Here is a 144,179-nt window from a genome sequence, read left to right on the forward strand (position 1 = left end):
CTAGTTGTGAGCTTATAGTTTTTTAGATCCGAGTTTTAGTCTAGAGTTTTTGTTAGAGTTCTAGTTTAGTTTAGTTTTAGTTATTATTTTGGTATTTTAAACTATATAAATAGTTTATAGTTCCTTTTCGAGTTCTAGTTTCAACTAAGACTCTAAGCTAAAAACTCTAAACTCTTAACCTAAACTAAAATAAACTAGAACTCTAACAAAAACTCTAAGCTAAGACTCTAAGCTAAAATTCTAAACTCTTAAATAAAAATAAAATAAACTAGAACTATAAATAAAAATCTAATATAATACTATAATTTAAAACACAAAACTATTAAATAAAAAAAAACAAAACTAGATCTCTAGATGAAAAAAAAATGTAAAAAAAAAAAGTATTAACTAAAATTAAAATAAAATCTAACTCTAACAAAAAAAACTCTAAGCTAAGACTCTAAGCTAAAACTCGAAACTCTCAACTAAAACTTAGCCAAACTTAAACTTTAAGTAAAACTCTAAGCTATGACTCTAAGCTAAAACTCTAAATTCTTAATTGTAACTAAACTAAACTTCAACTCTAACTAAAAGTCTAAACTATGACTCTATGCTAAAACTCTAAATTCTTAACTACAAATAAACTAAACTAGAACTCTAAAAAAAACTCTGAGATAAGACTATAATATAAAAAACTCTGAACTTTTAAATAAAACTAAACCAAACTAAAACTCTGAGCTAAGTCTCTAATGTAAAACTTGAAACTCTTACCTATAGCTAAGTTTAGGTTGAAAACGATGGGCGCTTCAATTGTAAGATGGGTTTAGGACGTTCACTAGGAAAAGAACTTGTTCTTAAATGTCTTTTGAAAAGCATTGCATGGCGTTTAGCATTCAAAAAGCTGTAAAGTAAAGTTGTGGGTGAAAAGGATTGGAACTTCAACTTGTAAAATGGGTTTAGGAAGGACCGTATGAAAAGAGCAGGTTCTGAAATGCCTTTTGAAAAATATTGCTTGGTTTTTGAGCATTCAAAAAGCTGTAAAGTAAAGTTTTGTGTAAAAAGGATGGGTACTTCAATTTGTAAAATGGGTTTAGGAGGGACATTAAGAAAAGAACTTGTTCTGAAATGCCTTTGAAAAGTATTGCTTGGTGTTGGAGCATTCAAAAGCTGTAAAGTAAAGTTGTGGGTGAAAAGGATGGGTACTTCAGCTTGTAAAATTGGTTTAGGATGAACATTAAGAAAATAACTTGTTCTGAAAAGATATAATAAAGCCTTAAAAAAGTATTAAAAAATGGGGAGAGGGACTCTTTGGGGGCCCGGGGAGGGCCTTTGGGAGCCCGGGGGACCTTTGGGGACCGGGGGCTTCCTTTGGGGTTGGGGTATTGGGAGCGGAACCCTTTGGGGTTGGGGTAGGGGGATCAGAGGCTTTGGAGGCGGGGGTAGAGGACCTGACAACACTGTTCAAATACAACTTTTGTATTATAACGACCACAGAGTTTCACCCTCAAATCCTCTTCTAAAACATATTCTAAAATCATCTTTTAAAATGTCTCTAACTGTTTCGCCGAAATAATTCCCTAAAATGTCTAAAACGGTTTCACCCAAATAACCCTAAACGTAATTTCTGCGTGTTCCTTTTGTTTTTGGCATCCCTGCGCTGTCACATTTGAAATTACTAAGAAACCTTTTCCGCGTTAATCTATTCATCTCTAAGATGTTTATTGGAGAATTGTTTCCAGGGCGAAGTTTATTAATACCTTTGGATTTCGACCAGTAGAATTGTTTCCGGGGCGAAGTTTATTAATGTCTTGGGTCTATTCCTGGAGAATTGTTTCTGGGCGAAGTTTTTTAATGTCTGACAGATGATGTCATGGTTCATTGATTTGTCAAGAAAGGGGAATTAATTTGTTGTTTCTAAGGGGAATTATTGATTCACGAAAGGGGAATTAATTTGTTGTTTCCAAGGAGAATTGTCTTCGGGATGAAGTTTATTAACCTGGATCTTAACATTCGCCCCTAGCGTGCACTTGGCCAAACAACAACAAATAAATCGACCTTTGGAAATTTAGGTCATTTACCCACTTCGATTATGCAATCATTCTCCCTGGGGATTCCATTCCCATATTTGGTGTACTGATAGGAGATACATTCTTTTGATAACCGAATTTTGTACTGCCACGAGTCAATAAGGCCTTTCTGCTTGCCTCCTCGTAGCAATGTCATTTTTGTAGGCATGGATATATAATGAGTCGGAGGAATAGGGTAGAGACTGTCTGTACAGGATTTCTACTCTTTTTGATAGAAGAGTATCACCAAGTGCTGAAAACCATGTTGTGACACAAAATAGGCCCAGGATTGTACAAAGCCGTTCTCATTTATCCCATGTTTTGATTTCTGGGAAATAATTTCTACGGAAGGGAGTATTTCTAGAGTGAACGAGAAACCGATTAGAGACTAAAGTCTTATTCAGTTGAAAGTATGCCAAGGAAAATTTTTCCGACAGAATCGTCCCATCCTCAAAACCTCTTTCTTTACGCTAAAGTTCTTATTATTTTAAAAAGTAGAGTTTTAATAAAGAGTCAATCAAAGAGTCAATGTAAAATTTCCAGATGTTCTGACTATAACTGATTGGCGCACCTGTTGTTAAAAAGAGAGGTTTATGAATGGTCCTTTTTCTTCGTTAATTTTAATATAATTCTTGTGTTAAACAGGTGATGGCGAGCACAAAATTTTAAATATCCATATCTTTCAGCTCGGTGTTTAATTATTTCTTTGTATATTCCAACAGTTACTGTTTCTTTAAAGCCTTTGGAAATTCAGCGACACACAGGGAAACTACTTTTTTGTTTCATGTTCATTCATTTATTTAGGACGCTTCTCGACTATACAGATCCTTGCGCTGGTTCTTGAAATTTAGCCCTGGGTTACATATGTCCAGGGAAAGATGAAACTTTTGATCAACTCCAAATGCTATTTTGTGACCACCAGATGACAAAGTGAAGGACGTACGCAGCAGGGGTTGGCTTAGGGCCAGCACCCCTTTAAATCTTAAATTTCCTTGAATTTAGGCACTTCATTCATTCGAAAAAAATTTGATTTTTATTATCCCCCCCCCCTTTTGAAAAAAACTGCGTATATGCCTATCTACGGAATCGCATGCAATTTCAATTTTATTGAGAGACTTGGCTATAGAGTCAGTAGTAACCTAGGTGAAGACGGTGATGGTAAATATTTCTTTCAAATTAGAAGAGCCCGGTTTTGAAGAATTTGTATCGGTTTCAGATGACATCTGAATGTTGCCAAATATGCCATAGGACAATACGTAAGATGGGAATGAACCAACGCAAAATAAATTAGACGTAGGATTTCATATGGGAAAAAAATGCTGAAACCTTCGCATTATACCAACCCCTTGAGCAACTTTATCCCGTAATCTATTACAATGTTCTTTATATGACAGATTGTCATCAACAATAAAACCCAGATACCGGAGTGAAGTTACCCTTTGAATTTGAATATTTGTAGCATGATCAAATATTGTTTGAATTCCTTGTACATTCTGCCCAATTCCACTATAAATGATAAATTTGGGATTTTGATGCATTTAATGACAAACGATTAGCTTTCAGCCATACAAGAAGTTGTGAAAATACGATTTGCAACTTCTCTTTGAGGTTCTCTTCCGACTGTCCAGTAAGTGATGATCCGGTATCGTCAGCGAAATGAACATTCAGACCACGGTTTTCTGTCGCTGATGGAAGGTCATTTATGCATATTATAAAAAGCAGTGGTCCCAGGATTGAACCTTGCGGGACACCAATATTTGACAACAGAGATGGATCCGAAACTGTGTCGTTGACCATAGTCACTTGGGAGCGACCACTTAGGTAAGATGCGATAAAATCGTGCGCTGGTCATCGTATCCCACCATGGTTTAATTTGTACAACAATATTTCACGGCATAACGAATCGAATGCCTTCTCAAGGTCCAAAAATATACTCGCCGGGATACATTTTTCGTCCAGACACTCGTGAATAAATTGTACCATAGTTAATATAGCATCCTGCATACTATGCTCTTTTCTAAATCCATGTTGTGTTTTTGAAAAATATCTTTTGAACAGACAAAATTATACATTCGATTATAAAAACATCGCTCCATTAGTTAGAAAGAATAGAAATGGGTCTATAATTCGAGCAATTAGTCCGGTCACCACTCTTATATAGCGGTAACACTTTCCCTTCTTGGAAAGAATCCGGAAAAGTTCCCGATCTAAATGACAGATTTATTAAATGACACATAACTTTATTAATACTAGGTAAAATGGCTTTAACAATATTGGTCGATGATTCATCAATCCCCGGGGAATTTCCATTCTTTAAAAGCTTACCAACCTTAGCAAGCTCTTCCTCTGTTACCGGAGTTAAAAACATAGAATTTTCAGAAGGACTTCCTAGGTACGTACGATAATTACATTGCCCATGGGACATATTACGTTGGAGCTTATTAGCTACTGACTGCCCGATTGACACGAAATGAAACTTTATATAATTTGCCATTTCTAGTTCGCTTTCAATTGTATTACCATGGGCGTCCCGTATGTTTGATGGTAAGAAGACGTCCGCGATCGATTTAAACATGAGTTGATTAGTGCCCAAGTTTTCTTTGGGGACTTACTTACTTCATTAAAAGAATCGAAATAAAATTTCATTTTAGCATTACGTATTATTTTTGAAAGTAGGTTTTTATAATTTTTGAAGGTTCTTCTATTTTCTTCCACTTGGGAAAGACATTAAGGTTTTATAGAAATTGTTTTTATGTTTTATTGAAGTCAAAAGGGCGGGCGATATTCATGGTTGGATGGGTTGATTATATTTCCGTTTTCTCTTTTTTTTTACTCTTGGGCACGACTCATCAAGTACAGCATTAAATCCTTCTAAAAAATAATACGTCGCAGACTTTATTTAATCAGCATCAAATACAGGAGACCAATCAGTCAAATTTAGTTTATCCTTTAAACATGCTAGATTTTTTTTATTAATAATCCGGGTTGCTGTTTCTGGTGATTTTATTTAATGAGTCTGGTATCTCACATCAGAAATTAACAAAAAATGATCAGAGAAATCCGTCAGAACAACCTGTGAAGACGTGGCTGGTGTTGTTAAAAGTATATTGTCAATGAGAGTTGCACTAGTCGATGCAACACGCGTTGGAATTGTTCACGAAGGAATTAGAGAAATCGATGTCATTAATGTAATAAATTCTGTTGTATGGTTATTTTCATTAAATTCCAGTAGGTTTATATTAAAATCCCCCATAACTACAACATCCTTATCGTCCAAAGATGCTAGTAAAGACTCAAGAGATTGCAAAAAAAAGCCGTATTGGGGCCGACGGGGGCTTATACACAACACAAAATTGATTTTTTTTAGTCCCAAGCCGACATTCAACCGCCAGTATTTCACACACTTTTTCAACATTATATTTTTCCAGTTCTGGCAGTCGCTCAAACTGCGCTCCATCTTTCAAAAATAACCCAAGGCCACCTTTTTCATGGACTAGTCGATTCTTATCAACGAATTTATATCCCCGGATTTTCACATTATAATGTGTCTTATCATTAATAAATGTTTCACAAATCCCCAAAATGTCAATTTGATTTGCTGGCAATAAATTTGTTAGTTTATCAATAAAACTCATGAGTCCTTGTACATTCACAAATCCCATTCACAATGAATTATCTTCAAGTCTGTTTATTTCATCAGGAGAAACGTACGATGGCGGTCTTATTTTAGAAAAAGTGTTGTTTTCTCTTTGACCGAATGCATGAAAAGTTTCATAAAGTAAAGATAGGTTAGGGGGTTTCCCCTCCAAAGCCACCAGTCTATCGGTCCCCCCCCCCCCGCACCCGCAAACTTTAAAGTAAATTAAATAATATTCGAAAGGTCCTGCTCCAGAAAACCCGTGTGATAAGGAGCCCGTACCACTGCCGAGTCATGAAAACCTATTATGCTTATCATCCTTCGAGAAGACCTAAGTTGAGAAGGTATAAGTAGAATAGAATTAACTGGGGTAGAAATAATCAGAAGAAACTTGAACCGAGTTATCCTAAATAACCCATAAAAATAAAAAATCAACATTTCTCAAACACAAAAACGAAACAATTATCAATCTAGAGCGGGATTGATCTAATATCTATACACTAGTCACCTTTAATATTTCTAATACTTTTGCTCACTACGACTCAGAATCCGATTTATACTCTAGCCAGAGTTTAGCCCCTTTTTTGTTTCACTCGTGTGAGTTGTTCGGATCCTTTCTCTCGCATCTCCTAACTCTTAGACCGTAACTCGTTTCTAACAGAGTTTAATTTGGGCGGCAAATCCATGCAAATCCAGAACCCAGTTCCTTTTAGCTTCGATATTAAACTGTAGATTGATTGAATATCTTTTTCTGACGACACTGTTACGAAAATTGGAGGGGCGATTGGCTTGCGGCTAGACACATTTGACCTCTGAGACACCCGGTAGCACTGTGATATTTGGATTTTATCCATGATATCCATTTTTAATGTCAGTAACGTAGACACATTCGCGAGAACTGTCTGTTGGTTTTTCTCTTTCGGTAATCCGAAGATGATTAAGTAGAGTTTTCGGTCTTTTACTTCGATTTCCAGCAGTTTCGTTTCGATTGTATCACACTTTGACTTTTGCTCCTCAAGCTGGCTTTCTAGACTAGCAATCTTCGCATCACGAGACTTCGATTCATTTTTCAAAGTCCGAATCTCATCCGAAATCGACGACAGTGTAACAGCAAACTCTTTTTGTTGGTTAATTATGAAATCCAGTTTCTTTCCCAGTGCCTTCATTCCATCATCAAACGTTTTCTGGCTGACTGACGACATATTTCTTTAGCTATAAAATCCGCTCTCAGGTGAGATTTATGCTTTCATTTAGAATTTCATCAAATACAGAATACAGACTTACTGGCAAGTATCCAAGCAGTATCCAAATGACAGAGACTGGTCTAACGCCGGTATAACTAGTCAAACAAGTTCACTCGTTGAATGATAGATCGCTACGTCTCTAGTTAAAAGATTCTGACGTCACAGCTATAACAATTCACTAATACACAGTAGTGGTCAAACTAGTTGATTACGCAAGCTAAGGTGTTGAGATTTTAAGCATGTGTTTTATCCGACTGAATTGAAACTTTTTTAGTTGTTAACTCTTTGAACTCTAATTCAATACTGAAGAATTCCCCTTCTCCATATAAAATTTTCCCTGAAAGATCCTCACCGAAGACTTTTGTCCCCACGAAAATTTCCTCCCGTGGAATATCCCCTCTCCCCCTGGAGATCCACCTCGTCCCCCCAAAAAAAGAAATTTGTACATATTCCAAAAAGAAATACTATGTATAAACAATGGGCGAATTACATTACTTGCAGCCCTTTCCCCAGGGACTGTTGGAAGTCAGGTCACCCCCAAAGGCATACCGGTAGTTATTAGGCCTTTCAACTATACTGCACCAAATGGCTCTCTATTAAAATTCTGATTGAATGTCTTTTAGGAAAAGGAGGCTTGGGAGGGGTGAATCCTTCCCTGTCCTCTCCAATCTATTTGGTAATTTAAAAGGGCCATAGAACTTTTATTTTTGTTCAATGGGTTCTCTCCCGATCTTCTAGGACCATTGGTTGGAAACGATCGCTTCTGGGAAGAGAAAATTAAACAAATAAATAAACACATATGTGACCTTTCTTCTGGTGGAAAATATAAGATTCTACATTCTTTTAGATAGGAGTTTGAAACCTCCGCAGTTGGGGTCTCTGGTACGCTGAATCTGATGGTGTGGTTTTCATAAAAATCGCTTGACTTTTTCAGGGGTGTTTCCCCTTTTTAAATATCAGGCAAATTTTATTATGCTCGTAGTTTTTGATGGGGAACATCATACTTCAGAGTTTTATATAGCATATTTGGAATCAGCATCAAAAGCACCCCCCCCCCCAAAAAAAAACCTTTTATTTCTGAAAAACAGTATTTACTTGAGTTTGAAATTTTCTTTTTTCATATGCAGTCTCCAAATTTTCTGTAATCCATGGTTTTAAAGGGGATGATAGATTCTATCCCCTCCCCCCAAGTTCTCAATTTGGACCCGTTTATTATAGATTGAATTAGGGGCCTCTTCCAGGCCACTCAGCATGTCTCCAGATGGCGATAGGGGAAAGCCCTACAGATATGTGGGGTACCTCCATAGGAGGCACAGACCAAGGCAGGACCTTGTCCCTGGGGGTCCAAATAGAAACTGGGGCACCCTCGACCGGGGCCATAAATACAGGTGGAGGAGGAAGAAGGCCCCTCAGATGTAAAATCAACAGGGCTCACGGGCGTGTCCACACGTCCCGTGAGTTACAAACCTTCTCCCAGTAAAGGGGTAAATTGCATGGTGACGCAGAACACCATCTTGACAGGATCTGCTATAGGAGGCCAACTGCTCCAGGGCGTAAGATTCAGATCAATGGACAGCGGCCTCTGCAAAGGGTGGCCTTCACCCTTTCGGGTTACCTGCAAGACTGGATACCTTGCGGGCGACTCTATTCCCACTTAAGGAGAGGCGTCCCTCAAGGAATAGCCTAGTAAACGACACAGCATTCGAACGGGATCCTGATTAATGGATAATTCTTCTGGACTTGGTCTGTTTTGACAGGTGTTTTTGGGATGAAAAACCTCTTCCTAGCTAATTTATCTACTATGGTTCGCCTCCCCGTAGTAGCATAATATTTGTAGGGATGAATATATAATGAGTCGCGGGTAATATGCTTGAGACTGTCTGTGCAGGATTTCGACTCTTGTTGAAAGAAGAGCATCGCCAAGTGCTGAAAACCATGTTGTGAGCAAGATTGGCCGAGGATTGCAAAAAGCCTCCATTCATACTGGAGGTCCCAGAGACTTCTTGCTTTCCGGTTCTAAGCCTGCTTAAGCGCCTCGGCATTGATTTGAGAACATATGTTAATCCCCATCCTGCACTGGTATCCGGGATCATTGCTTTTCCTAATGCCAAAATATTTTCAACTATTTGAAGAACATGAAAACTGGAGCTTGGAATGTTCCGACGTTAAAAAAATGACTATCGTATCGACATTGTGGCTGATAAATTTATACGATTAGAACTGGACTTATTAGGATGTTCAGAAACTCATATCCCAGAGATAGGAAGCATGAAATTAAGTAATATAGAATTTGTTTACTCAGGCAGGAAGGATAGGGTACATAGACAAGGAGTAGGGCGCAAGTCTTGTTTAGGCTGGGGAAGTATTAATAATAGAATACTAATTGCTCATTTTATGAATAAAAAGTTCAGGGTATCAGTTATAGTAGTATATAACCCTGTAGAACGGACTGCCGGAGATACTACTGACTCAGATGAATTTTACTTACAGTCACAGGAGCAAATATACTAGGTCCCAGGTAGAAACATGGTGTTTTTACTGAAATGATTTGATTTTTTTGTTACTTAAGAAGTTGTTGTTTATTTGTATTTTTGTTTTCAGCTGCTTGTGTCTAATATACTATCTACTCATTGAATTTACGTGAGCCAGGTGACGAGATCATCGCATGATGTCAGAAGCAGAAGTTTTAAGAGTTCAACATGGATAGCACACCAGCTCCAACAATCAATTGGCCAAGCCACAATCTCAAATCCGAATGGAGAATATTCAGAAGACATTGTGAGCTCATGTTCTCAGGTCAACTAAGGGGAAAACAGATACAGTCAAATGCTCCTGCTTACTAATCGGGGCTGGAGAAAAAGGGCAAGTTGTATTCTCCACTTGGACTTTAACCGACACAGAGCAAAATAAGCCGAAAGTTTATCCGGATAGGTTTGGGAACTATATTCAACCAAGTACAAACCCCATCTTTTCCAGATACATTTTTCACCAGAGAAACCAAAATGATAGAGAGACCATCGAATCGTATGTTACTCAGTGGAAAGTGCTACCAAAGGAAAGTGTGGAAAGTTCTGTGAATTTAGCCCTCTAGAAGACCAGCTCGTTCGAGATCGATTGTTCTTTGGAGTCAAGAATGTAAGAATTCGAGAGCGGCAGCTCAGTTAGGGAGCCACACTATTTTTGGCTCTAGCAATTGAGTGCAGTCGATCTATAGAAACTATACAAGAGACCCAAGTACTAATGCTCTGCAAACAGTTTCAGATTCCAATAAAACAGGAAGTGGGAGTGGTTCAAAGACAGAAAAATTCTCCTGTATGTTATTTCTATGGTGGCTCATACTCAAGAAGCCACAAGTGCCTAGAAAAAGGGAAGCAGTGCAGCAAGTGCAGGAAGATGAACCACGTCACCAAAATGTACAAGAGCCAGGCGGTACACAAACTTGAGACGAAAAGCGAAGCTGAAGAAGGGATGGAATTCATCAGTGACTCCATCTTCAGTGAAGAAAAGGCGGAAAAGCCTTGTGCGCTAATAAGGCTGGTACAGCATGATGTTGAATTGTCGTTCAAGATTGAAACCGATGCAGAGGCCAACCTTTTGCCACTGAAAGATTTTGATAAATTGGCAAAAAAGCCAGCAATGCTGCCGACTGCGGATGTGCTGACCAGCTATACCGGAGGACAACTGAAAGTACGGTCAACCTCAACGTTCAGTACAAGAGCCAAAGCTCCCAAACCCATACTTTCCATGTGGTCTTCACGGATAGAGCACCCATCCTCAGCCGCCATTCAAGTCAATGGCTTCAGCAGATCGAGTTCGCCCTCAGCATTAACAGTCCTGTCCCTATTAGACCAGGAGTACAAAACCTTTTAGATGAATTAAGTTAGGTTTTTGAGGGCATAGGAAAACTGCCTGGAACCTGCAAGATATATTTGAAAGAAGGTCCAATCCCTACTGTACAGCTACCAAAGTGAATCCTATTTGCTCTGCAAGCTAAGTTCAAAGAAGAACTGGAAAAGCTGGAGTCACTTGGGGCTATAGAAAAAGTGATCAAGCCAACGCAGTGGCCGAAGTCTTTAGTCCTGGTAAGAAAGACGGGTCACTCAGGATCTGTTTAGACCCTGTTGACCTAAGCAGATCAATTGAGAGACCGCATCACCCTATACCCTTGTTTGATGAAGTAGCAGCAAAGTGTAAAAGTGCCAAAAAATTCTTTATGATGGATGCCCGAAATGGCTACTGGTCGATGGTTTTGGACAAACCAGTCCGCGCTGACAACGTTCAACACTATGTAAGGTTGGTATAAATGGAATCGATACACATTTGGACTGATTTCGGCACAGGACGAATACCAGCGAAAGATGGAGGAGGTCTTTGGGGAACTTGACATCGGGCTGATCATAGATGATACCGAAGGCAATGGCCGTAACGATGCTGAACATGACGTCAAGCTGAGAGCAGTACTCCAAGCCGCAAGAGATAAAGAAATGCGGTTCAATAGAGAGAAATTTTTCTTCAATACTACTTCCATCACCTACTTTCGACACAGATTAATAACGAACGGCATCGCCCCAGATCCAGAGAAAACCAAGGCGTTAGAAAACATGCCAGCGCCCTAAAACCAAGAAGAACTACAAACATTGTTAGGAATGTATACTTACCTACCCAGGTACATCCCCAACCTGTCAACGCTGAATAAACCCCTTCGAGACCTGTCGAAACAGCAAAAGTTCGAACGGACTCCAAGCCACGAGGATGCCAAGAGAGAGATTACGGTTGAAATTTGTCAAAACCTTTCAAACTTTGACCCAGAAGCCAAGGAGATCGAGGTGATTACAGATGCCTCCCAGCAGGTTCTGGGCGCACAACTGACGATAGACGGAGCAACCGTCGCTTTTGCATCTCGCTCTCTAAGTGAGACGGAGCATCGTTACTGGAAATGAAAAAGAGATTCTTGGAATAAAATTTTCTTGTAAAAGATTCCACCAATATCTGTTCGGAAGAACAATGTGCGTGACCACGGACCCCAAGCCTCTGGAGTCGATCTTTGGGAAATCGATACAAAAGGAACCTCCAAGGCTACAGCAAATGATGTTGGCTTTTCAGCCACACGATATTAAGCTGAGGTACAAATCTTGAAAGACTATTCCTGTAGCGGACGCCCTATCTTGCCTGCATCTTTTGGATAGAGACAGAGTCACAAGTGGGCTTGGAAGTTGTTGTTCACTCAGTCCTTCAAACTATACCCATAGCAAGCCAAAGGCTAGTCCAAATTTCCCAAGAAACAGCAAAATACGAAATACTTAACCTCCTGATGCAGACAATACAAGTAGGCTGGCCAAGCAATAAAAAGGACCTAGACACGAAACTTGGGCCCTTCTGGAATTACCGCTAAGAGCTGGCAGAACTTGATTGCCTTGTTGTAAAAGGAGAGCGTATAGTCATCCCAAGATGCATGAGACCAGGCATATTAGACCAACTACACTCCTCTCATTTGGGAGTGAGGAAGACTAAAGAGAGGGCCAGAACTTCTGTATTCTGGTCAGTAATCACACGAGATATGGAGAGAATGGTTGGCCAGTGTGAAGTATGCTCCAAATTTGCCTTGAGCCGACAGAAGGAGGCGATGATTCTGCACAAAATACAAAACTACCCCTTCCAGCGTGTAGCTCTTGACCTGTTCCAGCTCAACAGACAAGATTACATGGTCACTGTTCATTAAATGATTTGGTTCTTTGAGGTTGATCGCCAGACCAACACCAAGTCGTTGCAAATTATAGCCAAACTCAAAGCTCATTTCACCCGATATGGAATTTCCAAGCGACTCAAAACCGACAAAGGCTCCCAGTTCAGTGGAAAGGAATTGGAGCACTTCATGACAGACTGGCAAATCATCCATTCAACCTCGAGCCCCAACTATCCCCAGTCCAACGGCATGAGTGAAAAGGGTGTTCAAACAGCTAAAAGACTTTTGATAAAAGCCACCGAGAGCAAGATTGATCCATATTTGGCACTCTTGGAGTTCCGAAACAGATCCATCGATCTTTTTGCCCCCGCTCAAATAATGATTGGATGCCAGTTGAGATCTCTCCTGCCAACTATCACACAGATCTTGCAGCCAGGGGTTATCCACTTTGACAGATTCAGACAACAGAGGAAGAAGGCCCAAGAGGCCCAAAGCAAGTACTACAATCGAAACTCTAGAAGAGTGAAACCGCTAAAATGGGTCAGAAAGTGTGGGTCCAGTTGACTGACCAAGGGCCCTGGAAGAAGGCAACGGTTTGTAAAACCGAAGTTAACTCTCGTTCATACTATGTTCATCTCGAAGGGGGAGGGACATTTCGCCGCAACAGAATTTACACTAAACCAAGACAAGACCCAACTGTGACGTACCCGTATGACGGCTAAAATTACCACGCATAAACCCAACCTGCCAAAGAGCAGCAGGTATCAATGAGTACCTCACCTTCCGAAAACATGCCCGATTCAATAGACAATCCCCACGAGACTGCGGATTCCGTTACAGCAGAGCCTCTGACACCGAAGGTAGGCGTCAAAAAAAAGAAGCGGTGCCCACAGACCCGGTTCAGACAAAACAGAATAGCTACGGAAGAAGCGTGACGGTCATTCGTTCTGGTCGTCAGGGCAAAACCCCGGCCAGGTTGAATTTGAGCATCGACAAAAGTCATTGTTGAATTACACGAAGAAAAGGAGGAAGATGAAATTATTTGATTGTTGTGTTACTTAAGAAGTTGTTGTTTATTAGTATTTTTGTTTTCAGGTGCTTGGGTCTAATATACGTATATACTAATTGAATTGCTGTAAGCCAATTGACGAGATCATCGCATTGACTAGGAGATTTTAACGCCCAGGTCGATAGAAATAGGGATAGATGGTATCCTAGCCTAATTAAATTTGATGTAGGAAAAGAAAACAGTAATGGCTTCTGACTTTTGCAATTTTATAGGTATAACAATATAGTTATAACTAATACGGTGTTTGGTCATAAAATGGCCCATAAGCTAACTTGATATTCCCGTGATGGTAAGACAGCAAACCTTATTGATTCTGTTATAGTAAACTGAAGACTGGCAGGATCAATACAAGATACTAGGGTATATAGGAGTGCTTTTATTTATGTTAAAGTAAATATCACCATCTAGAAGTGTCTAGGGTTAATTTAAAGCTGAAATTTCGGAAGGGTAACTACCTTCCGGGAAGTTATGATTTTGGTAGACTCCAGGATGAGAAACTAAGGGAAACTTTCCAGGAACAGTGGAAAAATAAATGTGAGAGTTTAAAATATGACAATGTGGAAGATGGTTGGAATAATTTTAGAAAAACAATTTGTGAGGCTACTTATGGTGTCTTAGGGAAGAAAGTTGGGACTGCAGCTAGGAATGCAGCTCGATTCTTTTGACGGAAGAGCTTTAGTGAAGGTATTGTCTTTGTATGTTCTACCAGACAAATATATTATAGTGATTAGTGATATATTCGAGGATAACACTGCTGTGGTTAAGGTAGGAAATGAGGTTAGCAGCTGGTTCTGAATTAAATCAGGAGTTAAGCAGGATTGTGTTCTATCCCCCTTTATAAGGATTATTTTGATGGACTTTGCCTTAAGGAGCACAGGAAAGGCAATAGGAGACCACGGAATCAAATGAGGAGGAAAAAATCTCCTCCACTTAGATTATGCTGAGGATTTAAGCATCCTAGATGAAAGTGTGAGCAAGATGAATGAACTTTTAGATGGGTACTAGAATAGGTCTGACAATTAATGTTAAAAAGACCAAGTCAGTAAGGTTAGGAATGTAAGGAGGCCTTATTTTGTGTAAATTTGTAACTCAATTTTATTAAAGCTTGGAATTCCCTTTCGCTTCATAGATCAGAAATATAGCGACAATTTCAAATTAGCTTGAATTTGAAAATAACTTCTCTTTGCGTAACTAGCCATAAATCTTGTAGTGACACTCTTTGTCCAAGAATCAAACGAGCTTTGAACCCGTGATATGTTAAGACCTAATTTAGACCAGTTTTGCAAGGCCTTGAAAGACTGGAAAAGAAACTACTTTTAACAGAAAGTGGTTGATTGGCTAGGAGGGAGGGAAGGTCGGTAAACGGATCAAGTAGCAAAAAGAATATAACTTATGGATGAGAGACAAATCGGGGTAGTTTTGCCTCGGAACTAAGGAATATGAGTAAGTGTTTTCTTTATGAATTAGGATGAAAAGCTACTACTAGCCTGCATGAATTTCCTTTGAGAATAACACTAAAATAAAGTAACAAACTTCAGAGAGATTTCTGTCGCTTGGTCTAAATTAAGATTCTACTTTGAATTAACTCAATACTTTCATTTAAGCATTCATAAACTGTCATTATGGCGAAAATTCCCCTTTGAGGGTTACCAATAGATTTATAGAGGGTTTTGAATCTAACTAATAGTGATGTAATCCTGAGGTCCTTTGTGATCAATAAAAGGATGCGTAATCTAATTAAAATTGATTAGAGGCGGAAATATCTAAAGACTCTTATTAGGTTTTATTCATTTGGTGATTGGTATTTCAGTTAATATATTTCACTTAACAAGGTTTGAGCCATTTGGACAAAACAGCATTTTAAGGTTAGAATAAGCCAAATTAAATTTCTTCCCATAAATTTAAGCTTTGAATAACTGAGGGTTTAAAGGGGAAAGGAACCTGAACCAAGAGGAGAAAGTTAGGAGAGCCATCTGTGCTTCCCCTTTTCAGCCTAGAGTATCCTGAGACTTAGCTTGATTTTATAAAGACCTTATATCTGAAAATTGGAATTATCGGACAATAGCATTACCCCCCCCCCTTTTGTGCAATCTTCAGACGTTTATACGAAGAGGAACACCGTTCCCTTTTTAATCATTCTTTCTTTTCATTAATCCCGTACTGCATGTTTATACAAAGGTGACCTTAATGTTTAGACAGGTAGGTTAGGGAAGAAGGGAACAATATTATCAGCTTAAGAATTTCTAAGCCTTTATGTCCAGATATTTTCAATTAAGTTTCCCTGCTAAAGTTAACGCTTAATAAAAGTCAAAGGAATACACAACCCTTTTCAAGAAATAATAAAAGAATCTCTTGGTTTGGGTTAATGAAATTTGAATAAAAATCAGGTACGGTTATTCTTAGCTTAGCTCAAAAATAGCTTGAACTAAAGGATTTTAATAACCCAGTACTCAAGCCTTGACTAGCTGTTCAAGTGTAACCTTTTTAAGTAGAAACATTCGTTAGCTTAGGATTAATTTAATCTTTTCTTTTCGGTAAACATAGGTGGATTTGAACAAGTAGATCATTAGACCTTAGACCTAGAAGAGGTGTGGAAATATTCAACATAAAAAGAATTAGAATATTTTTCTTTTTATCTTCTTTTGTAATAAAAATCAGTCGTCACTGAATTCTGAGTACCGATTTCTTACCCAACGCCTCAGTTTGTGTCACGCTACCAAATTTATTAGCTCTGTTAGTAGGGGCAACCTTACAGGAATAATTGAAGATGAAAAGGCTACGATGGGTAACAAAAAGATTAATCAGGTGGGCAGCTTCACTTACCTTGGTAGTGCTATTAGTAAAGACGGGAGCAGTGAGTGTATTAAAAGTAGAATAGCCAAGGCTCAGGATGTTTTTTCACAGTTAAAAAAAGTTCGAAACACCAGGAAGATAAATCTGCAAACCAGATTAGAATATTAGAATCTACAATAATGACGGTGGTCAAGGATGGCTCTAAAACATGGGCGCTCTGAAAAGCGGATGAAGATTTGCTGGATTGACTATGGATTGTTCTTGGTACCTGGCTGACTGACCGTATTCAAATAGTAGGCTGTACGAAAAATTTGGTTCAATTCCGCTTTCTAAGGCTATAATGAAAGAAAGGTTCAGATGGCTAGGGCACGTTCTGCGGACGAAGGATGACAGATTGCCAAAGATTGTCTTTTTTAGCCAACCATCTAGGGCTAAACGGAAAGCCGTTCGTCTTCGTCTGGGGTGGGAGGATGTCATAAAGAAATATTTAAAGGAAATGGGAACTTCCTGTGAGGGTGTAAAGAGGGAGGCTTTGAATAGATTGGGATGGAGGAGGAGCTTACGTAGCTGTGCTGGTCTCTGGTGGCTTGGTGTTTCAGTTAGTTGCTAGTAGTAGTATTGGAAAAGGCCATTTCTTTTATTCTATGAATTGTTATCAAATTTCTGTTTTTGAGTTTTGGTTACTTTTGGACCAGGTCGCTCCATACTTACAATTAATTTAAAAAAAATTTTCAAAAAAAAAAAAATTTCAAAGAAAAGTAATGCGCTTTATTAAATAAAAAATGAGCCGAAATAAAGTCAAATAATCTTCCAAGCGTAAAACTACCACAAATCATCATCAATAAATAAATGAAATCCAAAACGAGCAGAAATTACAATAAATAACCGAGTCAAATTCAAAACGAGCAGAAATTAACATGAGTAGGGCTGGCACCCCCCATGCCTTCTCAAGACAGGAACATAATTTGCACTTTATTTTAAAAAGAAACATATGGATAAGGATTGATATTTATTCCTTGTAGTTTTAGATTTTTGATTTAATAAAGTAAAAACAGTGAAAAACTTAAAATTTATTTTGATTGTCAAAAGAGCGTATCTCAAGAATGGATTTGGGTATTAAGTTGGAACTTTCAGAGAATACCTAAAGAGGAAGATCAATTGACCTAAAGGCAATATGTTCACGCTACTACTAATACTAATACCACTGGTGCATTTACTGCTACTACTACTATTACTGCTACCAAACTACTCCAACTTTTACTTATTGCAACGCAAATAGTATTGTTTTATTTAGTTCTATACCTCCTCAAGTTTGTCTGAAAAATAAAACTTAATACCGCTCCCAAAAAATTCTATCTATACTCTTTGAGAACCTAGATACATTTACACTCTTTTGATTTAGTTAAATTGTAAGAGCATAAGTAGTAATAGTAGTAGCCCTGAAAGTTTCAACTTAAGACCCAAGTCGTTCTTAGAATATTGCTGTGATGTCTTATAGGCAACCAACATAGACACAGTGCCTTATAATTTATTTTTAAAGCAACATTTAGTTTTAAGTATAATGGGCAACAGTAATCGTATTAGTAGTATTAATAGCATAGGCATATGGCCTTCTGGCTAGTTCAAAATCCATAAACAACTTACCCTGAAAAGCCTAACTCAATAGTATAAGCCGTTCTTGAGATATTGCTCTGTCACCCTTTTGACAATCTAAATGTTCATAGTTCGTTTTAATTTAGTTCAACATCCACCTAAATATTCCTTGAAAGGTTCACCTTAATACCCTTAGCTTGCATAGCAGCAATAGTTGTAGTGGCAGTATGCACATAGCACTTTTTGTTCTCTTCAAAATCTCCTTCAACACATGCTGAAAGTTTCAACTTAATACCGTAAACCGTTCCTGAAGCATTGCTGATACGTCCTCTTCACACCCTGTAAAGTAGATTGTGTTTTGATTTAGTTCAATACAGTTTCAATACTCCAATACAATATTTTGCCTTAATACCCTTAGCCTTAGTAGCAATAATAGTAGTAGGAGTTGTAACAGTAGTAGCAGCCGTAGTAGAATTAATACTAGTAGCCTTAGCTTTAGGAGCAGTAGTAGTAGTAGCAGTAGAAATAATAATAACAGTTGTAACAGCTTTGGTAGTAGTAATAGTAGTATGAGTAGAAGCAGTAGCATTAGGATACAAATATTGTCTTTTGTTCAGTTCCACACCTTCAGAAAAGCGCTCTAAGTTTCAACTTTACACATCAAACTGTTCCTAAGATATTGCTGATACGCCCTTTTACAATCTACATACAGACGGCGTGTTGTGATTTAGTTCAACTTCTCCCCTCAATATTTGATGAAACTCTCACCTCTATACCCTTAGGCATAATTGTAAAAGTAGTCTCAGTAAGTAGTATTTAGTGTTAGAGGCACTAGTAGTAGTATTAATAATAGTAGTACTAGTACTAATAGCAGCAGTAGTATTAACATGTTTCCAATTGGTCAGTTGAACATCCCTCTCATCAAGTCCTGGAATTTTCAATTTAATACAATTATCCGTTACTATGACACTGCCGATATGTCCTTTAAATAATCTGTATACTCATATACTTCCTGAAACTTTCATCTTACTGCTCTTAGCCTTATAAGTAGTTGCAACTGAACTACCAGTTGGAGTAGTAGTAGTAGTAGTAGTAGTCGTTGTAGTAGCAGTAGTAACAGTAGTAGTGGTAGTAGTAGTAGTAGTAGTAGTAGTAGTAGTAGTAGTAGAAGTAGTAGTAGTAGTAGTAGTAGTAGTAGTAGCAGTAGTAGTAGTAGTAGTAGTAGTAGTAGTAGTAGTAGTAGTAGTAGTAGTAGTAGTAGCAGTAAATGTAGCAGCGGTAGCTGTATTAGCAGTAGCGTGCACATATTGCCTTTCGGTCAATTGGTCTTCTCCTTTAAGGCTGGAAGGTATGAAAACCGAAAATTAGCTATGTAGAAGAGATTTTACTGTGCAAAAATGGGGTTATCTTTTGATGAATACAAATGGGTTTAGAAAGCGGTCCTCAACTTGACTGCAAAATTTAAATAGCAGGGTTTCAAGCTCTCGCCTGATTTTAAAAGGCAAAATCGCAAAACAAGGTAAAAAGCGGACAGATATGTAGAAATTTGTTTCCCTCTCAGCATTAGCCCATAGTCAAATTGAGAAAAGACTAGAAATTTAAAAAAGAAGAAGGATCAATTAAAGAAAAACGTAAGAACGTTTGATAAAACATTGACAGGAAAGAATAGCGGAGAGTCGGGAACCCTGGGAAAAGTTCAACTTAAAGCTCAATATCTTCTACATTTACAGTCCGATTTTCTTGTATCAAAAATCAATCTGTTGCAAAATCATTTGGTTTTTACTGGGATTTTTCTCAGAATTTTATTGCTCACAGTAAAATTAGCAAGACTTATTTTTCAGAGGGTCCTGTTTTGTCCCAGAGTACCACTTGTGCGGGTACTATGGGTCAGGGCGGTGGGTACTTTGGGACACCATCGTAAATCAATTAAAACTTCGTATATGTTGTGGTATAAAACTGTAAAAATACAATAAACTTATTTAAAAAATAATTCAACAGAGTAGTTGGTCAGGTCTGTATCAAAGCTGATCATCTTGGCAATGCGTTTCGTTCCGCCCGAGACCATTAGAACTGGCAATTTCATCCCTACTTCTGAGCTATCGACAAACGCTTCATCGCGCTCTTTCGGAAACGTAAACCTCCAGGCTGGAACGTTTCGTTTCAAAAAATTGACAGTGTAGCTGTCTGGCTCGGCCTCAAGCACTTCACCAGTGTAGAATTTCGTTCCCTTTTTTCCCTTGTACTCGACTAGAACAAAGTCACCGGAACAGATACTGGGTGTCACAGACTCCTCTTCCGCTAATCGGAAATCTTCAGAGCAGAGCGAGTCGTCAGAATTGTCATCACACTCAATATCCCTTGGTCCTTCTTTATCTGCCGCTTTCGTCACTGAACGTCAGCAATCTCTTGGTAGTTTTCTTCTGAATTTTCGGCTTTTTGGCAGGAGCCACTTTCTTGCTTTTCTTGAGATCCTTCTCTTTTTTGCCTTCCTTTAGTTTACTGCAGCTTGGATTGAGTCTTTCACCAGTGTAGAAGTCAATATCTTGGATATTCCAGGCTTCTTGTCTGTCTTTCTGTTTGTAGCTTCCCTTCTTGGCAGGGGTATAATATCTTCTGGCACAACAACCGATGTTGAATGGGTTGTAGTACTGGGACTCTGGCTCAACCGAAGCTTCTGCGGATCTGGTAAAGTTTCGTCAACAGTGGCAGACTGATTTCCCGCTCGGTAGTATCTTTTCGTTGCGAAGCAGGAGCAAAGTCAGACTCTTGCCACACTTCAGTATTCAGCGGGAAAATTCCAGGCTTTGAGAATCCGCTAGTGATGTTAGTCTGAGAGAAGGCCTTAGCAAAAGCAATCCCCAGTAATTCACCGATCTCATATTCCGTCACTGCTCGACCAGGGTGAAGTCTCAACCAGTTCTCCATTGCCTCTGACCAGTAAGTCTTTAAAGGTCCATAAACCGAAACATCGAGAGACTGCAACCTGGATGATGTGTGTGGCGGGAACGTAAGTAAATGTATTCCCTTTTCTTTGGCCGACGAAACTGCATCGTAACTGGTGTGACTTTCATGATTTTCCATCAGAATCAACACAGAATTCTCAGGAGATGGGTGGACATGCGATACAATGTGCTCCAGATACAGCAAAAACAGATCCTTTGTCATCCAAGTATTTCCAGACTTGCGACTTGCTATGCCAGCAGTCTGTGGGGGGGGGGGCTCCATCAAGAAGCCGTTCTACACAACGTGCGCGGGGGAAAATTAGAGAGACTGGAATAAATCCTCACAGGGCATTTATATTACCCACCATGATCACCAGCTTTCCTCTCTCTTGGTAAGTCATTGCAGCAAGCTGCTTTACTCCCTTCAGGCTCAGCGCTCTTTGGCACTTGGTCTGGACATTCGTGAGCCCAGTCTCATCGAGGTTGAAGATCATGGCTAGCAGGGAACTTGTATTTTGAATACGACTTTCCGAAAATCCTGTAAAAAGTGTCAACATCAACATGATTGAAATCAAGATTTCTCTGGATACTCGTAGGTTCCGGCCTTCGAAGCGAAATCGCAGGATGCTTTCTAGGAAAGCCATATAACCAGTCTTTTCCTGCAGACTTTTATGTGTCCCAGCTTGACGAATATGCAAGTCCGTTTTGTTTCGCCATAAGCCAAGCAAGCTCTCTGGCTCTCTTCCTGGAGAGACCATAGTGCCTTCGGGCTGCTTGAAGGATGTACTCTTCAAGTTGAAGCTTCTGCTCAATCGTAAATACTCGCCTGTTGTCATAGGCGGGAGTGTAACTAGACTCTTCTTTTTCTTCATGTGTTCTGTTACGAAAAGCAGTGGCATATCTGCTAAGAGTTGACCGCTTAACATTGTAAACTTCAGCAGCTGCTCGAAGTGGCATCCCATAAAGGTGAGCTTCTACTGCTTTCTTCATGTCCTCCTCATTCCAGACGTAAAGTGACGGATCAGCTTTCCTCGTTTTTGGCATTCTAAAACGAAAGGAAGATATTTTAGTTTTAATATGAAGTTTCAGTTTCAGTTCTTATAAGTTTATATATTAGGCAAGATTTAAACTTAATTGAATAATTAGAATGTATGGAGTTTATGGTTTAATATAGTTTTATGGAATATAGAAATAATACACGATTTTGTATGATATAAAGACAAAAAATTATAGAGTTTAGATTTGAAGTATTTGAGACTTAGATTGTAGGTTTTAGATTTAAGGTCTTAGATTTGAAGAATTAGATTTGAACTAGTGGAGTTTATTTTTGAAAAAAAATTGAGTAAATTCTTAGGGAATGTAGAAATAGTATAGGATTTTTATGAATTTTTAGATTATGAATTAGAGATTTGAAGTCATTTTTTTATGATTGTTGGAATTTATTTTAAACTAGTGGAATTTATTTTATGATAAGATAAGATAAGATTTATTGCAAAAAGCCTGTGGGCCATAGCAACAAATAATACAATCCACAAACCAACACTCAGGAACAAAATACAACTTTAGATAGTAAAAATCAAAAAAGGAAAAAAGAAAAAAGAACAGCAAAACAACGAAAACAGAAACACACCAAGGTTCGACTTTTAACCAACAAACACCATATAAAAAAATACCAATCATAAAAATAGTATCAGGCTATCTCCTCAAACATGATTCCTTATATTTAATCCCTAAACGAAGAAACTTATACAACTGTTTAATAGCACATGCGTTCCTCTCAGCAATCCACTCTATTAACCAGCATTCGCTCCCAAACACTCGTCCAAAACATTCATTCCTCAGCTCAGACAGCTCTTCACACTCGGATACAAAATGAAATAAGTTTTCATTCGCCAATCCACACATTGGGCAGAAATAAGGGCCAGCCGCCAGCCTAAACTTTCCCAAAAATTTCCTTCTCTCACCTAAATCCATGCTATCCCCTCTTACCAACAACAAATTCTTCAAATCCTCTTTATTCAACCCAAATTTAAGATAAACCTCCTCCCCCCCCCCAACCGTCTTTGGCTTGGGAGTAAAACCTCAAAGACATAGATTGGTCCTTATGAGCTTGCCACTCATGGATTTCTTGGTCCTTTAGGGTTCGCTGGACTTCCTTCCATACTGACACGGTTTCATCCATAGGGCCTCTTCCTTCATTCCACATCTCCGAAAGTCCACAAAGGTCCAGTATTTTCTTGACCTTATTTGACAATGAATCACGTCCACCATCCTTCAAGCTCTCCAAATAAGCTGCCTTAAGAAGCCGAACTCTAGGTAGCCTAATTATCTTCTCCCAGAATTTTACCATTCTAACCAATCTAACACTCCTTAAAGAAAAAAATCCCAAAATCTCCTTTCAGTACCACTGAACTAAATGAATCCTTCAAGCCTAGAATTTTCTTAAAATATATTACCTGAACTACTTCTAGCTTAGTTCCTTTAGCAAAACCCAAAACCTCAGAGCCACAATGTAGACTAGAAGCTACCTTCGTCTGGAAAACTCTTTTCTGGATTCTCATATCAGCTAGCTGATTTAAATTACTTCTCAAAAGCATATTTATTAGCCTATTACCCCTTAAATTACAATCTTCTACATGCCTAGACATCCCCCTTACAGCACTAAACTTAATACCCAAATAAACAAATTCTTCTTTAACCTCTAAAACCTTTCCTCCAAAATTAAAATGAGCCTCTGAATCAAAATCTCCTTTACTCCTAAATACTAATACTACTGATTTCTTAGCGTACAACTCTAACTCCTTCTTTTCTAAATAAAAGAAGATGTGATGAGGGGGACACGATTGGCCTGAATTGAAAAATATTTGATTTTTTGGAGTTTTTTTTTAGGAATGTTGTAGCTACCTAATAACACAAGGCCCATCGAGAGTAGAAAAACGAAAGAAAGAAGTCAACATAAGACAAGAAGCATACTCTTGAAAGTTCTCTAGGCTAAAGCAATTAAGGGTACCGTGGGACACAATGAACTGAACCTGTCCCAGTATACCCTGGAATACGCGTCCCAGAGTACCCTAACAGTACGAACTTAAGAAAAAAAATAGATCAGCCACTAGATGGCAGAAAAACACAACAAAATTTATATCATCGAAAAGCTCATAAATTGATCTATCTAATGGACAATTTTCTAATAAGCAACTTTCTAGAAGCTGCTTACCTAAGAGTACCGTAGAATTTCGCAAAGCATAAATAGTTTTCAAACACCACATAAAAAATTCTTACCTAAATTTTGTGATAGAAAGTTGCATATGCGACCACTATATTACATCCACAGATAGTCCAAGAGATGGCGACTGAGGTGTGAGAAGCGGCAGATTTTTAGCTTGAAGTTTTCTGTTAAAAGTACACGTGTCTCAACGGACCCGCGTCTCAACATACCCGACTCTCCCCTACACTTATTTAGCAAAGGCACCGGCAGAAAATTTTTCAGAGGGGCCAGACGCCAAAATAGCAGTGGAGGTTGGAGGACGGGGAACATATTTCAGGATATCTATCTTTGTAGGAATAAGTTTATTTTTAAATACTTTTAGTGAAAAAATCTCAAATAAAAAGAGCAATTACATTGCATGCAAAATGAAACAAAATACAGTAAATCAGAGGCAACGCTGTAGCGTTGCCTATAGTAAAGGCCATACGGCTCCAATGTTTTATTATTTATTATTATTATTTTTCCCCAGAGGCACTTCATATGGAAGGGGTCGTCGTAGAAGCTTCAAAGGGTGCTCATTCGATTGGAAATCGAGAGTTCTAGTACCCTTTTTAATAGTCAAAAATGATTGGAGGGCAACTAGCACCTTCCCCCTCCACGCCCATCATTCCCCGAAACACATCCAATCAAAATTTTGAGATAGCTGTATTGTTCAGCGTAGTTGATTTCCAGATGGAAACTATGTTTTTGAGGAGGATACTCCCCCACAACCCTCAGGGCACTGGTTTTAAGTTATGTCCTGGGGGGCATATAAGATTTATATAGAAGGTTTTGTCGTAGAAACTTCAAAACAGGCTCATTTGATTGGAATTTAAAGAGCTAGTGCCATTTTTAAGAGTCCAAAGTGATTGGAGTGTAACTAGCCCCCCCCCCACGCCCATCATTCTCCCAAACACCGCCAATCAAAATTTTGAGATAGCCATTTTGTTCAGCGTAGTTGATTTCCAGATACGTAGATAATATGTTTTGAGGAGGACATTCCCCCACAACCCTCAGGGCAAAGGTTTTAAGTTATGCCCTGGGGCATATAAGGTTTTTATAGAAGGCGTTGTCGTAGAAACTTCAAAAAAGGCTCATTCGATTGGAAATTCTGAGGGCTACTGCCCTTTGTAATAGTCGAAAGTGATTTGAGGGCAACTAACCCCCCTCTCACGTCCACCTTTAACTCAAACACATCCAATCAAAATTTTAAGACAGCCATTTTATTGAACGTAGTTTTAACTTCTGGAAATTAGGTCTTTGAGGATTACAACTCCCTCAAAGCCCTCAGGGAAGGGTTGTAATTTAAGGATTCTCCAAATCCTTCATATTATTTCTTATGGAAAGGATGCTCGTATAAACTTTAGAGAGGGCTCATTTGATTGAAAATTGAAAGTTCTTGTTCACTTTTTAAGAGTCAAAAGAGATTGAAGGGCAACTAGCCCCTCTCCCTCCTCCACGCCCTAAATGCATCAGATAAAAATTTTTAGATAGACATTTTGTTAAAATAGTTCAAAGTTCTGATAACAAAAAACTCCGGTGTCGACACAGCCCACCCGGGCCCAGGGGTAAGCGTTGTAAGTTATGTCCAGGGGCATAACTTATTAAGGGGGGTTTATAACTTATGGGAAGGGGTTTTGTATGGGAAGAACACATAGGAATTCTATTATAATTATCCAATTATAAGGTTAAAATACATACTCTGTGATAGATGCAAAATTGCTTTGGCAAACAAATTCCTATTAAGGTTTATTCCAAACAGTCGTGATCCCTTTGTGTCAGCAAGTGAAATGGTCTGAACCCCCTTATTGGAGCTATTTTTTCAACCCATTCATTGTTGTCAATCGCTGTCCACAAGTTAGCTGTCTATTGTTCATATGTAAGGTTTTTATCAAAGAGGTAATCGTATAAACTTTGAAAAAAGCCTCATTCGATTTAAATTGAAAGCTCTAGATCCGTTTTTAAAGTCAAGAATAATCAAACAGTAAGCACCCCCCCCCCCCATGCCATAAAAACTTGAAACTTTTTGCAATCAAAAATAAACATAAATTAATTTAAAAAAAAAACTTACCAAAAGATTATTTTTTCAAAGAAAATTAAAGGCCATTTTAAAATTAAGCTCAGTAGATACAAATATCTGTTAAAATTCAAACTTAAAACGACCAGAAATTACTATTAAAGAATAAATGAAACCCAAAACGAACACAAATTAAATAACAATCATAGCAAAATGAATGCAATGTATTTATCGGTAAGAAAATCCTATTGGAGAGCTTGTGATGGCATCAGTTATGTAAAATATCAAAAGTCCGTCTCATCTTTAACTCCTTACTCTTTACTGTGAAGTTTAGGTTTTGTTCAATTTTTTAAAGAAAATTTGCACTTGGAAAAAAAAATATTTTTCAAAGCACTAAACAGCTTTCGTTTAATGAGCAGGGTGTTGAAAAGGGGGCAGTCCCTCTTATATACAAAGTAATTTCAATTTGTTTTAACTTGCTTCTTACTTTAGTTGAAAAATCTTTCCTATTTGTTTAATTATATTTCATGAGACTGCAAAGAATTATGAATGCAATACTTTTGGTAACGCAGAAAAAAGATCAATATGTCAATGATGTCTGTTTGGATTTTGATGCTAATTAATTAAAAAAAAAATTTTCACAAAATAGGTTTTTCAAAGAAAAGTAAAGAACTCCATCAAACAAAAAATGAGCAAAAATAAAATCAAATAATCTACAAAGCGTGAAACTACCACAAATCAGCTTGACAAACTTTGGTATGAGTGCGTCCAGGCCATAAACAGTAACAGCCATCACCAACCGTGTTCATGACAACGTCTGAATGTAGAAAATTTTCATTTTGTCACCATGGCAATATGTAATAAAACTGAACTCACAAAAAACCTTTTCTGTTTACGGTGTTGATCAACAATCTGTTCTGGTGAAACACCTTTATCGACAATCGTGTTATAGCAATCAACAAAGGTAGGCTGGTATACAACCATTTTCAGGAAGGATTTTTTCTGGAGGGGGCTAGAGGAGGGGATTACTCTGGAGAATATTTCCGTGGAGGATGTTTCTTTGGGGTAAGGGACATTTCTATGAAGGGGGTGCCGGATTTCCAAGAATTATTTAAGAAACGATCAGAAGTTAAATAAAAAAAAACAAGTTTTCTCAACTGAAATGTAAGAAGGAATATTAGAACTTAAAACGAACAGAAATTATAATGTATGTGAGGGGGTTCTCCCCCAAGTTAATACCTCGCTCTTTACGCTACAGTTTTTTTAGTGCTTTCAAAAGAGCTGTCTATTCTAATTAAACGGCCTTTGTGATTCAGGGGTTTGTGAATCAAAATTTTTTTAACTTTTAACGTAAAGAGCGTGGTATTGACTAAAGGGGAGAACCCCTTCATATAAGTAATAACATATACGTAATAAAAAAAACAATAAAAAAACAAGCGATACGGCTCAATAGTAATCGAAACTTTTAAAAACGAAATTTTGATGTCAATAAATGTATCAAAAGAAAGTGTTTATAATGCTGATCCTAAATATATAAAATTTATTAAGTTTAGTGTTACTCATCAAAGTCTAAGAGCCTGAGATAATTTACACTATTTTCTAAAGAGGGGGGAAACATCCCCTACAAGTGAAAGAATTTCAATTAAAATCACACTGTCAGATTCAACGCCTCACAAAACTCTCTTACATAGGTTTCAAGCTCATATCTGCAAAAATCTGCAACTTTGTATTTTTTGCCAGAAGAAAAATATACGAATATAGAAGTTAGTTACGTAAGTTAATTTGTAAAGACATCCATTTAGCAAAAGAAAAGTAAAATTTTTATGCAAATAAAAGCTGCATTAACTAAAAAACGATCAGAAATTAAATAAAAAAAACAAGTTTTTTAAACTGAAAGTAAGGAGCGAAATTAAAACTTAAAACGAACAGAAATGATTCCGTATATGAATGGGGCTGTCCCCTCCTCAATGCCTCGCTATTTACGATAAATTGTTTTTTTTTTGTAAAAAATAGAGTTGTGATAAAGTCAAACTTTTTATTGTTTTAAAAAATAAAGTTGTGAGACAGAGTCAAACTTTAGCGTAAAGAGCGAGGCGTTGAGGAAGGGACAGCCCCTTTCATATACGGAATAATTTCTGTTCGTTTTAAGTTTAAATGTCGCTCCTTACTTTCAGTTTAAAAAACTTGTTTTTTTTATTTAATCAATATTTAGGATCATGTGCCTAATAAATTTTGTCTTTTCTTCAAGATTCTAATGGATAACTTGAATATCATTCAATCATGATGAGGAGGGAGGTTACAATTCAGGATTGCATCGAATGGTTTTATATCCTACAATAGTGTAATTCTGTGTTCTTACAAAAATTATTGTCGAGCAAAAATTGCTGATAAATACTTCTGTTCCTATGATTGTTGATAAGCAATATGTTTGCCAGAAAACACTGTAAATCCAAGTTCCGAACATACTTAACCTTTTGGCTGCTCTTGGTGGTAACAAATTTCTGAACTTGAGAGCCATCTAAAATGAAAAATGTAATATCCAATAATAGGCTGTGCTATGGATACACAGTCGTTTTTAGAAGCAATTGAACCAATCTTTCTTATCTGTCCCCCGGAATTTCTTTATAACAAAGGAGCATAGCCTATACAAAAAAAAGGCTAAATTTGCAGAATTATAGGTATTTCAGTGTGATTTGGTTTTAATGAACGTAATAAGGTCAGCCTTTGCATTGGCTTAAATTTGACCTGTAGAAGTTGCCACCAAGCCAAAAATTGCCCACAGGTTGGAGATAGCCTTCTCTCTGAAGGAAGTTAAAAATATGAATCTTTCTACTCAAGTATATTTGATAACAGCTAGAAATATAACAACCTTTCTTATCTATTCTATGGGATTTCCTTGAACAAAAGAGCTGAAATGAATTAGAAGCTGAATTTTTAAAATTAAGCTAGGCCTAGGCTAAAAGTACCCTACAGTAATACCCAACCATTTGGAAAGTGCCTAATCTTGGATAGGCTGAATTCTTTATTTGGTAAATTTGGAGACATTTCTGTTACTGAGCTATGGATTAGCTGAAATTATCACTCAATGACTTTTTTTATGTTCTTCCCAGACATAGGCTAATGGTTATTTTAGACTAGCTACTTAGGAATTCAATTTTAAGCCTTTATGTACCTTTAAAGGCAATATGTTTCTATTGTCTTTGGGCTATAGGAAAGGGTTAAAAACAACAATTCTTACTGCATAGCCTAATAGGACAAAGAACATGCAGGCTTTGAAGCTGTGTTAGGCAACTTAGTGTTGCAACAACTTAAAAGTAGCATTAATTTACAAAATAATTGTAGGTAACACATTTCAATTACAGATTCACACTACTTCACCCCCAATCCCACCTAATATACAAATAGGCCTACATAGCCCAAATTATATGTTTCCCATGTATTTTCAGGTTCTTGAATTTGTCATATTCTATCTAATTTATTAGTACACAGGTTTAAACAAGAGTAATGCTAGTGGCTTAATGTAAAAAGCAATTTTGAAATGAAAAGATATGAAAGATTTATCAGTTCTTTTTTCAGTAGGATCATGGTAAATAAATAAATAGCCTAGGCCTAACAATTTTATTTTCAAATACCATAAAACAGGCATGCCAATCAGCTGCCGTTCTTGTCATAATAAGACCCTAACATTTAAAACATGAAAATCACAGCCATAGCCATTGTCATGCACAATTATGGTGACCAGTGTTGACCCCCTGGAAAATGCCCCCATGTGGAAAATAAGGCTTTCCAAGTCTGAGAATTTTATTCAGGTTTTATTATTATTTTTTATTTCCTTAGGGGGGGGGGTAAATTTAGTACTTGTGTATTATGTGCCACTCACTCAAGTTTACACTGTGTAAAATTCAAGAACACACTTTTTTTTCAGTTTCTTTGTTACTTTAGGAATAAATTTGGGCTATAGATTTGCACATTAGGAGGGGGGGGGGTAAAGCATAGCAGGTCTGCATGCAAAATGTGTTTGGTACATTTATTCTGCATATTAGATAGGCATATAAATGAGTGTATTTTAAAGTCAAATATACAGCTATGAACACAGTAAAATAACATAAATGAAAGATGCAAATAACATAAAGTTTGATCAGCCATCATCATAAAACACTCTAATGAAACACTACATTAACCTAATAATAGTACTTAATACTTAGAAAAATGGTCATTGAAAAAAAACATTTAACACTTGGAAAAAACACTTAAATGAAACATTACATTTACTTTATACTGGGATCTTTTTTTTCTTTTTTTTTTCTTTTTTAGTTAACAAAATTTTCAGATACCTGGCTGTTCTTCTGTTTTAAGTGGTCATATACCTAGACAGAATTGTTTTCTGACTTCAAACCATCCAAATACTTTACCCCCCAGTAAATACCCCCCCCCTTGGCACCTGATACTGCCAAAAATTGTGAAAGTTCATATGGAAGACTTTTCAACATAAATGGATTTGTGTTTTTTTTTTCTAAGTTATTAAGGTACTTCTGGTGTGTAAATTCCTCTTTTTCCTGTTCCTTAGCACTTTTAAACAAAACTAAAAAAAAAGTTTCAAATTTAGAAACATTATTTTCCATAGGGGGGGGGTTTCTTTGAGGGTATTTTCTAAGGAGGGGCTATTTTCTGTGGGGGTTACTTTCCATGGGGGTATTTTTTTGTGAGGGGGACATTTTCTGGTGGGGGGGGGTTAAACACCCCCCCCTCCATTCACCATATTCATTTATGTTATTTTACTGTGTTCATGGTCATATATTTGGCTTTAAAATACACTTATTTATCTATCTATCTAATATGCAGAATAATTGTACCAAACACATTTTACATGCAGACCTGCTATACTTTACCCCTCTCCCCATTTATGTGCAAATCTGTAGCCCAAATGTATCTCTAAAGCAACAAAGAAACTAACAAAAAATGATGTGTTCTCAAATTTTACAGAGCATAAACTTGAGTGAATGGTGCATAATACACAATTACCAAAATTCCTTCCCCCTATGGAAATTAAAAAATAATACATCAAATAAAATTCTCAAATTTAGAAATCCTTATTTTCCATGGGGGGGGGTATTTTCTGCAGGGGGTAATTGTTGGGGGGAGGTAAAAGCCTAGAACCAAAATTATACATTGATTCTAAATATCACAGATTCAAACTTAACAGAGTCAAATGAATAAAAAGAATAGAAGAATAATGAACTAAAGAAAATAAATACATACAATTATTGACAAGTGGGTGCAGAATTAAAAAACTTGACAAACATGGGAACAAAACTACTTGCATGCCACATATGCAGTGCTGGTACTGGCTGAAATGTTGGTACCAGTTGAGCTACATGTTGCAGTAGCCTTTGGTGCAAAGGAAGATGCTCAGAGCATGGGCGTAGGGAGGGGGTGGCTGCCACCCCTAGACTTTCAAATTTACATTAGATATGGCTGAAAAAGCAGATGGTTGGAAAAGCAGTTGATTAAAGGCCCTCCATCACACTACTCAACTGCCTCCCCCCAGACAATATGCTGCCTATGCCCATGGCTCAGAGGGGAGGATTTCATAAAGCAATAGATTTTTCAAAATACCATCACCAAATTTAAAACACAATTCATCATGGAGTGTCAAAAGAGTTTTAAGTGAAAATTGTCTTAAAAGGGAGCAATAAGGGACTTTGGGAGATTTTGACACTACCAGAAGAGCTTGGTACTAGATCCATTCCAGGCAGTCCCTCTGGTCTGAAGTCAGGCTGTAATGCCAAATGGGAAAAGCATATTTTACCAGCAGTCTAACAAATGTAAGAAAAATATGCAATAGGTGGGGGTTGGGATACCATGATGAGCAAGGAGTTTTAAGGAAAGGATTCCCAGGTTGGCCCATGTAGTCATCTCTTGTGTCTGTTTTTCCCACTTCAGGTCATGTGTGAGATAAACTCCCAAGAGTTTGATATCCATAATGCCTGAAAAATTATGTAAAGCAAGGGATGAACTGTTCTTCAGAAAAGAAAAAATTAATATGAGTGATTTTTCACAATGGACAAAAATGATTCATAATGATGAATCAATGTCTGTATACTGCATAACCAGAGCTGCTCCTAGAGTTGGTGGTGCCCAGGAAAAAACAATGATTACAGCCCCTTCCCCTCTCAACTCATATATAAGCAAAACAACTGAATCAAAGTGAAAAATTTGATCAAAATGGTCAATCCCTCAGCCACAGCAACCCCTCCCCCCAGTTGCAGTGCCTAGAGCAACTCACCTTGTTGCCCCCCCCCCTGTATATAACAATAATCATTATTAGCCTATATTATCCTATAACCTAGTATTACTACATCAATAGTGTTTGTACATGCTGAAGAACAAGGCTTAGACCATCTCCCTATCTCACTTAATCTTACACTGAATTTAAACCCTGCAAGTATTTGTAAAGTACCCTGGTCTTCAAAATGATTTGAAAAAAGTAATTGGAAGAGACCTGATGTTCCTCTCTATGTTTTTACACTAACAAGCCTGTTGTCTGCTATACAGAGTTCCATATCATCTGCTTCAGAACTCTATACAAGTGAATTGCAAAAAGGACCTGAATTGCTATTATAATCAATTAATTAAATGTCTAAAAGATGCTGAGGCAGTTGCAGTGCTGCTGCAATGTGTTAGATGTGGTATGCAAAAACCTATTTGGTCTTTAGATCCTAATTTAAAAACTTTGAAAAATAAAACTAAGTTTTGGTTAAAAGTCTGGAATGAATGTGTTAGACCACCTTGTGGAATTATATCTGACCTTAAGCATAAGATGCACAATGAATATAAAAAATATCTTATGTCAATGTGTTATCTTGGTATGGATTTTCCAGTGTCAAAGAGAGAATGGCAAAAAGTTATTAATTCTGAGTTGATTAGAAGTGATGTGCCAAGTAGTGATTGTCTTTCTGCATCTGCTTGGCATGGCCATTACTCATCTATTTTTTCTAATGTTAATTACCATGTGCATTCTTTGTATACTCATTCTCTTTCTGCTATTTTTAGTACCCCTCTATCTCAGCGTCTTTGTGTTCCCATTTCTCTTTCATCCTTAGTTGAAGCAATTAAGAAACTTAAATCAGATAATGTTGATAATGATGGTGTATCTAGATTTCTCCCTCCTTATTGACCATATACACCTACTTCTCCAGATGTGTATTTGTACTTCTAGTGTACCAGAGAGTTTTTTGTGTGGTACTGTTTCTTCAATTTTAAAAAGGAGAAAATCTTCAAATTGCTCTTATTTCCAACCTATTACTGTCTCTTGCACTTTTAGTAAAGTTCTTGAGCATATACTACTACCTTTTGTGACTAATAATATGCTTGGGGGAGATAACCAGTTTGGATTTCAGCCCAGAGTAGGTTGTCAGCATGCACATCATGTGTTATCTTCTTTGCTCCTTGAAAATTCTTCTAAGGGAAGGAGTATATATCTTTGTACTTTAAGATCTATCAAAAGCTTTTGATAGTGTATGTCATAGTCAGCTTTTTTCTGCTCTTTGTGGTTGTGGTGTCAATCTATTGGTTATTTTGCTTCTTTGGTACTGGTGCTCTAATTCTTTTCTTTGGCTGAAATCTGTGCCAGCTTTTATTATTCAATTGAAAAGAGGTTTAAGGCAAGGTGGAGTTTCATCTCCAACCCTATTTAATTTATATATTTCAGGAGTTCTGGCAAAGATATTGGCTACCTATCTCTCCAGTTTTTCTGATGTTTTATACCTGGCTTACGCTAATGATCTGCTTCTTATAAGCTGTACTAAAACTGGTTTATCTAACATGGTTTCTTGTGTTGCCACTTCTTTTTCAGACATAGGCCTGTCTCTTAGTGTAAATAAATGTAAATTTCTTTCTCTTAGTAACATCTCTAGTACTTCCCTTCGCTGTAGTGGCTTTACTATCCCTCTCGTAGATTCTCTTTGATGGCTTTGTATTTCTATTACTAATAGTCTTCTGAGCTTGCGCCAGTGCACAGTCTCAGATATTAATATGAAAATTAAATTAGGATATGCTAAGATTGTTGCCAATAGAGGTAAATAAATAATGAACTTGCATTGGCCAAGCTCTACTCAACTTTTTGTGACCATTCAATTCTTTTTGCTTCTGGAATTTTTCTCCTTCTTAAGAAAAATGAGTTAAAAAGAATCTGGATTAATTATTTTAGATTTTGTAAATTTTTGTTGTTTCTTCCACCTTGGATCAAAAACCGGGTAGTTGTAAATAAATTTCTTGTTCCTAATATTACTGAAAAACTGGAAGCACTACACAGAAAATTTTCAAATACTGCTTGTATCTGTTTTTCTCCACACCATCACCTTATCAGGTTTTTTCAGTCGTAAGTTATTTTTCTTTTATTTGTTTAGTTGTTTTTCTCTGTTTGGTCATTCTACATTTTTTAGTATTGTAAAGAGTGAGTAAAAATCAAATAATGATAATAATAATGACAGCTTGTGCCCATATTTCTGCATATTACTGCTTATTAGATTCTTCAAGTTGTGAGGTTGTTTTTTTCTCTTCTTTCCCCCCCCCCCCTCCTTTCATGTTATTTCTCTTTTGTTTTAGTTTCTTTTAAATTTTTATGTGTTACTCTGTAACTGGTAATCTTTGATTTCTATATTGATTGGTGGTGCATTTTATGTGTTTTTCTTTGTGATACTCCACATATTGTACCTCTGTACAGTCTGGGTTAAAAATAAATAATAATAATAATAATCTAATAGTAAGTTTTCAACCAATATTTTATTGCTAAGAATCAGAAAAAAATGTATCATCTTTAAGAATCCATAAAGGGCTTAAAATTGCAATCCCTAGTAAATGTTCCAAAAGAGCATAAAAAAAGGCATTGAGTTGTTTGTTCACCTAATTAATAGCTTGGTAATGGAAACATCTTCTATTTTACCCTTTATTTAAATTATTTCAATCATAAACTTGGACAGTAGGCTTCTAATCTTAGGATATAAGATAGGTTAGATAGTTTGAAACAGCTGGGATTGACTGAGGCTAAGGAATAGGCTACTGTACTTAAAAGTGGCTGTCTAAATTTAGGAATAATTTTCTTAACATTTAGACTTCAGATTGTTTGATTCTTTAGAATCACCCTATCTTGTCCATTATAAGCTTTTTTAGTTTGTGTGGCCAAACTATTCAGAATTACTGGACAATTTTGCCATAACTTGTATAGTTTAGATAAGAGATCTGAATAAACGACAGAAAAATAAAAGCCGACACCTACTTTCCTGGAAATCTTAGAAAAACCATTTATCTTGTCCAGTTTTGTGCCAGAGATAAAGCTATTCAGATTTAATGAATCTTGTGTCATTAAACAGCATAAATTTTGTTTTTGATTAAATAGAATTTCCTTTTTAAAGTTTAGGAAAGGGCAGTCCCTAAGAATATTCTAGTGTAACTGTTTAGAAAACATTAAAAATCAGCTCAAAAGAAGTCTCTTTGAATAATTTGACATCTTTTAAAGTTTCCTGTTATACTAAGTGCAACTTTTCAAACTGTTGACACATCTAAGATCCCCTATCAATATATACCAAAATTACTTTGGAAGCTCACTGTGGTGCTGAGCAAATTTGCTAATGGGCCCTTTATCTTTGAGGCTGTCAGCCAATGCTGAGACTCAAAATGAAATTTTTGGTATTGTACATCCTTATATACAGGTTACTCATATATCCCAGTCTATTAAAAAGCAATTATTCTGCATTTCAACACTTGTCTAGATTGAATATGTATGTGACAAACTCTATCTGTGATTTAGCCTAGATACTTGGTTCTAACTTTCTAGATCATATATCCAAGATTAGTCAGCATTTTCCTACTTTAGCCTCAAGAATAAAGCATATAAATTTAGACTCCACTGTTGTCTATTAGTGCACTAAAAATTGTTAATGTTGTATATGACTAAAATATTCAGATAATCACATGCTTAATAAGAAAATCTAGTTATATTCAATGGTGATATAATGCAATTTCTAGGTGGTATAATAGAGAATAACAGTTAGTCTGCTTAACTGTAGAAGTAGTGGTTAGCTTAGCTGTCTGACTACTGGGTATCTTACCACTATCTGGATATTTAAATCTGACCCTGTGCTTTACCATCAGTGTCTAGTAGGCTTGCATTTTAACCTCTTGGTAGAGTTACCACTCAGCGAAAAATTAACCACAGGTTAGAGATAGCCTCTTCTTTGAAGGAGGTTAAAGTTATGGGTGTTTCTACTTGAGTACATTAGATAAAAGCTACCAATATTACTGAGCATACACTCAGGACAATGCCTATCATGTAGGCCACACTAGATAAATATCCTACCCTGAATATTAGGTCTACTGAGTCCTACTCAGGTAGGCCTAGTAGTAAGGTAAAAAAAATCATCCTGTGCACTCAATAGGGAGTCTAGCCTAGTTGAAAACACACAGAGAAGTAGGAATAAGGTAGTATGACTGCTATTAGCCTTGCATACTAGGGTAACACCCCTGGTATTTAGACAGTGCCTAATCTCAGTCAAATTTTTTGATTGAAATTTATTTTCCATAAGAATAGGCAGTAGGTTTCTAATCTCAGTTAAAGTCAGAACTCATTTTTACAACAGGCTATAAACCAAAATTGAAACCTGATTTCATGTATTACATTGAGCTTGTTGTCTGCTAGAACCGCCCATACCTGCAGTGACAGATTAGGCTAAAATTGCTGTACCAGTATCTGAATGTAATATTTTTTTAGTGCATGGAGCAACATTGAATGGCCACAAGGCAGTAAACGCATTTAATATGCATTTAGCGTTTAAGATACTATAAGAAGGTTGAAGGTTTGATTCTATTTAAATAAATAAAATTGAAAAAGTAAAATTGTTTTTTATAATAAGTAACATTGAATAAGCTAAATTTGAATACTGTAATATGTATTTTCATTTCAATGCTTTAATAACTGGAAAAAGGAATATTTGTAATATAATTCGCTTTCAGTGAAGCGCCAATGACGCAGAAGGCTTAAAATTTTTAAAATTAGGAAAGGAGGCAGTAGCTAAATTCTTTTTTGTAGTGGAACTAAATTTGGCATGAACAGTCTTGGGAAGAAATAAGGTTAAACTAAAGATTTGATTAATAATAATGACAACTACTCAAAAGTCATTCAGTTCAAAATCTGATTTTACTGTAATTTCATTTTTTTATTTTCAATGTTGTAATAAGTTTGTAAGAAAATGTTAGTAATAAAGCGCCATTTTCATTAAAGCACCAATGACAGTTGGTTTTAGACATTTACAGTTAGGGGTGGAGGCTTAATAACTGGATGGAGGCCAGTTATTAAAGCATTTCAATGCTTTAATAACTGGAAAAGAGAATATTTATAACATAATTCGCTTTCAGTGAAGCACCAATGACACAGAAGGCTTTAGATTTTTAAAATTAGGAAAGGAGGTAGTAGCTAAATTTTTTTTTGTAGTGGAACTAAATTTGGCATGAACAGTCTTGGGAAGAAATAAGGTTAAACTAAATATTCAATATATAATGATGTCAACTGCTGAAAAGCCAATCGGTTCAAAATTTGATTTTATTGTAATTTCATTTTTTTATTTTCAATGTTGTAATAAGTTCGTAAGAAAATGTTAGTAATAAAACGCCATTTTCAGTAAAGCACCAATGACAGTAGGTTTTAGACCTTTACAGTTAGGGGTGGAGGCATTCCCATACTCTTCTTTGAATTGATTTTTTTTTTTTAAATATTGATTTGCATATTTAATTAAAGCTTTATTTGTTTTAAGATTTATTTATTCATTTATATTAGTATATGTTGTATGTTTGTTTGCTATGATCGTTTATTTAGTTTCTGTTTGTTTTGGGTTTCATTTATGCTGCAATAGTAAAATTTTTGTGTTCGTTTTAAGCTTGATTTGCATATTCAATTTTAGCTGAATTCGTTTTAAGATTTATTTATTCATTTATATTAGTACAACAAAAGAATAAAAACGAAAGCAATACAAACCCGAAGGAAGGGAACAACATGAACAGAGTAAGAAGAGATAAGACAACTAGAAACAATATTTATTTGTAAAAGAAAACCAAAAACAATTGACCCCCGCCCCCTCCCACACAAAAAAGCAAACCTAATGTATTTAAGCTACTCCCACCCCATCCAGGTAGTAAGAGTCCAGCCTAATTCAGGTTAGATTTTAATTACTTTTAGTTTTGTTGACGAGCAATTCTGATTTTCCCCTTCTCTTCTTCACTTGATTGGTTGCAATTCCTTTTTTTCTTTTTGTTAGTTGTTTCTGTTCTTTTCTGGTTTGTTATTGGCATTTAGCATGCCTCTTTTGACACATCTAAAGATATTAGCGATCTTTTTTTATCCTTCCTTGTCCTTTTTCAGTGGTCGTCGTTTACCCCCCTCCAGAAAATACCCCCCCCCCCATGGAAAATGTCCTCAGAAAAAACATTGAAAATACCCCCCTGAAAATAGCATTTCTGGTCTCCAATCCCTTTGGACTTCAAAAAAAGGACAAGAACTCTCAATTTCTGATCCAATGAGCACTGTCAGAAGTTTTCCGGATTTCTCAGCATGATCTGATTAAAAATCAGAAATTAAAATTTAAAGAAATAAGTTTTTCAACTGGAAGTACAGAAAAACATTGAAAAAGACAAAAAATTAGTCCATATATGAGAGGAGCTGCCACCTTTTAAATCACTTGACCTTTAAACTAAAGTCCCTATAGCTTTGACAAAACTTTTTTTCTAATTAAGCGACCCTAATGTTTGTGAAGTCTTTCTTAAAGAATTGAGACAAAAGTCAAAATTTATCATAAAGAGAGAAGGCCTTAGGAGGCATAAGCCCTCTCATATATTTGTATTTTTTGCCAGAAGAAAGATCACGGACGCGTGTTTCTTTTCCAGTGGTGATTGTATTGACCCAGTGTTCCTAAAATTTCGCAAGAGGGCTCATTCAAATGAAAGTTAAAAGTTCTAGTTCCCTTTTTAAGTGACCAAAAAATTGGAGGGCAACTAGGCCCCATCCCACGCTCATTTTTTCCCAAATCCGCCAGATCAAAATTTTGAGATAGCCATTTTGTTCAGCATAGTCGAAATATATAATAATTGTGTCTTTGAGGACAACTTAATCCCCCGCAGTCCCTGGGGGAATGGCTGCAACTTATGAGCTTTACCCATTATTTACATATAGTATTGGTTATTGGGAAGTATACAAACATTTTCAGGGGGATTTTTGTCTGGTGGGGGAGGGGTCGGGGATTGAGTTACGCGGGAGGATCTTTCCAGGGAGTAATTTTTCATTGGGGAAGATAATTTCCATGAAGGGGGTGCTGGATTTCCCAGCATTATTTAAAAAGCAATCAGAAATTAAATTAAAAAAAACAAGTTTTTCTAAGTGAAAGTAATGAGTAACATTAAAACTTGAAACAAACAGAAATTACTATGTATATGAGGGAGTTTGTCCCCTCATCAGTTCCTTGCTCTCTACACTAAAATATCTTTAGTAATTTCAAAAGAGCTAATTATTCTAATTAAACAGCCTTTGCAATTTAGGGGTCATTCAAAGAATTGGAAGAAGATAAAGATCTTTTCTTTAAATCATTGCAGTCATTTGAGAATTGCTCAACTTGTGACTTTCATTTTCATAAAAATAGTTTTGACCTCTTTGACCGTTTCGTTACTATGCCTTATAAAGTTAGTTCCACAAATATCGCTAATTTAAGCTACGTGGGAGAATCTTTCCATGAAGAAATTTCTCAGGGGGAAGAAAATCCATGTAAGGGTCGGCTGGATATCCTGACTTATTTAAAAAACGACCAGCAATTGAATGAAAAACAAGTTTTTTTTTTCAACTGAAAGTAGGAAGCAACATTAAAACTTCAAAAACAGAAATTATTACGTGTATGAGATGGGTTGCCTCTCCTCAATAGCTTGCTCTTGCGCTAAAGTTTCTTTCTTGACTTTTAAAAGAGGTTATTATTCTAATTAAATAGCCTTTGTGATTCAGGAGTCATCAGATAATAAAGTAAAGGCCATACGGCTCCATTTTAAAGAATAAATTAAAGATTAAGAATAAATAAAACCCAAGACGAAAAGAAATTAAATAAACAATCATATCAAAAAAAATACACAACTAATAATATAAACGGATAAATAGATCTTAAAGCGAGTAATGCTTAAAATGAGTATGCAAATCAAGCTTAAAACCTAATGCGTCATTGGCGCTTTACTGAAAACGAATTTTATTAGAAATGTTTTCTTTTGTACTTAATATTGAAAATAAACATTAAAATTACAGGTATTTGTATCTGCTGATCTTAACTTTAAAATGACATTTAGTTTTCCTTGAAAAATTTCTTTTTTAGAGACTTTTTTTTAATCAATTCTTAAACAACAGGAACAAAAATCAAACTTATGTTATTATAAGGTTATTATTAGTTAAAAGAAGTAAAATTCATATGCAAATTTCGTTTTAATCGTTCATGTAAGGTGAGCCCAATTCGAACCTGCATTAGTTGAAAAACGTTCAGAAATTAAATACAAAAAAACAAGTTTTTTTTTAACTGAAAGCACGGAGCAACATTAAAAATTAAAACGAACAGAAATATTTATGTATATGTAAAGGGGTTGTCCCCTTCTCAATGCCTCACTCTTTATGCTAAAGTTTTTTTTTATTTTTTTTTAAAGTAGAGTTGTGACAAAGAGTCAAACTTTAGTGTAAAGAGCAAGGCTTGGAGGAGGGAACAGCACATTTCATATACGGAATAATTTCTGTTGGTTTTAAATTTTGATGCTGCTTACTTTCAGTTTAAAAACTTTCATTTAATTCAAAAAAGAAAAGCCTATTGCTTACACATTTTACACGTTTTTTTATTTAATTCAAAAAAGAAAAGTCTATTGCTTACACATAGCATTTGTTATTGGGAAGTAAACAGACATTTTTCGGGAGGCAAATTTCTCTGGGGGAATTTTCAGTGGCGGGATGTGGGGGATGCCCCATCTTAAATACTTCGCTCTTTACGCTAAAGTATGACTTTGTATCCTAATCCTTTACAATCTAAAAGTGAAACACAAGGTTCATTCAATTAGAATAAGATAGCTTTTCTGACATTCTAAATAACGTTAGCATGAAGAGTGAGGTATTATGGAAGGTTTATCCTCCCCATATTGTAATAATTTCTGTTCATTTAAGTTTTAATGTTTATCCTTACTTTCAGTTGAAAAAAACCTGCTTTGTTTTTTTAATCACTCAAATGCACAAACAATTCTCAGTGGAAAACATTGAGATGCCGTTGATTTCACGCTTTGGCTGCGCGAGGTAATAGCATATAGGCAGTTATATTGCCTTTGCATCCACTTTGTCAACAATATGAGGGTAGAATCTGACGTAAATTATGCTAATAATGTACAAATTTTTCTTCAGGTTCTGGCTATAACTTATCTGGATATGACATAAATAGTTTTATATCCTTGGGATTGGTTGATGTTCAGACTAGGTTAATTGGGGTTGACCAGCTACAATCTAGGAAAACTTTTTGTTTTAATATTTAAACTTAAACAAAAGTTACCCTTACATTCTAGCCTATCTAAATACAATTATTTTGCTGCACAATACTTGCTTTAGTTTGAGTTAATTAAAGAAAAGTAAAGAGTTCCATTAAACCAAAAATGAGCAGAGATAAAGTCAAATAATCTTCCAAGTATAAAACTACCACAGGAGTGTCAGTCATACTTATGTTAATTTCTGCTCATTTTGAGATTGACTTGGGTAATTTCTGTCTACTTGTTGCAGACCAATAGTATTTTTAGTGGTAGTTGCAGCAGTGGTAGTAGCAGACCAGACCAATATTGCCTTTTGGTCAATTGCTCATCTCCCTTATCAGGTTCCTGAAATCACTTCCGAATTAATACACTTTGTCATTCCCTTTTCACAACCTGTATGCACATAATGTGTTTTGATTTAGCTCAACACTCCCTCAAGATTCTCTGAAAGGCCTCACCTAAATGTCCTTTGTCAGGTTGGATATTAAAGGTCAAACATGCCCAATTTCCTAATAACCTGTACTATATATAAACAATGGATGAACTGCCTAACTTGCAGCCTTTGCTCGAGGCTGTGGGTTGGTGGGGGAGACATCCCCAAAAATATAATTATTGGGTCTTTCAACTATGCTGAACAAAAGCTGTCTCAAAATTTGATTGGATGTGTTTTGGGAAATGATGGGTGTGAAGGGGCTGGTTGCCCTCCAATCACTTTTGACTCTTAAAAAAAACACTACAACTTTCACTTTCACTAAAAGCCTTATATGCAAATGAGTTTTGACATCATAATTCTGTTTGTTAGTATAACATTACAACTTTTTTGTTATTTAAAAAAACAGGCTTGCCATTTTTTAGTTACTTGTTGATCAATACTAAAATTCTAAACTCATTTTAACCCTCCCCTTATTAACTCAAGTTATCCACTCCCTCTCCCACCGACCAGAGGACACTACAGTATATTCCAAATCTCAAGTCAGTTTATCTTTTATTGTATATTTTCATAATCCCCTTATAAAATTATAAAGCACAATAAAAACCTCAACTAGGAATTATTTCTGTAGATTTTTTTACAAGTGGGGAAGTATAATTGTGATAATGGATAGACTTCCTAGAAAAAATCAAATACAAAACCTAATAATCAATGAAATAAAGGCTCTAAGGCACTAGAAAGCAATAATAGCTACACTGTAATAGATGGCAACAGTAGAAGTTTACCATAAGTCTTTAAATGCAGTTATTCTGCTTGACATCACATGCCTTAAATTGAATGTAACCATGGTAGACTAGAGTCTTTCATGATTTAAATACTTGGTTCTAACTTTAAGATCCCATGCCCAAGATTAGGGCAGCATTTTCAAATCGTGGACACACACATAAAGTGTGTGTCCATGATTAGACACCATATTGACTCTTAAGTAAATTTAACATTGTTGCTGTTGTATGTTCTATGTGAATATTCATCTTAATTATTGTTTGTTCTGGGTTTCATTTATTCATTCATAGTATATTTTTTTTTTCTTAAGTTTTAAATTTATTCATTCATAGTATTTTTTTTTTTTCTTAAGTTTGAATTACTGTGTTGCTTATGTCAGTTTTCTTAGGTTTTGATATGGATCTTTATTGTTCTTTGAAAAAGATCTTTTGGAAAGACTTTTTTTAATTAATGACAAAAATTTGTTTTGATTTCATCAAATACTATTTTTCTTACACAGGGTGGCCCAAAAGTAGGTTTATAATTATCATGTAGACTTAATATTAAAAATTTAAGATTTACTAATTAATCGCTGTAGTATAAACTAACAAAAGACCAAGATTAAAATGTAGCCTAAAGCCTTGTAAATTGATCATTTTACTACAAAAAGTTGCTCATTAAGTTCCTAAACCTTGTTAAGGATAACGTAAGGATCCTTCAGAGCCATTGAAAGCATATAGGAAACTGAGTTGATGTTTAAGCTGCTGGGCATTTTTCAGGGTCAGGTAGCAAGCCTGTCAGTCAACCTTGCAAGCAGCTGGGATCAGAGCCCAGATGCATCATTACCAAGCAGACCATCAATCTACTTGTTCTACCACTGGGTTTCTTACACCTTGTTGGAAACTAAATAGAGATTCAGAATGGCTTTCAATTTGAAGAAATAAAATAGAAAATAGAAACCTGTAATTTAGCTGTTTCTGATTTAATGTCCTTAAGCTCATCATCTTTAAGGGAGCTTCATCTTAAATTTATACTCTGGGGAATGTTTTGTATTGCTGTTACTAAGCAAGTAACTTCAATCATATAAAACATAGTTAAATAAGTTTTAACCTTCTTTTGGGCCACCCAATACAAGACTGAATAAACCCATCTGTCAAGACATGTCCAGAACTAAAATTAGCCAATATTAGTTAGTTTCAAAAGGCCTTTTCATTTATGTCAACCTTCATGTCATTTAGGTCATTTCAAAGTCCTGATTTTGGGCAAGACCAAGCTAAGTCATGATTTGATAAAAATTTCCTAAGTTAACGCTTGGTGAAAAAAAAAAAGTATTTAAGTCCCAGTTCAAGAATTTCAGTGATACAATGCAAAAACAAATCCTGATTCAGTGGAAAAATAGGTCAAGTCCAAGCTGTAAGAATATGGGCATGTTGCATCTTGTTTGAATTACAATTGTGCAATGGTTTTCAAATTTAAGATTGGAGAACCAAACTGGGCTATTCTCAGCCCCCCTCCCCTGAAGAAATTCAGGGATCACTAAAAGGAGTATTTCTCATGGATTCTATATTGCTGCCATCTGCTGTTACTGTCTATATCTGTTTACGATTTCAATTGAGTTTGTCACTTCACTTTCTGCTTTTAGGACGTAAGACAGAAGAATGGTATTACGTGTGCCTTCTAAGCTTCAATAATTCTCTCATTGCTAAGGCAACTACAGTCTACCCTTTGCCGCTTTTGTAGTAGTTATATTAGAAAGTTGGGATGCAGCCAGAAAATTAACTTTTTGCTACGATTGATTTATTTTATTCTAATTTTAACCAATAACCTTGGTGGACTGACATTTATTATATTTTGAGGGGTTGGTAACATCAATATTTTGGGTGCATATTGAGAAAAAGAATGATGATTATGTGCATAATTAAGCCAAGCATGTGAAACTTGATTCTCAGTATCCCGAACAAAGTAATTAACCCTCTATAATCAACCCTTCAATCCAGCATTGAAAATCAAACATTCAGCCTTTTATGTAAAGGCTTTTCTTTTGGGAAAGTTATGGCCAATGAGTATTTTTTGCAGGGGCGAATCTCCAGCATTTGTATTGGAAGGACAAGAGGGGTCCATATCTAGATAGTCAAAGGGCTTGGGATTTATAATATTTTTTTCTCCGCATTATTGGGGGGGGGGGGCAACGGCCCCCCCCTTGCCACCCCCAAACGATGCCTCTGCTGAGGCTAGTAAACCTAGGACTCTGATATACCTGATAAGAGCTTATATTCAGGCCTAATCTTTATCAAACAGTTCGTGGTGGTAAACTAAGTAAGGAGCAACACGACTCAATAGTAACCAAAACTCTAAAAAGCGAAATAAGTTTCCATGGGGATAATTTTCTGTGTAGAGGGAAATTTCACACTGGGGGGATTTGACACAATTTCTATGCGAAATTCTTTTTATTTGTCTTAATTTCTCTTTGTCTACTCAATTTTGCATGTGAAGATGTACTGGGGGAATTGTCCAGGGAAATTTTCAGCGTGTTTGGATTTCGGGGAAATAATTTTCACAGAAGAGGGAATTTCCGGAGTGATTGGACAAACGATTAGAAATTGGTCTTTTTCAAATGAATTTATGCTGAGGAGAATTTTTCAGGCTGGATCTTCTGCAAGAAATTTTAAGTAGAATGAGGGGTATTTTTGCCAAGAGTGGAATTGTCCAGAAGAAATTTTATGGGGGGGGGGGTGCTTTTTGCGTGGTAGGAACTTTCCATGGGGGAGTCTCCTGTGAGGGGGGAAATCATCAGGTAGAGTGAGCCTGATTTACCGGCATCATTTGATAAAGGATCAGAAATAAAATAAGAAAAACAGGTTTTCAACTGAAAGTAACGAGCAACATTAAAACTCAAGACGAAGAAAAATTATTCCGTAAAAGGAGAGGTTGCCTCCTCCTTGATACCTTGCTCTTTGCGCTAAAGAAATCGTTCAAGGAGTTCAAAGAAATCAATGTTCAATGGGTTTATTGTTCAATGGGTTTATTAACAAATGAAAAGAATAAATCACACATAATCAAAATACTCAGTCCATTCCTGGACGCCGAGAACCAAAAAAATCGTTAATATTAATGAAGACCCAGGAATTACTTAGTAATTTCAACATAAGTAGTTCCAGTTTAAGAGGAGTTCTACAGATGAAACAACAGGTCAATAACACTACACACGCAATCAACAAAACTATGTCAGTAACCTTAGTATAGACCTAGAAATGGATGATAAAAAGAAAGTGGAGTAATTATCCTGTATGAATAACTAAAAAAATAAGCTCGTCAGAAAGTTGGAGCAGATACACTTTTGAAAGTATGTCAGTTTCCTAATTGAAAGAATAGTGCAAGAAATTGTAAGTTTCTTCACCTATGCAAATTTCTCTTGAATGGTTGCTGTATTAGAAGGAAATATAAGCTCTCCTATTTTAAGGTATATAAAAATCAAACAGTTGTAACCAGACCCCGGTGCCACGCCGGCGCATCGACCAAACGCCACCAACGAGAGGCCCGGTTGACCGCCGCTGAAGTGTCGCAACACCGCCGGCAGAGGCGGCGGTGTTCGGCTGACTTTGAATTAATTTTGTGGCAATTCTTTATTGCGTCAACCGCAAAGTCGGAGCTTTTCTTTTTTTCGTTTGGTTAAGTATTTCGATTTTCCTGATTAGAACTCAAGCAGGGCTTGTACTATCCCTGAATTTTCGGGAATTTCCCCGGAGATCAACAAATCACGGTACCACCCCTAATTATTTATCACTAGTAACTATCCCTGCCAAATGTTACTTTGTTTACCATAATTCTTCACTAATCTCATGTTCGGTAGTTTTCGTCTCTTGTGCTACTTTGCATATAAACCAAACAGATACAATTGCATTATACGCAGTTATTCATATGTTGACAAAAGTGTACGGTAGTCTTTATGAAACTAAATAAAAAAAACAAGTTTTTTTTTTAACTGAAAGTAAGGAGCAACATTAAGACTTAAAACGTACAGACATTATTCCGTATATGAAAGAGGCTGTCCCCTCCACAACGCCTCGCTCCTCACGCTAAAGTTTTTTATTGTTTTAAAAAGTAGAGTGGTGAAAAAAAGTCAAACTTTAGCGTAAAGAGCGAGGACTTGAGGAGGTGACAGCTCCTTTCAAACAGTTCGTAGTAACGAACTGTAAGTAAGGAGCGAGCCGGCTCAATAGTAACCGAAACGCTAAAAACGGAATTTGATACCAATAGATACATCACAAGAATCACATTCTTATGCTGATTTAAAATATATAAGTTTCATCAAGTTTAGTCTTAGCCATCAAAAGTTACGCCTGAAAAAATTTACCTTATTTTCGAAAAAAGAGGGAAACACCCCTAAAAGTCAAAACCTTAATAAAAATCACACCATCAGATTCAGCGTATCAGAGAACCCTACAGTAGAGGTTTCAAGCTCCTATCTGCAAAAATGTGGAATTTTGTATTTGTGTGATCGCGGATGTGTGTTTATTTGGTTTTTTTTTCCAGGGATGATCGTATCGACCCATTGATCCTAGAATATCGTGGAAGGGCTCATTCGAATGGAAATTGAAAGTTCTAGTGTCCTTTTTAAGTGACAAAAAATGTAGGGCAACTATGCCCCCTCCCACGCTCATTTTTTCTCAAAGTCACCCGATCAAAATTTTAGATGCCATTTTGTTCAGCATGGTTGAAAAATATAACAACCATGTCTTTGAGGATGACTTAATCCCCCACAGTCGCCGGGGGAAGGGCAGCAAGTTGTGAACTTTGCCCAATATTTACATATAGTATTGGTGATTCGGAAATATACTGACGTTTTCAGGGGGGATTTGTTCTAGTAGGGGGGGGGTTGGGGATTACATGGGAGGATCTTTCCATGGAGGTCGTTTTAATGGGGGAAGGGACATAGGTATGAAGAGGGCACTGGATTTCCCAGCATTATTTAAAAAAGTGATCAGAAATTAAATTAAAAAAAAACAAGTTTTTCAACGGAGAGTAAGGAGCAACATCAAAAATTAAAACGAACAGAAATTATTACGTATATGATTGGGTTTGCCCCCTAGTCAATATCTCGCTCTTTACGCTAAAGTTTTTTTTAGTACTTTCATATGAGCTATTTATTCTAATTAACGGCCTTTGTGATTAAGGGGTCATTCTTAAAGAACTGAAACAAAAATCAAGCTTTAGCGTAAAGAGCGAGGTATTGACTAGGAGGGCGAACCCCGATAATATACGTAATAAAAATATACGAATATAGAAGTTTGTTACATAAGTTAATTCGTAAGCTACGTATATTTATTGCTAATAAAAACGTTCGTAAGTAAAATTAAACAACTTTCGAGAATGCCATTTAACCAAAAAAAAAATTAATGTGCAAAATTTCGTTTTAATTATTCATGTACGGTGAGCCAAAATCCAAACTAACTTTATTTTTTACAACAATAAAAAACTTTAGCATAAAGAGTGAGGCATTGAGGAGGGGACAGCCCCTTTCATGTACGGAACAATTTCTGTTCGTAGTAAGTTTTAATGTCGCTCCTTACTTTCAATTATAAAAACTTTTTTTACTTAATCATATACGGAGTAATTGCTGTTCGTTAGTCTTAATGCCGTTTCTTACTTTCAGTAAAAAAACTTATTTTTTATTTAGTTTCTGAACGTTTTTCAACTAATACACGTTCGATTTTGGCTCATCGTACATGAAAAGTTAAAACACAATTTGCATATTAATTTTGGCAGATTTATTCCGGATATGAAGGGTTGCCCTTTCCTCATACCTTGCTCTTTACGCTAAAGCTGTTAGAACTTTTTAAAAATTTTCCTATTCTAATTAAACAACCCCTGTGTTTCAAGTAAACAGTCAAACTTTAGCGTAAAGAATAAGGTATTGAGGAGGGGGCAACCCTTCATATATGGCACAATTTCTGTTCGTTTTTCAAATAATGCTTGTAAATATGGCTCACCCTCTATGAAATATGCCCCTCCCCTTCACGGAAAACTTTCATCCAACGTAAAGTGCACCCTCCCCTCCCCCCGTCAAATTCCCTCCACATAGTTCCTTCCCCGCTAAGAATTCCCCCTCTTTGTAAAATTGCTTGTGGACAATTCACCCTGAAAAATTATCCTTAGTATTTTTTTATTGGAATAAGACTTTAATCTCTAATCGGTTTCTCGATCAATCCAGAAATGCCCCCTTCCGTGGAAATTATTTCCCAGAAAACAAAACGCGCGGAGAAAAGCTCCTGGATAATTCCCGCAAAACATCTCCATATAAAAAATTTGTCAAAGAGAATGTAGGACAATTAAAAAGAATTTCGTATAATAATTCTGTCAAAATCCCCCAGATTAACATTTCCCCAATAATATTCACTCAGAAATGTACCACCCAAAGGAAGATTCTCCCCTTATAAATACATCCAAAGCACAACCCCCCCCCTCCCAAAAAAATAGCTGTATACTTCCCAATAACCATTACTATATCTAAACAATGGGCGAAGTTCACAACTTTGAGCGCTTCCCCCGGGGACTGTGGCGGGTCATTATACACCTAAACACATAGTTATTAGATTTTTCGACTATGCTGAACAAACTCGCTATCCAATATTTCGATCCGGTGACTTTGGTAAACAAATGAGCGTGGGAGGGGGCCTAGTTGCCCTCCAATTTTTTGGTCACCTAAGAAAAGCACTAAAACTTTTGATCTCCGTTCGAATAAGCCCCCTCAAGATATCTTAGGATTAATAGTTCGATACGATCACTCCTGGGAAGAAAAAAAAAAACAAATAAACAGGCATCCGTGATCTTCCTTTTGGCAGAAAAAAAATTCCACATTTTGGCATATAGGGGCTTTATATCTCTAAAATAGGGTTATCTGATAGTGTGATTTTCATTAAAGTTGTATGATTTTTAGGGGATGCTTTTTTGAATATGAGGCAAATATTCTCAGGCTTGTAACTTTTGATAGGTAACACTAAACTTGATGAAACTTAGATATTTGAAATCATCATAAAAATCCGATTCTTTTTATGTATATGTTGGTATCCGTTTTTTAGAGTTTCGGTTACTATTGAGCCGGGTCGCTCCTTACTTACTGTTCGTTACCTCGAACTGTTTGATGAGATTAAACCATTTCGAATGTAGTTTCCCAATAGCTCTAAGATTACTACATCATTCGTAGTCAATAATTTTATTTCTAAGTTGAACAGAACATATACACTATACAGGTTCAGTTGGATTTTCAAATTGATAGCCAACAGATTATTGCGACAGCTGAATCGTAAATTTGTAGAATTTTGTTTTGTTTTTACTTTTTTAGATAAATTTTTTTGTATAAAAAAAAACAACCTTCTATTGAGATAAAATTTAGCTATAGACTATGTACAATGTTGGGGAATTGAAGATTGAAACGTAAGTGACCCCAAAAATATGAATTATAAAAAAAATGTATGTTATTGCATAGGAGGGGGGATAGGGGGCTATCATTTTTAAATGATCCTGTTTTGGCTTTTGTGTGTGCTCCCTTTTAATTCGACTCTTTGAATCTTATTGAATGCCACGGCGAATCTATTATCTATTATTTCAAATATTATGTAAGGGTTCTGAAACGCCACAGCCATTTCGATTCTACCAGATTTCTACTTCTCTTGATGAATAACGAAGAAAACCAGCGTCCAGCCAGCGACTTGCGAAGTTTTTAACTCACGAATAGGCCCGAATCTTGTGTAAATTCAAGCTGGGATTTAAGAAAGACTGATATTGAAAACAATAAGGTTTGCGATCAACATTGATCGCGCCAGGGGCGCGCCGCCTACATCTCATCGGCGGTGGCGCGAAAAAATATTCAGTGGCGGGTCGGCGGCGAGCCGCTGCTGCTATTTTTGCCGCCGTCGGTCTTCCCTTATCGGCGCGGTGTCAGGTTCTAGTTGTAACGAGTTTTAAGTAAGGAGCAACTCGTGCCGTAAGTAACCGAAATTGTAAAAAAAAGAGTTTAGATAACATTATACATATTAAAAGATTTGGCTTTTAATGGTAATTCTAAATACATAAAATGCATTAAACTTAAACTTACATACCAAAAGTTATGAGTCCGTGAAAATTTGCCTCATTTTTGAAATACGGGCTACCCAGAGGTGTCATTTGGGGGAGACTATACTTGTACTTCTCCCTTGATTTTGAAAAAAAAAACACCTTTATTTGGTATTTTCATTATAAATCCCTCTTTTGGTATTTTTATTGAAAAAAGCCCTTCCTAGACTTTGAACAACACAATCCCCCCCTCTCCTCCGTATTTTCGTGAATTGACAGCAATGGGCAAAATACCCCCAGAAGACAAGTGATCTTGATGAAAATTACACCATCAAATTCAGCATATCATAGAACTCTTTTTTAGAGGTCTTAAGTACCTTTCTACAAAAATGCGAAACCTTGGATCTTTCTAAAGAAGAATTATCATGGATATGTTTGTGTTTTTCTTTTTTTTTTGGGGGGGGGGTATTCGTTTCAAAACAATAGTTCTAGAAAATCGGAATAGGACTTATTTGATTAGACATTAAAGTTTTAGTGCACTTTTTACGTAGCAAAAAAAGGATTGTGTCACCACGATTAGTGTTTTCTAGTATTGAAAATTCTATGATAGCCACTCGATTTAAAGTTATCGACAAAATATAGGCTGTATTGAGCTTTCCATTTTTCAGTGGAAGCGTGGCCTCGCGGTGTCACAGTCGTTCCTAAAGCTGTATGTAGTCCATACAAGATAAATAATTAATATCAGGCATTTATTTTCAAGCTACATTTAACTTAGTAGATTCATTTGAGGCCTGATAAAGTTAGTTAAGGTTGTGTATACTTGAACATCAGCTACTATGGTGGAGGATAGTGGATCTTTATGGAGGGGGGGGAGCCTGAAGCCTCAAAAATATGCACAAGTTTTCTAATTCTCTGCGAGTCTTCAGACGGAAGAGTATGTGTTCTTGTTTCCCGGGGTGTCGGGGCGGGGGGGGCCTTCGACCTCCAGTCTCCCAGCCTGCGTCCAGTGGAGACATCCCTATAAACAAAGATTTGTTCAAAGAAATCTTAACTTGAAAGTTAAACTGATGACCATATAGTTCAATATTGATATCTCAAACTCCCCTTCCCCTCTTAATAAATATTTGGAGGGGGTCAGTTTTAAGGGATGATTATCATTCTGGAAACATTATTATACGAACATTCTTGAATGCAAGAAACAGGGCTGAAGAGGGGAGCATTAATCTCTCACATTTAAGAAAGCCTAGAATCAAACACTTCGGGTGTGTCCCAAAAGGAAATTATCATAAACAGTAATTGATTATTTATTATTATTTGCGTTCCAAAACTATTGCCAATAAAAGAACCTGGTCAATTATTTGTGTTATAAGTGCAGAAAGAGTGGAAATGTTAACACCTTTTACCTATTATGAAAACAAAAGTGGTGTAGTTCTGACCTATATTAGGACGAAGACGAAGGTCAGAACAAATAATTAATTATCATTAATGGGGTTAGTATTCGGGTTTTGGAAAACACCCTTCGAGTTAATGAACTGTAAGTGAAGAGTGACCCTTGTCAATAGGAATCCAGACTTTGAGAGACGTTTTGTTTCTGAAGTTTTGATTAAAATGTATGCAACAACAAAATCTGTTCATCTGTTGATTCTAACTATGTAAAATGTATTGATTTTAAATTTGCTCATCAAATTCCATTATCAAATAGATGTTAGCACAATTTTGGAAATGGGAACTAAACTCCCCCACAGAGGGGTGTGGTGTTGATGGTATTACGCTACAAAATTCAACATGTATGTGAACCCTAAAATATAATCAACACGTTAAAGATTTTTACGTTTTTAGAGAAGAGTGGTCTTGTGTGCTACCATCCATAGTCTGTAGCCCTAGATTATTAACCCTTAACTGGCGGGGTGAAAAAAAGTTACACTGACTGCAGGGTGGGGTCTTCTGGAACCCAGTTTTTAAAAATTCGAAAAAATGCCGTTTTAAATGTATTGCCATTTCGCTTACTAAACACTCAGATATATCAATTAGATACACTAAAATACAAAAATCATCCCACTAGTCGCATTTGAGGCATAGGAACTTGGCATGTTCCATACGCCCCCTTTTTCGACATGCACTGCACGTATACTTTGATTTTTTGTCCTTTCTTCGGGGGCAAATGATGCAACGACGTTTTCGGTCAGTGGATCGTGAAGAAGACACCTGGGGGACATTCTCAGCTGAAAATCTTGTAATGTTGTCGATCCAAAAACGCAGTTCTCGTGGGATAGTTTGAAGGGTTTCTCTGATCCTAAGTTGTGGGTTGATGAGGTATCGTCCTAGCTCTATCAGCATTTTTCTTTGGGTCAAGCCATTTTCTTGGGGTCTTGAGTAGCTCAGAATGACGTTGGTATTGACTCCAGCTATGTTCATGATCGCACACACCACCATGCCACACCACCATGGACCATCTTCTCGTCCGGCAGCTGGTCGTGTAATTAGAACACCTTTGGTCTAGAGAGTCTACTCCACTTTTTGTTGGGTTGTACGTCACGGTTATCTAGTTTACTATTTTCGTGATCAATATCTGGTGAAAAGTGTATCGATGAAGCAAGAATTACTGCTTGTTTTTCTTTGGAACAAACGACACCAGGGTCAGATGGTCTCTAATCCTGAAGATTGATGAGTTGGGTTCCCATGTATGACTAGCAAGGAAATGGGTGGGAATTCTATTTTGTTGTTTCTCACTGTGCCTACATAGGTAATTCCCAAGGGTTTGAGCATTTCTATAAGCTCTACAAATGTGAACCAGCAGACAGATAGAATGTCTTCAAGACCGCTAGGCATTGATTTTTCATTCCATACTTTGTTCGGTTTTGAGGGAATGTACATCTTAAATTTGCACTGTCCTCTAATTGCAACTAGCATTTCATCAAGTACTCAACTGGTGAGTAATTTGCTTTGCAGTTAGTGACAAAGAGGTCAAAAACCTCTCTGATGGGGGCTAGAGGTCCACTTCTTTCGTGGCTTGTGTGCCTTTTATTGAACCGAAGACAACTTTCCAAATACTGGAATTACTTCAGGTTCATCATAGTGCGGAAAATGTTCTGCACAGCTCCGTCATCTCCAGAGATACTTTCGCAATCCTCACTGCCTCACTTGAATACTCCAAAGAGATACAGAAGGCCTAAAAAGGTTTGCATTTCTTCGAAGTCAACTGGGTATAAATATTTACATCTCTGACGCATTACGACTCCCAAAGTATTAGGAAGAGATCCCAGTTAAAAAAAAAAAAAATAGCATTACAGCAGAGACTGTTAAATCAAATAACTCTTTGTTGTGTCAAATAATTCTTTTTTGTTTTTGTTGTGTTTACCTATGTTTTTTTGTAAATTACCAAGACCAATTTTATTATTTTAAGATAAACACAATTTGGGTAAACTTTTACAGTGCTTTTATTTCCCTTTTTGTTATGATATTTTGTTACAGGCTTACAAACGGATTAATTTTATATCCATTGGTTTTACGTTTTATCTTTTATCAATCCAACTGTCATCATTTCTTTATTATTCTACTATAAAACTGTCTTGGCTTCTCTAGTTTACTCAAATTCTGAAATTACAGATTTTGGGCACAAAACCAGTGAAAAAGATGTTAAGGTGAAATTAAAATAGTCACACAGATCAATGAAGGGCGTTGCATCATCTGAAGTCAAACCCAGTTTAGGTTATAAGGAAAAAACGAAGGTTTATTGTCCAGTACTTGCTCACTGAAGAGTATGCTTTAATTTGTTGGTTTTCAAGAGTCAATTACAATATTCTTCATTTCTGAAAGACAAACAACCTGGTCTTTTAACAAATGCTTGTTTCATTAAATTCCTAAAGGGTCTAGCCTCATATTATTTTAAATAGCTTAGAACAAAGGTAACTTTTCTCTAAAATGCTAATAAAAATTAAAATTAGTTTATCTGCTAAGCCACAAAAAAGTTACACAAACTGCAGGGTGGGGTCTGACAGACCCCAGAGCCCTATATCTACGCTACTGTAAGTGATGTCAAGATGTACTTTCACCTCGATTCAGAGCTCAACTGGTCTGAAGAATATACGTGATATCAGCCTCCTAGGACAACCCTTAGAGACAGCTTGTAACCTGGTGGTACGAGATCGACAAAACACTGTGAGCTGGGGTCTATTAGACCCCACCCTGCCAGTTAAGGGTTAAAACAGGGTTAAGTCAAATCAGTATTTAAAGGTATATTGCTTCTTTAAGATTCTTAGCATTTTTGCCCGTCAAACAGTCATGTTGGTTCAAATAGGGCCAGAATACCATGGAACAAAAATTCCAAGAACCACTACATGGGTATTCATATAGCTTACCTGTCCCAGAGCCTATACTATGTCTGTGTGCAGTATACTATTTGTCCCTAGACAAAAACGTGGTAGCCTATATAAAAACGAACCGTTAGTATATGCAGTTTATCACATAAAACTAACGCGAGTAGAGAATCGTATAGTTGCACCTCTCTATTAGGGTGTCCAAAAAACCGCTTTAGGCCCATTGTTCCAAATCTTCCATCAGGCGAAATCATTGAATATGCAGAGATTACGAATTTAGCTTTTAATCTCTCTTCATTAGGAAGATATATATTCTATCCAGTATGCTCTACCGCTAAGCCAGTTCTGACCCTTTGAAAGGACTGGAAACTCGTGTTTGTTCTGAATAGTGAACTTGTCTAGTACCATCTTGACTTAGTGAGATAGATTTGCTATCTATTTAGTGTGAGCACACATGATTTTCTAGTTTTTTTTTTGGGGGGGGGGTTAAACATAGGGAAAAATAGATCTTGGTATTTTGTAGTTTTTCATTAAATACATACTTCAAAGCAATATTTGTCTTTTCAGTATTTTGCCATTGTCGAAATAGTTGATGGAGAAATAAATAGTAGTATCAGCAATAGCTCAAATGCAGCAAGCAATGTCAATGACGTCTGGAATGGGGATCGCCTACCAAGGGACCCCCCATGCTCAGAATATGCAGTCATTCCTTGCTGCCATGCAAGGTCAACCACATATGCTGAACCCATCTGCAAATTATTATCAAAGGTAACCTTTTTTCTCTCTTTCTTTTTCTCAGTCTCTCCCTCTCTGTCTTTCTCTCTCTCTCTCTCTCTCTCTCTCTCTCTCTCTCTCTCTCTCTCTCTCTCTCTCTCTTTTTTTTTTATACATAAATTTGCTTAGTCAAAGGTGTGTATGCTTCTAATCCAAAACAATGATAAAATAAAATTAAAATTATTTTTTAGAATTATTTTTTTAGGTTTTTCTCCAGTGCAAAAGTGTTTTCCTTATTTATTTGTTTATTTATTTGTGGTTGTTAAAAACAATGATTTGAACTTGAACCAAATCTCCGTCTTGAAGGAGAACCCTTAGAGACAGCTTGTAACCTGAATAAATCCTTTTCCCTCCCTTCTCTATAGATTCTCAAGATTATTGTGATGTCTCTCAGCTTCCCCATTATTTCGTTCTTTAATGTGGAGCATAAAGTTAACACCAGAAGAAAGTGGAGCACTTGTCCACTAGATATTCCAATAAGACTAATTAAAGCTCTTGCCAATGTATAATGTTTCAAATTTTTTATTTTAATTTATATAAAATTGCCTCTATTGGTAAGTTCCTAAATTGAAAGACTTAGCTTTTATTACTTCTATAAAAAAAAACCCTAAGAAGCAAGATTTTGATGGTGACCAACCCATTACTCCCGTTTTTCCCAAATTGTATGAAGCTCTTTACCTGAGTAGTTGAAAGAAAAGATAACTCCGAATGTTGAACGTTCAAAAACTTACATTTTACCCACTATCTTGTTCATCTTAGAGGCACAGTATGTAACAAATTGAAAAACCTAATACCTGCCTCAGTCTTATAGCAGCGGTCTTACAAAAAGCTGCTAATTTAGTTAACCTCAATACACTGGTAGAAATATACTTAACTAGCTATCAAATTGTCCCCTCTTCAATTAGAATATTCGTGTCTTTCCTCTCTGATAGAACGCAAATAGTTTTAAACCTATGCGTACATCCTAGTCCTTTCCTAATTTGCAATTATGTGTCCTGGGGAAAACCGTTAAAGCCATTCTCCATTTGGCCAACAACCGTTAAAGCCAATTTTTTCCCAACTTGTATACCCGGAAAAAGGTGAAGCTACACAGCCCCTTTAGAGCTGCGTTAGTCAAATCCTGAAGGCAAGTTTTTTGTGACTCGGGACTACTCCGAGCCGACTTCTCAGTGCTGTCCCCTCTTCAATTAGAATATTCGTGTCTTTCCTCTCTGATAGAACACAAGTAGTTTTAAACCTATGCCTACATCCTAGTCCTTTCCTAATTTGCAATTATGTGTCCTGGGGAAAACCGTTTGATCTAATTTTATTCCTTGTTATGATTAACAACCTTGTTGTTGATTTTTAGTATAGATTCGATTTTTGATGATCTTGCAGTTACAGAGACGCGTTATAAAAATTTAAAAAGTAGCCAACAGATTCAACTGATCCTTCAGTCAACAATTTTAACAATTGACTTTCTTAAAGTCGCCCTTCGTTCGTTCGCCCTATCCCTCTAAAAGGGCCGGTAAGTTCTTTGAAATTACTGGGACAAAGTAGACTGCATTGGAATTGCCATATTAATGATATCACAAGTGAATGCCAAATTCTCCTTCTGCAAACTCCTTAAAAAGTTTGTGTCCTAAATTATACTGTTTGAGAATGTTCCTTTAATTTATTTACCCACTCTTGGAGTAATTCGCTCCCCCCCCCTAGACCTTGCTTCTCTCGGTCTACCTCTCAAAATCCGAGAAAAAGATATAGAAGGATGTTTCTGCCAGATGGCATACTTTTAAACCCTTTAGCATTGCCCTTAGATCTGTTTATTAAGATCTTATCAACAACAATGTTTCTTTGAACTATATTTCGTGCACAAATTGATGGTGCCAAGTTTGGCATTCAAATTTATAGGATGGAATCCAGTTGGGTTTCACTATTTAGTAAGTGATTCATTAAGTTTCAACAATGTGGGTTTTTTCACTTCAAATAGTGGGCTGAACTGAAGTGTCACTTCAAGAATACGTGAATTTACAATGTACCTTGTGAACCCTAATGTCTTCTTTTTATCGTTGGTGCGATTGGCCTTTTGTTTTTAATTGAGGCAAATATTGAATTTCAGATTAAATGGACACATTCCAGCTCAGAACGCAGTTGTTCAGCAGCAAACGAGTAACTATGCAACTGCAAATTTACCACAAACTAGCTCTTCAGTTACAGGGACCCAGGAAGCGATACCTGACCGACCTATTGGATATGGAGCCTTTGGAGTCGTTTGGTAATTTTTTTTATATATGTACTAAATTTTGGGTAGCAGTTTCAGCTTTAGGATCCAAATATTCGTCTATTTCAAAATATTGATGTTTTTTTCCACTTATCTGCCTCTCTCTCTCTCTCTCTCTCTCTCTTCTCTCTCTCTCTCTCTCTCTCTCTCTCTCTCTCTCTTATCTCCCCTTCTTCTCTCTGTTCCGTCTCTTTGATTGCTTTAATTACTGGGAAAGTGAAAAATTGCACAAAGACAGTTAAATTGGATTAGTATTATTAGATATTTTATGAAACTGGTACGGTGACTGAATCCACAAGGACTATAAGTGAAGAACAGCTATACTACACTTTATCAATGTGCAAAGTAATCATGTATTTGGGCGGTCTTCATCATTAATGTTTGTATCACTAATGGATTTTTTTGTAACAACTTATTTTTTTTATTTTCTTTTTGTGGGTATTTTTTTTTTTTTTTTTTTTTTTTTTTTTTACACAGTGCTATTATTGAAACTGATGGCATTATCTGTTAAAATTCCATTTTGAATTTCAGTGTTGACTATTCTAAAAACTCATTTGCCACTCGCAATAATTAGTTCTGTATCCTTATTTCAGGTCAGTAACGGATCCTCGAAACGGAAAAAGAGTTGCCTTAAAGAAAATGCCAAACGTCTTTCAGTCTTTGGTCTCATCGAAGCGGGTTTTTCGAGAGCTTAAAATGCTCTGCTTCTTTAAGCATGAAAATGTAAGCTTCGTTTTTTGCTTTGTTTTGAAAATGTTATTTGTCTTTCCTGCTCTCTATAGATATGTGCTAAAGAAGCAGTATATCTGTTTGTCTTGGTGCTAATCTCGGCTTTGATAATTCAGAAGGTGCAATGCCTTTTCCTTCTTTTTATGCAGGGGGGGGGTATGGGACTCGTATTCAATAAACTAAACCGATGAGTGGTTTATTTTTCTATTTTCGTCCTTTCTGTTTTCATTCCTGGCAAAATTGAGCCCATGATGAGAAGTTTTTTCTTCTGTTGGTTCTTTGTTTTTAGCAAAATGCATTGTAAGAAAATAAAATAAATGAATAAAAAAAACGTCAGTTTGCTAATAGCCAAACAAAGCTAAAAATATTGTGTTTTTTTTATTATTCTTTGCTAATATTTGTATACTATATCTCAAGACGTATTGAATTTCTGCTGCCAACCTGGCGAATAACAGCTGTGCTGAGATTTTCGCTTTTGTCTGCACGTTTGTAGATGTCCTCAGTTGTAAAAAGAAATGACTGTATATCTTCTTGGGTTCTATTCTATATTGTTTTTATTAGTAGATTTGTAATCTTATTTTTTAATTTGTGGACTTTTTATTTTATTCTGTCGCTTTTATCTTCATGCTAACATTGGTTCAAAAAGTTTGACATTTTTGGCAGTATAGGCCTTATTACTTTTTATGATTTTGAACTTGTAAGATTTTTCTTATTAATGTGACTTCCAAACATGGCTAATTTTGTTTTTCCATAATTTGGTGCAGACCGATATTTCCATTGCAATTGCACCATATTCACTGCTAATCTGGCTGCTAAAAATGGTGAATTTTTGTTGTTCTTATTTTGACTGAGAGTTTTGCCAAGAATAATGAGTGAGTGCCTCTTCCATCTATACCTACAATAGGTAATTTTCACTGGAAATAACTTCACGTATACCTAATTTAGTCACGGCTTTCTAGGAAGTCTAAATGACCTCTTGTGTAAATAAAGAAAAGTTGCCATTTCTATACTAAAATGCGTACATGCAGTACAATCTTTACCGCTTCTTGAAGAATTCAGTTTTTCCATCATGCGATTTACGCACGTTTGATCCGGGGTTTTCAAAGCTGCGATTTTCATTTTGTGATTATCATTGAATTTGACAGCAAGTAAAATGTCGTGATATTTCATCTGAAAATATAACGAGTTGACACCAAAGAATTTTTGCGGTAGCCTCAGACCGACAACGAGAAATTTGTTACCAAGCTTATTTTAAATAAGTTTTATTTTTCAATGTAAGCTTAATCTCTTTCTGATTTTTTCAGTTTTCATTTTGTTTGCAATTGGTGTATTCCAGTAAGTTTTTCCGTAACTTAAATCGGCGATTAACCGATGTCCGCGTGTTTTTGAAATACTGTAAAATCTACCACGGTAATTTTCAAGTCGCCAAAAACAACGGAGATCAAAGTTTATCACATAAAATCGTGGCTTTGTTTACCCCGGCTAAGCGTGATACCGTCTAAAATAAATGAAGATTGCAGTGGCATATAGCGTAATAAATGTTATCTCTTAAAGAATGCCGGATTTAAAGAGCCTGTTTTTTTTCTATAATCACGGCACCAAGTACTTAGAGGTATCTGATATATTGGTATTATTTTACCTCGTTCCGAATTCTTGAGGTTTTAAATGTTTGTTGAACCCTCTTTTGAAGGAGTCAACAGAGGGATTTGCAGGAATAACATCCCCTAGAAGATCGTTCTAGATAGAAGTGCAACGCCGGATGAAGCTGTTCCTGAAGTACTCGGTTCTTGGCGTGTCCTCCTTTAGATAATTGAACCGAGATGTGTGCTTTCGTATCTGCCTTGTCGGCTGGACAAAGGGAGGCTTAATGCGAGAGAGCTTGTCTGAGGGAGGTGAATTCATGTATTTGTAGAAAATAGCCATGGACCCTACATCAAACTTTTTATTTACAAGATGGAGTGACTCATGTGTAGAGGTGCAGCCCATCTTCTTTGCCCTATTCTGGAGTGATGCCAACAGTGTTTTCGGAGCACCAGCATATAGCGGGCATCCATATTCAGATGTGGGTCTGATGCAGGACTTGTAGAATAGGATAATTGAGCTGGATGGAAGAAGGTTTTTGCAGCGAAGAGTAACTCCCAGCTTTCTTGCTTATGAGGTTCAAGGTGGTTATTCCAAGAGAGATTAATGGAGAAATGAATCCCCAGTAGACGTGCGTCTTTGTTTTCCAGGCTAACTTTTGTGCTGTATAGTCATAAAATGGGTTTCTAGCATATTCACGTCTGGCGTTCTTTTGAGACACCCTAGATAAAAACCGTAGCATTCTCTATATAGCAAATAAAATTTTAGTTTAGCCTTTCACTTTTTGATGCACTTCAAAACTGATCCACATTTTTTTCAATGATTATTAAGGTTCGATTGGAAAGAAATATTTATGAACTGGAACTTTATTTGGGTGAAAAAAGGGAATATATCTTGTACATTTAGGTGGGCTATATATCTTTTTCATAAAAAGTTATTGGGATTCAAACTCTATAACATGCGAAATTTGAGTTCGACTAGTAAAACTTAACAAAAATGCATATAAATAAATTTTTGATGCGTTTTCGAATAAAAAGATTCGTAACTACCACCCCCACCCCCCCTGAACATAATCCTGGATACGCCCTTGATGGTCAAACCTGGAACAAATAAAACAAATTACTTACACTAAAATACTCATGAAAATCTGAAAAATTCAAAATCGAACTTAGAGCCCGAATTTAAGCACAAAAATAAAAATAAATTTTTACGCTTTGAGTTTTTTAAGGGTCTTTTGTTACTATGTATTCAGATCTCCTGAGAACAAATATTAGCTTTAAAATTGCTTTAAACTTCAATTTCGCCCAAAGTCAAATTTTACGGGAAAAATTCCGAAAATTACTTTTCTTCAAAAATGCTTAGATTTCGACTAAGAAAACTTACGCATTATGTCTACACACTAGAAAACAATATGTATTAGGAAGCATATTTTCTATTGGCGTTTAAGTTATGTGAGGTCCCGACAAGGCACGTCTTACAAACCCCATCTATAAAGGATGCCTCAGTTTTGTCCCAGTCTTCCCCGTCACTTTTCACCACTACGTTATTGATGAACGGTTGCTGCTGCACAGAACATCATGGTAAGTAGAGTTATTTTATGCGGATATCTCTGACATCTATGTGGCTTACTTGAATCATCAATGAGAAATGCACACGTTATCTTCAGCGCATAATGCTGTGGACATTCCACCAGAGACTGAATTCATCGAAAAAGAATAAAAGGGATGTCTTGCCGTAAGATCCCCTTTACACCCTCTATGCCACTTTCGGTTAAGAAGGAAGAATTTCTTAGTAACAAGGCACCAGGCAGAGGTTCATCTTGCTGCTTATGCTACGTCTTAAAAAAAATAGAATTCAACTTCATCATGTCTCCAGTGATGCCGACTTTCTTATTGTGAAGGGTTCTTTTCTTAATACACCAGAAGTTTCAGCTGTCGGCAGTACTGCTCATTTATTGGTTTTAATCGTCACTACGTCAAGAGCGCAATGTTTCGGTAAGTGGGTCAGAATCACGCTTGCGGAACGCAACAAGTGTTTTTATGAAGCTGCTACAGTGTTCATTCAAGACACAGTGTTTACAAACGCACTGGTTGAATCTGGTGAGCTGGTACTGCTCAGCCTTTATAATACTAAAAAGGGTGAAAGGGTTTCTGGGGGGGGGGGGCTCGTGCTGAAACATTCGAGATTTTCTTAGTCATGGAGTGGGATAAGGGTACTTTTTGTGTTTGGGAAACACATGTACAAGTAATGAGTTAAACCTTTTTTTTTCAGGTATTGTCTGCTTTAGATGTTCTTCAACCACCGCATGTTGATTACTTTCAGGAAATGTGAGTATTTCTTTCATTTTGAAGTTCTTTTCTAATGGAGCTACATTAAGAAACCGTCTTTTTTTGGGGGGGGGGGTCAATACTCCATTTTACAACCCATAAAAATGTCATCTTTTCAAAATACTGTTTTGCACAAGGACTAAAACTTTAAAGGTGGTTAATCTCTTTTTGGCTGGTGTAATTGAAAAATATTCATCGATACAAACTCTAGAAGATTATTAAGATTTAATTAAATCTTAAGATTGGGATTTTGTATTATTTATGAATTGAATTCTGAATATGCACAAAAAAGATTTAGAGAACCAAAACAAAATGTGGGCTTTAGAAGCTGTTTGTCCAGGGAACCTATGTCTATAACGATGAAAACCTGCATTAGTTGATTTGTTCAAATTTGCGTTGTTTTTGGCGGAAAGATGAAGGTAGTATCTTTTCCTCCAAATAGGTTGTTTTATTCTGTTATCTTTTCTTGTCATTCTATTGTGAAAAACTAATAATGTAGAAAAAACAGGAATAAATCTCAGTATTTTTCTGTTATTTTAGTTGTAACTATTAGCACTACCTATGGAGTAAAAGTGCCACGAGCACTACTCATAAATCAGCACATATCAAGGGTATCGTTGCTACCTTGCAAGTGGGTTTAAGTATTCATATTTATAAGTCCTTTTGGCATTGAAATATCTTTGTTTCGGTTCTAATACTTAGTACATACTTATAATATTGTAAACGTTCATATACATACTTGTGTATGTATGTAATTAAATAATTATCTTATGTATGTACTGTATCAGCTACATAACTGCAAGTAAGGTGTGACTTGGTCCAATAACAACTGAAAATCTAAAAAACAGAATTTTGATAACAATTAATGCATCAAAAGAATTGGCCTTTTTATGCTGATTTCAAATATATAAAATTCCGAAGTTCACATCAAAAGCTATGAGTCTGAGAAAATATGCCTGAAGAAAAATCACAGATGCATGCTTATTTGTTTTTGTGTTTGTTTCCAGGAGTGATTTTATCGAACTAATTATCCTAGAAAATCTGGAGAGGGCTCATTTGAATGGTAATTAAAAGCTCTAGTGCCCTTTTTAAGTGACACATACATATTACATGCTTATGCTTGTTACTTGCACACATGTGACACATTACACACATGTGATGCAGCTAAGCCTGTCGGGCGATAGGGATAAAGCAGAAAAACGCAATCACAATATACCCTTAAAGAAATCCATCTCCTAGCGTAAAAAGTCTTGACATCAATTTTTTACGCCACAAACGAAGCTTTTACCCAAAAAACAGTATATTCTTTTAATTGATCCTGCGGATCTCAACAAATGCATTAGGAGACCTTATACCAATGTTTCACCAATGTAATTACCTTATACCAATGATCTTTCTGGAAATACTGAAATTGCTCATTTAAAAGGGTGAAACTTGTCGATGTTAAAACTATTACTACTACTACTAATAACTCACCGCAGCACCAAGCCGCCTGAGGCCAACACAGCTACGCACGATCCTCCTCCACCCCAATCTATTCAAAGCCTCCCTTTTTACACCCGCCCACGAAGTTCCCATTTCCTTTAAATCTTTCTTTATGACGTCCTCCCACCCCGGACGACGACGAACTGCTTTCCGTTTAGCTCTAGATGGTTGGCTGAAATGAACAATCTTCGGCAATCTGTCATCGTTCATCCGTACAACGTGCCCTAACCATTTCAACCTTTCTTTCATTATAGCCCTAGAGAGCGGTATTGAACCACACCTTTTGTACAGCCTATTGTTTGAAATATGGTCAGTCAGCCGGGTACCCAGAGCAACCCTTAAGCAATTACTCTGGAAAACATCTATAAAATCTTCATCCACTTTTCAAAGTGCCCATGATTCCGAGCTATATTTGTCTACTGTCATTACTGCAGCTTTTAATATTCTAAACCTTGTATGCAGACTTATCTTCCTATTCTTCCAGACTTTTTTTAGCAGTGAAAAAACACCCTGAGCTTTGGCTGTTCTATTTTTAACATCTTCACTGCTCCCACCATCGTTACTAATAATGCTACCAAGGTAAGTGAAGCTGCCCACCTGATCAATCTTATCATTACGCAACGTCACCTTTTCATCTTCACTTATTCCTAGCCTCAGTGACTTAGTCTTCTTAACATTAATTTTCAAACCTATACTAGCACCCTGAACTCACAAAACCTCTTAAAGTTCCTTTAGTTTGCTAAAACTTTCATCTAGGATGCTTAAATCATCAGTATAATCCAAATCCAATAGACTTTTTCCTCCCATTTCATTCTGAGGTCCCCCATTGCCTTTCGTGTGCTTCTTAAGACAACGTCTATCAAAATAATCCATATAAAGGGGGATAGAACACAACCCTGCTTAACTCTTGATTTAATACAAAACCAGCTCCTAACCTCATTTCCTACCTTAACCGCAGCAGTGTTATTCTCGTACATAGCACTAATCACCTTAATGTATTTGTCTGGTATACCGTACAAGGATAAAACCTTTATTAAAGGTCTTCTATCAACAGAATCGAACGCTTGCTCATAATCTATAAAACTGAGGACCAAAGGTGTTTGAAAACTCAAGCACTTCTCAATTATTATCCTAAGAGTGAAAATTTGATTGACACATCCTCTACCTTTTCTAAAACCGCACTGCTCTTCTCTTAAAACTTTGTCTACGGCATCTCTCAGTCTAAAAAGTATCATATTACTAAGTAGTTTACTATCTACAGAGACCAGACTAATGCCTCGATAATTACCACACTCACTTTAACAACTTTCTTATAAAGTGGCTTAATTAAGGTTTTCCTAAAATCGTTAGGTACTTCCCCATTTTAAAAGATCATATTCATAATCTTCAATAACTTATTTTCAACCTCAGCGCCACCATATTTAGGTAACTCATTTACCACCCTATCAGCACCAGGAGCCTTATAATTCTTTAATCCTTTTAGTACTGTTGCTAATTCCTCCTCACAAAACATATCTTCCTTCACATCCAAAGAATGACAAACTTTTTCATTTTCCTCTATATTATTTCCTGTATCTTTATCTCAATTAAGCAAGTTCTCAAAATGTTCGGCTCATCCCTATTTACTTTTTTCTTTATCGCTAATTGCGACCCAATTCCTATCTTCAACTGGGCCAAGTCCAGATTGACTACTCCCTCTTAATTTATTAACAGGCCATTACAACATTTTACTATTATGCCGTCTATCTGCATCATCCAGATCCTCGGCAATTTTATCCATGGTCTCCACTTCACAACTCCTTAGTTTATATTTTAATGCTTTCTCCACTCAATTTACATTTCTTTTGTTTTCATACGATCTATCACTCAGATAATTCTTGTACAAGTCCTTTCTCCTTTCTATTAAACATAAAGCTTTTTCACTAATATTCTTAGCTGCAGTTCTAGCTTTCTTCCCTAAAACACCTTCAGCAACTTCACAAATTATTTTTTTTAAATTATTCCAACTATCTTCCACATTATCAAATTTTAAACTCTCAAGTTTAGTATTCAACTGTTCCTGGAAAGTTTCCCTCAAATTCTCATCCTGGAGTCTACCAACATTACAACTTCCCGGGAGGTAGTTACCCTTACGATATTTCAGCTTTAAATTAACTCTTGACACTACTAGATGCTGATCTCTACTTTTAACATCAATAGCAACACCTCTATATACCCTAGTATCTTGTAATGATCCTGCCAGTCTTCGGCTTACTATAATATAATCAATAAGGTCAGCTGTATTTCCATCAAGTGAAGATAATGTTAATATATGAGACATTTTATGACCAAACACCGTACTGGTTATAACTAGATTACTTTACCCACGAAATTGCAAAAATCTGTAGCCATTACTGTTTTCTTTTCCAACAACAAACTTACCTAAGGTAGGATACCATCTATCCCTATTTTTACCAACCTGGGCATTAAAATCTCCCAGTAATAACATCATATTTCTACCTGGGACCTTGTCTATTTGCTCCTGTAACTGTAACTAAAATTCATCTGAGTCCCTAGTATCTCTGTCTGCTGGTTCTACAGGGACGTATACTACTATAACTGAAACCCTGAACTTTCTAGTCATAAAATGAGCAATTAGTATTCTATTATTAATACTTTCCCAGCCTAAACAAGACTTAGCAGCTTCCTTATTCATCATGAGCCCTCCTCTTTGTCAATGTGCCCCATCCTTCCTGCCTGCGTAAACAAATTCTATACCACCTAATTTTATGCTTCCTAACCCTGGGATATGAGTTTCTGAAATTCCTAATAAGTCCAGTTCGAATCGTCTGAATTCGTCAGTTAAATTGTCGATACAACAGTCATTTTTTAACGTCGTCACATTCCAAGTTCCAATTTTCGTGTTCTTTAAATGCTGGAAATTATTTCGACACCAGGAAACTCAATGATCCAGCATACCAGTGTACAATAGAGGTCAAACATCTTCTTAAGTATACACCGAAGTGCTTGAGCTGGCTTAGAACCGGGCAGCAAGAAGTCCCTGGGACCTCCATGAATTCTCCTAATTCTTTGAGAATTAATTAAACACTTTGAATTATGAAAAGAATAAATCTTCTTCACTAGACATAAGAATAAGCCTAAGCTTTTGTGTATTTTTTCCAAATCATGTCACGTAGAGTTTTGATCTCACATCTGGTTGATGTATTAACCTGATTTTTTCTATAAGCACTACCAAAGAATAGGGGTAATCTTGCAAGAGTACAAATTGGTGCTAGTATCGAAGAAAAAAAAGTCGCAAATGCCATCTAGCGTTTGGCGTTTCATAGTGTAGTAATAAGTGTCAGATAGTCAGTTTTGGTATTATATTGTATCAGATTAACGACGCTTTTTGAATACTTAGGTCCTTGCGTCGGAAATCAGTTTTGAAACAAAACGTAATTGTGAAGTTTGAAAAAAATGCCAAGAAACGCAAACGGTATATAGTTAGTGGTGGTTTTATTTTATTATTTTTTGTTTTACTAGAGCCAGTTTCCACTCTTATAAGTTGCACGTTCTCTTTGCGCTGTACACCAAAGAGTGTAACGTTGCCTTTTTAGGAGATTTTTCATTTTCTTTACTTTTTTATTTGGACATTTTTTTTTTTTTCATTTTATAATTTCTATTTGGGTACCTGTTAGTTAAACGAAACATAGTCAAGAATCATGCTTAGGTTAGATTTCAGAAAACCGGTTTCATAGCCAAAAAGACAAGTGACGGGGGATAGAATGCATTGGACTTATAAAATTTGGTCTATATGTTCGCACTTTAGGGGGGTGGGGGTTAGGTTAGGTACGCTGTCAAAATACGTTACCCCCATCCTTCTTAATGTGCAAATATATAGCCCAAATTATGTTATTATATAAACTAAAGGTTATATTTCATTAGGATTAACCTAACGTCACTTCTTGGGTGTGTTTCGTTTAATTAACAAGTACCTCCATTTGCACAAATGTTATGATTGTTTAGGTTTTGTTGCAACAATGTATGATTTGTTACGTTATGATTTTTTGTTTTTATTTCTTAATATTACCCTCTATTTTTAGCTACGTTATTACTGAGCTAATGCAAAGCGATCTCCACAAGATAATTGTATCACCACAACATCTATCCTCAGATCACATAAAAGTCTTTCTTTACCAAATTCTTCGTGGATTGAAATATTTACATTCGGCGAGAGTGTTGCATCGGGATATTAAACCTGGAAATTTGTTGGTCAACAGCAATTGTGTGCTAAAGGTAGGTATTTTTTGATATGGTATTTGCAAAAGAAGAAGAAGTAATTCATTAGAGAAACCAAACCGAGGAAGAAAATGAATAAAAATCGTTAGCCATTAAACTCTAGGGATCCTGTGCGGATAAAATATGCAGTAATTTCCTTCATAAACCAACCAGGAGATAAAAAAATTAGATTAAAAAAAAACTGCTAGCATGAACAAACGCGCACAGAGTAACATAATTATTATAATTCTTTTATGCTTAGCAAATACATAAACTATATTCACAAGAGGATATGAAAAACCAATCAAAACATATAGATTTACCTTAAACCATCCAAAAGGGGGGACGAGATCTCATCTGGAGAGCAACTGAGGACTATACATAACGTAAAACCAAAGAACAGCCAAGGAACATATTGCCAATATGTTGCCAAGGAACAGGGAAAGTTTTGTATTCACATTTGTCAAATTGTTCTGAAGAGTTGAAAAACTTTAGGAAATAGAATCTGAATTTACAAAATTTGAGCCTTTCTCGGTCTAGAATGTATGTCATAGTACTCTTTGGGAGAGCACGACTACTTTAAAGCTGACTGCATAGAAATGCCCATACTGCGTTTTCACTATTCTCTTCTCCTTCGGAGCTGGAGAAAATAGAGGGAAATACTTTGAAGGAAATGGGATATCCCATTTAACGTTCTAATGTAGGGCGTTTTAAAAAATAAAAAACAATTATATTAAGTTTAAAATGTGATCTTAATTTGCAAATTTCCAATTTCTTTTAAGGGGGGGGGGTCAACTTAAAAAATAAAGAACAAGGAGAGTTAAAATAAGGAAATAAAGAAAAGGAAAAAGAAGGATTGAATGATAAACCCTATGAAATTTTTTGAATTTTACGTAATAATTGATAATTTCATATTGAATAAAACAAATTTTTGTCCGTTTTTGTATTCATCTTTATTTCTTGTGAATCGCTAAGGAAAGCTCTTCTGAATTTACAAAGTTATGAGAGTAAATCAATTGATTTGTGGATTAAAACAACTGCAAATGTAAAAATGGACTTGACCTGACGTTTCATGAAACATCATGCATAAGGTGCTTTTTTTGTTTTCTATTCTCAAAGTGTGCTGATTTTCTGCTAATTATCTTTTTTGGAGCGAGTATTAAGACTTTTTAAAAAGGTGAAAACATCTAAAATTCGTTAGGACATAAACACGACCCATACCTGCCCGAAGGTATACCTCCTGCCCTCAATATTTTCGTGGACACGTCCCCCTGAAAAGAAATGGGGAAAATATGTATCTTTGGGCGAACTAAATTCTGTTCCAAGCATCAGATCTCCTCCTCTTTGGAAAAGGACTCTGGCTGCCTCCCTAACACTCTGGGTGATAACAGGGATGAATACAGGATTAATTTTTTGGGGGTGGAGCACCGATAAAGTTTGTTTCTCCCGTCAGTATTTTTTACCCATCCGACCCTGTAATTAGCGCAATTTTTACCTTCTGTGGGGCAGGGGCGTTTCCCGAAAACCACCTCCTGGATCTGCATCTGGGTGATATTAAATTATCCATGCACGCCTATACTTTTCAATATTTCCCATACACGCGTATATTTATAGGACATTTTTCAAATCCACTTTTCTGTCTCATTTTCACGAATATTTAAGCTTATTAATGTTTTTTTTTTAACCTCCAAGATTTTTATAATCTTGTCTAATAAAATTTATCTTATTAAAATATGGACATGTCCGAAATTTTTAGAAACTTGTCAGCCTTTATCCGCGTCTTGATAGTTATTTGAGGGCAACTAACCCCCCTCTCACGCCCACCTTTTCCCCAAAAACATCCAATCAAAATTTTTAGATAGCCATTTTATTAAACGTAGTTGAAAGTTTTTGAAATTAGGTCTTTCAGGATGTTTTATTTTTAGACACACGATATCTCAATATTTTTTTCTTTCCTTTTTTACTCTGCTCTTGCGTATTTTTTATGTTTGCATGTACTAATGTATTGCAGTGTATTCTCTTCTTCTTTTTGGTTATGCTTCATACCTGTTCTTTTCGCATATGATGTGGGTTAAAAACAAATTATTATTGTTATTTTTATATTACTTGCATTTGAAATAACAACCTTGCAAAAAGACATATTATTTGGGTGAGTTTTATTATATATCAAAGATACATTATTTATATGCTAAAATAGTCAAATAAGTTTCTAGAAGGAAAGTTATTACAGGATAGTAGTTAGTTATATTATTTGAATGTATTTTATTGTAAATTAATTTAGAAATATGTCTTGGTCCATACAAACAAATTTGATACTAGAATGAAAACATGTTTAAATAAAGATTTCATGGAACTGAGTTCTTTGCTTTTAGAATAGCACCTATATATACGTTCAAACAGGAGGGCTTTAATTAAAAAAAAACCAATTTTGGCCCTTGGAAAACTGAAAAGTTCATTTTACCGAATAAATGAGTCAATGAATATGCGAGTTAGAACTGGATAGGATGCTCCTTTAATGTTTACAGTTTTAGATTTAAATATATATTGTCCCTTGAAATGTTCAGAGGCCTAAGAGATTTGACCTAAGCGACAGAGAAAATAAAAGCAGAAGAGACATCACTGTATCGATTTTGATGAACCAAATGATGGGGTAAAAATAACTTCAGGATTTTTGTTTCTTTAACTGTTTGCTCCAATAAATAATGCTGAGAAATCCGGCACCCTCTTCATGAAAAATTCCCTTCCCCCATTAAAAATTCATCCATGGAAAAATCCTCCAGCGTTATTATCGGAAATTTTTCTCGAGATCCACTTTTTTTTTCTTTTGAAAATGATTTTTTTTACTAAAATGTTTTTTTTTATATATATTTTTCTATAATTTGTTATTTTAGATATGTGACTTTGGCCTTGCACGTGTTGAGGAACCTGATCCAAATGTTGCGATGACCCAAGAAGTTGTGACTCAGTATTATAGAGCTCCTGAAATTTTGATGGGGGCAAAACATTATACAGCCGCCGTGGATGTCTGGAGTGTTGGGTGCATCTTTGGTGAACTTCTAGGAAGAAGGATTTTGTTCCAGGCGCAAACTCCTATACAACAGGTATGGTTTTGAAAGCTTCTGGCGAAATAGAACGAGTGAACAAGAATTATCTTCACAATGTATTTGCAAAGGGTGATGCATTGGTGATGCACGCTTGGTGATGCACGCTTGGTGATGCACCAAGCGTTGGGACAGAAAATTATTTTTGGTATTTATCCTAATGAAAAAGGGCAAATATTCTTGCTACAGGATGTGCAAGGGATAGGGTAAATTGAAAATGTCAAATGATAATTACTATAGCTGGTGGTTTGGAATCTTGAAGAAAAAAAAATGCTAATTTTTGTCCCTTTTTATTTCTCTATTTTTTATTCTTTTATAAAATTCTTTTTAATATTTTTTATTATATATATATATATATATATATATATATATATATATATATATATATATATATATATATATATATATATATAATAAATGTAGTAACGATTCCTTTTGTAAATATAAAAAAAAAAAACTAGAATATACAAGAATATAAATGTTCTTTACATAAAGTAGCGATTTCTTTTAAGAAACTGTTCCCATCGACCCAAGCATTCAAACCTTGCCTTAAATGAATATTTAAAAAAAAGTTTGAAAAGAAACGAGTGGGATGAGACAACAAACTAAACAATTCTTTAGCACCAAGTTTTAGGTTGTCGGAAAGTCCACCTAATTATTCAACCTTTGTTGACAGCACATAATCAGAGACTCACTCAGCTTAGTACATAATAATAATAAGACTCAGTAGTAACACAGAGTAACAGAAAATATAAACACACAACACAAAGTATTAGTCCCTTCAGGTGGAGGAAGAAAGGTCAAAAACATCAAATCGCACGCGCTAATAAACTGTTATATATTTGGAATCTAGATGGAGTTGTTTTTCAGATGTGCAGAAGCTTAAATTTGTTAGATATACAATCAGGTGTAACGTGCATAATGTTGTAACGTGCAAATTTGTAACGTGCATAATGTGTGCACATGTACATTGATGGAACAGGCAGGGTTGTCAGATTTGCTCTCAGACTTTATGACTATTACTTGTCTGGGAATCTACCATAATTTCGTGCAGGAAATCTAACGGGTATTGACTAAGGAAACCTCCCAGAACCCAGGAGATTTACCAAAATGTTTACCACAGCTTACCGGAATGATTCGTGCAGACAGACTGCACAGCATACCTGAGCATACGGTGCTTTATTTGGGTAATCTTCTAAGTTTGTCAGACTTTAAGGCTATCTTCAGGCTCAATGTAAGTTTTTATCCCGCCTCTACATCTTGGCTAAATGAAAGCTCTCGTCATTGCTTTCATAGCTTAAAAGTTAGAAATGGTTTTGGTGGCCATTAAAAAGTCAAATTGAAACACATAAAAAATACATAGGAAACACATACACGCATAAAACATTAATGGTCGATTGATCACAGCACACATAAAAAATGATAAGTTTTATTGAAAGCGACAATTATATCCCAGTGTAGTAAGGTGGTTGTGAGAGTGGTAGATAATTTTTGAGAAATGGTGCAAATTATGAACATCTAGGGACAGGGCCAGTCCATTCCAGATACTGCCCAACTGCCCCAGCTCTCAGAGCTGTTAGTTTCCAACTCTTTTCGGGCGGTTAGATTTAAAGAAAATAATCTACAAAATGGATTAAAACCTGTTCGGAAGTGATTTCGGAGGTTGGAAGGAGAATCCTCGGAACAAACAAAAAAATCGAGGATACATAACGAGTTGAAAGGTATCTTAACACTTGTGGGGTAAGTGTTCATGGTGGATAAATTCAAAGCCAAATTAAATCGATTTATTACGCCAAACGAAAAGTGGGTCGTCGCTGAATGGGGTGGGAAGATGTTTTAAAGAAGAATTTAAAGGAATTCGGAACTCCTTGGGAGGGGGTAAAGAGTTAATAGATTTGGGGGAGGATGAGCATAGCCATCTGTGTTGGCTTCGGGCCGCTTGGTGCTGCAGGGAGTAGTAAGTGGAAGTAGCAATAGGCTCCCTTTCGTTTAAATACCGTCGATTATGATCTTGAAATTCGTTTACTAATAGTTTGTGGTATCGACCTAGTTGGCAAATTTGAAAAAGGACGTAAAACGTGGTAAATACAATTTTTGAGTGTTTAAAGGTTGAAGACTTTTGTTTAAAGTGATAAATTTTCTAAACAACATTCGTGTTTACTCTTGTTTATAATTACAGCTTGGCTTGCAAAAATTGCATGTTATCAATTATCTATGCTGTGCAATCTAACCTATGGATAATTTAAGGATAATAAAAAAGACCCCCCCCCCCCAAAAAAAAAAAAAAACTTCTATCGTATCGTAAACCAACATTCTATCGTAACTTCTATCGTAAACCAACAATCGCGTTAGAAATAAAAATTTTCCCGCTGATTCTCTTTCAGCCAACCAAACTAGTAAGTAAAAGAGAGACGAGATGAGGGAAGAAGAAAAGCTAAAAAAGAGACGCAATTAAACCAAAAGTAAGACCAAAGTAACTAAAAGAGAGACAAGATGAGGGAACAAGAGAAATTATAGACAATTATCTCTGGGTACTGGTACAATTAACTCTCGGAACATTATATGTTTACTCCTTTGGCTCTTAACTTTACACTTTTCCATTTACACTCACTGTATTAAATTCAATTCAAGCTATGGGACTTCAAGTAAAAGGTATTTGATAGTCAGTAAATAGCAGTATTTAAAATTTTGGAAATATGGTCGCTACAGAGAATTTCCAGTAAAACGTTAACGGTAACGTAAAACGGAATTTCCAGTAAAACTGTAAAGTGGGAAATTCTGATGAAATCAAACAGTTCGTGGTAACGAACTGTAAGTAAGGAGCGACCCGGCTCAATGGTAACCGAAACTCTAGAAAACGGTATTTTGATACAAATAGATACATCAAAAGAATTAGATTTTAATGCTGATTTCAAATATATAAGTTTCATCACGTTTAGTCCTACCCATCAAAAGTTACTTAGAATATTTGGCTGATTTTCGAAAAAAGGGGGAAAGACCCCCTAAAAGTTATAGAACCTTAATGAAAATCACACCATCATATTCAGCGTATCAGAGAATTCTACTGTAGAGGTTTCAAGCTCTTATCTAAAAAAATGTGGAATTTTGCATTTTTTGCCAGAAGAAAGATCACGGATGCGTGTTTATTTTTTTTTTTTTTTTTTTTTTTTTTTTTTAAGGGGTGATAGTATCGACCCAGTGGTCCTAGAATATCGTGGGAGGGCTCATTGGAATGGAAATTAAAACTTCTAGTTCCCTTTTTAAGTGACAAAAAAAATGGAGGGCAACTAGGCCCCCTCCCACGCTCAAAGATTAAATAAAATTTTCTAAGATTAAATAAAAAAAAACAAGTTTTTTAAACTGAAAGTAAGGAGCGACATTAAAACTTAAAACGAACAGAAATTATTCCGTATATGAAAGGGGCTCTCCCCTTCTCAACGCCCTGCTCTTTACGCTAAAGTTTGACTCTGTCTCACAATTTTATTTTTTAAAACAATAAAAAACTTTAGCGTAAAGAGCGATGCGTTGAGGAGGGGACAGTTCCTTTTATATACGGAATAATTTCTGTTCGTTTTAAGTTTTAATGTCGCTCCTTACTTTCAGTTTAAAAAACTAGTTTTTTTTATTTAATCTTAGAAAAAATCCATGAGAATTCCAAAGCAGTAAGTTCTGTTCTCGTGTCCTATACAAAAAAAAAAAAAAAAAACTCTAAATTGTTCAGAAAAATAAGGTTATCATTGTTTTTTTTGTTTTGTTTTTTTTTTAGCTTGAACTGAAATCTTAGAAGAAATCCATGAGAGTTCCAAAGCAGTATGTTCTGTTCTCGTGTCCTATACAAAAAACAAAAAAACTAAATTGTTCAGAAAAATAAGGTTATCATTGTTTTTTTTTTAGCTTGAACTGAAATCTTAGAAAAAATCCATGAGAGTTCCAAAGCAGGAAGTTCTGTTCTTGTGTCCTATACAAATAACCAAAAAACTAAATTGTTCAGAAAAATAAGGTTATCATTGTTTTTTTTTTTTTTTTTTTTTTTTAGCTTGAACTGAAATCTTAGAAGAAATCCATGAGAGTTCCAAAGCAGTAAGTTCTGTTCTCGTGTCCTATACAAAAAACAAAAAAACTAAATTGTTCAGAAAAATAAGGTTATCATTGTTTTTTTTTTAGCTTGAACTGAAATCTTAGAAAAAATCCATGAGAGTCCCAAAGCAGTAAGTTCTGTTCTTGTGTCCTATACAAATAACCAAAAAACTCTAAATTGTTCAGAAAAATAAGGTTATCATTGTTTTTTTTAGCTTGAACTTAAATCTTAGAAAAATTCCACGAGAGTTCCAAAGCAGTAAGTTCTGTTCTCGTGTCCTATACAAAAAACAAAAAAAAACTTTAAATTGTTCAGAAAAATAAGGTTATCATTGTTTTTTGTTTTTTTTTAGCTTGAACTGAAATCTTAGAAAAAATCCATGAGAGTTCCAAAGCAGCAAGTTCTGTTCTCGTGTCCTATACAAAAAAAAACTCTAAATTGTTCAGAAAAATAAGGTTATCATTGTTTTTTTTTTAGCTTGAACTGATAACAGATTTATTGGGAACTCCTAATCCTGAAGATATGTTGACAGCGTGCGATGCCGCAAGGAAGCATATGGCTCGTTCACCACATAAAATGAACTCACTAACTTCACTTTATAGCCTATCCGCCCAGGCCACACATGAAGCAGTACATCTCTTGTGCCAAATGCTTGTTTTCAATCCTGTAAGTGAGGGGTATCCTATTGAATTTTTTGGTCTTTTAATGTAAATTTGTGGTGCCATTAAGTCTTGATGATGGTCATTTTACTTTACATTTTACTTGATGGCCCCACTATCTGAGGAAAAGTAAGAAGAAAAAAACAAAGATGTACTTTTCTTATTTTTCAAGCCAATAGATTTTCCTCGTTATTCAAATCCAAGGGACCGTAAGTTTTCTATATAGGGGTTTCAGACAAAGTGGTTCTAATGGTGTACTTCTTGTGTTCATCTGACACTATTTTCAGGAGTTATGAGTTATCACATTTTTTAATATTGGACTTGATTGTCTCGTACTAGGTTGCTAGCTACCGCTGGAACCCGGAGTTTACATAAAGGATCCATATAGTTCATTATAAATGTGGATTATGTAAGTTTCATCTGTATCATGGTTTTAAAAATAGCTAAAATTCTTATACAAGGGATTGGTACAGTTATTTATTTAAAATTAAAAAAGTCTCGTGTGGAATAACATGGTTCATGGTTATGTACAATCGAAAATAGATGAAATTTTGAAGAATAGTGAACCTTAATCATTTTCATAGTGAACCTAAATCGAAGATTATTCAAGAAAAGCTGCTGAATTTTAAGATCAAGAACTTGCTCTTGTAAGGCAGGTGAAAAAAGTCATGACAGCAACAATGCTATTGAAGGGAATAAGGAATCAGAAGAAAAAAGAGGGTTCTATCCTAAACAGTTGGATGTTCACTAATTTCCCATATGTCAGAAGGTTTGAGTTTTTGTAGACTACATCTTATGGGATCTAAGGACGGACCCATAGAGTAACAACGAGCAACATGCCGTTTATTTTACTTTGATAGGAAAATAGTGTTAGATGCAAGTCAATTTCCAGCCTTCCAAAAAGCATTTAAAGTAGAAAATATTCGATATCTTAAACAGGTGACGAAAGAACTAACCAGTAAATACGGCTTTGACGTTGGAATCGACATCGTTACCACTGAGCACGTTGAACGAGAGATCTTTCTCCGCTGTACTATGGCAACTTCTAATTTATATGTACCATTATGTTTGTGATGTCTAAGACGTCATAATAGTGTATGAAAATTTTATAGTTATAGTAAACAACGTGATTCAGGAATGGTAACTATTTTTACCGTTCGCCTTAAAAATAAAAGTGTATAAGAAACACTATTTCTTAATACAGCAATTTCCCTTAAAATGAGCCATTAAACAGCTCCCTATTATGATAATTATCTACCTACGATTATGACGCTATTCATCAATCTTGAACATGAAAATGCAGTTTTTTCGTAAAAAAAAGATTTTATGTTAAAAATGTTTTTTTGTTAATTACAAAAGGTTTGTGAATGCAGCAATTTCCTTTAAAATAAGCAATTAAACAGCTTTCTATTATATTGGTGTCTCCTGGGTTAGAGTTGTTGTAGATTGATTTTGGTGAGCTTTATTTATTCTGTGCTGGTTGAAGTTTATCAGGTTGTGTTTTAGATAGATGATTTTTGCTTGAATTGATTTTGTTCGGGTTAAGTTTTTTAATTTGTTGATTTTTTTTTCAGATTTGATTCTGTGGAAAAATCCTTTGTTTTTTAAATTTTCATTTATATGTTCTAATCTAAACTTGGAAGCCTTCGCCCTTGCTGGGTAGTAAAATTCTTAGCTTCTCAAAAAAGATAAAATCAAGTCCCAGTGCCAATTGATAAGAAACGGAGAATATTCTATCTCTACATAAATGTAATATAGGCATGATATATCATTGATCAATAGCTAAATTGTTGAAACTGGAAAGTATAAATACCAATAACAGAAAGAACATGCATAAATGGAGGTCCAGAGGCTTAATTTAATTATTTTTAATTTATCTTGTAATAGAATGGATTAATTTTATGTCCTACAAAAGATTTAACATAATATAAGCATCTGAATATTTAATAAATAAATAAAGCACATACCTGCATAAATAGCAGCAACGAAAACTTAAGGCAGGAAGTTCCAATTCAAGGTGAACACATTTAGATACAAAAATGTCAAAGAGTGTATGCTTTCATTTTGTTATGGCTTTTGGTAGTTACAGCGAAATATTGGATTACTCAGAAATCCCTTGCCTTATAATAAAGTAGGCACAGTTAACTATCCACCTGTTGTATGATAGGCAAAACACCGAGTTTTTGCTCTTTAGTGAGAACTAGTGACAAGAATATTTCGCCCCCTTCCCCCAAACACAAAGTTCTTAGTTTCCTTACACCCACCCTTCCCAAACAAGAACTTTTCGTCGAATTTTCAACTCGGCTCGGCCCCAGGTCGTGGGTTCAAACAGGGTAGGTTTGCCAAAATATAAAAACTGTCACCTGTTGATGAAACCTGGTTGCATGTAGTCCATATGATGAGACATTCGCTTGCCTTTTGTTAACAGAAGAGGAAGAATAACATCATCTCTAATGATAATTGGAAACGTGCAGAAGTTTCTCTTATATCTCTGGTTTGGAGACGCTATCCATTGCATAATGTCATGGTGATTGGCAGATCATTAGTTACAGACGTTATCGATGATTATTGCTGGGAACTGTCCATAATTTTGCATAGGTGGATGTAAACTTTTGTATTATATTCCAAAAGTGTTGTATAGGCCATCTTTTCAAAAAAAAAATTAGAAGCTTAAATGAAATCTAACGTATCTGATGAAACTGTCTTTGAAATCGTACAATGACATTTTTTACCTGGTTTTATTTCAAACCTGAAAAATTCAGATCAGAACTCAACCAGGCCAAAATCAGCCTATTTTCTTATTTTATTTGTATATCGTTATTTTATTTTTAATTTATATCTACTGATTTGTTTAATTGTTATTTATTTTATTTTATATATTATTCAGAGTAGACGGATATCCGTTACCGATGCCTTATCTCACCCATATTTGGACGAAGGACGTTTGAGGTATCATTCCTGTATGTGCAAATGTTGCAAGAGCCAAGGGACGAATCCTAACATAACAGCGAGACGTTTTACTCCAGATTTTGAACCAGTAGCGCCAGTTCCATTCCAAGACTCCTGGGAACAGGATCTAACCTCTACAAGACAAGTCAGAGGTAATTTTGGGGTCAGGCTACCCCTTAGTGACTTCCTTTCTTTTTTTTATATACATTTATATGTATCATCGGAGAAGTTGAACCTTGCTCATTTTCGAAATATGTACCGGCTTTGAGCTAACCTAACAGATTTTCTTGTCTTAGCATCCATTTTCCACTAATTACGGAGAAATGTTGCCCGCTTTTCTTAGGTTTATCTTAAAAAAAAAAGTTTGTTTTGCTCAACAAAACTGGAAGTGCTTATAGATTCTAGGAACATTGTAAAAAATATTTTTAACGCGGCAGGGCATTATTTTGTGATTATTTTTACCATTAAGCGAAAGATGTTGCTGCTTTGTCAAGCCTTTAGTTTGAGTTGCAATCAAATTAGCATTTCCATTCGTATAAATAACTTGCTTCCAATTACTTTCCAATTTTGCTCGTTCTTTGAGATAGTATGTATTGAATGGCAGCATGCAGATGTACTTCTAAAATGTTTAAAAGTGATGGTCAGCTGCATAGCCCCGGTTAATCATAACATGTTTAAAAGTGTCATAGTTGTACATAGTCATAGATGTCACATCTATCTCATAGTCATAGATGTACTTCTAAAATGTTTAAAAGTGATGGTCAGCTGCATAGCCCCGGTTGAATCGTAGCATGCAGATGTACTTCTAAAATGTTTAAAAGTGATGGTCAGCTGGATAGCCCCGGTTAATCATAACATGTTTAAAAGTGTCATAGTTGTACATAGTCATAGATGTCACATCTATGTCATAGTCATAGATGTACTTCTATAATGTTTAAAAGTGATGGTCAGCTGCATAGCCCCGGTTGAATCGTAGCATGCAGATGTACTTCTAAAATGTTTAAAAGTGATGGTCAGCTGGATAGCCCCGGTTAATCATAACATGTTTAAAAGTGTCATAGTTGTACATAGTCATAGATGTCACATCTATGTCATAGTCATAGATGTACTTCTAAAATGTTTAAAAGTGATGGTCAGCTGCATAGCCCCGGTTGAATCGTAGCATGCAGATGTACTTCTAAAATGTTTAAAAGTGCTGGTCAGCTGCATAGCCCCGGCTAGTCATAAAATGTTTAAAAGTGTCAAAGTTGTACATAGTCATAGATGTCACATCTATGTCATAGTCATAGATGTACTTCTAAAATGTTTAAAAGTGATGGTCAGCTGCATAGCCCCGGTTGAATCGTAGCATGCAGATGTACTTCTAAAATGTTTAAAAGTGATGGTCAGCAGCATAGCCCCGGTTAGTCATAAAATGTTTAAAAGTGTCACAGTTGTACATAGTCATAGATGTCACATCTATGTCATAGTCATAGATGTACTTCTAAAATGTTTAAAAGTAATGGTCAGCTGCATAGCCCCGGTTGAATCGTAGCATGCAGATGTACTTCTAAAATGTTTAAAAGTGATGGTCAGCTGGATAGCCCCGGTTAATCATAACATGTTTAAAAGTGTCATAGTTGTACATAGTCATAGATGTCACATCTATGTCATAGTCATAGATGTACTTCTAAAATGTTTAAAAGTGATGGTCAGCTGCATAGCCCCGGTTGAATCGTAGCATGCAGATGTACTTCTAAAATGTTTAAAAGTGATGGTCAGCAGCATAGCCCCGGTTAGTCATAAAATGTTTAAAAGTGTCATAGTTGGACATAGTCATAGATGTCACATCTATGTTATAGTCATAGATGTACTTCTAGAATGTTTAAAAGTGATGGTCAGCTGCATAGCCCCGGTTGAATCGTAGCATGCAGATGTACTTCTAAAATGTTTAAAAGTGATGGTCAGCTGGATAGCCCCGGTTAGTCATAACATGTTTAAAAGTGTCATAGTTGTACATAGTCATAGATGTCACATCTATGTCATAGTCATAGATGTACTTCTAAAATGTTTAAAAGTGATGGTCAGCTGCATAGCCCCGGTTGAATCGTAGCATGCAGATGTACTTCTAAAATGTTTAAAAGTGCTGGTCAGCTGCATAGCCCCGGCTAGTCATAAAATGTTTAAAAGTGTCATAGTTGTACATAGTCATAGATGTCACATCTATGTCATAGTCATAGATGTACTTCTAAAATCATAGGCAGCGCGCTAGCGCTGCCTAAATAAAGAACGATGTGGGCACAATGTGTTGTTGTTTTTTTTTTTTTTTTTTTTTTTTTTTTTTTTTTTTTATTACCCGGGCACTTCGTTTCGAAGGAGACGTCGTAGAAAGTTCATAAAGGGTTCATTTTATTTAAAATTGTAGTGGCCAGTGCTCTTTTTAATAGTCAAAATTGATTGGAGGACTGCATGTCCACCCCACGCACGTCATTCTTCCAAACACCTCCAAAACACATTTTGTGATAGTCATTTTGTTCAGCGTAGTTGATTTCCAGTTAGAAAATATCTTTCTAAGGAGGACACTCCCCCACGGGGCAAGGGTTTTAAGTTATGCCCTGAGGGCATATAAGGATTTTATAGAAGGCGTTGTTGTAGAAACTTCAAGAAAGGCTCATTCGATTGGAAATTCAAAGGGCTAGTGCCCTTTTTAGTAGTCCAAATTGATTGGAGGGAACCTAGCCCCCCCCCCCCCCACGCCCCTCATTCCCCTAATTACCTCTAATCAAGATTTTTAGAGATCCATTTTGTTGAGCGCAGTTGTATTCCACATAAAAAATTCCTTTTTGTGGTGGACACTCCCCCACAACTTCCGAGGCTAGGGTTTTAAGTTATGCCCTGAGGGCATATAACGTTTTTATAGAAAGCGTTGTCGTAGAAACTTCAAAAAGAACTCATTCGATTGGAAATTCAAAGGGCTAGTGGCTTTTTAATGGTCAAAAGTGATTGGAGGGCAACTAGCCAACCCCCCCCCCCCACCGTGCCCATCATTCCCCCAAACACATCCAATCAAAATTTTGAGATAGCCATTTTGTCCAGTGTAGTTGATTTCTTGATAGAAAATATGTTTTTGAGGAGGACACTTCCCTACAACCCTTGGGGCAAGGGTTTTAAGTTATGCCCTGGGGGTATATAAGGTTTTTATAGAAAGCGTTGTCGTAGAAACTTCAAGAAAGGTTCATTCGATTTGAAATTGAAAGGGCTAGTACCCTTTTCTAATAGTCGAAAGCGATTGGAGGGCAACTAGCCCCCCCCCCACGCCCATCATTCCCCCAAACACAACCAAACCAAATTTTGAGATAGCCATTTTGTTCAGCGTAGTTGATTTCCAGCTAGAAAATATCTTTTTGAGGAGTACACTCCCCCACAACCCTCGGGGCAAGGGTTTTAAGTTATGCCCTGGGGGCATATAAGGTTTTTATAGAATGTATTGTCGTACAGACTTCAAAGGTGCTCATTCAATTGGAAATTGAAAGGGCTAGTGCCTTTTTTAATAGTTGAAAGTGATTGGATAGCGACTAACGCCCCTCTCACGCCCACCATTTCCCCAAACACATCCAATCAAAATTTTAGAGATATCCATTTTGTTCAACGTAGTTGAAAGTTTTGGAAATTAGGTCTTTTAGGATGATAAACCCCTCAGAGCCCTCAGTGCAAGGGTTGTAAGTTATGCCCTGTGCGCATATAAGGTTTATATAGAAAGTTGTTGTATATGATTTATAGAATAGATTTTAGTCTTCCTCAAATCCAATTTTTATATGTTTAAAAACTAAACGTTGACCTAAAGATTAAAATAAAATGCAATATGATAATGCTAATACCCAACACGTCATCACAGCAGTATTCTAAGAACGACTGAGGGTATTATGTTCAAACGTTCGGGGCTACTTCTGCTCTTAAAATTTTACCAAATCCAAATAGCGTAAGCATGGGCGTAGGCAGCATATTGTCTAGGGGGGGCAGTCGATAGTGTGATGGAGGGCCTTTTAATATACATATACTGATATTTAGTAATCAAAATGTTAATATTACTTGATTTATTAAAGTTATAAAAGTAAAAACATTTATATTTTTTTCACTAAAATACAAATTTTTTTCCGGCCTTGGGAAGGCATAAGGGTTTTGCGCCCAACTTATGTTAATTTCTGCTCGTTTTGAGTTTGACTCGGTTAATTATTGTAATTTCTGTTAGTTTTGGGTTTCATTTATTTATGTGGTAGTTTCACGCTTGGTAGATTATTTGATTTTAGTTTTGCTCATTTTTTGTTTAATGGAGTTCTTTACTTTTCTTTGAAAAACTTATTTTGTGGAAAAAGTTCTTTTAATTAATGTTTAAAAGTGTCATAGTTGTACATAGTCATAGATGTCACATCTATGTCATAGTCATAGATGTACTTCTAAAATGTTTAAAAGTGATGGTCAGCGGCATAGCCCCGGTTGAATCATAGCATTCAGATGTACTTCTAAAATGTTTAAAAGTGATGGTCAGCTGCATAGCCCCGATTAGCTGCACAGGGCTTTCTGACCTTGCTTGTTTAACTTGAGTGTGTTAGGTGCAACAAAGCACTCTCTCCATGCCCTTTTAGGTGTTCCCACCTGATTTGCTCAGAATAAGTATAAGGTTATAGGCGGAAGTGGAGCTGAGACTTTCTGTGGAGAGAGGGGGTCAACGGCCAGCTGAAGGGGTCCGATACGTTAATTGGTCTTCTGTTATGGCTTTTGAATGGCTTTTTAGAAGAGTAAGGAGTTTTCTTTTAAGACTTTCAAGTAAGCTGCACGCAATAAATACAGAAATATAGTACCTGAAATTTGATTTGTTTATGCTTGCTGCTATGTTAAAAGCAAAGCTCGCACACCATGGTTCTAATTAAGTTATGTAATAGGGGATCAGTAATGGATACTTATATTTCCAAATTTATAATGACAGCTTCAATTCAGTTTGCAGTAGATTGGAAAATTTTGAGCACTCTTGACTTTTTGCCTTTTTCTTTTTTTCACTATTGGAAATTCAAAAAAAAAATTAGATTTTAATTCTTCTCAATCACAATTTAAACTATTTTCACATTGACTACACGATCTATCTCTCGATCAATCTAGCGTGTCCTGATTGAAGTTTTAAGAGCATTCTCCGTTATTTACATTTTGTTTTATTTGTCTTAGTTGTTTATTATTATTGGTCTTATTATTCCTCCTTTACGATACTGTCTTGTCCTTCTTTTAATAACTGATTTTTCTGTTTGTTCTGGCCTATCTTGTTTGATTTTGTTGTTTAGGAGCGCTATTCACAAAGTAGATTATGTTTTGGGATTAACAGTAAACAAGGTTTAAGAAAAAAAAATGTTGCATATACAATAGAAAGCCATACTTAAGTACTACTTTCAACTCCGAAAATCGACTTTTTGAACAAATTAAATAAAAAAAAACTAGTTTTTTTAACTGAAAGTAAGGAACGACGTTAAAACTTAAAACGAACAGAAATTATTCCGTATATGAAAGGGGCTGCCCCATCCTCAACGCCTCGCTCTTTACGCTTTTTATTGTTTAAAGAAAATAGAGTTGTGAGAAATTCAAACTTTAGCGTAAAGAGCGAGGCGCTGAGGAGGGAGCAGCCCCTTCACATACGGAATAGTTTCTGTTCGTTTTAAGTTTTAACGTCGTTCCTTGCTTTCAGTTTAAAAAACTTTTTTTTATTTGATTTTTGAACGTTTTTGAATTAATGCAGATTTTGATTTTGGATCACCGTACATGAGTAATTAAAACAAAATTTGCATATTAATTTTACTTTTATTGGGCTAAATGGCTTTCTCGAAAGTTGTTTAATCTTATTTACAAACGTTTTTATTATTAATAAATATACGTAACTTACGAATTAACTTACGTAACGAATTTCTATAATTATATATTTTTAATACGTATATTAGGGGATTCGCCTCCTAGCCAATACCTCGCTCTTGAAGCTAAAGTTCGAATTTTTTTCCAATTCTTTAAGAATGACCCTTTAATCACAAAGGCCTTTAATTAGAATAAATAGCTATTATTAAAGTACTAAAAAATCTTTGGCTTAATGAGCGAGGTATTGACTAGGGGGTGAACCCAATCATGCACGTAATATTTTCTGTTCGTTTTAAGTTCGATGTTTCTCCTTACTTTCAGTTGAAAAACTTGTTTTTTATATTTGATTTCTGATCTTTTTTTTAAATAATGCTGGGAAATCTAGTGCCCCCTTCATAGCAATGTCCCTTCCCCCATGACAACTTCCTTCATGGAAAGATCCTCCCATATAACCCCCACCCCCCCCCACTACCAGAAAAAATCCTCCCTGAAAACCTCTGTATACTTCCCAATAACCAATACTATATGTTAACATTGGGTAAAGTTCATAACTTTCAGCCCTCCCCCCTACGACTTCGGGGGACTAAGTCATCCTAAAAGACATAGTTAACATATTTTTGACCATACTGAACAAAATGGCAATCTCAAAATTTTGATCGGGTGACTTTGGGAAAAATGAGCGTGGGAGGGGGCCTAATTGCCCTACATTTTTTTTTGGTCACTTAAAAAGGGCACTAGAACTTTTAATTTCCGTTTCAATGAGCCCTCCCACGATATTCTAGGACGACTGGGTCGATACGATCACCCCTGGGAAAAAAAACAAATAAACACGCATCCGTGATCTTTCTTCTGGCAAAACATAGAAAATTCCACATTTTTGTAGATAGGAGCTTGAAACCTCTACAGTAGGGTTCTCTGATACACTGAATATGATGGTGTGATTTTCATTAAGGTTCTATAACTTTTAGGGGGTCTATCCCTCTTTTCGAAAATCAGCCCAATTTTCTCAGGCGCGTAACTGTTGATGGGTAGGATTAAATTGGATGAAACTTATATATTTGAAATCAGCATTAAAATCTGATTCTTTGTATGTATCTATTGGTATTAAAATTCCGTTTTCTAGAGTTTCGGTTACCATTGAGCCGGGTTGCTCCTTACTTACAGTTAGTTACCCCAAACTGTTTGATTCGGCAGTAACTATGCTCGGTCTTCCAATTCGCTCTTCATCATGAACATTTGTTCGGTCATTTTTAAATGGAATGCACCATTGATGCAGTCCTCATCATCACTCACATCACTAAGCTTCGATAGATTTGTATTGGTTTATAGTTTTTGCAGACAAAAACCTTATTGGTGCGCGCACCTCACAGTTTGCAGAATGTTCAGTTAAATCAGAAACTTCACACTGTCATTGTATCTCGACGGGATTCAACACGAGCATGCCACTAGCACGGCTAGATGCGGACTGAGTGGCATAACACCTAGATACGAAGATGGCCGCACTAGAGCTGCTCCTGGTGGTTGTAGAGGAAAATGTAATCTACTTTGTAGATAGACCTCAGTATATTGGATTGAAACTGTCACTGTAGATACTGTGTCTCTTTATGCCTAGTGTGGCAGATTTTTCTTCGCCTTTGTTGGTTTTCTTTTTCCTTTCCTTAAATCCCTTGATTTGCTTGGTTCCACTGGATGACAGGTAGCTTTCTTCTTGTTTAAGGTATGATATGCAACTATGGGGTAAGCACTCTCTCCTTGTGTTCAGGATTTCATTAATTAACGCCTGAACAATACTTTTTGAATCAGCAAATACTGCTGTTTATTTGGACGTAAGAAGATGAGTCTTATCATCATTCGTATTCTTATTGTCATATATAGAATTCTTATTAGTGTTCTGAATTATCATATTTATTTATTATTATAAAAAAGGTCTGGAAGAATAGGAAGATAAATCTGCGAACCAAGATTAGAATATGGAAGCTACAGTGGTAATAGAGGTCCAAGTATGGTTCTGAATCGTGGGCGCTCTGAAAAACATAGGAGAATTTGCTAGATGTTTTCCAGATAAATTCGCTACGGATTGTTTTGGATACCCGACTGACTGACCGTAGCAACCTTATCTCAAAGAGTAACCTGCACGAAAAATGTCGTTCAACTGTGCTTTTTAGTGCTATAATGAGAGTAAGATTGAGATACTCTGGCTAGGACACGCTCTGCTGATGAAGGGTGACAGATTGCTTAAGACCGTCAATGTCATTCAACCGTCTAGGGCTAAACGAGAAGCAGTTCGTCCCCAAATGGAGCTGGAAGATGTCGTAAAGAAACATCTAAGAGAAATGGGAACTTCCTGGAGGGTGTGAAGAGGTAGGCTATAAATAGATTGGAATGGAGGAGGAGCATGTGTAGCTCCGTTAGCCTCAGGCAGCTTGTTGCTGCAGTGAGTTATTATTATTATTAGTAGTAGTAGTTTTATTATTACAATGGCTTCCGTCTAGACTCTAGAAAGTAGTGTTAAATGGGTTTAACTCAATTTTTTATGTGCATTTTGATATCGATAACCAAAGGTTGTTCCCATTTAGCCATATACTAAACGAACTGAAACTAAAAAGTGACCCCCATTCCAATTCTAGCAGAAACTTTAAATAAAGGAATTTCGATAAAAGTATATAAATAAAAAATGTTTTTTTTATTACTATCCCAAGTATGCAGGGTTTGTTAAATTTAAAGTTACCTACTAGTTGCAATTATCATAAAAATACTTTATAATTATACGAAAAGGGAGACAATCGGAAAATTTTATTATTAGATGCAACGTCCAAAAACCTTTTACTGGTTGTTTCATGATTGTGTCTGCAAAACACTAAATTTGGCATTTTTCTTTAAAAAGATTTTTAATGGCTGCGTGTTCACTTGTTTCTTTGTTTATTCTGTTTTCTCTCACAGTTGATTGTGTTGAACAAGTGGTCATAGAATATCGTGAGAGGGCTCATTTGAACAAAAATTCTGAGTTCTAGTGCCCTTTTCATGTCACAAGTAAGATCTTGTCACACTAAAATATCGAACTTCACGTTTTTGTACTGCAGAACAAAACATATCAGCTCGATCAGTTGTGTAAAATAATTTCACTAATCCCGAATAATTCAAGTGAAGATTATGAGCTTGGTTTGGAGCTCTCGCATCGCTGAATACAGAGCCGTCCTGTTTCAGTGTCTATACTACCACACTGTGGCAGGTGGCAGTATGATATTCAACCTCAAATGTATGTACTATCCATGCAAACTGAACAGTTGTCACACAAAACTAGTGTGCAATGTCAATACCGTTGGACAGTATCCCATAATCTTACGTAAGCATGAAAAAAAAACAGAAACAGAAACAGGTCCGTCATAAACAGGTGACATGTTTCTACTTTCTGTTCTGTTTATTGGACAACTAGCTGTTTTTTTTTGTTTTTTTTTTAACTGCAGTTCTAACAGCCGTTTTTTTTTCCGTTTATCTTCTTCTTTTTAACATGTTGCACCCTGTCATCTATACTGGGTGAGTTATACGCGGTAGTTCCCAAGCTTGCATAAAGAAGCCACCTTGAAACCATCCCGAATCCACTAATCCATCTTATGTTTAATCAGCTAGATACACATACAATACGACCCTGACTGCACAGGCGATTCTAAAACCTATTAGCGGACCTGGGCATAGCACGATTTCGATCTTGCCACCTCAAGATGTTGAACAACAGAGTCTGAAAAAAAGGAACAAAATTTTTCTTTCAAATACAAAAGTATAACAGCTTTGAATAAAATGGAAAACAAACTGAAGTTCAAGCTTTGAACTTGTCACTTGTCACGAGTGTTCCATCAGTTGTTGTTGCACATTGGATTGCTTGAACTATCCATGCTAAAATACGAATGTCTATGGTTTTTGGGGTGGGTACTGTATACCTCCGGTTAGTTGGGGGTTTTCGACCATGGCGATTTCAATGGTGTACTTTTTCATTTCGATCCAATGCCATTTTCGAGAGGTTTCGGGCTTTTTTTTCGAAAATTTTGGAAATTTGTTTTTGTGCTAAGATTAACATTGAAGTTTAATGGAGGTAGTAATTAACATTGCTGAATCAGCATCAAATAATTTTTTGCATCACTGCTGCAAGCTTCTGGCTCTGTTTTGGACCAGCTTTAAAGATAATATTGAGCTACATGCTCTCAATCTCCGGAGGATGTCTTGTAGTTAGACTAGAGCTTCTTCTTAGCTGAAAAAGCATTAGCTACAATAGGTAAATAAAATAAAGTATAAACTCTGTCTCTAGTGCTGCCTCCAGAGTCAGGTGTTGCTTCAGCCCACTCATCACATGCACTTTCTTCATTCAACTTGTCAGGGTCATCCATATCAGACGTGGTGTTAACAATATCCTCATATATGACATCGGGTAGATCATCTTTGTCTGTATTTATCTCTTGCTCTCTACTTGAACCTTCTTCCAGTTCATCATCATTGTCATCAGATTCACATTCAACAACTTGCTGTGCATCAATTTCTCCCCAGAACTTGAGATCATTGGTTAAACAAAGGTGAAGGAGGTGACCAAAGCATGAAGACCTTTCAATCCCCTCAAGGTAGCAAGCATTAACAGTAGCTTAAACACAAGAACTTGTTTAAACGAAAAAAAAACAACAGAAAACAGGTAAAAAAAACAGAAACGGAAAAAAAAGGTTAACAAAAAAAAAAACAGAAACATGTCCGACAAAAACCGATGTCCTGTTTTTGTTTTCTAATCTGGTTTTTGAAAAACAGAAACAGTGCCGATGCTTAGTTGTACGCCAAGAATATGTATAGTATGAATTTAAAGATCGCATTCAGATGCTTACTTGCATAAAAGTGGAAGGGGTGGGATTCCCACGAGTAATTTTTGTCCAGTCGACCCCTCCTTCTTCTTTGAGAATGGATTTTATGTCACGACCTGAAAAATCGTTTTTGGCGCGTCCAATTCCCTCTAAAAAGAAAAACAAAAAAGTTTTCATCTGTTAAACTATGATTTTCATTTTTGAAGCATGGCTGTAAAAAATCTTCTTTTGTTTTTTTTTTCTTTTTTGCGAATGTTATTGACTTTGAAAGGAAGTAAGAACGAAAATCATCCCCTTGTCGTCTTTTTTGTTGTATTCCTGAAACTTATAACCCATAATTAGGTCTTACTGTCCACAAATCTGCCATCCGAGGAATCTTGCATCTAGACAAGTGCTTCCTACCGTTGACTATGATAGCCAAGCGGGTATGGGCTTTTGTTGGTCTTTGCTACATTTGTATATAATTTTTGCCAGGTTGATATAAATTTATAAGTTTTAAAGTTATTGACTTAAGCCACATGGTAACACTAAAATGTGGTTTGTTACAAAGAATGTGCATATATATATATATATATATATATATATATATATATATATATATATATATATATATATATATATATATATATATATATATATATATAATTTTGTTTTTCTTGTAGAGAAATTACATCAATTTATTCTGGAACAGCTATCAAACAGTGAAGTGCCACTCGTGATTAATCCACAATCAGCAGCATACAAAAGCTTTGCTAGCTCAACTGTGGCCCATTCATCAGAATTGCCACCTTCACCACATAACTGGGAGTAAGATTGCACCTTAAAATGCTCGTCGTAAGTATTTTATGTAAAAATCATTTTTGTGTTTTTCTCGTTGATAGTTTATTTTTTATTTATAAATATATATTTTTTTAATATATTATTTTAATGTTCATTTTTGCAAAACCTGGAACACCTAGATTTTGCAAGAGAGTAACTTAAAAAGTTATGATATAAAAACTGTGGTTGAATATTTTGATTTCATGTTCCAATTCTGCCTAAAATTTAGGTTGCAATCCAATATTATTTTTCAAAGAAACAAAACAAAAACATAAACAATATTCCTACAATTATCATATAATAACAGGTTGTAGATGAAAAACCTACAGAAAGTAAATTGTTTTTTTAATGTTTTTTTAATAGAAGCCTGCAAAGCTATACTAAAGCCCTAGCCTCCATTGACTCGCTTGGACCTTCGGTCCTCAAAATTGGCCCTCGCCTTGCTCTGTCCAGTGGGGCCTCCGGTCTAAGGCTCGGACCTTTGGTCCTCGCAGTTGAAGGAGAAACATCTCTGGACATCGTTATCCCACAGTAGCTAGCTCAAAATCAGATGCTCGTAAGCATCTCATCGTCATTCTTCTTTAAGATCTGTGGAAGGGCAGTCCTATCTTTAAAACCAACAGAAATTATGTTTTTGCAGGGGTAGTATTGCTGTGTCTGTTCTCTTCTCTTTCTTTTCGATTTTTCTTGCTTTTTTTCCCCGTGGGCTCATCACATAGAACAGATGATGGCAGACAGATAAATAAGGGGTCCTATTTGTCTAATGTTGATTGTCACATTCTCTTTGTAAATCAGCAACGAGATGCAACGTCTATTTGCTTGGATTGGTCATTCACTCAGATTCTCACTCGAAAGCATTAAGGCCTTAATTGGTCCAAATTTTTGTTTTGTGGCACAAAACGGTAGAAATCGCACCTTTTTTTAATGTAATCCTTTGTTAGGTTGTAAATTTAGTAGAAATTTAGTTTGAATGAGGCCTCTTTGATTTTCTATAACCACTTTTTTGATATGACCCCCCCCCCCTAACGCAAAAAAATACGTCTTTAACAATGCTTCTCCTGAAAACATGAAGTTTTGTTTTTTATTAGTAGGGGCTTAAAACCCCTGTTATAAGATTCCCAGACGCGCTGAATTTGATCGCATAATTTACATCAAGAAAATATCCCTTTTTAAATTGATTTTTTTTTTTTTTCCTTTCAAGAGATATTTTGCTCATTAAATTATGAGATATTTTTAAAGAAAATTTGAAAGTCACCGAGAGAGGAGGTGGGAAAAAAAAAAGAAAAAAAAAGAGATATTTTGCTCATTAAATTATGAGATATTTTTAAAGAAAATTTGAAAGTCACCGAGAGAGGAGGTGGAAAAAAAAAGAAAAAAAAGAGATATTTTGCTCATTAAATTATGATATATTTTTAAAGAAAATTTGAAAGTCACCGAGAGAGGAGGAGGTGGAAAAAAAAAAGAAAAAAAAAGAGATATTTTGCTCATTAAATTATGAGATATTTTTAAAGAAAATTTGAAAGTCACCGAGAGAGGAGGTGGAAAAAAAAGAAAAAAAAAGAGATATTTTGCTAATTAAATTATGATATATTTTTAAACAAAATTTGAAATTCACCGAGAGAGGAGGAGGTGGAAAAAAAAAAGAAAAAAAAAGAGATATTTTGCTCATTAAATTATGAGATATTTTTAAAGAAAATTTGAAAGTCACCGAGAGAGGAGGAGGTGGAAAAAAAAAAAAAAAAAAGAGATATTTTGCTCATTAAATTATGAGATATTTTTAAAGAAAATTTGAAAGTCACCGAGAGAGGAGGAGGTGGAAAAAAAGAGAAAAAAAGAGATATTTTGCTCATTAAATTATAAGACATCTAAATTTTTGTATGTTCATTACTTGAATATGTGAATTTGAAATTATTGAGTCTTAAATATTTGGATTCAGCATAAAGTTTCTTCGAAAAACATGGCGATCCCAAAATCTCTCTCTCCGCTTGCAACTTCGGCGTTTTAATTGTAGCATGCTTTCTGTTCTCCTTAATACTCCGGAGATATGGCACCTAAACCAAGAGTAAGAAAGACGAATCCAAGCGTTCAGAATACTGGAAGTTGTAGTGATGACAATGGTCAAATATGGTTCTGAAGCATGGGTACTCCGAAAAGCGGATGAACATTTGCTAGATGTTTTCCAGAGACATTGCCTACAGATTGTCCTGGGTACCCGGCTGACGGACCGTATATCAAACAGTAGGCTGTGCGAAAAGTGTGGGTCAATCCTGTTTTCTAGGGCTATAATGAGAGAAAGGTTGAGATGGCTGGGGCACATTCTGCGGATGACAAATAATAGATTACCAAAGATTGTCCTTTTCGACTAACTGTCTAAAGCTAAACGGAAAGCTGGTCATCCGTGGTTTGGGGATAGAGGAGTTTGCTTAGCTGTGTTTGGCCTCAGGCAGCTTGGTGCTGCGGTGAGTTGTTAGTAGTAGTAGTAGAAGATTATCCATTGGACCCAGAAAGTCACAAGCCAGTGAATATGAGACGCCACTAGACAACCATAAAAATATCCCCGGCATCAAATGCGTTGATGTAGATACTTGGGACATGTCCTACGAATGAATGACCAGCGATTTCCGAGTGCTGTGCTTCAATGACAACCTACGGGCATTCGTCGCAGAGGTATGCCCAGGAATACACTAGGGCACAACTACCAGACTGATCTACGCAGCTCTAACGCTTTTATCCAACCCGACTGGGAGGATGTGGTAGCTGCAGCAAACCAATGGTTGGAGGCTCTTCCTTAATGCCCTGGTGGCAAAGGTGGAACTAAGCTCGATTTGAAAAGACAATCACTGCTCTTTACTTCCCAATCACTATTATGAATAGTTTTATATATGTTTGAACTATCTGGTCTGAGGAAAAAGGTGTTTTTTTTTTTTTACGGATTTGGTATTCTTCCTAAAAAAAAAATCAATATTTTTCCATGTCTGATTTTTTGTTTTTCAAGCATTTTAGAAATATGGAACCTTTAAACAAGTTCAATAATAAAGTTTATTAAATTCATTCGAAGCTTGGTTTGAGTAATTATAGGTTTATTATTTTTTGCGACTTTGCTATTTATGTACGTGTATTTATAATTGATATTGATTTAGTTATAATTGTCGTCAATATAATTATATGCCTTATTCTTTGCCTTGCTGCTGTCTTCTGCCATTCAATTATCCCTTTAATCACGTTTTCTCATTCTACAGTATTGCTATATAGCAGTCCTGCAGGAATTGATGCGGAAAAGGATCAAATTTGAAAAAAAAAACGCAAAAGCGTGTGAATTTTATGAAAATATAGGAAATAACAAGAAAATACTTAAAACCTTGAAGTGTCAGGGTAATGACACTAAGCCCCATATGTCAAGTCTGAACAGACTGTAAAACTATTTTTTTTATTTTATTTTATTGCTTTTAATTTTGAGATTTGTTTATTTTTTAGATTTTACGTCCTGCCAATGAGGAGCGTCCATGGTTTAAATTAGAACTGAATTTACAGCAGATATTTATCTCAGTGATGGTTGTTGTTCATTGTGTTGTGTTCCTTGGTCAGGATTTTTTTTTTTAGTTTTTAGCAAATATTAGTTGCACTAATATTGGGAAGGAAAGTGGAACTTAGTAGTAGACTTATGCTATTGTATATACCTGTTTGTTTGTTTTTTGTCGGATTTGTTGTCAGGGTCAATTTAGTAGTCTGAATAGAAAATAGTTTCTTTTTTGTGTTTCGTTGCAGAACGTTAAAATTCCCTTATCAGTGTTTTTTTATCAGAACAACAAGCTAACGCTGGTTCACACAAGTGCAAAACGTTCGTCGTCCAACTTAATTACTTTGTTTTAAGATCGCATATACGTTCCAATTCCTGCCGCATACGTCAGTGTTGCATTTCATCTAAGTACTCCCCTCTTATTTCCTTCTTCTTCTTCGTTGTTTTCTTCTTTTTTTTGAATTGAAGGCATTTTGGGTGTTTACCGCAATAAGGGATGCATAAGTAGTGAAAGCCGTTTTCGGACTCATAAATAATTTCTGAGACCACATTTCATTCCCATGAAAAATTTATTAAAAACAAGTAAAAATTTTCAATAAGATAGTGAAAACCTTAAACTTCTTAATACAAAACTAATATTTAAATAAACGGAAATTAATGAATATTCAAACTTTTATTATTATTTTTATATTAAAATGTTGTATTTTTCACAGTCTTATAAAAATTTTTTATCAAAATGTTTCCAACTCATAGCTGAGGTTTTTCCTCAATGATCCCTTGAAAATTCCAACTGGACTATTTTCTGTGGGGCAACTTGTAACCCATTAACGCGGACTGCAGTATACTTTGCGTTTATTGCACGGCAATTATTCATGAATAAAAGCATATTAATAATTTAGAATAATGATTTACGCTATTTTATTAATACGTACACTTCCCCTCCACTATAGTTTATTCAAAGTTTTACTCTTTATCCCTCTCGCTAAGTTCAAATTTCCTATTAGAACTTAGGAAACTCTAATTTCCGAAATTAGAAAGTGGTTTTAATTTCCTATAAAGCCTTATTTATGATCTCTTCCCGCCCAGTTCGAGGAGAAAATTTCCCCAAAAATTTTGTTATTTTCGCTATATATTTCGCTATTATATTCAAAAGCTTTGCTATTCGCCCAAAATAACTTCCGTTTTTGAAGTGTGGATGATATAAATACGGCAGCAGATAGAAACTTACTCTAATAAGAACTAAAATGCTTTGAGTGAGCATAAACAAACGTTTTTTTTTTTTTTTTTTTTTTTTTTTTTTTTTTTTTTTGCAAAAAAACCATGCAGGTTAATCTGGGAATCAGACAAGACCAGGGCTGTGGAGTCGGAATTTTAGTCATTTTTTGCTGAATGGAGTCGGAGTCAGTATATTGAAATGTCTGGATATGGAGTTGGTTATAAATTATAATTATATAGCATAATTTGCGCTTTACTGAAAAAATACGTTTTAAATTTTTCACTTTTTTACTTCCATAAATAAAAAATTGACATAACTTTAAGGAATAAATATCAGTATGTGTCATCCATCTCTCATCTATGATTATAAACAACGTGCGAATTTAACGCCATTATTGAAAATACACCAAACTCCTAGGCAAGGGGAAAACATAACCCTACAACGGGGCTTAAAACCACATATGAGTTGGGCACCCCACTGTTTGCCGAATCCACAAGGAATTTCGTTTAGACAGAAATAATGTATAATTGGCAACAGTTACCATGATGAATTGTGCCTCAGCTAATGGATTACCGTGGCTTTTTGTTGCAAAAACAGTCATTTTGTCGTCAGGTATTGTTTTCACTGCAAATGTTGTGCCATAACCAGTCACCAGCTGTGTCAGTGTTTTAATTGAACTATTGAAAAGAATGTTTTAAAATAATAAAGCAAATTTCACTGGCTAATCAGAACCTTTTTCACTCAATCTTATGCTTTTGTTTTTGGCGTTTCTGTTTTAATAGATAAAAAAGTCCGAATTAACGGAAACAGTTCCGTGTTTTTGTTGTATCCGTTTTTCCCGCGCAATCTTGTGTCATAAAAAAATATATAGCGGTGTTAATCCAGATTAGTTATGACGAGTAAAGAGAAAACGCTTTATGCGGAGAAATAAGGTTTGTGTGAATCATGTGTTAGACAGTAGAAGCAAAACGGCTACTAATTGTATATATTGAATTCAAGGGAATAAAACGTGATTTTGAGAGGATTTGATGCAAAATTTTAGCTGTATATTTTTTTTCCTTTTCTTTTGTGAGAAAAAAAGGTACATATTTATCTTAATTTAAGCGTGATTAGTACAAAGAGAATTGTATATATATAAATAGAAACTGTTTTAATAATTTAAAAGTATTGTTTATAATCATAACTATCATTATTCATTTGAGGCTACTTTTGATTGGAAAAGAAACGACACTATGCTTGGATTATTCCGATAAAGCTTTACTTTTATGCGTTATATCTTTGAAGGGGATTTGTGCCTATATTCGAGGAAAAATCAGTATAAAAACTACGTTGAAGGTTGCCTGCTAGCTTTTGGTACTTTGACCTTTTTTTAAGAGCTGAATAGACGCTTTTTTTGTTTGAGAATTTAGAGTGGAAACATATGCAAAATATTTTTAAGTCAGCGTTTTTTATGGGATAATTTTCTAAGATTTCTAAGAGAATATAAATATTCTAAGATTATTTTAAATGTGTCTAGTAAGGACCCTCAAAAAATGTATGCGAATTCGAATCTCCTCGGTGAGTTTTTTCCTGACTCACTGGAAAATATTTACTTTTGTTCTGTATAATTTTTGGATTTAAAGAGTTTACCACAAAAGTGGTTCAGCCCTTTGAATATTGTTTCTATTGATCCGTTACAATGCTTCCTCTGATTTCTAAGTTATAACATACTGAATTTGACAAGTGTTTGTTTTGCCTAAAGGTTTCTTTCTCTTTTTAAACCGCTTGAAGATAAAACAAATTCTATGTTTGTTAGTTATCGTCAACAGAAGGGCTTGAACTCTGCAACAAAAGAGAAATGTTGGTCGGGACCTTTCGATAAAACGATTTTTAGCTTTATTTATGATATGTGATGGTCGAGTAATGGGTGTGTTTCCATTTTAACTTTTAAGTAATTCAGGCTAATTTCGATAAATACCTTACCCTGACACTTCTGGGTTAGATATTTTTGTTAGCCTACCTTGGTTTCAATTAGTAGGGGGAGAGGGTTATTTAACCTTTTCTAGGTTTTGAAAAATGACCTTTTTTCAGTATTTTCTTCAAAAAATTGGCTTTATTTGGTATTTCCGTTGAAAGAATTGCAAAAATAACAAAATTGTCCCCCTACCTGGATTCGAAAACTGCCCCTGCCCCTAAATTTTCGTGAATTGACACCAATGCCAGTCCGGTAGCCATAAGCAATTGTAAAAGCAAGGATTAAATTGTAGTGGTATATTTAGAAAATTCAAAGATGAAAATACAATACAAAAATAACTATACTTGGCTTAACATTTCTTGTTCATTGCTTATTTGGCATTTTGTTCATTATTGCTTTGGAGTCTAATGTTTGGAGGATCCAATCTTCCAATATGTTTCCAATTTTTTTCTTTCCCCTATCATTCGATACTCTTGTCGGTCCATTTCGATTTTCAATGATAGTAGACCGCGAACCCTGTCAGAAAAAGTTGGTGGGAGCTAATTTAATCTGGTTTAATGTATGTACCTAGAGCAATAGTTAGAGCTCGAGTCAACTATTTATCTCTTTGTTATACAATATACCCAATGTATGTGTTGGGTATTTTCTATGTTGCTGTCCATATGACAAATTATACCCAATTACTGATTCGGTCAATAACAGGCAGTTTGATCCCCTAGTTTGTGTTACTATTTTTAATTTGGCTGTGGGATCCTTTTTATCTGTAATGACTTGAAAGAGCTGCTTAGGGAGCAAAAAAAATCTAGGGGGCACGCGCATAAATGCTAGCAGGCTATTTAATAGTTTTTTAACTGTTGAAATAAAGGTTTTGTGTATTTTCAGAGCTATTTCAAAGAAGGGAGGGGTGGTGCTCCCAAATCACCAAAAACAAGAACATAAAAAAATTTTACGCAGTCTTAATCGTGTTCAGTCTTAACTTTTCAAGTTCGGGGTCATTCTTTTTTTTATTATTAATTGCCCTTGAAAAAAAAAACTTTAAAAGAAAACTTGTAAAAAAAAACGCGCCATTGTCTCTAAATCTAGAACCTGTTTTAGTTGCAGGCTGACCCCTGTGAAGCCTTTTTGAAAATCCCTTTTCACTCAAGTTTTTTTTACCCTATCTTGAATTTAGGTCCAACAATTTCATGCAGAAGAACTGTAAAACAAAAGTAGAAAAGGGATTAGTGATGCGACCTCTTTGTGTTTATTTTTTTTTTCCCCTTTTATCTAAAGTAATAATTTCATCCCTCAAATGAACTACAGCTTTTATTTTGTTTATACTTCAGTTTTTGTTTGATATCCTTTAACTTGGAATTTCGGCCGTCATAGCTGCGCAGAGGACGTGAGAATGGGAGAACAATTTCTTCTTTAATAGCCCTCTTACGACCTTGCTGAATGTTGAACTTTGAAGTAGGACAGTGGGACAATACGAGGCCCAGGGATCGATCCCTATTTCCGTAAGGTCGGACGATAGACTTGCTAATTTTCCTCGTAAAAAAACTCAGCAACGGAAACGTACCCTTATGTTCTTTTAATAAATCTTGAAGAAAATGTGTTATGTTGCACGAAAATTGGTAAAACTGGTTCAAAAATTAAGGCTTAGAGAAAAAAGCCAAATTTGGGCAGTGTCATTTCCGGATAAGGTTGAAATTCTCCTAAAGAGCAATAACAGTCTTAACAAGTATTGATTCATCCTAATGCTTTGTTGTTCTTTTTCTCTGATTTTAGTAAAAACTAAGTTCTTAGGCAAGCCTCCGATAGAAAGAAGGTGTGTCAAAAATTGAAACTATGCATATGACCGTATAAGTTAATGTCAGCCCTCATCCCCAAGGGACATAGAGTGTATGCACTTTTGGTAGTCCCCTTTGTGTTCAAGCCAATTTTCTAGGTTATAGGATATTTTCTTTGTCTTTCGTAATGTTTGATTCCAGTGTTTTATAATCTTTGTTTGGTTATGGTATTGATGTTTGTAGCCTTTTAGAACGTTTTAGACGCAAGATCTCAAGTTTTTGTGAATATTTCTCCAAGCAAGAAACATTGATTCGAATCATGGTTTTGAACAGTTTGTTAAACGCCTCCAAAAACCCTAATTCCCCTCCTCAGTGGAAAGACTGGTTTTCTGTCTCCTTTTTCAGGTTTTCAGTATTCACTCCTTTAGTAGGTAATGCCATTCTGGCATTTGGGAGGATCTTAACTTAATGTAAAAGAGTATAAGGAAGATGATGTTACTAAAATGACCTCCTTTTCTGTCTCCTTTTTCAGGTTTTCAGTATTCACTCCTTTAGTAGGTAATGCCATTCTGGCATTTGGGAGGATCTTAACTTAATGTAAAAGAGTATAAGGAAGATGATGTTACTAAAATGACCTCCTTTTCTGTCTCCTTTTTCAGGTTTCTGTCTCCTTTTTCAGGTTTTCAGTATTCACTCCTTTAGTAGGTAATGCCATTCTGGCATTTGGGAGGATCTTAACTTAATGTAAAAGAGTATAAGGAAGATGATGTTACTAAAATGACCATTGAATTACCAAAACATTACCTTTTCAAAGGGAGACAAAGGAAGGTAGTTCTGTTGTCATATAATAGATTAAAAATTATTATTTCACATATAAACAGCTTTGGTCCAAGAAAGCTACATTACTGCTCTTATGCGCTTTCGCATTGCTATTAAACCTTTATTTACAAACTAAGTCAATTTTAATAAATTAAAACGATAAATTTGTATCAAAATCAAAGGTATTTTTAATTTCAATAGTTATGTTATTTGTAGTATTTTGGAGCTTCTCTAACTTAGCTTTATTTTTTTTTTTTTTTATTTTTTTTTTTTTTTGTATTTTGAAATTAAATCTTGACTACATTTTTCTTCTTGTATAGTGGCAAGGCAGCTAGATCATTGCCGTTACTTAAGTGCCACGGGTTTAATTTTTGTTCCTCAATATTTAATTTAAAATAAAATGTTTAATAAATCCGGGTTTTTCTAAAATAAAAACAAATATTCTCAATAATTGTTGCTAAGTGAAAACACAAAAATTAAGACCTATTTTGAAAGCTTCAAAATAAGCTCTGGGAAGACCTTTAAAATTTAAGACTTGAGTTACGACAACTTTGAAAAATGAACATATTGCATTTCAGGTCAAAGATACTTTTTTTTATAACAAAAGGCAGTATCGTATCCTTTTTTGAAATTAGCTTCTATGTTCCAGCTTCAAACCCCTCTTAGGGTTTGAGTCACTTGGTGTATCTAAAGTAAAGCATTTTACTCTATATATTTGGATGTGTCTTCACAGCATATAGCCGATCATGTGAGCTTATACAACGGTAGATGAAGCTAAAGTTTTTTGAAATACTTATACAATTTAGAGTTCGATGGATTCCTGATGATTACAAGAGAGTATACCCTGTTTTGTCTCATGGCTAGGGAATCAAATTGAAATTTTCAGGATTCTTTTTTTGGGGGGGGGGGTGGTAAGGCGATTCATGATTTTGTAGCTTTTCCTGGGCCTTATAAAACGGTACGATTATTTTTTTCTTATTTTGATATCGCCCGATGATTCTTTGACTTGTTTAATTTGCAAAAGACCGGACGGTCATTGTTGGGACAAACAAAAAAGAATGTTTTAGTACCTCTAGACTATCCAGCGTAATTATTGTGTTCTAAACCACAAAAGTTTCCTTTTTTGGTTCGATTTAGTTGCGAAAGGGAATTGTTCTTGGGATCAGTTTCACAAACCTCTCACTTACAAGATTATGAAAATGCCAGATGCGCTCAGTTTTATTGGTCTAATGATACTGACTATTATAGAAATATGTAAAAATGCTTCAATAGTTTCAATTTACTGCGTCTTTTATGTTATGAAAGTGTATATCCAAAACCTTTGTTTTTTCTTCCTTGAGAATATTGCTCTTGTCTATTTTGAAATGTTCTGATTTAGTTTCCTTGGGTTTACCGACTGTTCATTTAATTTGTATATATATCTTTAGGCGGAAGTTAAGAAGCCGTCAGAAATTTTAGATCTTAATTGTCATTGGAGAGAAAGTTTATAATAAAGATGCGTATTGAAATTTGTGTTTAAATGAGTTAATTTAGATTGACTGCCTAGTGCATGCATACAAAAACACTTCTTTTTTAGGATGTTGGAAAATTGAATATCTTTTGTGTTGTTTTCAGAAGTGAAAAGTTGTCCCTTGACTATGTTCTCTATTATCGAAGGGAGGGAGGGGGAGATCTGAAATGAAGACAGGTTCAGCATACTGGAGTCCGTGGGAACTTTTTCTCTTTTTTTGGTTAATAAAATGCTGTCTAGGAATTCATTATCAAGATCCACAGTGTTCGAAGCTTTGGAGACTTGTGGGACACAAACACGTAACACACCGCAGGAATCTATTTTTGGAGCGCCACGTTAGAGCGGTCAAGGATTGAGGAGGATCACCAAAACCTGGGAATAGTATGAAAATTATAAAAAAATCACGGGAAAATATCGAGATTTTAGAAGGCCCTGACAGGGAAAATTAGTAATATATTACTGATTCATCATTGTTCTTAGACACATACAAGACTAGTTGCCCTCTAACATTTTTGGTCACTTAAAAGGGCCCTAGAACTTTTGATTTCCGCTCGAATAAAGCTCTCTTCTGATCTGCTAAGGCCATTGGCTCAAAACAATTACTCCTGGAAAAAAATTTATAAATATAAATAAAGATGTATCCGTCATCTTTTTATTCTGACAAAAATACAAAATTCCACTTTTTGTTGATAGGAGTTTGAAACCACTAAAATGAGATTTTCTTATATGCTGAGTCTGATATATGCTTTTACACATTGACTAAAATTCGTCGATATTAAATTCCTCGTGACTTTTCTGATAACACGATAGGAAAGTGATTCTCTGAACAACTGTATAGAAAGCACAGTTAGCAAACTAGTGGCTATTTCAGCCAGTCGTTTTGGTGATAGTTGAATCCAAAACGATTTATTTGCTATTTTTTCAATGTGTAGTATCAAAATAAAGGGTTCCATACTAAACAACAACAAAAAATATATAAATAAAGCACAAAACTCATCTCTAAAACTAAAGGGTATAACTAAAATAATCTATTTGGTTCCCGAGAGTCTTTTAGTAGTTTTTTGCTTTGGAATATTTGCATAGGCGTATTTACTGCCTAAAAGGTAGCAGAGACCAGTCATGAGTGGGATAAAAATGACCCAATATCTTTCTGCTCAAAAATTACTTACTACGGCCCTGTGAGCTATTCGCTCATGTGGTTTTCACTCGTATTAATATAGCTGCTTTCTTCTGGCACAGAACGGGTCAAGGATGAAGTGTGGAGAAACAACCCAGTAATTGCTCATATCAAATTTAATTTTTGCATTCATGAAAACATGACAAAGTTAACTGATGGCAGTAAACAAAACACGAATAACTGTTACAGGACAGATACTCCAAAGAGTGCCGGCGTTTACCCCCCCCCCCCCCCCCGTGGAAAATAAGGCTTTCCAAATTTGAGAATTTTATTTTAGTTTTATTTTTTTTTATTGCCGTAGGAGGAAGGAATTTTGGTACTTGTGTATTATGCGCCACTCACTTAAGTTTATGCTGTGTAAGATTCAAGAACACGTCGGTTTTTTCGTTAGTTTCTTCGTTACTTTAGAAATAAATTTGGGCTATAGATTTGCACATAAGCGGGGGGAGGGGGGGGGGTAAAATATTTTGATAATTTAAAGTCAGAAAGTAATTCTTACTTCATAATATGCAAAATAATGGTACCTACTTTACCCCCCCCCCCCTTAATGTGCAAATATATAGCCCAAGCTTGTTTCTAAAGTAACGAAGGAACCAGTATGTTCTCGAGTTTTACACATCGTAATCTTGAGTCAGTGGCGTATAACACACAAGTATCTGATTTTTTCATGGAGAGAGAACTTTAACGTAAAGAGCGAAGTCTTGAGGAGAAGGCAACCCCTTTCATATATGTAATAATTTCAGTTCGTTTTAAGGTTCGATGTTGCTCCTCACTTTCAGTTGAAAAGCTGTTTTTTTTATTTAATTACTTACAGATAGTATTTGTTTATGGGAAACATAAGTTTTTTAAAGAAAAGTAAAGAGCCTCGTTAAACCAAAAATGAGCAGAAATAATGTAAAATAATCTTCAAAGTAAAATCTATGGAGAAAAAAATAGAAAAAAAATTATAAAAATATAAAATATTTTTTATATGAAAAAGACTATATCAATAAAAAATGAACGGAAATTAATATAAAAAACTTTCCAAAAAAAAAGTTTGTCAAAGTATAGTAAACAGCCTCGTTAAGCCAAAAATGGGTAGAAATAAATTCAAATAATTTTCAAAGCGTAAAACTACCACAAATCACCATAAATAAATCAATTGAACCCAAAACGAACAGAAATTACAATAAATAGCCTATTCAAACTCAAAATAGCAACAATTAGCATGAGTAGGACAACTCCCACACCTCATCAAGACCAGAACATAATGTGCACTTTACTGAAAACAAAATATATTTTTAGCGTTTTGACTTGTTTTACTTTAATAAATAAAGAAGTATTAAGACTATAAGGAATAAATATCTGAATATGTATATTAAACTGACAATACACGGTTTTTTTATTATTATTTTTTTTAAAAGTAAAGTGCAAATTATTTTCTGGTCTGAAGAAGACATGGGTGTTGTCAGCCATACTCCTTTTACTTTTTGCTCGTTTTGAGTTTGACTAGGCTATCTATTGTAATTTCTGTTCGTTTTGGGTTTCATTTATTTGTTAATGGTGATTTGTGGTAGTTTTACACTTGGAAGATAAGAAAAACAAACTCCGTCCGTAAAAATTTAAACAATTTAGAATTCGTTAGTTCCCAAAGCCAAATATCCTTTCAAAGGATAGCCAAACCTTCTTAAACTTTTTGGTGCCATATGTTTTAGCTTAATTTTGATGATTGTTCGCCTACATTTTTTTTCTTCTTTATTTTTTTTTATGTGGCACCCGCTAATGCCAAAAATTGCAGAAGTTCATATGGAAGTCTTTTCAACAGAAAAGGATTTGTGTTTTTTTTCTAAGTTTATAGGATACTTCTGGTGTGTACATTTCTCATTTTGCCGTTCCTTAGCAGTTTTCAACGAAACTAAAAAAAAAACTCAAATAAAAGTTTCAAATTTAAAAACCTTATTTTCCACAGGGGGGGGTATTTTCAAGGAGGGGGTATTTTCCAAGGAGGGGGTATTTTCCGCGGGGGTTACTTTCCATGAGGGGCATTTTTCTGGGGGGTTCAAACACCTCTCCCATTCACTATATTCATTTATGTTATTTTACTGTGTTCATGGCCGTATATTTAAAATACACTTATTTATCTATCTATCTAATATACAGAATAATTGTAACACACATTTTACATGCGGACCCGCTATACTTTACCCCCCCCCCCCTAATGTGCAAATCTATAGCCAGAATTTATTTCTAAAGTAACGAAGAAGCTAACAAAAAAAACGGTGTGTTCTCGAATTTTACACAGCGTAAACTTGGGTAAGTGGCGCGTAATACAAAAGTTCCAAAATTCCTTCGCCCTACAGAAATTACAAAAATAAAAATCAAATAAAAATCTCAAATTTGGAAAGCCTTATTTTCCACGGGGGGGGGGGATGTAAACGCACAAAACCCAAAAGAGTAGGGTTGGTATACAAGAGTGGAAATTGGCGGTAGTGTTGACAAGAAGTTACCAACGTCATCTAGCATTAGGCGTTTCATCATAATTTTTTCAATCTATAATTTTTTTCAAATTCTATTAGATTTGTAACTATAATCGTTATTAATACGCTGGGGGGGGGGGGGTCGGTACAGGGGAATTCCTTTTGAGGAGAATTTTCTTTGGATTCCTTTCTTCTGAGATCGCAGCAAGGCACGGCGGGTAAGCTAGTTAGTGCATAAAAAAGTTATGGCTCGTGGGAGAATTTCCTTTTTTTACTGACGGCATCATCGATAATTTACATGCTTTTTGTTTTGAAGATATTACTCTGGTAGCTCTGTTGTCGGATTCGGTAACAGTCTGCGATTTGCACTGTTAAACTTAAATTTTAACAAATTGAAATTAATTCCTATTAAGTTTTGATGTTTCATCAGCCGATAACGGATTTTTTTTTATAGATTCATTTTTCAACGTATCAGTTCAAATATACATGTGTAGCATACTGAGCTTTCCTGACCTACATACTGATGCAAGCACGGGTTCACGTCAATTATAAAATAACCACGTTAATTAGCATTAAAAAAAAGACGTAGAAAAATTTCCTTTCCTAGCATAAGAACTTTACATACGGCAACATCAATAATTTAAATCCTCTTTGTTTTTAAACAGAAATTACCCTAGTATATCTGTTGTCATACCAGGTAACAATCTATATTTTGCGCAAAAAAAATTTGAAATTGACAAAAAAATTTCTCTCAAAATTCGCCTGGCCAAAGCATTGGATGCGTTCCACAACTCAATTTCATTAATTATAATTACGACTATTGTCTATTGATTATTGTTGTTAATTATTATTTGTAATTACTTCCAGACTAAAAAAGCTGATAACAACAAATTTAGCCCCTAAAATGCTTATCGTATATAGTTGGAGTAACCATTTAGTCCATTCTGCATTTGGAGCAATATAAATTGCTTATTTTTTGATTTTATCTTTTTCCTTGGAACATGAAACAGAAAAAATAATTCCATGTTAAGTTCTGGAACCTACTCAATGATATATACTTTTTCGCTTTTAGCTAAATGGTGCCAAATTTTTGAAAATTCGGCTACCAAACCAAAATTTTATAAACGTATATTCTGGAAATGCATGCAGCGATGAATAACCGTAACCATAACCTCTGAATCGCTTAAAGGTCTCCTTAGGCTTTAATGTAAAGCACACCTTAGCCAAACGATTTTCTCATCATTATTCATAAAATTTGGATGATTCATGGAATTTTCCAAAAAGTTTACCCTCAACTAATGAATCTTATTAGTTAGGTCCTAGACGTTATGGTTTAGAAAAAATATATTGGTGTTTCGTTTCTAAGTTCCAAAAAGCAGACGAACAAAGAAATTACCCCAAGTAGAGAGGGGGGGGGGGGCAATGGATAAACCTTCCGAAATTGTTTATCCAAGTCGTGTTGTGTAAAAAAAAAATCTTACTACACACCACCCACGTTATGGTTTAGAAAAATTGTATTTGTTTCATTCCTCAGTTCCAAAAAGTAGACGAACAAAGAAATTGCCCCAAGTAGGGAAGGGGAGGAAATGGATAAAATTTCCAAAATCTTGATCTTGCACTTTGCAAGACAGCGACATCAATTCAGGAAAACTTAGGGAAAGGAGGAAATGTACTTTTCAAAATCTAAGCGATTTTTTTCGAAATTTTCAATATAGAATAACAAAAAATCATTTTACTGATTTCTTTTTTATTAGGTAAATGGGCTGATGGATATAAATGACATGAAATAAGCATAAGAAGAACGGTCTCAGTTGGTAAAAAAAAATGAAGTGCTGTTAATTGCAATGTCATCTCAATCAGTCGGTAAAATCCATTGAGCCCCTCCTCCCCTAAACATTTTGGCTAGTGAAACTTCTGACTCCAACAATAAACTTCTGATAAACAGTAATTTTCTAGAAAAGGAAGTTGTGAAAATTTCGAAACGGAGCCTGATATCGCTCAAAACTGAATGGAAAGAGCTGAAGTCACTTTCCAATCTAGGCTCTTGACAAATAGAAGAGGTTGGAATTTAAATTTATTTTTGAGTTGAGGTAAGCAAGATCGTTGAGGAAAATCTACTCTACAACATGCTGAATTCAAATTAGTCTTATTTCTATCTCAGAAGAAGAGGCAATTGTTATTTTTTAGGTATAGAATTTAGAACACGTTAAAGTGGAGATATTACTCAGTTTCGACATGGTGATAGACCCTACATCGACTTCATAATGCATCGACTGTTCGTCCATAGTTAAAACTGAAATCCCTTTTTATATTTCTAAAATTAAGTAAGCTTTTATCCAAGGCACGTACTTTTTAAACCTTTCAACATAGGGGATTCGACACACATGTGAAATTACAGCAGGGGCGGATCCAGAATTTTTTAGTGCGGGGGGGGGGGGCAAAATAGGTTGATCCGATAAAAAAATTAGGGGGGGGGCGCAAAATAGGTTGCTCCGATAAACTTGCGATAGGAGTAAGTTTATTTTACGCAAACTTGAGTTAATTAAGTCAATTACACTACTTTAGACTGCGCTAGCGGGGGAGGGGGGACGCGCCCTGGATCCGCCACTGAATTACAGTCATAGACAAGAGGCATACCAGCTCCTACGCCAAATTAAAATCAAGAGTACTACCACAATGAGACGAAATGAATTTAAGACATGGACGAGATTTTCAGTTAATGAATAACGGAATGAAATCAGAAAAGACCGAACTTTTTTTTGCCACAATTTTTGAATTTCTCAAGTTTCTACTTAGAATTTCACTGTTTTGAATTTCAGTGTTGGATCTACTTTGCGGAAAGTAAAACTCTGGACACAAGTTATACAAAAACCTTGTGCATATGGAAGGAAAAGAGGGATTTTGCCCAGAATGGGAGTGCAGAAATCTTTCTTTGTATGTGCCAATTTCCCATTTGTCTGGGGACAAACGGAAATTCTAAGGTGGAGAAATATCTCTAATCCCTGTTTACAACTATGTATGGTATTATTTTCTTTGCATCACTTTTGTCTTAATCTGATTAGCAGATACGTAAACAGGGGGTGGGAGTACTTCAGGCCGTTACTTCCAGAATTTTACAATTCTTCTTATTTTTTTGTGCAGTTGTGCTAAATTGCAAGTTTACATTGCATGTTAAGCTTAAGACCTTATCAATGTGAACAAAGATATCACAAGGCCTAGAAAAGATGTTACCTTAGCAGCATGTTTTATGAAAAAGGAATAATTAAGTTAAAGTAGTGTGTCAATTAGGGGGGAAGGCATTTGCCACCTCCCTAATTTTTGAAAAGCGCCCTTTTGGGGGTATTTTCACTTAAAACATTTCCTGTATTTTCTTTAAAGAATGAAAAACAATTACTCCCTCACACCCCAAAATTTTGAAAAATTTATTTTTGGGGTGTTTTCATTGAAAGATGTCATTTTTTATTATTTTCGTTGTAAAGTCTTCCCCCCCCCCCATATAAATTTGAAAAATACGTTTTGCTCTCCTAGACTTTGGTGAATTGACGAAAAAGTGTATCATTGCAATATCTTTACAACTTGATTAGCGAGTATATTCTACATAAATCAAAGATTGTTTATTATTTTCGGAAATTAAGCCACCTAAAAAAATAATAATCTACGTCTTTTTTTACAAGCAGCATTATCCTATGATGTCCTTCCATTCTTCTCCTTCCATAAATGGTGTTGTGTTAAAGAGCAAAAGTTCCTTGCTATCACAGGAAGTGGCAATTTCAGTCAATATTCTGCAGCATAGAAACCCCTGTTTCTGGCATCTGCACTTTAGTTTGTTCCTTGTATTATACTTAGATTTCATAATGTTTGTAAATATTTTGAAAAACTATAGGATATTCAAAATATCCAATCTTGTGTGTAACACTCAGCCAATCGCTAAACTTAAAAGAAGTCATGTGATGCTACACAGAGGGCAGTAATTAACCTGGAATACTCATACAATCAGAATCAATTGGTTTTTGAAGGTTCACAAGAGAGTATTCTTTTTTCATTTTTTTATGAGTGAAGCCAAAAGGCAAGGGAACAAGTTTCATTGATATAAGAAATCGCATACTACAGTCAGTAGGCTTCATGAAGAGGTGACAAATTTTATAACGTACTTGGGTAAGTGTATCCTGTTATGTCTCGTGGCAGGGGGGAGGGGGTATCAAACCGAGACTTTGAGGCATTTTTAGGGGGAGAGGTTTAAATTTTTGGTTAGAAGAATGGGGCAAACTTTCTTTTGAGCGGTCCTTGCAAAAGACTGCGCGATTTATTTAATGCCTGTCTTCCGACAAGAAAGTGTCCCTTAAAAAAAGAAACTAACACTCGAGAATCACTAAAAATAAAAATCGGCAAAAAATGAAATACTGACTTTATTCAGAACATGATTTGTAAAAAGATGACTTAGACTCGCTGACAAAAGAAATACAAAAACATAAGCAGGAAAATATCTAATACAAGAAGATTTTCACTCTGGGACATCTTAAGAAATTACAAAATTAGAGAAAAAGCATACAAACAAATACTAAATCAGCACTAGATATTTAGCAATATGAAACAATATAACAATAAAGAAAATTTGAAGACCAATTTCGTAAATATGACTCAGCCTGATATAAGACTGTCCGTGCATTTACTGCTATAATACTGTAATATTAGATCTTCTTTTCGGCTAAAAAAGAGCTGACATAGGCTTATTTATAGGCTCTTTCTAATTTTGATTTTCACTGTCTACGCTCAAAGCTGAGTACTCAACGTGAATGCAAGAACCACAAAGATCCTCTTTAATACGAACTACTTGGATAAAATTACTATTATCAATTTGAGAATTAATCCTTCCCAGAGCACTTCGAAGATAACTGATCAAACTACATACTTTTTTGATCCGAGGAGAAATATAATGTAAGAGCCACAATGATCCTTTTTAATATGAAACTACTTAGATAACATTATTAATATCAGTTTGATATAAAGTTTGGTGATTATTCCTTTTAACAATATGATAACACTTTGGGAATATTTTCATCAATCTCCCAGAGAGAAATATACGCTCGGCTTTCGTCCTCTGTGTAATTGATCAATAACTATACCTTTTTGATTACAGGGGGATAAAAAAAACTTTTCTGTCAAGAAAATTAATATCTTAGCAGTTTAATTGGCCAAAAAATTAATACAATACCACAGAATAGTGCAGAATATAGAATAACAAATCTGTATGTAGTTCTAAACAGGCCTGAGTCTTGCAGGAAAATAGGCATTGGAAGAGGGAAAGCATTTCCAGGGGCTGACAAGGGGAAAAATTGTCAAATTTTGAGGCACATAAATTTAATTTTTCCGTGGGAGGAGGTACTTCAAATCGATATAACAGTAACGGAACAGCTCCACCTCACTGGAATAGTTATCTTAAAAAGGAAATTACAAAGAAAAATATAATTAATCAGTCGGAATGACGTAGAGACGATGAAGATAAGTTTATTCAATTTAAGCCTTCATTTTTTATTTTATCAAAGCAAAGAAAGACATAATACTCAAGTTTCTAACATCTTTAATCAGATATGGACAGTGGACTGATCAGACAATCCGGTGGACTGACCAGAAGATAGTGGAGTGATCAGAAGACGGTGGACTGATCAGACAATCCAGTGGACTGGTCAGAAGACGGTGGACTGATCAGACAATCCCGTGTATTAGATATCTTGTTGAATACCATATAGAATATCACTAAAAGCTATATTTTTGAAAATTAAGTACTTCAATTTCTGAGCTTATGTAACAAAATATCAACCCCCTACGGCACAAATAAAGAAGATAGTAATAATCTGCAACAGAGGTAGGGAGCCCTTGAAGTACCAAGGACAAAGCAAGCAACCTAACTCAAGAATTTCTCCGGGCAATTGCGCAACTTAATCTTCTTTCAGGTGTATAGAATACAATGATATAAGGCTGAGTTATTTGACAAACAATTTTTTTTTGCCTTGGATCTTCAAATACCACAAGATCTTCCTGTGGAAATTGCCCAAGGACCGCGTTTTAAGGCTGAATTGGAAAGCCGCAAAGAAACTGTGATAGTTTTGCCCTCAAAGCCACTTCAATCAAAGGAAATCCCTCAGTCCCCGGCAATTTTAAAGCTCTCTTAAAGAACGGACTACACATGTAAAAGTAGTTCCCTAAAGACACTTCAAAATACTTCACCAAAGACACAGGTATGAACACTTAAAAAAACAATTTACCAAACAGTGTTATACACTACTAGAGTCCCAGTTACAAAAACTGAAGAATGACTATGGTTTATCAGTTTTTCGACTCAAAAGAAAAAAAAAAATCAATGGCAGATTTTTATTTTATTTTAATTTTTTCATATTTTTATTTTAATTAATGGCAGGAAAATTTATTGGGTCTCCACTATGATGAGCATTAACGAGTTTTTGGGTGAGGGATAGTTGGGGCGTTCGGTCGTTATGCTACCACCTGGGACATCTTACGCAGCAACTGCATGGAATAATAATAGTAACCTAGTCTGGGACGACATAATTCATTAATGATAATATTAGAAAAGCTTAGAGATGCCTGAACCCATTCTTGGAAGTGAGGAATTGGCCCACCACATTATGCTAATAATCACAGGTGTTGTGAACACAAAAGAATAGGCTTCGTAACTTTTTTAGAAATTAGAATGTGAAACTGATACTGAGCAGGTCTAGTTTTTGGAATATTTAGGTGTATTTTGATAGTTTTTGGCTACTCTGTGTTTGTGCATCAAAGATTGGTTCCATTTTTTGAATATCACTGTCATTAAATTTTTAGGGTGTGTATATAATTCTTCAAAATAAATTTTAGTAAAAAAAGGGATGATAATGCGGGTATGTTCTTTTCAACAGGGGATAGACGGGGCTGAGATATGAGAAAAACTTAGTGCAATGGATAACCAAGATTAATTTAACGTAGTATACGTTATTTCTTCCATAGAGGGATTTCAAAATCCTGAAGGTAAAACCCCTTTTCCTCGATCCAAAAGCCCGGTTCTAATTTGTATATCAGTTGCTAACATCCCGAAATATATTTTCAACAAAACAAAGTTTTAATACCACGATAAAAATGATAGTAATAGTTGATATAATTATTGGTACTGTTTATAACAGTAATAATAATACAAAAATTGAAAAACGTGTATTTATATTTTTGTATTTTTGGGAAACAATGCATAGAGCCAGTCTACTTAAAAAATCGTATTATTGTGCGGTTATAAAACGCTGTGTTATTGCATCGATTCTAAAAAGAAATAAATTTTATCCTATGAAAAAAGGCACGGAAAGTGTCGATTTGACAGCCCTGTAGCTAATTTACCTTTCTCTTTATACATTCAATTATTTGCTATTCGTAACAAATACTTTCCCTGGATACTTCTTGGTATTCTGAGAATTTAGTTTAAATCTGAATCGCAACTATTTGGCAGCATTTACAAGGAAGACAAAAATTGAAACAGAAATTCAAAAGAAGAAAATATAAATCCCAAACACATAAACTATAGCCCATGGCAAAATTATGACCAGTCCTTTTTAATTTCAAAGGACCAATCCCACTTAAGGTGTTCCTTTCCGTCGTCGTCTGTAAAAAGGGATGTAATATTGTAATTGCCTCGGGCAAGCATTCCTGATGGCGCGTCTTCTGCTGGGGTTAAGAATGAATAGGGTACCTCTTTTGGTGGATAGCTGCCTACCATATGAGTCATTTTGTCCACTAAAATAAAACAATGTATAAAACAGTTTACTAACAGGGTGTTCCAACTTCTAACTATATTGTTAGTTCCTTGAATCAAATTTCCTCCATAATCATATTCTTTTTCCTCACGTTTCTTAATATATCTGTTCTTTCCTAGTCGGCATAGCAAACTCAATAATTCGAAAGATTCAATATGCCGAAAGTCACAAAAGTTAGTATTATCTCTCTCTTATAAACTAAATTGCTTTAAACACACGGGAATTTAATATACTACTCTAAGGGTGTACCCACGGTTACGTAAAAGTTGGTTGCGATGACAAATAAAGAAGCAGCTCAGTTTTTTCTGGAGTTACGTTTTAAAATTAAAACTATCGTACCTTTTCTTTGGTGGCCGGCGTTTACCCCCAAACACATTGCATGCAGACCCGCTGTACTTTACCCCCCTTCCCCTAATATGCAAATCTAAAGCCCAAATTTATTTCTAAAGTAACGAAAAAACGGGTGTGTTCTCGAATTTTAGTATCAAAATTCGTTCCCCCCTACGGAAAAAAAAACTCAAATAAAATTCTAAAATTTGGAAAGCCTTAATTCCCACGGGGGCGGGGGGATTTTCCGGGGAGTAAACGCCTATAACCCCTTTTTTTTACTGACAATTCTCATACGTATACAGGTTTTTTTTGGGGGAGGGGTGCAACAACAATTTTTAAAATATTGTCATTACCACAGAGCACGGTGACCAATAATTATTTTTATCTTGTTCGCATATAGATAAAAATAAATTCCATAAAATGTAACTGCAAGTTGGAAGTGAGAAGTTTTCAGAAAATAACAAGTTTAAATAAAAAATTTGTTTTTTATAGCATAAACTTTGAAATTGTAACCTCACTCAGTGTGTCGACACTCAGAAACCAGCCACCAAAAACAAAATGTTCGCTGTCATAAGAGAAAAGCGACCATGTTACCAATTCTTTTGATGTAAAACAAAAAAAAACTATTTTCTTAGTCCCGTTGCAGAACTTAGGGTCCCTATTTCAAAGAGTGTCCTTTTTTTGTGTGAATAACGGCTAAGACCAAATAACAATACATGAACCATAATACAAATAACAAAAGGTAAAACGACAAGGAATTATTTTATGACAAGAAATTTTTTACTAAATGAAAATTTCGGCTCTAGATCCAAGAGCCGTCATGAGCAAAGCATAGGTAAATATAAAATAAATGGTGATGCTAGGACTGTATTTTTTTAGCTTTAATGGTCGCACATTTTATTCTAAATCTTATTCTCTCTTAGATATAGAGCCGAAATATTTATCTAGAAAAAATTTTTACTTTCTTGAAATTTTACTCTTTGTGAGATTCCACTAAAGCCAACACTTGGTTTTGGATAACACTATGATCCAATTCTACCACTCACAATGGATTATTTGTAAAACTATATGCTCCGCTTCGGAAGATTATATGACACGCTATGTTGCCATATTCCAGTAGTTCAAATATATAAAAAAAAAGTCTATAATACATCTTTTAATACCCTTAAATCCGAAGGAGTAAATCTTACGTCTAAGGAAGCTAAAGCTAGCTCTAATTCCGTGTGGAAATCCTCAAAACCACCTTTGAACACTTCCATTAATATTCCAGAAGAGCAACGGGCTAAGCGTAATAGTGATGTGTTTTAAGTTAAGTGCCTTAAGCTCACCTCTGGAATTAGCCTTGAACCTGTGAACTGTTTAGAAATTCTACCGAAAACAACCTAACTATTTCGTATTTACCAAAAGCGGATATTCCATGGGATATATCGAAGTTAAAAAGGGGAAGAGCCCCTGACATGCAGATTGGTTAGTTAGGTTTGTTAGTTGATCGTCTTATCTTGATCTTCCAGACTTTACTTGATTCGAGTATAATCTCCAAATGATTTTGACTGAGTAGTTTTGAACGTTTTGAAAAAAAAGAGAAGCATAGCATCTTCTGTTCTAGTTACAGACCAGTCACAGTATACTCAAGATCCTTCGCAATGAGACTATACTAATACCAAGATTCAGCTAGCGCTAATCTGAGCCAATCAGATTCTTCATAAGATTTTCTGACAGACTGAAAAATTTTATGAAGAATTCTGATTAGCTTAACTTAGCGCTAGCTAAAGCTCGTTATTAGTAAAATACCATTATGAATAGGGCGTTTGAAAAGCTTTTGAAATATTTTTACTGCATGAGTTGTAAAAAGTGTCAAATTCTTTAAAAACCAATTTGGTTTCCGCCGCCGTCAAGTTTGTGCATCATATTCTAACACGCATTAAGCTAAAGCCCAGCAACACGGACGGTCTCTGTTGTTGTAGGGCGTGGACATATCCGCCACATTTATTCGGTGATTCATTCAAAAGCAACTTGTTTTCTTTTCTGGATAAAGGTATTAACACTTATGCTACTGCATTTGTATGCTCTGTTTCTGTTAGATCTCTGACATTTTATATTTTATCAGCGATTAAATCGCGATGAAACAAGCAATTTTACGACAATCCGGCAGCTCTAACTTGACACAAAATATTCTATCTTTGGATTCATTAGTCTCAGATCTATCCATCTACCAAGCCAGATTTATGATAATACTTAGACTTTTTCCAGGGGAAAATTCTAAATCTGGTTAACAACCAGGAAATTTGCCCTTTTTTCAGTGATTTCCAACCAATATTTAACGTACTTTCAATCTAAAAAAAACATTGTACATCAAATTTCAAAAAAGTAGCTCGGACGATGGTACAGTTGAATGTCAGCTATGGAATGATATCAAAAGTGCCTTTTTTCGCAAATATATAAGGACCATAAGAGAGCAGGAAAATACAGTACAAAAATTTACAGTGAATATAAACCTTAAACTGTATGGTGGCCAGTGGCGAGGTTCAGTTTCAAGCATGATACTGTTCAAAGCATAAACATTAGTCCATTGACGTACAGGGCAATATTTATTTTCTACTCAAAAGTTATTCAAATATCGGTCTAGCTGTCAATTCAGCCAAAACAGAATTTCTTGTTCTGAACCATCTTCGTCACTTAGCACTTCACCCTACCCACAGTCCTTATTCGTAAAGATTGAAGGAGATAAAGTGTGTCCTCAATCGGAACTCAAAGAGTCTCGGTATCACCTACGGAAGTAATTTGAGAAGTTCAAAGCTTCTCGTGGTTGACCAAGTAATCTCCAGTCTACATTTGAGTTAGCCTTTAAGTTTCAATTTAACAAACATATTTTGGCTTGTTTGTTTTCAGCAGTTGACCAGTCAAGTGTTTACTACATTTCTCCAGTATGTCATTGGCTTAAAGAAATACAAACAAGTTTCGTATTCGTTACCTACGTAAGTACCTCAAGTTTTACTTCCGTTGTATCTACGAAACACCTTTGTTTTGGCTAAAAACCACGTCAATGACTGTTTGTTCTTGAATTAGAAAAAGGGTCCATAGAAAAACACCAAATCCTGTCATTTGCATTGCCGTTCACATTCCTCCTGGAGAAACGTTTTTGTTATTGGTTCTTAGGAGTTATTTGAGCTTAATATTTCGTTCAATCAATGGCATAATTTCAGCAGAATTGGGGGGAGGGGTACAGTAGGAGCCAATTTCACTAAATCAAGTGAAAGTGACAATGAAAATTGAAAGATGAGGAATATAGTACCATAAAGGTAAAGATACTAAAGAAAAGTGACCCGTTTCTGTGAACTCCTGAATTATACAGGCTTATTTTAGTTTTGACCAGATTTTTGGAGAAAGTAAGTTTCAGCTGGTCGGGGGTTGCAAACTGGGGTCTGGGAGGTGGGGTTGCAAACCGAGCTCTGGGAGCCGAGGAAACCGAGCAAACCAAGGTCGAGTTCTTTTTCAGTACTATAGGTGACTGTTACTTCGTCAAAGAATGACTCCTTATTTTTTGATTACAGTCCTATAACAAATTAGGAAGTGAGAATTACAGAATGAATAAAAAAAAATAAAAAAAAAAAATCAAAAGTGACATTAGAAACTGGAATTTATCTCCTCCTTCAGTTTATGTTAGGGGTTTTTGAGTTTATGCTATTTATATCTAGTCCTCTTATTTCTTCCTGTCAATCAGTATGAAGTTACAAGTTCATATAACTTCTTTCCAGGATAGACAGGGTAATACCCATCGAGAGGGTTTAATGACATTTTCACAGCCATGCAATGACAAGAAGCATATTGGTTTTACTAATGAATGCAAAAAATGGAAGGGGGGGAGGAATAACGTGAAACAGTCCATATATTTTTCTTTTTTTAAGGTCGACTGATTCGAATTCCCACTCATCCTTCTGACTAGTCCCAGGGGAATCCTTCCAACCCCCATGTGCTGGCTTGAGTATTGGGGCAAGTCAGCTAAATATGAACTTCAAACACCTTTAAAAAACAATAATTTATACGGAAGGAGAATTTAAAATGTGCCTTTGGAGTTACCCTTTGGAGGGGGGTGTCCATCGCCTAAATGTTAAGGAACTGATTATAATTTTTCATACTCGTAATTTTCTACAACCTTTTCTTCTTTTTTTAGCGCACACTATTCAAATGTTTGACTTGCAAATCCTGGCATTGTCCAATTTCTAAGTTTTGTATGTTTAGCGTTTTATGTAAAAACATTTTCCAGGAATCTTTATATGGAGCAAAAACTTGCTTTTGAAAGTAAATTCCAGTTATTTTACATTCGGGGGTTGTTGATAATTGAATCCCTAAGGTACCTTCCTCCCACCGTACCCTTTGAAGGGTTATGTCACACCCTATAAAACTCTCGTGTTTTTATCACTCCTCCACAAGAAATAATATTAAAAAGGAAATAGTCGTTAAAAAATTAAAAATAGTCTTTTTCCAGCACATTGTTTTTTGATATGCCTTATAAGACTTTTCAGTAGACCCTCTCAGAAACACATAATGGAGTTTGCTTTGGTTGGGTTTGAAATTTTGTGAGGCGGAGGGGGAGTTGGGTAACTTCAAAAAACACAAGAAAACTTTTATTCTTCGCATACATGATTGGAGGGTCCTATCTGTCCTTTCAGCTCTTCTCCCAGTCGTACTTTGTCCTAAATGGTTTGTTAATGATTAGCACTTGGCTACCTAAGTAGACAACTTTTGTTGTGTTTTGAAAAACACAAGAAGGCTACTGTTTTTTATGTGTACGATTGAAGGTTCCAAGTAGGGTCTTACTCACCCCAAATTAATTCATATAGATATTTTGCATATCTTTTAACTCACAGATATTTGGTGAATACGTTTGGATTTACATTAAATTACAAAATCTCCATCAACAAAAAACCATTTCGAACACAAACCGGGAGAGAGTGTAAGAGGATAGATACATGCCACTTTACCCAGAGCACACGCATGCTCTGCATATATACAAATATACAATGTATTTATTGTCATCAAAGGTACCAAAACCAAACTAATATTTCAAAATATATAGTGCCCCGTACCCCTTCCCTTAGACAGGGTGTATTTTGTTGTGACATCATGCACCTATTTGTAAGAGGAAAAAATATATTTGCTTCATGACTGCCTATGAATGAGATAATTGTTCAAAAAAAGAAAAAAAGAGATTAAATATGCTTCATTTTTCACGCGCAATCCAAATATGGATCATTTTTGCCCCTTAAGACTTCGAAGTGTCACCTGTGCCTCATAAAGGGAACACTTAAAAATTGTGTTGTGTGTTTTTAATGATCTCCCCGAGACCCATTGATTATTAAAAAAAAACGAAAATTCTGAAAAAAGAGGACAATACAGTAAGTTGTAGGACACCCTATATCAAAATACAGATATTGTTTCACAAAATGTTTTTCACCAAAACACAGAAATTAAATTTACAAAGATAATCTAAATGCAATATACCACGTATATTTGAATCTTTTCAAAATAATGATAAAAAAGATAGAGAGAAAATATTGACATAGAGCGTAGATGTTTTCTGTGGAGTTAAAATTACCGTAGCCAACAGAGTAGAATGATATAACAGAGAAGCCAATTATATCACCACTTGGATGAGTTCCTTTCAATACAGCACACTTCAACTGATAATGATAGCCATATATCGAAGAAATAATGAAGAAAAGAAAAAAAAGAACATACCTTGCTTTTGGATTCCAGCAATGCTTTTATAAGTTTTTTGCAAATACTTCAATCCATGTACAATTTCTCGCTGAACAAGAAAATCAATTTGAATTCTATACGATATCCCTTCTTTAACAACGAAATTCTAAAAGGAAAAATGAAAAATTAAATCCCCAATAATATGCGGTGAGAAGAGGAAATTCCCAATTATATACAGCTAAAGATACCCCAAAAAGTCTTGACATATACATCAAATCAGTCAAGATTCAGTACTAATGTTTGAAGACATTTTTTCTTATTTTTATTTTGTAGTTTGGCTCTGTGCAACTATGGTTATAATAAATGTGTTATCATAACAAAGATGGATATAACTATGCCATTTTTAAAAAAAGTTAAGTTTGCACTTTTTAGCAATTTTTGTCAAAAAACGAAGTGTACTTTGACACTTATTAAAAATATATTTTTTTCAAATATTTCAGCAGACTTCTTTGTTTCTACACTATCCTTGTTTACAGACGCCCTTCTGATTTTATTTTTCATCTTTTGTTTCATTTCTCCTTCCTTTAAAGTTTTTTAATGCAATCTCGTTTTCTTCTTTCTGCAATATTTTTGTTTACAAGTCCAAACTTAGTATATTTACATGACACTGTAAACCTATACACAGGGAAAAAGACCCCCGTAAGGGGGAGGGGGGCAAAGGACCTCTGCAATGAAAACTTAAAAATGCAATTTCTTTGTGTCTTTCACCTCCCACTGAACACCCCCCCCCTGCCAAGGGTCTGACCTGTGTGCGAACATAATCTATCTATTATTTAATTTTCTAAAAGCTCGAAAACTGAATAGTTTTATTTTCACTTCTTCGTCTGTGTATAGAAAAAGGGCCAAACTAGCATCTAAACTAGAAAAGGTGAAAGACAGCTACATATTTTTCAAATAGCAAATAAAAGATCAAAACTTAAAATTATTATCAGTTATTAAAATGACAATTGCCTCCAGAAAATATAAAATTTCATTGAAGTCAAGATCCAAAACACACTAAAATGAAAACCATTCTACAGAAATCATTTAACAGAACTATGTCCTTTTACCTCAAATGGTGGCCGGCGTTTACCCCCCCCCCCCAAAAAAAAAAATACCCCCGTGGAAAATAAGGCTTTCCAAATTTGAGAATTTTATTTGAGTTTTTTTTTTTTTATTTCCGTAGGAGAGCTGACTTTTCGTAGGCCTACCTTTGTATTACGCGCCACTCACTCAAGTTTACGCTGTGTAAAACTCGAGAACAAACCGGTTTCTTCGTTAATTTCTTTCATCTTAGCATGAGACAAGACAAAGACAAGTGACAGAATAGTGACAGAACAGAATAGATTTTTTAATTCATAATGGAATTACCACTAGAAACAATTATTGTTTTTGAAAGAGCATAAAAAAGGCATCAAGCAATGTATTCACTTTCCTCCCAGCTAAATTATGTGAAAATGTGTATATGTACCACATTTATTTTGTGCACCTGAAGGAATGATAATAGGCCAATAGATATTTTAGAATGTTCTAAATTAAGCTAGCCTAGGCTTCAGAATTATATAGGCTATGGCTAGTGTTTTGTTCTGGAGAGTTGGAATGCAGCACTAATACTCAGTTTTCAATAGGTCTAGCATAATTCTTAACTTCATATTAATTTAACACTAAACAAGTGACAGGAAGAAGAGAATAGGCTAACATTATTGAAAATTCACTTAATAGAACTTCCCCTGTATATTAATTGGGCTATGTTTGTCCATTAGGGTGGGGGTGGTAAAGTAAGTGATTTACTTTTCCAAATTATATAAGCAAGTAGCCTAAGCTATTTTAGAATCCTTTAAAGTAGCCTAACCTCCAGAATTTTAGTGGTTTGACCACTAGGTAAGCCTATTCACGCAATGAACTAGCATATTTAACAAAAATTCACTAGCAAAGCTATAGTAAACAGCCTACCTACAACAAGACCACCTGATATGGCACTTCCCAGCAAAGACTTTTTGTACTTGGCAAGACTAGCATCTTCTTTGTCAGCCTCAATCAATTCTTGCAAGGATTTCTGAGGAGGGGAAATAAGTGGAAAATAAGGCGTTCCAAATTTGAGAATTTTATTTGAGTTTTATTTTTTTTATTTCCGTAGGGGGAAGGAACTTTGGTACTTGTGTATTATGCGCCACTCACTCAAGTTAACGCTGTGTAAAACTCGAGAACAAACCGGTTTCTTCGTTAATTTCTTTCATCTTAGCATGAGACAAGACAAGTGACAGAATAGATGGGGTATATATAATTTGGGCTATATAATTGCACATAAGGGGGGAGGGGTAAAGCATTTGGACAGTTTGAAGTCAGAAAATAATTCCTTTAGAAAATTATTATTAGGTTAATATAGTGTTTCATTTAAGTGTTTTATGATGATTGCTGATCAAAGTTTATGTTATTTTACTATGTTCATGGCCGTATATTTGGCTTTAAAATAAACTTCTCTATCTATCTATCTAATATGCAGAATGGGTTAAACGTGGGTTCCGTGGGTTAAACGCCTAGAACCACCGCAAGTACTTAACAATTTTTTTTTAATTCATAATTCCATAGTCAGACTGTTTTAATTTCTATTTTAAGCTCTGGAGCACAAAGTATGGACAAATTGTAAGATTGGAAACTGATGGAAAAAATAAAAATCAATTGGCGAAAACTTGCCATTGCCATCTAGTGCTCGGCATTTTTTTAAGCTTTGGAATTAAGCTTTTTTAGAAACTGAGATCAGACTGAGCTGAGCTCTGGAATATGAAATGAAACTTATTCCTATGTCCCAGAAGTAAAATGTTCAAGTTGTTGGCATACAAAATGTCTAAATAAAAGTTAGTGCAGCCATGAAAGACCTGGTACTATATAAAATCTTGCTATCAGTTTCCTGATATTTTTTAGCTACATTAAAGGTTTTTTTACTGCCTTACAAATTTCAAAAAGGTTCAGCAGGCATATTGAATTGAAATCAATTTCCTTAAATATAAGTACAAACATATTTAAACTAGTCTCTTTTTCTTTTGCAATTAAATCACTAAGTTGATAAATGAATCAGTTATTTAGGTATTGAGTCCTATTTTTTTTACCCCAAGTATGTCTGAGGCTTAATTTAAGTAAAATAGCCCTTTTTATCCTATTTTTGATACATCAGAAGCGAACTAAATATAGCTGAATTAATGGTACACAGAATTAAGAATATTGCAAAATACTTACTCTGCAAGGAATGGATATTATGCCTTGGATATATGTTAGCATCTGAGACAACACTTTCACATGGAAACTTATAGAACATTAAAGCAGCTACAAATAGTGACAGGTCCAGGGGGGGTTCTAGGGGCACTTGCCACCCCCCAGAAAATCATAAGTATCACTGACTACAGGGGTTGAGGGGTGAAAACAACAAGGAGAGAGCCGAAGTTTTTTGGCACACTCTCAAAACAATGATTCTGAATCCATCACAAGCATCTTTTCGCAAAAAGTTAGGGACGAGGGACGAAATTGGCGTTGTTTTCATTTTTTCAATTAAAATAAATAAGATATTTTTCCAAATTGGAGGAGAGGGGACAGACCCCCTCCTCCAGTTGATATCATTGGTTACAAACAATTGTCTTGGCAGGAGTAATTTCCAAGTCAGTAGTAATTTTTGCTTGCTGTATTAAATCTTGATTTAATTAAATGTGAACTACATATTTCAATTTGAGGAAAACAACAACATACTTTTGATTTTAAATTAGATAAGTCACCAGTCAAATCAAGCTCCATTGTTGGGCCATCGTCAGTAACCAGCTTCAGTTTCTTCACAATTACTTTTCTAGGATCATTTGGCTCTGAAATAAAATAGTTTATTACATAAGTTATGCAGGCCTAAAGAAATATTTTCAAAAATGTATCTTCAAAGGTATTTTAAAAACTACATGGCATGTTGATTACAGAAATCCAGAATGTTGTTCTGTTATTAATGTCAATCAGTTATGAATAATATAATAAATAAATTTACTACCCACAAAAAGCAAAAACAACAATAGGGAGTACAAACAGTTGAAGAGAAAATAAAAAAAAAAAAACACAAAAATAACATTAAATACTATAAGCAAGAAAATTAATTAACCAGTTTCATGAAGGAAAAACTGCAAAATGAAAATTAATTAAAGAAATTAAAGAAAATTAATTAACCAGTTTCATGAAGGAAAAACTGCAAAATAGGGTCATAAACAGAAACAAAATTAAAGGTTCTCACACATAAAACATTATAAAGATCATTTATTTGAGATGGTATATCAACAAGACCAAACCATCAACATCAATCAATTCAACATCAATTTACTATTACAATACCATTGCAGTAAAAGAAGCACAAATTTACAATATCTCAAGTATGCCACTTGTAGGGTACAACAATGTTTCCTACAGAACAAATGGAAAGGAAGACAATAACAGGAGATCTAAAACTGTGGGACAAACTACATTGTCCCTTTGGATTAAATCTATCTTTATTTGGCAAAATTCCCAGTCAACTAATAGAATTAGAACAAGAGAAGCGTTACCAAGATCTAAGGCAGCCACATGGTATCAACCATTAAAACAAATAAACTCACATTTAGATGAGCTAATTGATAGGCCAACAGAACCAATACGCGACTTAAATAGGGAGAAATTTTCAATTAAGCTGCCACAGCTATGGTTTAATAGAAGAAAGTCATCAGCATATGTGATATATGATAAACCAACTTCACCAAAAAACATAGACTGGCAAAGACCATAGGTACTGAGCTAATACGCATTTGAATATACTGGGCCACAAAACAGCTCCTTGACAAAGACTTTTACAAACGAGAATAGGGTTTGAAAGCTCCCCATACCATTTTACCCAAACATTAGCAACAGAATATAAATATCACAAAACTGCCAGGAGCAATTTATTTAAACTAGATAAAGCAAGGCAATGTGAACATTGCTAGTTTTAAAAAGAAAAACATTAACATTTAAAGTTGCTAAAATCAAAGATCATGGCAGCACTAGCCAGGAGGAGCATGGCCAAAATCGGTTGGGAAACACATTGGTCTAGAGGATCTTTCTGTAGGGGAGTGGAGAGGAATAGATAAAGCAATAACAGTTAAAGCAAGGCAATGTGGGGCATTAGAATGAACAACATTATCAAACACCCCCAAAATACTGCCTAACAATCCAGTAGCACTTTACTGCCTAACAATCCACTGTTAGGCAGTAAAGTGGATCTTTGGATTTTACTGCATCTTTCATAAGGCAAGTGAGAATATGGTGAATCTGAGCAGCTAAAACCCCAACCAAAACCCACCTGCATTAGAGTTGTAAAATTACCATAAGATAAAAACTTGGTAAGTAAAACTGATAAAATAAGGCACTCCCTAGGAAATACAGGGTAAAATTGGCGTTTTAGTTACCCTATAGCTACAAGATCAGTTGAGCATTTTCTTAAAGCATCACTTACAGCTTTTAATGATTTTTTTTAACTATTCTGATTTTCCTGGGTTTAAAAAAGGTAATGCCCCTTTATGTAGTTTCATCAATTTAATTAGCTGTCTAGTTTATCCCTATGGTAATTGTGTGCCTAGGGTAATACCTCAGCAATTGTACCCGATTTCAGACATCCATTTTGTAAAAAAAAATAAAATAAAAAAATCAAATTTACCATTATTTGGGAGTGAAATCATATAAGTATTTTTTTTTCTACATTTAAACCTAAGAAAGGTTACCCTGACAGTTTTGTATATTTAAATATCTGTATTCAGCTACATTCCTCAATATACATGTTATTTTCCTTTATTTATAAAAGTACCAAATACAAGTAAAAAAGAAGTTTGAAACACTTGGATGACTTTGATTAAATAAGCACTGGATCATAATAGCAGAACATTCAGTTATTTTCACAGTCATTAAGACTCTCTTCAACAGGATTTGATTGCAAATCTAGCTCCTCTCCTTCAGACTTCGATTTAGGTGACTGTGCCTGTTCTGAAGTCCCCCCCCCCCAAACAAAAGTTCTGGTTACAGCCCTGAGGATTATATATCAATTTCTACCTCCATCCTCCCATTGTCTCTCCATTAGAGATAATTCTTTATTTATCTGAAGATTCTTTCAAAACCAACTGCTGAAACACAAGGGTGGTTAAACTAGAATAATAATTTCTTTTGGACACTGTAGTCAGTAACAACTCATTTGGTAGCAATTGGTTGAAAAGCAGGCTAAATCTTAGAAAAGGGCACTGAAACTTCTGATTTTCGTTTGACTGGGCCCTCTCAAAAGCTTATTTGACCAACCCTTCCACATTAATTGTCTCTTGAAAAAAATAAATGAATGAATATTAATACATTGAACCCTTATGGGTCTTTACTATAGGTAATGCAATACGATTGCCCCCTAACTTAAACAGGAGACTAGAAATTTCAATTTCCCCTCTAATGAAAATCTGGAATTATACAAGGGGAAAATAGTGTGGAATTTCCTACAGGGGAGGGGGAATATTCCATGGGGGTATTTTCCTGGTGGGGTGGGGGGAGGGTGGGTAAATGCCGGTTCCCGAGGAAAAGACAGCATGAATACAAGATTTCTCTGAGATGTGAAATTTAAAACAAAAATAAGGATATTGACTCTGCTTTTGCCCTCCACATTGTGGAAGATCTAGACCATGTAGTTCTTTTTGATGAGGCAACTGTAATATTTGAAGCTAATGGTTTCCCATATTCTTTTAGGATGGCAATGAAATTCTGAAAAAAAATCCATAAATATAAAAATTGCTTTAAGTAGAGATACTGGAGGTATCACTAACCTGCATAGACATAAATCACACTTACAATTAATTTCTGGTAGCAATAAATGTTCAAATGCTTTGCTCAAAAATACAGCATAGTGATTGGTTCATAGCTACTGCAACTATCAGGATCTTTTCCTCATGTAAGAATAGAGCAAATCTGACCAATTAGAAAACTATCTGGTACAACAGATTGAGCTAGACTTAGTGATTATTTAGTGATTCAATCTGTCTAATGAAACACTAAAATTCTGGAAGCTACTTTAAAACATTGTAAAATACTTACAACATTCTTACAACTGTATTGCTTAACTTTACCCCCTCCTTCCCCCTATAAGAGACAAATATATACTCCAAATTATATATATTATTAAATTTTTGGCATCCATACTCTCCAGAAGGAAACACTAGTAAAATTTATACACCTCCCCCCTCTCTAATAGTCAAATGTATACCCTGAATTGTATATGTACAAGGAAATTTCTATATTCTGAATTTGCTGTTGTCAAACCAATTTGAAGAAAAGTCATATATAAAAAATTCATCAGATATATACTAAATTATTACTAAATTTACATTCACTGACTTATCACCAAAACAGAGGGGATACAGTTATGGCATTCAAGCTGCTCAACAATAAAGAACCTATCTCAAATGTCTTTCAATCAGAAGACTCTTCAAGGACAAGAGGATATGATCACAAACATTTTGAGAAGTGTGCCAACTCAAGCTTATGTTGCAAATTCTTTTATAATTGGGTGGTGAATCTATGGAACTTTTTTGACCAGGAAACAGTCTCTTCTGCCATTTTTGATTCACTCAAATCATCAGTTGACAAGGAATGGTGCAACAAGTCCTGACAATTATTTTGGGACTCAACTTATAAGTCAGCACACAATCTTCACTGACCATCAAATACAGGATCCTACTATCACTGGCAAGTGCAATTTAAGGTAATATGGCTTACTATCTAAGGTATATATTTGACCATTCTAGGTATGAGCAAAGTTCCAAAGCTGCCAGTAGCAGAATTTGACAGAATTCCAAAAGCTGCTGACACTTTAGCAGCACTACTTGTGTTTTGACAGCTTTTCTTTGAGCAAAAAGTATTTTATATGTAAAAAAGGTATTTTCAGACAAAATCTGTCAACAAATTTTAAAACTGCCAAGTAGCATTGCTACTTTGCTATCCACTTTTTTCATGATGGGGGGGGGGGGGGTGGTTGGTAACATTAAACACATACATTTTCACATAATTTAGCTAGTATAAAAGTAAACACATTACTGAATGCCTTTTTTATGCTCTTTCCAAATTAAATAATTCTTTGTGGGGTGAAATTGAGCTCTTAACGGGGCCCTGAAAGGTAATATATTTCCTTGTCTATAGTTTTAAGACTATGATGTTTAGGTAAAGATATAGTTAAAACTAATTCAATATGTATATAGGCCTTATACAACTCTATCATGTTTCAGTGCCCTGTTAGCAACAGAGAAAAAAAACAACAAAAAAAGAAAAAGAGAATACATTAGTGCTAGGCCTACCCATGCAAAAATCTAATTTTACTTGTTATTCAAGATGGGGACTGTAAGTTTCCTAGAGATTAAAAAGTAAGTAAGTAAGTATGATGGCACTAGACCCTTAAGGTCCAAAACCAGCAGTGCTGATATCTGTTTTGTGGCCCTTTAGCCAGGAAGTGCAATGGGGGGGGGGGGGGGGTGGCAGCCATCCAGTGCTTTTGCACACCCTTCCTGCTTACCTTCCCCAGATTTCTCCAGGTACCCATTTAGAGCTGGGTCAACTCTGGCTAAGCTTACAGAGTCACATCACTGACCTGCATCCCAAACCAAACAACTAGCCATGCCAGGGATTCGACCCATGCCCCTTGGACAAAGAATTCTCAACCCAGTGCTTGTTCCTAGAGATTTAAACTATAGTGAATCTAATGGCATACTTTTTGCTTTGCTGTGACATCATTTTTAAAAGGTTCTAGCCTTCTTTTTTGTAATTTTTGAAAACTTACTTTCAAAACAATATTTTGATATTGTGAATCATTATTATACCCTACCACTTTTTTATTATTAGACATACTATTAACCTATTAATAGCATCATTATTATGAAAATAATAATTATCATCCCTGAATCAGCTAGGGTAAGACACCCAGTAGTTTGCCACCTGCCTATTCTTGGACAGAATGTAACTAACAGGGAACCTACCTCTAGGCTAATGTGCTTAGAAAGTTTATTAGAAAGTTATTATGCATAGCTGGTTTCCCTGGTCACTATTAGATATCCATATGGATATCTAAGTGACCAGGGAAACCAGCTATGTATAAAAACTTTCTAATAAACTTTCTAAGCACATTAGCCTAGAGGTAGGTTCCCTGTTAGTTACATTCTGTCCGAGAATAGGCAGGTGGCCAACTACTGGGTGTCTTACCCTATATAAAGCAATGTTTTCTACTTGACAGTTTTTCTAGGAAAATAGGCCAATTAATAGGCTTTTCATTACAATGGGCTAATTAGAGCTCTTTTAAAGGCTCAAAATGGAATTACCACCAGAAACAATTATTGTTTTTGAAAGAGCATAAAAAAGGCATCAAGCAATGTATTCACTTTCCTCCCAGCTAAATTATGTGAAAATGTGTATATGTACCACATTTATTTTGTGCACCTAAAGGAATGATAATAGGCCAATAGATATTTTAGAATGTTCTAAATTAAGCTAGCCTAGGCTTCAGAATTATATAGCCTAGCCTATGGCTAGCCTAGTGTTTTGTTCTGGAGAGTTGGAATGCAGCACTAATACTCAGTTTTCAATAGGTCTAGCATAATTCTTAACTTCATATTAATTTAACACTAAACAAGTGACAGGAAGAAGAGAATAGGCTAACATTATTGAAAATTCACTGAATAGAACTTCCCCTGTATATTAATTGGGCTATGTTTGTCCATTAGGGTGGGGGTGGTAAAGTAAGTGATTTACTTTACTAAATTATATAAGCAAGTAGCCTAAGCTATTTTAGAATCCTTTAAAGTAGCCTAACCTCCAGAATTTTAGGGGTTTGACCACTAGGTAAGCCTATTCACGCAATGAACTAGCATATTTAACAAAAATTCACTAGCAACTCTGTAGTAAACAGCCTACCTACAACAAGACCACCTGATATGGCACTTCCCAGCAAAGACTCTTTGTACTTGGCAAGACTAGCATCTTCTTTGTCAGCCTCAATCAATTCTTGCAAGGATTTCTGAGGAGGGGCTTTATAGTTTAAATCTAACTCTTCTTCTAATTCCTGAGACAATTCATCTCCTTTGCTAGACATTTTCAAAGCAGATAGACACGTCTTCAAAAACAGACTAATAAATTTGAAATAAAGGAGGCTGCTGGTGAGCAATTATTTTTCGAAATTACGTTGCGTTTTAGGTATATTTTATTTCAGAGACAAAAAGAGAATACCTAACAGGACGGATTTACCTTTTGGTTATAATTTCCTTTTCAAGAAGTAAAATTTACTGAGGCAAATGCTTTTAAACGAAACCTATAAAGCTTATATTTCCACAAATTCTTACTTGAAAATGCCTGTTAGCTAACAATTCTCCCAACAATTACGTTTTCGCCATCAAAACAAAAATTGCTAACAACTTTGTTAGAGAAATGTTACATTGAACAAATTTGAAGCGAAAACGCAAGCTCACATAGATCCAGGATTTTATCTGACTCATCTTTGCGTAAATGGGCCCTACTGCACCCTAGGATTTTTTTCCAGTGTCCAAAAATTATAAATCTATGGTCCAAACAAACACCGTTTGCGAACATTCTCCCACAGACAAAGAGTTTACGATACAGAATACAGTCTATTTGCCCTGTCTTACAATATTAAAATAAGGTCGGGTATTTGGGGACCTTTTGGCTAGGTATGAAGCCATTTATGTGTGCTTGAAGTTGCAGAAATGAGGATAGATGAGCACCAGCATCAAATTAATTAGTATCATAAAATTATTTCAGTTGAACGTCTGTATTACATACATTGTGTCTGTTCATTTTCCTAATAATTATCTTTCCGCCGTCCAAACATCAATTTTTAACTGATATTGTTAGAAGATTTCTTTGACTAATCGAATCATTCCCCACAGTCAATAAGCTTATTGCAATCAATTTTGTAATTGTTTTGCACTCCGTAGGCAATTGCAATTAGTATATTGTATCCAGTAGTGCTTTTTGATGTCTAATCTTAGTGAATAAATAGGCTACGGAATATTTGACAAAGGATTGTAGTACCTGACTTAATTATTATCGTTGAATCATTTGTGCCAATTTTACAAATAAGTGAGCAGAAGAGATGAGGTTTCTGTCACAAGTGCCGTCTTACTAGCCAGAAGCGTTGTCTCCCTTAAACTGCATGGAAAAAGTAGCAGAAACATATGCTTCCCTTACTTATTGGTGTCTGACTATTGCAGTAGCGATTGAGGATTCACCCCACGGGCTTAATTCTCTCGAAACTCATTCCTTAATAAAATGGCCAATGAGAACCTTGTTTTGAATGTAGTATTAGACTATATTTTGCGAGCGAAAAAAGCGAGATGTGTGACAGACTCTATCACGAAAAACGCTTTGGTTTCTACATGGTGGAAGAAATTGTTGAGGCTAAGAAATGTTGTGGGCTCTCGCAATTTCAACACGACCTACTGAACGACAAACAGTTAACGTCAGACAGTAGAAGTCATAGATATTGGGCGAGCATTCGATTTGTGCGATGAGAAAGGTGTCTCTGCACCCGATCAATCATATTTGAACCAGATGAAAGGCCTGTGGTTCTGGGGCAAAGTACATTGACACTTACTGGCAATTTAAACAATATCTATACAAAATTTAAAAGATTTACCTAACAATACAGTATTAAGACTATGCCACAGCATTCTGCTACTAAAAAGCCTACTTATGTTGGAGTCGTCAAGAATCCTAAAAAAAAAAAAAATGAAAATCCGAATGCCTGCAAGATTTTTCTAAACTTATAGCTGACAATTCCAGTTCAAGTAGTGTTAATCTAAAGTTGTGAGAGAATGATTGGCGTGTTGTCATGTCTGATAAAGCTGACGCAACGGTGTCTGCGGAAGCTATTGCTAACTTTAATCAAGGTGCAGATCCGAAAGTGAAATCAACTCCAAACTTTGGCATTATTTGACGTATTCCCACAGGAACGTCGACTGCTGACATTCAGAGCTGTCTACAGAACTGTACTGAAGTGTCCTAAATAAGGTCATCGAGATCTTTCTGCCTGAAGTCTGAAACTAGAGAACACCTACAAAAAGTGATAGACAGCCCACATAAGATTGGTTATGCGCAGATTCTTGTGATTAAATACAAGATCCTGCCCCTCACTGGTATAGATGCTCGGCATTTGGCTACACTTGCTAACTATGATAATTTAAGATATATTCTCAGATTGCTGGTCCATTTAAAAACTTTACAGACGGTCCCTGCCAGCTAGTCCTAAAGTGTTTACCATGTAGTAAAACCGATCACTCGTGCTAAGCGCAAAGTGCCCTGCAGCCCAAAAGCTATTAAAATGAGTGACTCTTTAAGAATCACTTCCTGGGATATAAAAGGGACAGTGATTAATAAAAGTCCCCTTTTGTTTAAGCTCATGGTTGATTGTGATGTGCTATGCCTACCAGGAACAATTGTTACCAAAAGAAATAATAGCCTTGCTACATCTTAATGGTTGGGTTAAATCTTTCGGTTTTTCTGGGTCATCGAGCGAGAATGGAAGACCATCCGGTGGTGCTGCTCTGCTTATTCGTGCCAAACTCATGCCCAAACCAATTTTTTCTTCTGATTTATTCTTGTCGTTTCAACTCTTTTACGTTGCTGTGTTTTTTGCATACATGCCAACCGACTATCGTGACTTACACTCAGACCAGATGTTCAGCGTAGCTTGTAGTAAGCTGGTAAATGCTGTGTCAGAAGCGCAGAAAGAAACCTATGCTTTTATCTTTGCAGGGTAATATGAACTGTAATCTAAGTGATACTAATAATTTCAGGACAGAGATCCTTCTTAGCTCCAGTCCTCAGCTCACGGTCGTCAGTTACGACCTGGCGTTTACATATGTGCATAATAGTGTGTCTATATCCAACCTTAACTTGTTCCTCTCGGCAAAACTGAATGCAGTTCACCCCTCTTTTCGGGTTAATAATGCAATCTATGTTTTCGACCATTTACTAGTATCGAATGCGTTCCGTGTTGGCTCAAGCAATCCTAGTGCCTTTCTTGAGAATTATAACTGATGGGTTTGGGAACAGGAGTGGGTAAAATTTGATGTCTCTACTTATCATTTAGTGTCTGATAACAAACTGTCAAAAATCAAAGTGCCTTAACACCTATTGCAGACTAGTTCGGGCTTAAGTTAGGCTGGCAAGCAGTTATCATTGAATACCTATTGCTGTGAAACCGTACATGCTTTGAGAATAGAAGGAACGGCAGTAGTATATACTAGAAAAATGTGGATCAGAACAGAGACACCAAAGTGGATCGAAAACACCGACCTTAGTGAAGCCTGTCGTCAGTAGAGGGAGACATTGCTACACAGGGGGGGGGACAAGATCACAGCAAATTTAAAATGTATCTGTGCACAGTTGCCAGAACAAAGGAAACGTCAGAGATTAATTGATATTTTAGGGGATTATTTGGGGCGAAACAATTTGAGACACGTGACTCGACATAGCTTTACTTCTCAGCTTTGGTCGCTATAATAGACAAGTACACAATATGGGATTAGTGAGATGGTTATGGATTTGAACCATCAAGGACCGCAACCACCAATGACCATAGCCACCAAGGACCTCAACCTCCAAGGTCCCCTCTCCCCAACCTCCAAGGGGTCCCCCTCCCTCCAAATTTTTGGGCCCATCCCCCCCCCCATTTTTTATACTTTTTTGAAGTTTATTATTTTAACATGAAAATTTTATTTCAAGTTTTTTTTTACATGTCTTAGAATGAACCAGTACACAATATGGGATTAGTGAGATGGTTATGTATTTGAACCATCAAGGGCCACAACCTCTAATAACCCTAGCCACCAAGGACCTCAACCTCCAAGGTCCCCTGTCCCCAACCTCCAAGGGGCCTACCTCCATCCAACTTTATGGGCCCATCCCCCATGTTTTTTATACTTTTTTGAAGTTTATTTTTTTAGTATCATAATTTTATTTCAAGTTTTTTTACATATCTTAGAATGAACGAGTACACAATATGGGATTAGTGAGGTGGTTATATAATTTAACCATCAAGGACCACAACCAGCAATTACCCTAGCCACCAAGGACCTCAACCTCCATGGTCCCCTCTTCCAAAACTCCAAGGGCCCCCCTCCCTCCATCTTTTTGGGCCCATCCCCCAGGTTTTTATACTTTTTTTCAAGTTTATTTTTTTAACATGATAAATTTATTTCAACATTTTTTTACATGTCTTAGAATGACATAAAACCTACTTAAAGCATAAGAAACTCACACTTAAGCTAGATTTCTTAACGTTTGTAGATGTGTGTTGTCTGAAACCTATGATTTGGGGTGCTTGGTTCACTATTTCGCACTTTTCCAACCTATGTTTATAAGGCTGTCGTAGGTGTGTGTGTTGCCTGTAACCTGCGATTTAGATTATTTTTTTAAATAATTTCGACTTATTTGAATTAATTCTCTCAATCTGTCCTAGATGTTTGAAGAATGCAACTTATGATATGGGATATCTCGTTTGCTGTTTCGGACTTTTCTGAGCTAGATTTCCTAGCCTTTTGTAGGTGTTTGTCGTCTGAAACCTATGATTTGGGATGCTTGGTTTACTATTTTGCACTTTTCTGAGCTAGGTTTCATAGCCTTTCATAGGTGTATGTTGTAAGAAACCCAATGATTAACTTTAATATTTTTTGGGAGGTGGGGGCTGATCCAAGGCCTAATTGGGTACATTTTTGCATATTTTTTGAATAAAGTTGGGTTTTAGTTTTCGGAAGTATGAACATCCCAGTTTAAAATACATCGGATTTTATTAATAACTTTTGATTTTTTTAAAATAAAGTTGGGTTTTAGTTTCAAGAAATACAAACATCCCCGTTTAAAATACATATGATTTTACTAATAATATTTGATATGTTAATAAAGTTGGGTTTTAGTTTTGGGAAATAAGAACACCCACGTTTAAAGAACATGTGATTTTATTAATAATATTTGATTTTTTTAAAATAAAGTTGGGTTTTAGTTTTCAGAAATAAGAACTTCCACGTTTAAAATACATCTGGTTTTATTAATAATATTTGATTTTTTAATAAGGTTGGGTTTTAGTTTTCAGAAATTAGAACAACCTTGTTTAAAGTACATCTGATTTCATTAATAATATTTGACTTTTTTTTCATAAAGTTGGGTTTTAATTTTCAGAAATACGAACATCCCCATTTAAAATAAATATGATTTTATTAATGAAGTTAGGTTTTAGTTTTCAGAAATATGAGCAACCACGTTTAAAATACATGTGGTTTTATTAATAATACTTGACTTTTTTTTAAAATAAAGTTGTGTTTTAGTTTTCGGAAATAAGAACACCCACGTTTAAACTACATATGATTTTATTAATACTATTTGATTTTTTAATAAAGTTGGGTTTTAGTTTTCAGAAATAAGAACACCCACGTTTAAAATACATGTTGGGTTTTAGTTTCTAATTTTTTTCAAAATAAAAGGGTTCCTCTTTTCATTTCTAAATTTTCTCAAAAAAAGAAGTTACAGATCATTTCTAAAATTTTCCAATGAAAATAAAAGTGATCCATTTTTATTCTATTTTTTCTCAAAAAGGTGGAAAAATATAAAATTCTGTGCAAAGTTTAATGTAAAAAAAAGAAAAAAGTAACGCATTGATTGCAAATTTTTAATATGGAGATAAATAATTACATTTTAAGTCTAGGATTTCTCAAAGAAAAGAAAAATTTACAGTTCAATTCTAATTTTTTTTAAATAAAATAAAAAAGGTTCCACTTCAGTTCTTAACTTTCTCAAAGATGTAAAGAATTTAAAGTTCTGTTCTAAATTTTTCCATAGAAGATAGAAAAAAGTTATAATTTGATTGTGAATATTTGCAATGAAGATAACAAGTTCCACTTTAATTCTAAGTTTTCTTAACGAAGGGAAGAAAAGTTCAAGTTCTTTTCTGAATTTTCTCAATGAAAAGAAATAAGTTACAGATGAATTCTATTTTTTTCCAGAGAAAATAAAAAGATTCCACTTCAGTTCTGATTTTTCTCAAACAGGTGAAAAAAAATTTAAAGTTCTGTTCTGAATTTCTTGTTAAAGATTGAAAGAAGTTATACTATGATTGTCAATATTAGCCATGAAGATAAGGAGTTCCACTTTAATTCTGAGTTTTCTCAAAGAAGCGAAGAAAAGTTCAAGTTCTCTTCTGAAGATAAAAAGTTCCACTTTAATTCTGAGTTTTCCCAATAAAGTGAAGAAAAGTTCAAGTTATCTTCTGAATTTCCTCAAATAAAAAAAAAGAAAAAGTTATACTTTGATTGCGAATATTCGCCATGAAGATAAAGAGTTTCCCTTTAATTCTAATATTTCTCAAAGGAAAGGAAAAAGTTACAGTTCAATTCTAGTTTTTTTTCAAAGAAAATAAAAAAGGTTCCACTTCAGTTCTTAATTGTCTAAAAGACATAACAAATTTGAAGTTCTGTTCTAAATTTTTTCATAGAAGATAGAAGAAAGTTATACTTTAATTGTGAATATTCTCCTTGAAGATAAAAAGTTCCACTTTAATTCTAAGTTTTCTCAACGAAGTGAAAAAAAGTTCAAGTTCTCTTCTGAATTTTCTCAATGAAAAGAAATAAGTTACAGATCAATTCTATTTTTTTTTCCAGAGAAAATAAAAAGATTCCACTTCAGTTCTAATTTTTTTTCAAAGAGATGAAAAAATATGTAAAGTTCTGTTCTGAATTTCTTGTTAAAGATAGAAAAAGTTATACTATGATTGTGAATATCCGCCATAAAGATAAGGAGTTCCACTTTAATTCTGAGTTTTCTAAAAGAAGCGAGAAAAAATTCAAGTTCTCTTCTGAAGATAAAAAGTTCCACTTTAATTCTGAGTTTTCTCAATGAAGTAAAGAAAAGTTTAAGTTCTCTTCTGAATTTTATAAAAGAAAAAAATAAGTTACACATCAATTTTAATTTTTCTAGAGAAAATAAAAAGGTTCCACTTCAGTGCTGATTTTTCTCAAAGAGGTGAAACAAATTTAAAGTTCTATTCTAAATTTCTCGTAAAAGATAGAAAAAAGTTATACTATGATTGTGAATATACACCATGAAGATAAAGAGTTCCACTTTATTTCTGAGTTTTTTCAAAGAAGTGCAAAAATGTTCAAGTTCTATTCTGAATTTTCTTATAGAAGAGAAAAAAAGTTAGTTCAGTTCTGAATTTTACCAAAGAAGAGGAAAACGTTCCACTTCAGTTCTGAATTTTGTCAGATATGAAAAAAATTTCCGTTCTAAATTTCTCCGTAGAATATAGAAAAGAAGTTACAGTTGAATTCTGTATATTTTCCATGAAGATAGAAAAAGTTCCACTTTAATTCTGAGTTTTCTCAGAGAGGTGAAGAAAAGTACAAGTTCTCTCTTCCGAAGATAAATATTTCCACTTTTAATTCTGAGTTTTCTGGAAGAAGAGAAGAAAAGTTCAAATTCTCTTCTGAATTTTCTCAAATAAAAAAATTTTACAGTTCAATTCTAAAATTTTCCATAGAAGTTAGAAAAAAGTTATATTTCGATTCTGAATTGTTCCTCCAAGAAGAGAAAAAATTCTGCTTTAATTCTGTATTTTCTCAAAGAAGTGAAAAAAAAGTTCAAGTTCTCCTCTGAATGTTTTCCCAGAGAAGAGAAAAGGTTCCACTTTAATTCTGAGTTTTTACAACGAAGTCATGAAAAGTTCAAGTTTCCTTCTGAATTTTCTCAAAGAAAAGAAAAAAGGTCATAGTCCAATTCTAATTTTTCCCAAAGAAAATAAAAATCTCCGAGTTTTTAATGATCATTCTAAGCGTTTGACATTCTAGCGTATCCTAAAATAATAGAAATATAATAAAGTGATGCATAAAATATTTTTATTGAAATAACAACATGTAGAATATTAACATAAAAATATGTTACATAAATTATTATACATTATTACTATTATTGAGCAACTTTGGATATTTTGAATCTGTTCCATAAAATAAATCATAATGTTATCTCTTGATACCAGAGTTACTCGCTTCTCTTAGTTCATTCTCAGTAGAATAATCATTATTCCATTTTGAGTCATATACAATTTTTACTGGGGTGTTACGTACAGATTCAATACACGTTTCATCCTGGGTATTATTTGATTCATTGACTATATGATTATTGGTAGTAATAATGTTCACTTGTGATATATTCTCCGTTAATTTATCTTTATATTCATTAGTGATATTGTCTGTCAATGCCCTTTTTATTTTGACAGCGATTTCATTGTCTATTATCACATAATTTTTACAGAGGTAACAGTTCTCGCACGTAGACAAGATATGATTTATGATATTAGTGCAGCAGTATCAATGTCTTCTATTTCCCTTTGATTTCATTCGAATGCTAAAACCGGAAAGATGACGATACGATCCATCGACGGGTAAAATGTTACCAGAACCATTAGATAGAACTTGCCCCTCTTCATCAACTATTATTTTTATGTTGGTATTTTCTTTGAGTACTAACTTCTCTGGAAATGGTACTTTCACATATCTATTATTTGCATGATGGAAATTCTTGGACACTCCAAAGAAATTTAACTCCTCACTGTCATGACAACTTAGGCATACATTCCCAATAAGATCTCCACTACTACTTGTTTCATAGTTCAAATATATGTCTTTGTCAGCATTCAAGGCAACTATGACTTTATCATGTGTACACTCTTTCCTCGAACAATTCATTTTCACTTTTTTTAAATATGATGCCGGTGTTTATTCCTCCAATGGGTGAAAATTACTGATTTACTACATGCAATAAACTAGGTAGTCTTGATAACCTACTATGGAGTACCACTTGGAAAGTCACTTCCGATGTAAGAGCATGCATAGAGTACGATTTGTACAGCCGCAAGCACATTTCATGACATTTTAAGATTCGTAAAAAAAAGTTGAATATTTTTCTAAGTTTATTAAAGTATATTTTCCACTAGAAAGTCGTTCAGTCGAGGAAAGTCAACGTAAATGCTAAGAAACTGATTGTAGGTATAGCCAAGACATCTAAACATGAAAAAGAGTAGTGGATGAAAGCCACATGTCTTAGTTGTTAAATCCTGTAAACTCCTTTGATTTTGAATAATAGTTTTTCCACTGCTCTCAATAAAGTTGTTGATGTGTGGAGTGTAGAATTTGTATGATAGGGTAAGAGGATCAAAAAATTCAATATTTTTCGCTGTTTGAAAGATGCATAGCCAATGACCTGTCTTCAAACTTAATGGACTGCTATTAACAATGATTAGGGTATTGTTAGCACTTGGAATTTTCTCAATGAAGTCCGATGGTGTGCAATAGGACTTGTATTGAGACACGTATAAATCCATATTAAATACGCTGATTATTTGGTTTGCTAGGTCTGATATATGGTGCTAGGTCTAGTAGAAAACTGCCGTCGGGTGTGATTTCCCAATAGGTTTGAAATTGACTAAATGATATTAGCGTGATACTCTCAGTCAGAGCATTGGCAAATGTGCCCTCTAAACATACATCCCTCGTTCGTACTAAACTCTCATCTTTGGTGCCAGACAGGTCCAAAATAGGTAAACATGGATTTTTTGAAAATATCAAATAATTTATTTCTTTTTTAGAGAGCTGTGAATTATTATCTAGGGATTGTAAATTTGATTCATAGAAAGTTTTGCAGGATTTCTTGTCAAATGATAGAGTGTACAGTGGGATTACTTTGCAAACAAGGCTACATCGACCAAACAATTAAATCATGGGGGAATGCAGTCCAGGATCCAACGGCACAGGCACTCTTCACAAAGGCCACACCAAGTTTTGAAGGGATTTCTCCATTGATAAAGTATGAATCGGTATACCTGTGAGAGCCAGTGGCAATGTTATGTTGATTGGTGATCGTATGGGGGACAAGAAGTTTAATGTTGTTACCATTGGCTCTTAGCTTTTCCACTGCCATTGCACCAGAGCTCATAACCTGTTGTTTTCGAACTTGAAGAATTGCTAAGGTGATAATGATATTTGCATCAGGTGCTGCAGCAAGTTTTTTTCTCAAAATGAAATTCGATGGGGCTAGTTGTACCTTTATGTCAATCTTATGTGAGGGGTAGCCATTGGGATATATTGAATATCTCATGATTTAATTTTCCAACTAGATGATACTCCTGGGTCACTGCAGTAGTTAACTCACCGTCAGTATCAACACCCAATCGATATTCTTAACCCATTGACTGTCCTCTCAACTCCTTATATGCCTTTGGTGTTATCATCATAAATTGTATGTAGCTCGCATAGTTGGATAAATTATTGCTAGTGCTCACCAATGTTCCATTAATAAATACAATAATTTGCTTGAGTAAGCTGTGTAGGATACAGTTTTCATAGGGCAGACCATCGGCAGCAGTTGAAGTTGTATTGTCTGACTTTTTCTTCACCGCAACATTTAAATAAATAAATGATGGTGATAAATCAATGAAATAGTCTTCATTGGAAAAAATCTGAAAGTGTATATTTTCCGAGAGGGGTTATTGAGGTTGAAATTGTTCATAGTAGCCATGTTTGACACCGAAATCAACATTTTCAGCATTGAACAGACTCAATGAGGATCTGATCGATTGATGCGACTCTTTGTGGGGGAGATAGGTCATCCTAAGAGAAGAAATCCTTCTTTCATCTAACAGTCTTTTCCTTCTTCTTCTTATTGGTCTTCCTTGTTTTATTCCTCAAAGTCGTTATTGATGTCCTTCGCTTCCCACCTGGGTAGAGACTGACCAGTGAATGATGCCCACGCATCTTTTTTAATCCCTTCCCATTTTGCTGAGATTTTAATTGCTCACCAACGGCTCTTGCTGAAGATTTAATATTTTCTTTAACACTGTCCTTTAAATTTTTACCCGATCCCGAGTCCTGTAGTGTTAAGGCAGCAAAATTTGATGCAGAAGGTACAAGATATTTTCTGGCAAGGGTTAGTGCGGAACGAAATAGCCTAGCAAACCAGCTACCAAGACCATAGCCAGACATTGTCGTACGCCCTTTGTAATAGTCCAATCCAAGACCTATTTGACGTGGACTCAGAGCACCAAGATAGAAGTTCATATCAGGACAGACAAATAGAATTCTTCTATTGTTCATTTTCGGCAGTGATGATGACGAGTCGAAAATGACATTTAATCACAGCTAAACCTTTTGTTATTGCTAGAGGATCACCAATTTCACTTCTTAGTGTTAACTGACAGAATTCCAAATACGAAGTGTTTACAGAAACATACTGAAGATGCTTTATATTATAGTGATGAACAAGTTCATTGGCTGTTTTTTGTTCAAGAACACGTAGGAGGGATACATTTGAATTACCAACTCTCGATGTTTCCACAAAGGATACGTCAAAAAACATGCAAGATTCCCAGGCGAAACAAGGTGGATAATTGGCAAAAATAAGAAGATCCATCTCGTTAACAGTGCCAGCATTTTTACCACTGATCGTATTCTGTTTAACGCCAAGAACATGTCTCAGAATATCATTGAGATGAATCATTTCAGTGCCAACAGGTGAGGTAATGTTAACCCTATCGTGTTCCATTGTATTATTAAAACTGAATGTATCATTCCTACGATATGAGATTTTCTATTCATTTTACGACAGATATCCGTCATAGTACCATATTCCTTATATTTCATTGTTGCATTTGGATATTCACCATATTTAAATTCTATAGCGCGTTTATACTCGACAAAGAGTGACCAATCAAATGGTATAACTTTTATATCATACACACGATCCTTTTTCAGGATATCAAAGGTATTTTTGAGAATGCAGTCGAAAAGAGCCACTTCATACTTTCTGTCATCGAATTTGATGGTGGGGGAGAGTTTTCTTCAAAAATCACGTGTCTTATTCAAGTCATTGTAGAGAAGGATCGGAGACGTTGGACATAAATTTTACATAAACATCATTTGCCATTACCAATATCTTCAACAATGATCCAAGGATCAAAATCAGAGTTGCATCCTAGCCACCGAACAAGTAACTGTTTCTTACCCTTACGAGCACAAGTCTTTAATATCTTTTCAATTTGATAGATTTAACTATTATTTTTAACTTTTGTTGTTCACGGTCATAAAAGCTGTCAAGAATCTCTTCATCTTTGGTATCTCGCAGACAACAAGTTATGGGTTTGGTGTCTAGGATTTTTGCCACTTTAAAAAGTTCAGTGGACCAGAAGTAATTCCTCTTTTCAAAAACATTAGTTGTTCTATTAATTCGAACAGTATCACCAACATTGAATTTTTCTTCACAATCGTTTCATTGGAACACTGTTTAAGAAAAGTATCAATGGTATCATGATCAGAATGATGAACGTCCGTTAGGGTTGAGTTGGACAATGATCGATGAGGTGGTTGATTATAAATAAACATGATTTTATCTAAATCATGAATAAAAGCAGGTGTATTATTCAATGTACAATATCCTGAAATTTAAAATCGAATAGTTCTTATCAATCGTTCGGCGAATGCAGCCTTTATAGGACCATGACTATGATAGAGCAGTGTATTATTTCATTAGTACTTTTTCAACATGGGGATTAACAAATTCAGTACCCCGATCCGTTTGAATTTTTTATGCGAATCCTGTTCGAGAATACTTTCTATAGCCTGAGCAACTTCAACACCTCTCTTTGACCGCAATGGAATGGCATATGCATAGCGACTAAAAACACTGATTACAAGTAGAATGTACTTGCACAGTGTATTGTGACGCCTTTGAATCTCATATAGAGTTAAGAGAATGGCTTGCATTATATGTAGGGGGAAAAGGCTTTAGTTTTTCGATAATGATTAGCACGAAGCCTATGATTTCTATGCAGAGTATAACTTGTTTCATTTTGTAGATAGTCTTGTACACTTTTAATGTGAACACCAGTGACTTTGGAAAGAGTGGTGGGGGAACTTAAGCTTCCCACTTCACCAATATTTTCATAAACATGTTTCAAAACTTCAACCATTATGAACGTGAACACGTGGTGTAATGTCCACTACCCTTTTGTATACTAGTGGTTGGTGGTGGTGGTGACGATGACTTGATACGTCTTCGCTTTTGTCTAGCTATCAGTGGTGTGCTCATCCTCCTCATTGTCAAATCAATGTTTCCACTAGGTGTAGTAGTATTTTCCAAGCTTGATTTAAAATCTTCTTCTTCTTCTGCTTGTTCATGTTTTAATGCTGAGGAAGCAGTATGTTCATTTAATTTGTTTATAACTTGCCAATTGCTAATAGGGCTTTTGGGGAAGTTTAATGTATTTAGAAAGTTGTATAGATGACTGCCAAATGATAAAAGTCCTTTACGATTTGTAACCATATCATAGATTAACTCAAGTAGATTATAGCTCTTACTTTGAATTATAATTTCTTTACCATTTCTATCAACTTGAATATTATCTTAACCACTTTCCATGAGATATGTTATGAGTCGTTTACTTTGTTCATAATATGAGTGGCATTATATTTCAAATGATTGACACTAATGATTTCAATTCCTCCTTTTTTAATTGTGTTCCAGCGATAGGAGAAGAATCCTGTGTAGATGGTTCTTTTTCGTGATCAATGACACTGGCTCTCGCACGATAGGGCTTATGTTTGTCCACTCGGCGAAGTTTATCTTGAAGTAAAAGTAGTTTTTTATCATCCTCAATATTCTCGTTGTCAATGAATTTACTCAGATTGTCCTCAAAGTGTTCCACGGGTGAGAGAGCGAGTTCTATTGGAATCAATTTATAGGGTATAGTCATCTAGATAAAACTGTTTACAAGTCCTGCAATTATTGGCAGTAAAAGTGTAAAAAAGCTATTGCCCGCTTGAAGAAGACGTTTTCTTTAAAAATTCTTTCCTTTCTTTTTATAGGCCAATGCACTTAAAATGGAAAAATGTTGCTTTGCCTGTTGCTTAACTACTTCTGGCAGTTGAAAATTACCCTCGGTTAAATTTAAACAAAGTTCAGATATTAGATTAATGAAATCATTGTCAATACCATGTTTGAGTATGGCTTTCCTAAGTGGAGGTTTTGAAGTGCTTAGAACGGAAAATAAATGTCTTCTTTCATGTAGTTTCTTCTGTGTCATGATGGCAACTAATAGCCTTTTTTACTGTTCACGGGGAGATATACTTTAATTTCATTTTCAAAAATATCTGTGACTACATGTAAATTCTCGGGTGTATTTTGATTAAGATCAAATAGGATATAGCCGTAGGGTTTATTTGTTGCCTGATTGTATGCTGAGAGCAGAAATTTGGGGGCGCCGGGGTATATTTGTTTATTGAGAGTTATTAGCGAGCTAGAATCACGAACAACTCTGTAGATGATATAGTTCAAGTTCAAGCTCAAGTTCTTTAATAATCAATAAAAATGTTTTGACAAAACTATCAAATTAATGACCCACAGTGAGAATAACTCGTGTGTTGGTTTATATACACTCAACAATAAATAAATAATACTATCTCCAGATACTGAAATAATTGCTCTTCAACTCTCCGTACGGTAACAACAAAATCCGCATAGAATCAAAATAACCAAATAAATAAAGTGAAATGAGGAGCATCCACCCCAGAAAATAAATCAAATTAATAATTACTGATTAAATTATTCATTAATATAATTTTATTATTAACCACCGAATTATTCAAGTCTATAAAACTATGAAATTTATTCCAATTATATATAATA

At 35.3% G+C, this 144,179-nt stretch overlaps 3 protein-coding genes across 3 annotated transcripts; 2 read left to right on the forward strand and 1 right to left on the reverse strand.

The window, feature by feature from the left end:
- Nucleotides 1–12,645: 12,645 nt before the first annotated feature.
- On the forward strand, nt 12,646–13,173 carry LOC148954482 (uncharacterized). Its single transcript, XM_089086291.1, has one exon. The coding sequence runs from the start codon at nt 12,646–12,648 to the stop codon at nt 13,171–13,173; it is 528 nt and encodes a 175-aa protein (XP_088942417.1).
- Nucleotides 13,174–28,870: 15,697 nt separating this feature from the next.
- Nucleotides 28,871–95,895, forward strand: nmo (serine/threonine-protein kinase nemo). The gene is made up of 11 exons (XM_089087111.1): nt 28,871–28,945; nt 55,965–56,165; nt 58,270–58,425; nt 59,025–59,154; nt 63,013–63,068; nt 68,636–68,828; nt 71,702–71,911; nt 76,467–76,655; nt 79,536–79,749; nt 90,963–91,134; nt 94,594–95,895. Exons 2-10 carry the CDS (start codon nt 56,026–56,028, stop codon nt 91,109–91,111), a joined length of 1,437 nt encoding a protein of 478 aa, XP_088943237.1. The 5' UTR covers nt 28,871–28,945; nt 55,965–56,025; the 3' UTR covers nt 91,112–91,134; nt 94,594–95,895.
- A 14,031-nt stretch (nt 95,896–109,926) lies between these two features.
- On the reverse strand, nt 109,927–129,589 carry RhoGDI (rho GDP-dissociation inhibitor). Its single transcript, XM_089086541.1, has 4 exons — nt 129,354–129,589; nt 123,135–123,244; nt 119,397–119,523; nt 109,927–113,307 (listed from the first exon to the last, which is right to left on the reverse strand). Exons 1-4 carry the CDS (start codon nt 129,529–129,531, stop codon nt 113,111–113,113), a joined length of 612 nt encoding a protein of 203 aa, XP_088942667.1. The 5' UTR covers nt 129,532–129,589; the 3' UTR covers nt 109,927–113,110.
- Between the last annotated feature and the right edge of the window lie 14,590 nt (nt 129,590–144,179).

The sequence above is a fragment of the Artemia sp. Qi Xiang Cuo genome, chromosome 3, assembly GCF_049724085.1.
Source record: "Artemia sp. Qi Xiang Cuo chromosome 3, ASM4972408v1, whole genome shotgun sequence".
Taxonomy (NCBI): Eukaryota; Metazoa; Arthropoda; class Branchiopoda; order Anostraca; family Artemiidae; genus Artemia; species Artemia sp. Qi Xiang Cuo.

What these genes read in the sequence shown, in the direction of transcription:
- nmo (XM_089087111.1), top strand. Translation starts at nt 56,026, where the DNA reads ATGCAGCAAGCAATGTCAATGACGTCTGGAATGGGGATCGCCTACCAA. An exon ending in ACAGCAATTGTGTGCTAAAG is followed by an intron (nt 68,829 to 71,701) that starts GTAGGTATTTTT and finishes TTGTTATTTTAG; the next exon opens with ATATGTGACTTTGGCCTTGC. An exon ending in AAATGCTTGTTTTCAATCCT is followed by an intron (nt 76,656 to 79,535) that starts GTAAGTGAGGGG and finishes TATATTATTCAG; the next exon opens with AGTAGACGGATATCCGTTAC.
- RhoGDI (XM_089086541.1), bottom strand. Translation starts at nt 129,531, where the DNA reads ATGTCTAGCAAAGGAGATGAATTGTCTCAGGAATTAGAAGAAGAGTTA. An exon ending in ATCAGGTGGTCTTGTTGTAG is followed by an intron (nt 123,245 to 129,353) that starts GTAGGCTGTTTA and finishes ATTTTATTTCAG; the next exon opens with AGCCAAATGATCCTAGAAAA. An exon ending in TGCTGGAATCCAAAAGCAAG is followed by an intron (nt 113,308 to 119,396) that starts GTATGTTCTTTT and finishes GTTTTATTTTAG; the next exon opens with TGGACAAAATGACTCATATG.
- LOC148954482 (XM_089086291.1), top strand. Translation starts at nt 12,646, where the DNA reads ATGATTTGGTTCTTTGAGGTTGATCGCCAGACCAACACCAAGTCGTTG.